This window comes from Anser cygnoides, unplaced genomic scaffold (genome assembly GCF_040182565.1).
Source record: "Anser cygnoides isolate HZ-2024a breed goose unplaced genomic scaffold, Taihu_goose_T2T_genome scaffold_43_1, whole genome shotgun sequence".
Lineage (NCBI taxonomy): Eukaryota > Metazoa > Chordata > Aves > Anseriformes > Anatidae > Anser > Anser cygnoides.
In genome coordinates this window covers 661,949-784,474 of record NW_027103067.1, presented here as the reverse complement: position 1 = coordinate 784,474, position 122,526 = coordinate 661,949, and the positions used below count along the sequence as shown (strand labels likewise).

Sequence of the window (122,526 nt, the reverse complement as noted above, 5' to 3'; positions counted from 1 at the left end):
AAATTTGTGAAAAAAAAAAGGCCTAAAAGGAAGCTGCCCGGGCTTTGGGGGTGAAAGCCTTTCTTACTCGATCCCTGCAGCTCCAGAGCGTGCAAGAGCAGCTAAAAGTGGGGATGACCTGTTTTGGGGCTAATTCCCGTGATTTTGGGCACTTTGTTCACCTTTAAGCCCAAATGTTCCCTCAGAGCGAGGTGGTGCGGGGGAAGCTCCCCAGTTGTGCCCCAAATGGCCGCTTCCCAGCCCAAAAAGGGCTCCGGGGCCTTGTGGGGGCACCGCGAGGGCCCGGTGACGCCTGGACAGCCGGGTGCTGATTTTGGGCTGAAAAAGGGCATTTTTGGGTAGGGTTGGGAGGCATTGGGGGCAGTGCTACAGGAACGGAGACGTTTGGGGGATCCCATAGCGATAACTGGGGACATGGGGCTGGAGTGGCCGGACCCCAAAAGCAACATTGATCCCAAAATGTCATTTTTAACCGAATTTTCCCCAAAACACCCCAATTTTGAGGTGTTTTTATCCAAATCTTTCCCCAAACACCCAAAATTCATCGCGAGGAGGCTCAGGGCACCCCAGAACACACAATAATGTGTGGAAGCTTTGTGAAACACCTCGAATTTGGGGCTAAAATCTGACCCGTGGGCGTGGGGGGGAACAGGGCGGGGAAAGGAAGCCAAAATTTCCCAAAAAGCAGCAAAAAGGAGAAAAACGAGCGCGGGTTGAAAAACCTCCCCAAAGAGGATCCCAAAGTGATGAACATGAAGGTTTGGGGGGATTTGGGAGCAAAACCGAAGGGATTTGGGTGAAGCCCAAACAAGAAGCATGAAAAATGTCCGATTTGGGGCTGGAGGAGCGGAAATCGGGCAGATTTCCCCCAATTTCATACCCCCCCCCCCGGGTCCCAAGGCCATTTTGGGGCTGTTTTGGGATTTCCGAGCCCGCATTGACCCATTTTTCCCCTTCCAAGCCCCCGTTTGCTCCATTTTTTACCCCTCTGAGCCCAAAACTGCTGTTTTTTGCCCTTCCAACCCAGAATTGCCCGTTTCTGCCCATTCTGGACCCACTTGGGGCCCGCTGTCACCCAGCAAGGGGTCGCCGTCCCTCGAGCGCAGCCGATTTGGGGCATTTTGTGGGAAAAAAATGTAAGAAAATAATTTAAGAAGTGTGAAGTCGCTTTCCACCAGGGCACGTTGCCAAAAAGCGGCTTTTCTGTCTTTTTTTTTTGCATTTTCTCCCTCATTTTTTGCCTTTTCTGTAATTTTTTCCTCCTCACTTTTTTTTCCTCCTATTTTGCTTTTTTCCCTCTTAATTTGCTTTTTTTTCTTACTTTGCCTTTTTCCTCATTTTCGACTTTTTCCTTATGTTTTTGCTTTTTTCCTTCATCTTTTGCTCTCATTTTTTCTGCCTCACTTTTGTTGCTTTTTCCTTATTTTTTTGCCCTTTTTATCACTCTTTCCCTCTTTTTTGCCTTTTTCCCTCTTTTTTTGCCTTTTGTTCCCTCTTTTTTGCCCCTTTCCCTCCATATTTTCATTTTCTCTCATTTTTTGCTTTTTTCCCTGCTTCTTTTCCTTTTTCCCTCGCTTTTTAAATTTTTCTCCTCATTTTTTTTGTGTTTTTTTCCTCTCTTGTTGCCTCTCTTCTCATTTCCTTTTCCCCTCATCTTGTTGCATTTTTCCCTCATTTTTTGCCTTTTTTCCTCTTTTTTTGCCCTTTTTACAGCGCTGCTCCTGGGCTCCACGCGCAGGCCCCGCCCCCTCCCAGTGGCCCCGCCCCCTCCCAATGGCCCCGCCCCCTCCCAGATGTGGCCCCGCCCCTTTCACGGACACAATCGACGTGACCCACGTTGAATGGGCGTGGTCACCGCGACGGTGGGCGTGGTATGCAAATTACCCGCGTATCTCTACACGAAGGGGGCGTGGCCCCCTCTGAATGTGGGCGGGGCATGCAAATTGAGGTTCCGTCACGGGAACGAGGCCGAGGGGCGGGGCTACGCCGATGGAGTGCAGGCAGCGGGGCGGGACCTGCCCCACCCCGCAACCAATCGGGCGGCGCCGCCGCCTGCTCGCGGCCAATCGGGAGGCCGCGCGGCACCACGTGACCCGTTCAAAGCGGCCATTTCGTGAAGCAGCCGCGGAGCCGGGGGGGGGGGGCCGAGGGAACCCCTCATTGTGTCCTCGTATGGGGTCAGGGAATTAAATTCCTTTATTTTTTCAACTAATACATGAAAAAGGGGAATATTGTGTTCTTGTTTTAGCCGAATTCCCCTAATTTGTCGTGAAAGCGTAGGAAAAAGACACTAAAAGCCACCGCTGTGCCTGTGCCACGCACGTAGGCGCTGTCAGAGGAGCCACAGGAGTGACAAAAATAGGAAAAAAATGAATTTCTACCCCAAGGCAGGAGGATAGCAGCTGGATGAACGGCCCTGAAGTGCTGCCGGGGCTCGTTTGTTCCTTTCGGGACTCAAAACACTTAATTAACCTAAAAGTGTTTGTTTCTCTTGGGACTTGAAATAGTTAAAAAAAAAGAAACCAAAAGCATTTATTCCTCTTGGGACTTAAAACATCTGAAAAAAATGCAGCCTAAAAGCTGTGTGGTGTCAAGTGGGAATAAAGCAGAGCTGCCTCTGGCCAAGACCACCTTTCCTCACCCACGTGTGCTCTGCCGCAGTTTGATTCTCGTTTATAGAAAATAAACCTTAACACCATCATCGTGGTATAAGCTTATACAAGCTTGGCTGTCCTGTGGAAGACGTTTTACTTCCATTTGCCCACCTGCGGCTTAAATCTGTGACGTTTTGGTATTGGAGAACTTTTGTCGCGTCTCCCTGGTGAGCCCCGGGCCTGCCGAGGAGCTGCTGCTAACAAAAACAGATGCGAACCTGCGTAAATAATAAATATTTAATAAATTTTTGAGCTTTTATGGTTGTATGAAATAGTTTATACTGTAAAGTGCCCTACCTGCTTGCTACCGCCTCGCCGAGTGTTTGCCTTGAGCCACATTCCCCTTTTTGTCCCCCTAACGCCCGGCGGTGCTCGGCGGAGCTCCCCGTCAGGGCCGCCACCATTTTCGTGAGGCGCTGCTGCGCAGCACGGCGGCCGCCTGCGTGCCGGTCCCCGGGGCCCCCGCTGCGCCCTCTACCGGGCCAACTCGCTGCTCCCCCGGCACCGCCGGGACGGGCCCGGCCTCGGGAGCCCCGATTCGTGCCCGGGCCCTGCCCCGGCCGCGGTCCCGCCGCCCTCGAACGCCGCCGCGGCCGCCTCAGGCCCCGTCACAAAATGGCGGCGGGTGCGCGACGGCGGGAAGCGAGCGAGGAGCCGCCGCCCAATAGGAAAGCGCCTTTCCGCGTCGCTAGGCAGAACGGACGCTCCTCCGTTTTTCCATAGGGCGCGGCGCGCCCAATGGGAAAATAAAACGAGGAGCGAGCGCGGCGGCGGGGGGCCAATAGAAAAGCGCCTTTCCGCGTCGCTAGGCAGAACAGAGGGTGCCACGGTCGCCCATAGGGCGCCGCTCACCCAATGGAAAAATAGGCCGGGGGGTGCGGAGCGTTGCGGGGGAGAGCGGGCGCGGCGCGCAGGCGCGGTGCGCGGCGAGGGGGCCCGGAGCGCGGGGCGCGCAGGCGCGGTGCGCCGCGAGGGGGCGCGGAGGGCGCCGCGCGCAGGCGCGGGGGGGCGCGCGGCGCATGCGCGGTGCGCGCGCGGGAGGCGGCGGCGAGGAGGCGGCGGCGGCGGCGGGGAGGGCAGGGCCCGGGGCCGCTCCGCTCCGCTCCGCTCCCCCCCCCCCGGCGGGCTCCGGCCTTCGCGTGGAGGCGCCGCCCCCCCCTCCCCTTCCTCGGCTCCCCCCCCCCGCCCCTCGCGGCCCCCCCCCGCCTTCCTCCTCCTCTTCCTCCCGCCGCCCTCCGGGGCTCGGCCTCCGCCGCCTCAGGCCTCTTCCCCCCCCCACCCTTTCGGCGGCTCCCTCACAGCTTCCGCCCCCCCCTCCCCCCCCGGTCCCTTCCCCCTTCCCCCCCCCCCTCCTCCCCGTTTTTCCCCCGTTGTCGCCGCCGCCGCCATGGACGTGAAGCGGCTGAAGGTGACCGAGCTGCGGGCCGAGCTGGGCCGCCGCGGCCTGGACTCGCGCGGCCTGAAGGTGGAGCTGGCGCAGCGGCTGCAGGAGGCCCTGGACGCCGAGATGTTGGCGGCGGGGCCCGAGGAGAGCGGAGGCGGCGGCGGCGGCGGGGCTGCGGCGGCGGCCTGCGGAGGGGAAGCGGGGCCGCCGCCGGCGGGGCCGGCCTCGCACCGGCCCGGAGGCCCCGAGGAGGAGGAGGAGGAGGAGGAAGAGGAAGACGAGGAAGAGGAGGACGAGGAGGAGGAGGAGGACGAGGAAGCGCTGCTGGCCGACGAGGAAGCCGCCGAGGCTCCCGGTGAGGCGGAGGCGGCCCCGGCCGGCCCCCCGGAGGTGGAGGAGGAGGAGGAGGAGGAGGCGGAGGAGGCCGCGGCCCCCCCGGAGGAGCCCCAGCAGCAGCCCCAGCAGCAGCAGCCCCAGGAGCCGGCGGCGGCCGAGGAGCCGCAGCCCGAAGGCCCCGAGGGCAGCGGCGTGAACGGCGCCGAGCGGCCGCCCGAGGAAGCCCCCAGCGGGGACGAGGCCGCCGCCGCCGAGGCCAAGGAGGAGGAGGCCGCCCAGGCCGGTGAGCGCCGCCGCGGAGCCCCCATGGAGGGATTTGGGGGGTCCCCGAGCTGCTGCCCCCAAAAATTTGGGGGTCCCCGGGGTGTTTTGGGGGCCCTCGGGGTGTTTTGGGGGGTCCCGATGTGCTTCTCCCCAAAGCTTGGGGGGTCCCTAGGTGCTGTCCCGCAAAGTGTTGGGGGTCCCCAGCGTGTTTTGGGGGCCCGAATCTGTTTGTCGTCAAGTTTGGGGGTCCCCAGGGTGCTTTAGGGGGATCCCAATCTGCTTCCTCCCAAAGTTTGGGGGGGGTCTACAGGGTGCTTTGGGGGTCCCCGGAGCGTGTTGGGGGGTCCCAGTCTGCAGCTCCGTAAAGTTCAGGAGGTCGCAGGGGTGCTTTGGGGGTCCCCCAGGGTGGTTTTGGCGCTCCCGGTCTGCTTGCCCACAAAGTTTGGGGGTTCCCGGGGGCACTTTTGGGGTCCCCAGGGTGGTTTTGGGGGTCCCAACCTGCTTCACCCTGAAGTTCGGGATGTCCCAATGGCGCTTTGGGGGGGTCTCCAAAGTGTTTTTTGGGGTCTTAATCTGTTGCCCTGTGAAGTTTGGGGTTCCTCGGGGTGTTTTTGGGGGTCCTGATCTGTTTCCCCCGAAGTTCGGGGGGTCCACAGGGTGCTTTGGGGGTCCATAGCATGTTTTGGGGGGTCCCAATCTGCTGCTCCCCAAAGTTTTAGGGGATTTGGTGGTGTTTTGGGGGTCCCCACCTGTTGCCCCAGAAGGTTTTGGGGGTCCCAACCTGCTGCCTCGCGAAGTTTTGGGGGTCTCGGTGGAGTTTTGGGGGTCCTCAGGTGTTGCCGTGCATGGTTTTGGGCGTTTCTGTGGGAAGTTTGGGGTCCCCAACAGTTTTCTCATAAGATTTTGGGGGTCCCCGACTGCTCCCCCAGGTATTTTGGGGGGTCCTTAGGGTGCGTTGGGGGCCCCCAACTCTTTCCCCGTAAGGCTTTGGGGTGCCAACCTGTTCCCTCGGGAGGTTTTGGGGCATTTTGGGGGTCCCCAGCTGTTTCCTCCCAAGGTTTTGGGGGTTCCTGGGGCATTTTTGGGGTCCCCGTGCATGTTTTCGGGGCACAACGGGGGTCCCTACGTGTTTTCTGGGGGTGCTTTGGGGGTTCCCTCTGTGCCCCCTCACTTGGGGGGTCCCCGTGTCCCCCAGATTTGGGGCTCTCCGTGCTTTGGGGTCCCGCAACCCCTCCTTAAACCACCAAAACCACTTAAACCCCCTCAAAACTCCCCCCAAAACCCCGCTTTTGGGGCAAAAACATCTTTCTGAAGCCCCCTGGGGCTCTATTTGACCATCGGACCCTAAAAAAAAAAAACCCAAAGGTGCCCCAAGGAGCGGGCAATTAGCGCTTAACGAAGCGTTAATTAACCAGCCCCGCGGCCCCCAGGAGGAAGGAGGGCGCCGCGCCGTTCCGGCTCCTTTTTATGACGTTTTAGGACCAAAAAAAAACCCCAAACCGGCTCGATTTATGTTGCCAGCGGGCTCCGGGCCCAAAGTTGCCTTTTTCTGGGTTTTGACCTCAAGAGAAAAAGCATTTTTTTGGGGGGAATGTGGTTAAAACCAGGGAGAATTGCGTTTATTGATGGTTTTGGGTTTTTTTGTGCAGGAGCCCGGCGGGTTCGTTAGGCTTTTGCTTTCCTCGTTATTAATTAACGAGCAGGTCCCAGACCTGAGATTTTTTTTTTTGATGGAACTGGAGATGGAATTTTGTTAATTTTCCGTTTTTAAGGGGCTTTAAGGTTTGTTTTAGCCTTTTTTAAGGGTTTTTGCTGCCTTATTGCTATTTTATGTTGGGATTTGGCCGCGAAAATGAAGGGAGCTGAACTACAAAACCTCACGGCGTTGCTTAATTAATTCTTACCTTCGTTAACGCGGCCGGGAGAGCGAAACCGTGAGGCTTAGCACCTGCAAGGGTAGGGCTTTACCAAATTGGGCCAGATTTTGGGGCCGTAACGGCGTTTTTTTGTGCCGGCAGCGGACGAGGAGGACAAGGCGAAGCCGGCGGGCTCGGACGGGGAGCGGCGCGGCGTCAAGCGGCAGCGGGACGAGAAGGACGAGCACGGGCGCGCCTACTACGAGTTCCGCGAGGAGGCCTACAACAGCCGGTGCGTGCCGCCCCTTCCTCCCCTTCCTCCCCATCCCCGGCCCCTTTTTTGGGCTGAAAACCGGCCTTTTTCGCTCAGCTCCAAGTCGCCGCCGCCGCCGGAGGAGGAGCCGAGAGAAGGGGAGGACGATGAGAGCGCCGTCATCCTGGACACGTGTACGTAGCGGGGGGGTCAACTCAAAACATGGTAAAAAAGGCACCGTTTGGGGGGCAAAAATATCTTTTTGTCATTATGGCCAGCCTAATTAACGAGCAGCGGCACTAATTGAGCAGGAAGCTGGAGGAAGGCGGTGCCTGGATGTGGGCACACAGCTCATTTTTGCTTCTTTTTGATCTTTTTGGGTTTTTTTAGTTAATAAAAGCTCCAAATCCGTAGTGCTTGTCCCGCTAACACGCTGTAAAGAATCTATAATCCTTTACCAACCTTTCACTTATTAAATGAGAGGTCGTAAACCTTTTATTTATTAAAAGAAAGGTTGTGAAAAAGGTTATGAAACAACCAAATTTGTCACTGCACCGCTATTGCTCAAGGAAAACTCCGAAATCCCCCCAGAATTTCTCGAATCTGACATTTTAAAGAACAGCGGGACGATTTTGGGGGGGGAAAAACCCTTGAAAACGCGGCTGGGGAGCGCTGCAGCCTCCCCGCTGTTGACAATTTTGCCCTTTTTGCTGATTTTTCGCCCCGTTTCTCGCCCCGCAGACACCTCGGACCTGCACTTCCGCGCCACGAAGGACCGCTACGGGGGGCAGCCGCTCTTCTTCGAGAAGTTCCCGGCCCTCTGGGCCGGAGCGCGGAGCACGCACGGCGTCACCAAGGGCAGGGTCTGCTTCGAGGCCAAGGTGCGGCCTTTTGGGGGGATTTCCAGGCATTTTGGGGCTGCTTTTGTCCACATTTGGGGCACTTTGGGGGCTTGGTCCCCTCTGTTCATGGCTTTGGACCCCCGCAGCCTCCGCTTTTGGCTCCTTTCCTCACCCTTTGGCCGCTTTCCCTCAGCTCCGTCCCCTTTCCACATGCTGAAAACCCCAATTTTTGCCCCAAAAGCCTCAGTTTTGCCCCATTTTATCCCAAATATGGGACAATTCTGTGGCTTGGTCCCGTCTCCACTGCTTTGGACCCCCACAGCCTCCTCTTTTGGCTCCTTTCCTTCCCCTTTGGCCACTTTCCCTCCACTTTGGCCCCTTTCCACATTTAGAAAACTCCACTTTTTGCCCAAAAACCCTCCGTTTTGCCCCATTTTGTCGCAAATATGGGATGCTTTTGGGGTTTGTCCTCCTGTCACCGCTTTGGACCCCCGCAGCCTCCGCTTTTGGCTCCTTTCCATCCCCTTTGGCCACTTTCCCTCAGCTCCATCCCTTTTCATGTGCTGAAGACCCCAATTTTTGCCCCAAAAGCCTCCATTTTACCCCATTTTATCCCAAATATGGGACGCTTGTGAGGTTTGTCATTCTGTCACCATTTTGAAGCCGTGCAGCCTCCGCTTTTGGCTCCTTTCCTTCCCCTTTGGCCACTTTCCCTCCAGTTTGGCCCCTTTCCATATTTAGAAAACTCCGCTTTTTGCTCCAAAAGCCTCTGTTTTGCCCCATTTTGTCCCAAATATGGGATATTTTGGGGGTTTGTTCTCCTGTCACCGGTTTGGACCCCCGCAGCCTCCGCTTTTGGCTCCTTTCCTCACCCTTTGGCCGCTTTCCCTCAGCTCCGTCCCCTTTCCACATGCTGAAAACCCCAATTTTTGCCCCAAAAGCCTCAGTTTTGCCCCATTTTATCCCAAATATGGGACAATTCTGTGGCTTGGTCCCGTCTCCACTGCTTTGGACCCCCACAGCCTCCTCTTTTGGCTCCTTTCCTTCCCCTTTGGCCACTTTCCCTCCACTTTGGCCCCTTTCCACATTTAGAAAACTCCGCTTTTTGCCCAAAAAGCCTCTGTTTTGCCCCATTTTATCCCAAATATGGGATACTTTTGGGGGTTTGTTCTCCTGTCACTGCTTTGGACCCCTGCAGCCTCTGCTTTTGGCTCCTTTCCTCACCCTTTGGCCACTTTTTCTCAGCTCCTGCCCCTTTCCACATGCAGAAAAATATCTTATACATCACAGAAACCTTGCTTTTTGCCCAGAAACCCTGCTTTTTGCCCAAAAAGGCTCAGTTTTGCCCCGTTTCCCCGCAGGTGACGCAGCACCTCCCGGTGAAGGAGGGCAGCTCCGAGGTGCCGCTCTTCCGCGTCGGCTGGTCCGTCGACTTCTCCCACTCGCAGCTGGGTGAGCCCCCGAGCCCCCCCCCCCTTCATTTTGGGGGGGATTTTGGGGGGTTGGTGTGAATTTGGGGGATTTTGGGGGGTTTGGTATGGGTTTTGGAGGGGTTGCTGTGGGTTTTGGGGGTGTTTGGTGGGGATTTGGGGGGTTTGATGTGGGTTTGTGGGGGGGTTGGTGTGAATTTGGGAGATTTGGGGGGGTTGTGTGGTTTTGGGGGGCTTTGGTTTGGGTTTTGGGGGATTTGGGGGGGTTGGTGTGAATTTGGGGGATTTTGGGGTGTTTGGAGTGGGTTTGGGGGGGATTGGTGTGGGCTTTCGGGGGGTGGTGTGGTTTTGGGGGGTGGTGCGGGCTTCGGGGGATTTTGAGGGGGCTTTGTGTGGGGCTTGGGGGGTTTTGTCAGGGTTTGGGGGAGGTTTTGTGGGAGTTGTCTGGTTTTGAGGGCATTTGGTTCTATTTTTCGGAGACTTTTGCCCTCTCTGGCGGGCGTTCGCTCCGTTTGGGGTGGATTTTTGCTCCGTTTTGGGGTGGATTTTTGCTCCGTTTTGGGGTGATTTTTGCTCCGTTTTGGGGTGGATTTTTGCTCCGTTTTGGGGTGGATTTTTGCTCCGTTTTGGGGTGATTTTTGCTCCGTTTTGGGGTGGATTTTTGCTCCGTTTGGGGTGGATTTTTGCTCCGTTTGGGGTGGATTTTTGCTCCGTTTGGGGTGGATTTTTGCTCCGTTTGGGGTGATTTTTGTCCCGTTTGGGGGACCGTTTGTCCCGTTTGGGGGACCGTTTGTCCCGTTTGGGGGACTTCTGCCCCATTTTTGTGCTTTCCGTCCCGTTTGCAGGGGAGGACGAGTTCTCCTACGGCTACGACAGCCGGGGGCTGAAGGTGGCGAGCGGGCGCTTCGAGGCCTTCGGGCAGCCCTTCGGCGAGAGCGACGTCATCGGCTGCTACGCGGTGCGCGCGGCGGGCCGCGATTCGGGGCCGAAAACCCCCAAACGGACCCCGACCGACCCTTTTTTTTCCCCGTTTTGCGTCTCTCCGCAGGACTTCGAGGGCGCCGAGGTGGTGGAGCTGTCCTTCGCCAAGAACGGCGAGGCGCTGGGGCCGGCTTTCGGGGTGCCCAAGGCGGCGCTGGGGGGCCGGGCGCTGCTGCCCCACGTGCTGTGCAAGGGCTGCGCCGTCGAGCTCAACTTCGGGCAGAAGGCCGAGCCCCTCTGCCCCGGCCCCGACGGCTTCGTCTTCATCCACGCCCTGCCCCCCGAGGAGCGCGTCCGCACCCCGCTGCCCCCCAAAACCACGGAGGAGTGCGAGGTCGGGCGGGGGGCGCCGCCTTCGCGGGGCTGGGGGGGGGCGTTTGGGGCTCCCCCGCCTCGTTTAGCCGATCTTTTCCCTTCATTTTCTCCATTTTCTTTCCCTTTCGGGTCCCATCCTTATTTCCTCAACTTTTTCTATCCCCTTTTGGTCTCCCTACCCTCATGTCATTGACTTTTTTATCTCCTTTTGGGCCCCCCACCCTCATTTCCTCAACTTTTTTCTTTCCTTTTGCCCCCCCCCCCCCCCCCCCCCTCATTTCCTCAACTTTTCTTCCCTTTTGGGCCCCCCACCCTCATTTCATCAACTTTTTTGTTCCTCTTTTGGGCTCCCCATCCTAAATTCCTCATTTTTTTCCCTCCCCATGCTCATTTCCTTATTTTTTTCCCCCCTTTTTCCCCTCCCCATGCTCATTTCCTTATTTTTTCCCCCCTTTTTCCCCTCCCCATGCTCATTTCCTTAATTTTTTTCCCCCTTTTTCCCCTCCCCCAATCCTTATTTTTTCAATTTTTCTCCCCTTTCGTGTCCCCCATTCTCGTTTCCTCATTTTTTTTCTCCCCTTTTGGACCCCCCATCCTCATTTCCTCAAATTTTCCCCCTTTTTTCCTGTCCCCTCCTTATTTTTTTCAATTTTTCTCCCCTTTCGTGTCCCCCCTTGTCATTTTCTCATTTTTTTCCCCCTTTTGGGCCCCCCACCCTCATTTCCTCAACTTTTTTCTCCCCTTTTGGGCTTCCCATTTTCAATTCCTCATTTTTTCCGCCCCCGTTCTCATTTTCTCAACTTTTTTTTTCCCCTTTTGGGTTCCCCATTCTCATTTCATTGATTTTTTTTTCTCCCTTTTTTCCCCGTGCTCATTTCCTCAACTTTTCTTTCCCCTTTCTCCCCCCCCCATCCTTGTTTTACCGTTTTTTTTTCTTTTTTTCCCCCTTTTTGGGCCCCCCACCCCCGTTTCATTTAATTTTTTTCCCCTTTTGCCCCCCCCTATTTCCTCATTTTTTCCTCTTTTTTTCCCCACCACCTTCATTTCCTTGATTTTTTTCCCCTTTTTTCTTCTCCGTCCTCATTTCCTCGATTCTTTTTTTTCCCTTTTCTGTTCCCCTTCCTCATTTCCTTGATTATTTTTCCCCTTTTTCCCCCCATCCTCATTTCCCCAACTTCCCCCCCCCCCCCTTTTTTTTTACCCCCAACCCCCCCATCCTCACTTCCTCCATCTTTTTATCCCCTTTTGGGTTCCCCATCCTCATTTCCTAGATTTTTTTGCCCCCTTTTTGCCCCCCCCTCATTTTTTCCCCTTTTCCCCCCCCAGGTGCTGCTGATGGTGGGGCTGCCGGGCTCGGGGAAGACCCAGTGGGCGCAGAAGCACAGCGAGGAGAACCGGGACAAGCGCTACAACATCCTGGGGACCGAGCTGGTCCTGCACCAGCTGCGGGTGGGCGCCCCGAAACGCCTCCCCCGGCCCCTCACGTCCTCCTTTCTCGATTATTGTTAATTATTGTTAATGATTTCCTCCCTCCGGCAGACGAAGGGCCCCGAGGAGGAGGAGCTGGACGCCAAGAGCAGGGACCTGTTAATCCAGCAAGCTGCTCAGTGCCTTAGCAAGCTGGTTCAGATCGCTCCCAGGGCCAAGAGGAACTTCATCCTCGACCAGGTGGAGGCCGCGGGGGCGCGGGGGGGAGGCCGAGGGGACGTGGGGACGAAGGCTCACCTCCTCCTCCTCCCCCCCTGCAGTGCAACGTCTACAACTCGGGGCAGCGGCGGAAGCTGCTGGCCTTCAAGGGCTTCTGCCGCAAGGTGGTGGTCGTCGTGCCCACCGAGGACGACTGGAAGAAGAGGCTGGAGCTGCGCAAGGAGGCCGAGGGCGAGGACGTCCCCGACTCCGTCATGCTGGAGATGAAAGGTGCGGCCTCCCCCAAACCCCGCCGCCCCCCCCCCACGTTCCCCGACCGCCTTTTTTACCTCGTATCCTCCTTTTTCTCCCTCCCCCCGCAGCCAACTACTCGCTGCCGGAGAAGAACGACTACCTGGACGAGGTGCTGTACGGCGAGCTGCCCAAGGAGGAGGCCCAGCCCCTGGTCACCAAGTACAAGGAGGAGGCCAGGAAGCTGCTGCCCCCCTCCGAGAAGCGCGCCAACCGCCGCAACAACCGCAACAAGCGCAACCGCCAGAACCGCAACCGCGGCCAGGGCTACGGTGGGGCCTCCCCCGACCCCCCCGGCCTCCTCCGGGGCCTCCTTCGGGGCCTCCCCGTGACCCCAACCCCTTTTTTTTCCCCCCCCCCGCAGTGGGTGGCCAGCGCCGGGGCTACGACAATCGCGTCTACGGGCAGCAGCAGTACTGGGGGCAGCCTGGAAACCGAGGGGTGAGAGCCCGCGTCGAGTCCTCCGCGGCCTCCTTCCCCGCCCCAAACCCCATTTTGAGGCCAATCGGCCGCTTTTTGGGGCTTCTTTTTTAATCTTCCAGGGTTACCGCAACTTCTACGACCGCTACCGAGGGGACTACGACAGGTTCTACGGCCGCGACTACGAGTACAACAGATACCGGGACTACTACCGGCAGTACAACCGGGAGGTGAGCGGCGCCCGCTGCCCCCTTTTCCTTCTTTTTTTAGCCCCCCCCAAACCATTTCCCCCCTCCTGTGCCATTTTTAGCCCCCCCGTAACCATTTTCCCCTCTTTTTTTTCCGCTCTTCACCCCCTCATAACCATTTTTCCCCGTTTTCTCAATTTTTAACCCCCCAAATAGACATTTTTCCCCCCTTTTTTACATTTTTTAGCCCCCGCTATAACCATTTCTCTCTTCCTCTTTTCATTTTTTAGCCCCCCAAACCCTTTCCCCTTGTATTCATTTTTTAGCCCCCCGTAACCATTTTTCCCCCTTCTTTCACTTTTTAGCCCTCTTTGTGCCATTTTTTGTCTCCCTGTAACCATTTTCCCCCATTTTTTCATTTTTTTTAGCCTCCACTATAACCATTTTCCTTTTTTCATTTTTTAACCCCCCCGTAACCATTTCCCCCCCCTTTTTCATTTTTAGCCCTCCATAATTCTTTTCTCCCCCCCTTTTCTCATTTGTTAGCTCCCCACGTAACCATTTTCCCCCCTTTTTTTGTTTTTTATTTTTCACATAACCCTTTTTCCCCTTTTTTCTCTTCCCAACCAGTTTCTGTCCTTTTTTTCAGTTTTTAGGCTCCTCCATAACCATTTTCTCCCTTTTTTCACTTTCTTAGCCCCCCATAACCATTTTCTCACCTTAGTTTCATTTATTAGCCTCCCCACAACCATTTCTTCCCCTTTTTTTCATTTTTAGCCCCCACAGAACCTTCTTTCCCCCAAGTTTTTTTCGTTTTTAGCCCCTCCATAACCATTTCCCCCACGTTTCCATTTAGCCCCCACAGAACCCTTTTTCCCCTTTTTTTCATTTTTTTTGCCCTTCCATAACCATTTCTTCCCCTATTTTTAATTTTTTTTACACCTGTAACCGTTTCCTCTGCTTTTCTCATTTTTAGCTTCCACAGAACCAATTCTTTCATTTTTTTCATTTTTTAGCCCCCCATAACCATATTTCCCCCATTTTTTCAGTTTTTTACCCCCATAACCATTCCCCTGCCTTTTTCATTCCTAGCCCCCACAGAACCTTTTTTCCCTTATTTTCCATCTTTTAGCCCTTCCATAACCATTTTTGCCCCCTTTTTTCATTTCCCCCTCCCCTTTTTTCATTTTTAGCCCCTCCATAACCATTTTTTCTCCCTCTTTCATTTTTAGCCCCTCCGTAACCATTTTCCCCCCATTTTTTTCATTTTTTTTACTCCCTATAACCCTTTTTTCCCCGTTGTTCACTTTTTAGCCCCCCCCATAATTATTTCTCCCCCCCTTTTTTCCTTTTTATCCCCTGCAGAACCTTTTATCCCCTCTCGTTTTCCATTTTTTAGCCCCTCCGTAACCGTTTTCCCCCCATTTTTTTCAGTTTTTTACCCCCTATAACCGTTTTCCCCCCGTTTTTTTCATTTTTTACCCCCCCCATAACCAATTTCCCCCCCCTTTTCTCCGCAGTGGCAGAACTACTACCAGGACAGAGACCGATACTACAGGAACTACTACGGCTACCAGGGCTACCGGTGAAGGCCCGGCCGCAGTCGCCCCGCGGAGGCGTCCGCCGCTCCCCCAAACACAACCGACGGGAAAAAGAAAAAAAAAAAACACAAAAAAACGAAAAAAAAAAAAAAAACAGGGCTGTGGGGGGGGGCAGAGAGGTTTTTTTTTGGGTGGGGGGGGAGGTGCCGGGGAGGGGGGAAGAAAAAAAAAAAGAAAAAAGGAGAAAAAAAAAAAGAGAGAAAAAGGACAAAAAAAAAAAAACAATGTAAATTTTTTTTAAAGTTTGTTGAAAAAGAATATTGTCTTATTCTATAAAACATTTCAAAGCTGGTTAGGTATTTGTAATCGGGACGGCGTGCAGCCCCCCCCTCCCCCCCTCCCTCGCCACCCCCCTGCGCGGGGCCGGGGGGGGGGCCGGGGGCGGATTTTTTGGGGCAGAAATTCGCTGTTGGCTCTAATTCCTTCCCTTTTGCAGCGTCTTCGTTTTTTTCCTTGCAGCTCGGTTGTTCTCGGGTTGGGGGGGGGGGGGGGGGGGGGCAGGGGGTTTTGGGGAGGTTTCTGCTCCCTTTGGGGTTGGGGATTTGGGGTCGTTTCCCCCCCCCCCAGCAGCGTGCTTCCCCCCCCGCCCTCGCTATTAAATTGCCCTGAAAATCTCCTCAGTGGAATTGGGACCGTTTCTTTTCCTCGGTTGTCTGGGTTTTTTTTTTGGTTTTATTTTTCCTGTTTTTTGTATTTTTCTCGGCAGAATGAGGCGCGGCGACTGGGGAGGGGGCACGGCCTTGGGGCCCCCCCTTCTCCTTCCTCCCCCCCAGGCCCGGAGGCGGCGCTCGGGGACGTCCCCGTCCCCCAACAGCAGGCAGGGGTCGGGGCGCGGGGGGGGCTGCGCGTTTTGGGCCATTTTTAGGCTTTTTTCCCTTTTGATTTTATTCCCCCCTCCCTCAGCCCCCCCTCAGCCCCTCAGCCCTTTCACTGTTTGAAATTCAAACACTCTGTGTTGTGTGTTTCTTTTTTAATTTTCCTTCCGAATCGGCCGTTTCCTTTCCGTTTTTAATTTTTTTGGTGTTTTTTTTTTCCCCTTCTCCCCCTCACGGGCCGGGGGCTGGCGCAGCGAGAAGCCATTTTGGAGCTCTGGAGTCCTTTTTAAATAATAAAAAGAAAAAAAAACTAATAATAATAATAAAAAAAAATAATCCATCCTGTTTTTTTTCTGGGGATAAACTAGAACTGCCACCGCGGTGTCTGTCAGCCCGTAGCGACCCCCGTAGGCGTCTTGATTCCCCCCCCCTCACATTTTTTTGTTAAAAACACAGAAAACTTTAAAAAAAAAAAAAAAAGAACCCCCCCCCCCCCGGCCCCCCAGGCGTGCTGCCTGTTGTGGCCCCGTTTGGTGTCCCGTGTCTGTCCGGGCGGGGGGCGCGGGGCCGCTCGGGCTGTACGGGTGGCGCCGCCGCCGCGTCTTCCCCCCCAGCTCCCGGCAGTGTAGGCGGCTGCGGCCGTTTTTAGAATAAAGAAACCGTTCGCTTGACTTCAGCCCGCGCCTCGCCTCTGTGTCTCTGGGGACGGGGACGGGACCGGGGCAGGGTTTAGGGACGGGGCAGGGGCCTCGTGTCGGTGTTTTGGGGTCTGCACCGTGGTTTAGGGCCGCTAACGGGGCCTCATGTTGGGGTTTTGGGCCTATACCGGGGACTTGTTTTGATATTTGGGGTCTATGCTGTGGTTTAGGGCGGTTCCAGAGCCTTGTGTCAGTGTCTGGGGTCTGCATCATGATTTAGGGCTGGTACTGGGGCCTCGTGTTGGTGTTTGGGGCCTATAATGGGAATGGAGGCCTGCACCGGTACCAGGGCCTCGTGTCGGTGTTTTGGGGCCTGTACCAGGGCTTGGGGCTGGTACTGGGGCCTTGTTTTGGTATTTGGGGTCTGCACTGTGGTTTTAGTGACAGCACCGGGGGCCTCGTGTTGATGTTTTGGGGTCTGCACCACAGTTTAGGGCCAGTACCGGGGCCTCATGTTGGTGTTTGGGGCCTAAAATGGGAATGGAGGCCTGAACCGGTACCAGGGCCTCGTGTTGGTGTTTGGGCCCTATGCCATAGTTTAGGGCCAGTACTGGGGCATCATGTTGGTGGTTTTGGGCCTGCACCGTGGTTTGGGGCCGGTACCGGGGCCTTGTGTCAGTGTTTGGGGTCTGCATCATGGTTTAGGGCCGGTCGTGGGGCCTGGTGTTGATGTTTTGGGGCCTGTAATGGGAATGGAGGCCTGCACTGGGGCTGGCGTCTACACCAGGATTGGGCCCTACACTGTGGCTTAGGGCCGATAATGGGGCCTTGTTTTGGTATTTCGGGTGTGCACTGTGGTTTAGTGATGGTACCAGGGCCTTGTGTCAGTGTTTGGGGCGTGCACTGTGGTTTAGGGCCAGAACCGGGACCTCGTGTTGGTGTTTGGGGCCTATAACAGGAGCTGAGGCCTGCACTGGGGCCTTGTTTTGGTATTTGGGGCCTGCACCGTGGTTTAGTGATAGTTCCAGGGCCTTGTGTTGGTGTTTGGGGCCTGTAACGGGAACCGAGGCCTGCACCGGTACCAGGGCCTCGTGTCAGTGTTTTGGGGCCTGCAGCATGGTTTAGGGCTGGTACCAGGGCCTCGTGTCGGTGTTTGGGCTGGTACCAGGGCCTTTGTGTCCCTGTTTGGGGCTTGTGCCGTGGTTTAGGGCCAGTACTGGGACCTCATGTTGTTGGTTGGGGGCTGTAACAGGAACTGAGGCCTGCACCAGGCCTGGGGCCTACACCATGTTTTGGGATCTGCACCAGGATTGGGCCCGAAGCCATGGTTTAGGGCCAGTACCGGGGCCTCATGGAAGCGTTTTGGGGCTGGTACTGGGGCCTGGTGTTGGTGTTTGGGGCCTGTAATGGGAGCTGAGGCCTGCACCGGGGCCTGGGCCGCGTTTTGGGGCCTGCACCGGGCACTGAGGCCTAGGCCGATGCCCGTCACCATGGCAACAACGGTAGGAAACTGGGGGGGGGGGGGGGGGGGGGGGCGCGCCGCCATCTTGGCGCTGCCGCGCGCTGACATGGCGGGAGGGCGGGCGGCGCCATTTTGGAAGGGGCGGGCGCCGTTTTGGAAGCGGGCGGCGCCATCTTGGAAGCGGGCGGGCGTGGTGGCGGATGCCGTCGGCGCCATTTGGGTGGGGAGGCGCCATCTTGGGGCGGGCGGCGCAGCGCGCAGGCGCGGGCGGGCGCCATGGCGGGGCCGGGCGAAGCCGGCGTGGGCGCCGCCATGTTGGGCAGGGGCTGGGGGCGGGGGGGTGGCTTGGGGGGCTTATCCTGTCCCTATAGAGGGTCTGGGGGCCGTGGGGACCCCACAGAGGAGCTGGGGGCGTGGGGACCCCATAGGGAGACCCCATAAAGGGGCTGGGGGTTAAGCGGGTCCCCACAGAGACCCTATAAAGGGTCTGGGGCCATGGAGGACCCTATAGGGGGGCCCTATAAAGGGTCTGGGGCCATGGAGGACCCTATAGGGGGGCCCTATAAGGGGTCTGGGGCTAGGGCACACCCCAAAGGGAGACCCCAGGGAGGAGCTGGGGGTAAGGGGGTCCCCGCAGCGACCCCGTAGAGGAGCTGGGGCCATGCGGACCCCATAAGCAGGCCCCACGAAGGGGCTGGGCCCATGGCGGACCCCACAGGGGGACCCCGCAGAGGGGTTGGGGCCGTGGGGACCCCACAGAGCAGCCAGGGCTGCCCCCCCCCCCCCATCTCCCTCTGCCCCCCAGCGCGCCCAGCTGCTGCGCCCCCCCGCCCCCCAGCGCCCCATAGCACCCCAAATCTCGCCCCCCTCAGTGTCCCCCATCGCCCCATAGCACCCCCCATCGCCCCATAGCACCCCCCATCGCCCCATAGCGCCCCCCCATCACCCCCCATGGCCCCATAGCACCCCACATCGCCCCATAGTGCCCCAAATCTCCCCCCATCGCCCCATAGCACCCCCATCCCCCCACATTGCCCCCATCGCCCCATAGCACCCCACATTGCCCCATAGTGCCCCCCATCTCCCTACAGCGCCCCATAGCACCCCACAGCTCCCCCTATCTCCCCACATCCCACCCCCCCCAGTGCCCCCCCCATCCCCCCCCATCGCCCCCCATCTCCCCACAGCGCCCCACATCTTGCCCCCCCAGTGCCCCCCCATCTCCCCATAGCGCCCCACATCCCCCCACATTGCCCCATATCACCCCATAGCGCCCCACATCTCCCCATAGCGCCCCCCCATCGCCCCATAGCACCCCACATCTCCCCATAGCACCCCCCCATCTCCCCATAGCGCCCCACATCCCCCCACATTGCCCCATATCACCCCATAGCGCCCCACATCTCCCCATAGCGCCCCCCCATCGCCCCATAGCGCCCCCCATCCCCCCCCATCCCACCCCCCAGGGATGGCGGACGGGGCCATTGGGGTTTTGGGGGGGGGGGGGGTCACAGACTTGTGGGGCCGGGGGGGGGCTCGGGGGGGTGCTATGGGGCCGGGGGGGGGGGTCAGGAAGATTTGGGGCCCCCCCAGTCGCAGGCGTGAGGCCGCAGCTCGGTGGCAGACCCAGGCTTTATTTCCTCCGCGCGGCCCCGGCTGTGGGGCGGGGGGGGGGCGCCCCATAACCGTGCCCCCCCCAACACCCCCATAACACCGGGGGGGGGGGAGGGGGGCACGGGGCTGTGCTGCTCGCTGCGGGGCTGCGTGGGGCGCGACCCCCAGGTGTGGGGCGGGGACCCCCAAAATATGGGGTGGGACCCCCAGGTGTGGGGCGGGGACCCCAAAGTGTGGGGCGGGGGCCCCAAAATACGGGGTGGGACCCCCAAATGTGGGGCGGGGACCCTCAAGTGGGGGGGGGGAGACCCCAAAATATGGGGTGCGACCCTCAAGTGGGGGGGGAACCCTCAAATGTGGGGCAGCCCCCCAAGTGTGGGGTGGGACCTCCAGGTGTGGGGCGGGGACCCTCAAGTGTGGGGTGGGACCCTCAAGTGGGGGGGGGGACCCTCAAATGTGGGGCAGCCCCCCAAGTGTGGGGCAGCCCCCCAGGTGTGGGGTGGGACCTTCAACTGCGGAGACACCCCCAAGTGTGGGGTGGGACCCCCAAGTGTGGGGCAGCCCCCCATGCACTGAGCACCCCCCGAGGCATGAACCAAACCCCCCAAAGAGGAGCCAGCCCCCAACCAGGGAGCCGGCCCCCCAAGTGTGGGGCAGGACCCCCAGGTGTGGGGCAGGCCCCCAAGTGTGGGGCAGGACCCCCAAGTGTGGGGCAGGCCCTAGGTGTGGGGCAGCCCCCCAAGTGTGAGCCAGCCCCCCAAGTGTGGGGCAGGACCCCCAAGTGTGGGGCAGGCCCTAGGTGTGGGGCAGCCCCCCAAGTGTGAGCCAGCCCCCCAAGTGTGGGGCAGGACCCCCAAGTGTGGGGCAGGCCCTAGGTGTGGGGCAGCCCCCCAAGTGTGAGCCAGCCCCCCAAGTGTGAGCCAGCCCCCCAAGTGTGGGGCAGCCCCCCAAATGTGGGGCAGCCCCCCATGCACTGAGCACCCCCCGAGGCATGAACCAAACCCCCCAAAGAGGAGCCAGCCCCCAACCAGGGAGCCGGCCCCCCAAGTGTGGGGCGGGACCCCCAAGTGTGGGGCGGGACCCCCAGGTGTGGGGCAGCCCCCCAAGTGTGAGCCAGCCCCCCAAGTGTGGGGCAGGACCCCCAAGTGTGGGGCAGGCCCTAGGTGTGGGGGCAGCCCCCCAAGTGTGAGCCAGCCCCCCAAGTGTGGGGCAGCCCCCCAAGTGTGGGGCAGCCCCCCAGGTGTGGGGCAGCCCCCCATGCACTGAGCACCCCCGAGGCATGAACCAGCCCCCAAAGAGGAGCCAGCCCCCAACCAGGGAGCCGGCCCCCAAGTGTGGGGCGGGACCCCCAAGTGTGGGGCTGCCCCCCAAGTGTGAGCCAGCCCCCCAAGTGTGGGGCAGGACCCCCAAGTGTGGGGCAGGCCCTAGGTGTGGGGCAGCCCCCAAGTGTGAGCCAGCCCCCAAGTGTGGGGCAGCCCCCCAAGTGTGGGGCAGCCCCCAGGTGTGGGGCAGGACCCCCAAGTGTGGGGCAGGCCCTAGGTGTGGGGCAGCCCCCCAAGTGTGAGCCAGCCCCCAAGTGTGGGGCAGCCCCCAAGTGTGGGGCAGCCCCCAGGTGTGGGGCAGGACCCCCAAGTGTGGGGCAGGCCCTAGGTGTGGGGCAGCCCCCCAGGTGTGGGGCAGCCCCCCATGCACTGAGCACCCCCGAGGCATGAACCAAACCCCCCAAAGAGGAGCCAGCCCCCCAACCAGGGAGCCGGCCCCCCAGGTGTGGGGCAGCCCCCCAAGTGTGGGGCAGGACCCCCAAGTGTGGGGCAGCCCCCCAAGCCGGGGGGGGGGCTCAGAGCAGGGCGCAGAAGAACTTCTTCTCGCGGAAGGGGTTCTCGGAGGTGGGCACGGGGGTGATGAGGGGGTCCTCGCAGGCGTGGGCGTCGCAGTAGGACATCAGCTCCGCCGCCGCCTTCGACACCTGCGGGGGGGGGGGGGGGGACGGACGCGGCCCCGTCAGCCCCCCCCCGGGCCGTGGGGCGGCCCCCCCCCCCCCCCCCGGTGCCCCCCCCCACCTTGATGCGGCACATGCTGGCCTCGATCTTGAGCTGCTCCACCAGCTTGCGCGCCTGCCCGATGCTCATGGTGCTGTTCACGGGGGTCTCGCCCTTCATCGGGTCCTGGGGGGGGGGGGAATTTGGGGGGGGGGCACCCCAAAAAATCGATGGGGGGAGGGATTGGATTGGCCCCCCCCCCCCCCCAACCCCATAGATGGGATTGGGGGGGGTTGGGGATGGCGCCGCCGTCCCCCAAAAAAAAGACTCCTGGGGGGGGGGAGGGATTTTTTCAGGGGGGATTTTTGGGGGGGGGCACCCCAAAAAATCGATGGGGTGAGGGATTGGATTGTCCCCCCCAACCCCATAGATGGGATTGGGGGGGGTTGGGGATGCCAAAACCCCAAAAAAAGACTCCTGGGGGGGGAGGGATTTTTTCAGGGGGGATTTTGGGGGGGGCACCCCAAAAAATCGATGGGGTGAGGGATTGGCCCCCCCCCTCCTCACCCCGTAGATGGGGGAGAAGGATTGGCCCCCCCTCACCCCACAGATGGGATTGGGGGGGGGGGTTGGGGATGGCGCCGCCCCCCAAAAAAGACCCCTGGGGGGAATTTTGGGGGGGGCACCCCAAAAATTCGCTGGGGGGAAGGATTGCCCCCCCCCGTCCTCACCCCATAGATGGGGGAAGGATTGGCCCCCCCACCCCACAGATGGGATTGGGGGGTTGGGGATGGCGCCGCCCCCCCAAAAAAGGATCCCAAGGGGGCTGCAGAGCGTCCAAGGCTGGAAATGGGGGGTGGGGGGGATGGGGGGATTGGGGAGCCCCCCCCCCAAAATGAGGGGGCTGGGGGTGCCCCCCCCAAAAAAAATGGGGCGGCTGGGGACCCCCCGTCCAAAAAAATGGGGGGCTGTGGGGTCCCCCGAACAGCCAGCGGGGGGCTGTGGGGTCCCCCCTTCATGGGAGGGGTCCCAGCGCTGCCCCCCCCAAAATCACCCCACGGATGGGGGGGGTGGTGCTGCCCCCCCCCCTCGCCCCAAAATGGCCCCGGGGGGCTGCCCCCCCCCCAAACCCACCCTATGGAAGGGTCCCGGTGTTGCCCCCCCCGAAATCACCCCATGGGGGGGGGTCCCGGCATCGCCCCCCCCCCAAAAAAAAACACCGCGGGGGGAGGGGCCGGGGGCTGCCCCCCATACCGGGGGTCCCCTCCCCTCCATCCCCCCCCCCCCCGCCCCCCCCCCCCCCCACCTGCTCCCGGTGCCGGCGGAGCCTGCAGCAGCGCGGGGATGCTCGGGGCGGGGCCGGGGGCGGGGCTTAAAGGGGAGGGGGCGTGGCCTAAAGGGGGCGGGGCTTGGGAGGGGGCGGGGCTTAAAGAGAGGGGGCGGGGCTTAAAGAGGAGGTGGGCGTGGCCTAAAGGGGGCGGGGCTTAAAGAGGAGGGGGCGGGGCTTAAAGGGGGCGGGGCTTAAGGAGGAGGGGGAGTGGCCTAAAGGGGGCGGGGCCTGGGAGGGGGCGGGGCTTAAAGGGGAGGGGGCGTGGCCTAAAGGGGCGTGGCTCGCTCGCCCCTCCCCGCCCGGTTCCCGCAGTGGGCGGGGCCTCGGAGCGGAAGGGGCGGGGCTTGGGCCCGGCGTCGCGCGAGGAGCGGGGAGGCGAACGGCGCCCGGTGAGGGGCGGGGCCGGGGGCGGGGCCGGGGGCGGGGCCTGCGCGCCCCACACTTGGGGGCTGCCCCATGGCGGGGGGGCGGGGGGAGGTGTGGGGCTGCCCCATAGCGGGGGGGGGGGGGGAGGTGTGGGGCTGCCCCATAGCGGGGGGGAGGTGTGGGGCTGCCCCATAGCGGGGGGGGGGGGGGGGTGTGGGGCTGCCCCATAGCGAGGGGGGCGGGGGGGTGTGGGGCTGCCCCATAGCGGGGGGGGGGGAGGTGTGGGGCTGCCCCATAGCGGGGGGGGCGGGGGAGGTGTGGGGCTGCCCCATAGCGGGGGGGCGGGGGGAGGTGTGGGGCCGCCCCATAGCGGGGGGTGGTGGGGGGGGGGGTGTGGGGGCGGACTGGGGCCCCCACATTTCGGTGGGGCGGGAGCTGGGGGTCCAGGCACCCCGCGGGTGGGCTATGGGGGGCAGGGCCTCTGTGCGCCCCACGTCGCTGTGGGGCAGGGCCTGGACATAGCAGGGTGCTGTGGGGCAGGGCCCGAACATCCCCCAGTCCTATAGGGCGGGAGGCGGCTGTGGGGCAGGGTCCGGGCTCCCCGTATTGCTATGGGGCAAGAAATTGGTGTGGGGCAGGAGGTGGCTGTGGGGCAGGACCCTTGCTCCCCACCCCGCTATGGGGCAGGAGGCGGCTGTGGGGCAGGACCCGTGCTCCCCATATTGCTATGGGGCAGGAGGTGGCTGTGGGGCAGGACCCGTGCCCCCCCCCCGCTATGGGGCAGGAGGCGGCTGTGGGGCAGGACCCGTGCTCCCCATATTGCTATGGGGCAGGAGGTGGCTATGGGGCAGGACCCGTGCCCCCCCCCCCGCTATGGGGCAGGAGGCGGCTGTGGGGCAGGACCCGTGCTCCCCATATTGCTATGGGGCAGGAGGTGGCTATGGGGCAGGAGGTTGGTGTGGGGCAGGAGGCAGTTGTGGGGCAGGACCCGTGCTCCCCCCCCCTATGGGGCAGGAGGCAGCTGTGGGGCGGGGAGGTGGCTGTGGGGCAGGATCAGGGCTCCCCCCTCCCCATGGGGCAGGAGGCAGTTGTGGGGCAGGATGTGGGCTCCCCATATTGCTATGGGGCAGGGGGAGGTGTGGGGCAGGACCTGGGCTCCCCATATTGCTATGGGGCAGGAGGTTGGTGTGGGGCAGGAGGCAGTTGTGGGGCAGGACCCGTGCCCCCCCCCATGGGGCAGGGAGGCAGTTGTGGGGCAGGATGTGGGCTCCCCATATTGCTATGGGGCAGGGGGCGGCTGTGGGGCGGGAGGCGGCTGTGGGGCAGGACCCGTGCCCCCCGCCACGGGGCGGCACCCTCCTGCCCCCCCTCCCTATAGCGTCCCCTTTCCCCCCGTTCCCCCCCAGCGCCCGCACCCCGTCGCCGTGCCCCCCGCCGCCCCGTCCCATGGGGCCGCCCCATGGCGCCCGGCAGCTCGGCCTCGGGGGGGGGGGGGCCCGGCCCCGCTCCTGCCGTGGGTGCGGGAGGCGGCGGCGGCCGCGGGGCTGGGGCTGCGGCGGGCGGCGCTGCGCGGGGCCGTGGCGCTGAGCGCGGCGCTGCTGCTGCTCTGGGGCTCCGTCTTCCTCTACGGCTCCTTCTACTACGCCTACATGCCCGCCGCCAGCTTCGTCACCCCCGTGCACTACAGCTTCAGGTGGGCCGCGGGGGGTGGGGGGGCGGGGGTGCTGGGGGGGGCTGGGGGGGCGGGGGGACACGCCGTGGGGGCTGGGGGGTGGGGGTCATGGGGCAGCTGTGGGGCTGGGGGGGTGGGGGGCCGGGGGACACGCCGTGGGGCTGGGGGTGTGGGGCGGGTGTGGGGCTGGGGGGGGGTGGGGGGGAGCTGGGGGGCTGGGGGGGTGGGGGGAGCTGGGGGGGCTGGAGGGGGTGGGGGGGGGCTGGGGAGGGTCAGGGAGGGGGGCTGTGGGGGGTGGGGGGGCTGTGGGGCAGCCGTGGGGCTGGGAGGGTGGGGGAGCCGGGGGGCTGTGGGGCTGTGGGGTGTGGGGGGGGCTGGGGGGGCTGGGGGGGCTGGGGGGTGGGGGGAGGCTGGGGAGGGTCGGGGGGGGCTGTGGGGGGGTGGGGGGGCCGGGGGACACACCTTGGGGCTGGGGGTCATGGGGCAGCCATGGGGCTGGGAGGGTGGGGGAGCCGGGGGTGTGGGGGCTGGGGGGCAGCCATGGGGCTGGGGGGGTTGGGGGGGTGGGGGGAGGCTGGGGAGGGTCGGGGGGGGCTGTGGGGGGCCGGGGGGGCGGGGGGACACGCCGTGGGGCTGGGGGCTGGGGGTCATGGGGCAGCTGTGGGGCTGGGGGGCGGGGGCCGGGGGACACGCCGTGGGGCTGGGGGATGTGGGGCGGGTGTGGGGCTGGGGGGCTGAGGGCCATGGGGTTGGGGACTGTGGGGGCTGTGGGGCAGCCGTGGGGCTGGGGGGCGCTGGGGGGTGTGGGGGGTGTGGGGGGCCAGGGGACACGCCGTGGGGCTGGGGGCTGGGGGTCATGGGGCAGCTGTGGGGCTGGGGGAGGTGGGGCTGGGGGCTGTGGGGCAGCCGTGGGGCTGGGAGGGCGGGGAGAGCTGGGGGCTGTGGGGCTGGGGGGTGTGGGGGGGCTGGGGGGCAGCCATGGGGCTGGGGAGGGTCGGGGGGGCGGGTTGGGGGGGGTGTGGGGGGCCGGGGGGGACACGCTGTGGGGCTGGGTGTGGGGCTGGGGGGCTGAGGGCCATGGGGTTGGGGACTGTGGGGGGGCTGTGGGGTAGCCGTGGGGCTGGGGGGGCTGGGGGTGGGGGGACACGCTGTGGGGCTGGGGGTTGTGGGGCTGGGGGGGGGCTGGGGGGTGTGGGGGGGGCTGTGGGGTGGCTATGGGGCCGGGGGCCGTGGGGCTGAGGGCCATGGGGTTGGGGACCGTGGGGGGCCGTTGGGCTGGGGGCGGGGGGGGGGGCTCGGGGGCAGCCGTGGGGCTGGGGGCTGGGGGGGGGGGCGGGGGGCTGTGGGGTGGCTATGGGGCTGGGGAGGGTGGGGGGGTGGGGGCTGCGGGGTGTGGGGGCTGGGGGTCGTGGGGCGGCCGTGGGGCGGGTGCTGAGCTGTGCCCCCCCCACCCCCCCAGGACCGACTGCACCCCGCGGGGCCCTGAGCTCTGCTCCTTCCCCACCGCCAACGTCTCGCTGCTGAAACCCAACAGGGAGAGGGTGAGCGGGGGGGCGGGGGGTGGGGGGTGGGGTGTGGGGCGGGGGGCAGGGGTGTGGGGATATAGGGTGGGGTGGGGGGTAAGTGTGGGGCAGGGGGCGTGGGGCAGGGGTGGGGCGAGCACGGGGCGGGTGCAGGGGTTGGGGGTGGGGGGTTGTGGGGCCAGGCGTGGGGCGGCTCTGGGGCAGAACGCGGCGGGGCCCGCTGTGGGTCCCATGGGTCCCAGTGTGGGTCCCGCTGGGGGTCGCTGTGGGTCCCATGGGTCTCACGGTGGGTTGGGTCCCCCCCCCCAGGTGCTGGCCTGGGAGCAGCTGGGGGTCCTGCTGGGGGTCCCGTGGGTCCCATGGGTCACTCTGGGTCCTGCTGGGGGTCCCATGGGTCTCACCAGGGGTCGCTGTGGGTCCTGCTGTGAATCCCATGGGTCCCAGAACGGGTCGCTGTGGGTCTCACCATGGGTCCCATGGGTCGCTGTGGGTCCTGCTGTGGGTCCCATGGGTCCCACCGTGGGTCGCTGTGGGTCTCAGGGTGGGTCCCGTCCCCCCAGGTGCTGGCCCCGGGGCAGCTGGGGGTCTCGTGGGTTGCTGTGGGTCCCGCTGTGGGTCGCTGTGGGTCTCACTATGGGTCCCCCCCTCCCCCTGGTGCTGTCCCGCTGTGGGTCGCTCTGGGTCCCATGGGTCCCGCCGGGGGTCTCACCGTGAGTCCCCCCCCCCCCAGGCGCTGTCCCCGGGGCAGCTGGGGGTCCCGTGGGTCCCAGTATGGGTCACTGGGGGTCCCATGGGTCTCAGGGTGGGTCCCGTCCCCCCAGGCGCTGTCCCCGGGGCAGCTGGGGGTCCCGTGGGTCCCGCCGTGGGTCCCATGGGTCTCAGGGTGGGTGCCGTCCCCCCCCCCCAGGCGCTGTCCCCGGGGCAGCTGGGGGTCCCGTGGGTCCCAGTATGGGTCACTGGGGGTCCCATGGGTCTCAGGGTGGGTGCCGTCCCCCCCCCCAGGCGCTGTCCCCGGGGCAGCTGTACCGCATCGCGCTGGAGCTGGAGGTGCCGGAGTCGCCGGCCAACCGGCAGCTGGGGATGTTCCTGGTGGCCGCCACCTGCTACACGCGGGGCGGCCGCGCCGTCGCCTCCGCCACCCGCGCCGTGAGTACCGGGGGGTGACGTCACCGGTGACGTCATCGCGGGGCGGTGACGTCATCGCGGGGCGGGGACGTCACAGCCCCGCCCCCGCCCCGCCGGGCCTTGTTTTGGGCCTTCGCCGGGCTCGTCCTCGCGGGTGGGGGCGGGCGGCGTGCGTGTGGTGTCGGCGGTGACGTCACCGCCTGACCGATGACGTCATCGTCGCCCGGCTGATGACATCGCCCCCAAGCGATTTTGTCACCCCTGTCCCTTTCCCATGGTGCCTTTCACCATGGAGCTGCCGCGAGGCCTTCACCGGGGCGCCCAACCTGTGTGTGTGTGCGTGTGTGTGATGTCACCCTGACCGATGACGTCACCCCCTGACCGATGACATCACTCCTTAACTGATGACGTCACCCTCAGAGTGATGACATCAGCCTTTCCCACAATGCCCTGCTGCGGGGCCACCTCCTGGCCTGCAGCATGCACGCCCAACACGTGTGTGTGTGTGCGTGTGTGATGTCACACCCCTGTGATGATGTCACTGCCCACTCGATGATGTCACACCCCTACTTGATGACGTCACACCTCCCTGATGACATCACCCTCCCGTTTCCCACAATGCCTCGCTGCCTCCTGGCCTGCACCAGGCCCTCCCAACCCCTCTGTGTGTGTGATGTCACACCCCTGTGATGACGTCACACCCCTGTGATGATGTCACTGCCCACCTGATGATGTCACCCACACCCCCGATGACGTCACACCTCCCTGATGACATCACCCCCTCCCCTTTCCCACGATGCCTCGCTGCCTCCTGGCCCGCACCGGGCGCGCCCAACCCCTGTGTGCGTGTGCGCGATGCCACACCCCCGTGATGACGTCACGGCCCACCCGGTGACGTCACGCCCCTCCCTGATGACGCCACGCCCCGCCCCGCAGGCGATGCTGCGCTACCGCTCGGGGCTGCTGCGGGCGCTGGAGGCGGTGGCGTTCGCGGGGCTCTTCCTGGCGGGGGCGGCGGAGCAGAAGCAGACGCTGGAGGTGGAGCTGAGCCCCGCCTACCGCGAGGACCCGGTGAGGGGCGGGGCTTAACGGGGAGGGGGCGGGGCCTCCGGGCACGGCCACGCCCCTCTGACGTCATCCCCCCCCCCAGTATGCCCCCACCCTGGGCGCCCTCCTGGAGATCCGCAGCCGCCGCCTGCAGCTCTACGGCGCCCGCCTGCGCGTGCACGCCCACTTCAGCGGCCTCCGGTAGGACACGCCCCCCTCCCCGGCCACGCCCCTTCCCCCGGCCACGCCCATTTTCACTGGCCACGCCCCCGGCCACGCCCAACACAAGCCACGCCCACCGGGAGCCACCCACCCCTGCGGCTCCCCCCCCCCCAGAATCCCCTCCCAGGCCCCCATAAGCCACGCCCCCACTGAGGAGGCCACGCCCCCGTTGACAGCCACGCCCACCTGTGGCCACGCCCACCTGTGGCCACGCCCACCTATGGCCACGCCCACTTCGTGCCACCCCCCCCCCCCCCCCAAGTTCCCCGGCAGCCCCGCCCCCACCCACCGTAGCTACGCCCACCGAGAGTCACGCCCCCGGAAGCCCCGCCCCCGGAAGCCCCGCCCCGGAAGTCCCGCCCCCGGAAGTCCCGCCCCTTCCCAGAGCCCCGCCCCCGGAAGCCCCGCCCCCCTGGTCCCCATTCTCCAGCCAAGCCCCTTGGGGCAGGGGTCGCCCTATTGTGATGCCCCCCATCCTGATACCCCCCACCTATCGCGATAACCCCGCCCCTATCGCGATAACCCCCTATTGTTACCTCCCCCATCCTGATAACCACCCCCGTATCGCGATAACCACCCCCGTATCGCGATAACCGCCCCCGTATCGCGATAACCACCCCCCATCGTGATGGCCCCTCGGCCTGACGAGCCCCCCTCCTATCGCGATAACTGCCCCCTGTCGTGATAGCGCCCTACTGTGACCCCCCGCACTGTGATATAAGCTCCCCCCATTGCGATAACCCCCCTTTGTCATGACAGCCCGTCCGTATTGTCGCATATCCCAACGGCCCCCCCGTATCCTGAGTCCCCTATCACGGGAACTGCCCCCCATCGCGATAACCCATTGTGATGCCCCCCCATCCCCATAACCCCCCTTCATGATAATCCTGCCCCCATCACGATAACCACTATCGCGATAACCCCCTGTTGTGACACCCCCGTCCCGATAAGCTCCCACCTGTTGTGAGAACCACCCCCATATCGCGATATAACCCCCCCATCGTGATATAACCCCGTATTGTGACGCCCCCCCACCTGATAACCCCCCCATATCACGATAACCGCCCCCTATCACGATAACCCCCTATTGTGATGCCCCCACCTGATAACCCCCATATCACGATAACCGCCCCCTATCACGATAACCCCCTATTGTGATGCCCCCATCGCGATAACCCCTCCTCCTATGGCGATAACCTCCCCATATCGCGATATAGCCCCCCATCGCGACACAACCCCCTAATGTGACGCCCCCCGCCCGATGACCCCCCTCCTATCGCGATAACCCCGCCCCTATCGCGACATAACGCCCCCCCCCCCCCAGGTACCTGCTGTACCACTTCCCGCTCACCTCGGCCCTGCTGGGCATCGCCACCAACTTCGCCTTCCTGGGGCGCTGCTGCTGCTGGGCTGCGCCCGGGGGCGGGGCCACGGGCAGGTGGGCGGGGCTACAGGGGGCGGGGCTACGGGGGCGGGGCTACAGGGGGCGGGGTCACAAGGGGGGCGGGGTCACAAGGGGGCAGGGTCATGGCATGGAGGGGTGGGGAATGTGGGGACGGGGGGGCAGGGGGATTTGGGGACATGGGGACAGGGGGACGGGGATTTGGGGACGGGGATTTGGGGACGGGGGGATTCGGGGATGGGGGGATTCGGGGACGGGGGGACAGGGGATATGGGGTTATGGGGACGGGGGGATTTGGGGATGGGGATTTGGGGACGGGGGGACAGAGGATGGGATATGGGGACAGGGGGATTTGGGGACAGGGGGATTTGGGGACATGGGGACGGGGATTTGGGGACGGGGATTTGGGGACGGGGATTTGGGGACGGGGATTTGGGGATGGGGGGATTTGGGGACGGGGGGACAGGGGGACGGGGGGATTTGGGGACGGGGGGATATGGGGTCAGGGGGATGGGGGACAGGGGGATTTGGGGACGGGGATTTGGGGACGGGGACAAGGGGACGGGGACAAGGGGACAGGGATTTGGGGACGGGGGATTTGGGGACAGGGGGACAGAGGACGGAATATGGGGACGGGGATTTGGGGATGGGGGGATTTGGGGATGGGGATTTGGGGACAGGGGGACATGGGGATGGGGATTTGGGGACGGGGATTTGGGGACGGGGGATTTGGGGACGGGGGGATTTGGGGACAGGGGGACAGAGGACGGAATATGGGGACAGGGGGATTTGGGGATGGGGGGACGGGGGACAGGGGATATGGGGTTATGGGGACGGGGATTTGGGGACAGGGGGATTTGGGGACGGGGATTTGGGGACAGGGGGACGGGGGATATGGGGTTATGGGGACGGGGATTTAGGGACAGGGGGATTTGGGGATATGGGGTCATGGGGACATGGGGACGGGATTTGGGGACAGGGGACAGGGGATATGGGGACAGGGGGATTTGGGGATATGGGGACAGGGGGATGTGGGGACGGGGATTTGGGGACGGGGATATGGGGACAGGGGGACATGGGGACAGGGGGACGGGGATATGGGGACAGGGGGATTTGGGGACAGGGGGACAGGGGACAGGATATGGGGACAGGGGGATTTGGGGATGGGGGGACGGGGGACAGGGGATATGGGGATGGGGGGATATGGGGGGACAGGGAGACGGGGACAGGGGGATAAGGGGATGGGGACACAGGGGGATGGGGACAGGGATTTGGGGACATTTGGGGACCTTTGGGGTCAGGGGGTCACCATCCCGTTCCCCCCCCCCAGGCCGACCCCGCAGGCGCTCACCAGGCCCCGCGGACGCGGAGGAGCCCGGTGCGGAGATGGGGGTGGGGGGAGGGAGGGGGGATGGGGGGGTGTCGGGGACCCCCCCTAGAGTCTCCCCTCCCCCCCCCCAGGTGCTGCCCCCGCCGGGGGGGGGGCCCGAGGAGGTCGGGGCTGGGGGAGGGGCCGAGGATGACGCGGAGGGGGCGGAGCCTGGAGGTGAAGGGGGGGGCAAGGGGGGTTGGGGGGTCCCAATGGGGGGGGGGGGTCCTGTTATGGGGGGGGCGTGGGGTGGTTGGGGGGCATTTTGGGGGGGGGGGTCCAATAATTTGTCGGGGGGGTCCCATTATGGGGGTCCCACTTTAGGGGGGGGTCTCGTATTTGGGGGGGCCCCATTGTATGGGGGGGTGGGGGCATTTTCCGGATGGGGTCCCATAGGTTTTTTTTGTGAGGGGTTCCATAATTGGGGGGGGGGGTCCCATATTTTTAGGGGGGTTCCATATTTGGGGGTGGTCCCATTTTGGGGGGGTGTCCCATATTTTGGGGGGGGGTGTTCTCACAGTTTGGGGGGGGTCCAACGTTTTTATGGGGTCCCATATTTGGGGGTTTCCCTATTTTTTGGGGGGGGTCTTCACATTTTTGGGGGTTCCTCTTTTTGGGGGGGGGGGGGGTCCTCATGATTTTGGGGGTCCCCATATTTTGGGGGTGTCCCTTATATTTCTGAGGCGGGGGCCCCATTTTTTGGGGGGGGGGTCCTCCTGTTTGCCCCCCGCATCTTCCCCCTCCCCTCCCGCAGCCCCCAATCCCACAGCGCCTTCCCCCCCCTCGTGGGGGACACCGATGACGTCGCCGCCGCCGATGACATCACCGCCGATGACGTCACCACCGATGACGTCACCACCGCCCCTGCTGATGTCACCACCGTGCCTGCGCTCCCCGGCAGCGCCACCTCTGCTCCAGCTCCTGAGCCCCCCCCCGCAGCCCCCCCCACCCCAAAACTTGGAACATTCCTGCCCCCCTCCCACCCCCCCGCTGCCGGGGGCAATAAAACCTTCCCAAAAACCTGCCCCATGGGTCTGCCCCACGGCCCTGCCCCATAGCCCTGCCCCATGGGTCTGCCCCATAGCCTGGCCCCACAGCCCTGCCCTATAGCCCTGCCCCATAGCTGTGCCCTATAACCCTGCCCCATAGCCCTGCCCCATAGCCCTGCCCCATAGCTGTGCCCTATAACCCTGCCCCATAGCCCTGCCCCTTAGTGATGCCCCATAGCCTTATCCTATAGCCCTGCCCCATAGCTGTGCTCTTTAGTCGTGCCCCATAACCGTACCCTGTATCTGCGCCCCATAGCCCTGCCCCATAGCCATCCCCTATAACTGTGCCCCATAAGCCCAGCCCTACGGGCGTTTTCTGTTGCCTAACCCCATAGCCCTGCCCCATAGCCCTGCCTGTGGCTCGCCCTATAGACCCGCCCTATGGCCTGACCCCACACCTGTACCCTTCAGGTGTGCCCCACAGCCCTGCCCTATAGCCTGGCCCCATAGCTCTGCCCCATAGCCCTGCTCCATAGTGGTACCCCAAGACCATTCCCTGTAGCACTGCCCCACAGCCCTGCCCCATAGCCATAACTTACAGCCCTGCCCTATAACCCTGCCCCATAGCGAAACCCCACAGCACTGCCCTGTAGCTCTACCACATAGCCTTGCCCCATAGTGGTACCCCAAGACCGTTCCCTATAACCCTGCCCCACAGCCATGCCCCATAGCCCTGTCCCACAGCGTTGTGCCCTATAAGGCTGCCCCATAGCCCTGCCCCATAGCCCTGCCCCATAGCCCTGCCCTATAACCCTGCCCCATAACCCTGCCCCATAGCCCTGCCCCATGGCCCTGCCCCATGGCCCTGCCCCATAGCCCTGCCCCATGGCCCTGCCCCATAGCCCTGCCCCATAACCCTGCCCCATAGCCCTGCCCCATGGCCCTGCCCCATAACCCTGCCCCATAACCCTGCCCCATAACCCTGCCCCATGGCCCTGCCCCACAGCGCCCAGCCCTGTGCCCATCCCCCACCATTCGGTTTCCATGGCACCCAGGCCCCGCCCCTCCCCCCACGTGACCCAGCCCCGCCCCTCCCAGCACCGCCGCGTGACCCCAGCCATGTGAGGGGGCTGGTGAAGGGGGCGGGGCTTGGGGGGTCTCCAGGCGGTTCCGCTGGGGTCAGAGGTCAGGGGTCAGCAGACACCTTCACCGGGGTCAGAGGTCAGCAGGCGCCTTTATTGGGGTCAGGGGTCAGAGGTCAGCCGGGGTCGGGCGCCTTCCGCTGCTGCTTCCCCACGGGGTCCACCAGGATGACCACGCCCCACGCGGCCACGCCTACGGGGGAGGAGCCACAGTGAGGCCCCGCCCACCGCCCATCACCGAGGCAACGCCCCCCGGGTACCCCCGTTACCGCGGCAACGCCCCGCCCCCTGCAGCAGGAAGCACTCGAGTTGCTATGGCAACCCCTTCAGCCCCGCCCCCCAATTGCCTCGGCAACCACTGCAGCCCCGCCCCCGTTGCCCAGCAACTCCCGCCCCTTCCCCCTGCAGCCCCGCCCCCGTTGCCCCAGCAACGCCCGGCCCCTCCCTCGACCTGCCCCCCGTTGCCTCGGCAACCCCCGCAGCCCCGCCCCCGTTGCCGCGGCAACCCCTCTCAGCCCCGCCCCCGGTGGCCCGGGAACCCCCGCGGCCCCGCTCACTGATGGCGGCGGTGATCTGCGCGATGTCGGCCATGCTGGGCGCCACCCCGGCGCATCGAGGCCCGCGGCCCGCGGTAGATCCAGAGCCCGGCCGCCATCAGCCCGAGGCCGCCCAGCAGGCGGCAGGCCCAGCACCCGCCCGGGCCCCGGGGCCCCGCCGCCTGCCCGCCCTCCGCCATCCCGGCCTCGCCGGAAGTGACGCGGAAGCCGGAAGCGCGGAAGCCGGAAGCGACGCCGCGCCCTTACCCCGCCGGCCGGGGGCCTCACTTCCGCCAGGGCACCGGGCGCCGCGCCACGTTCTCGTCCGTCTCGGCCGCCTCCCGCAGCGCCGCCAGCGTCAGCTCCGTGAGGCGGCGCCGGTGCTGCAGCAGCTCCGGGCTCACCTCGGGCAGGGGCCTGGCGGGGGCACGGCGGGCACGGCTCGGTTCCGGCCCCTCCGGTGCCCGGTTCCGCCCCCCCCCGTACCCGGCTTCCGGCTTCCGCCCCCCTCCCCCTCACCTTCAGGGCCTCCCGGCGCCGGTCCTCGCCCGCCGCCACCGCGACCCACAGCAGCAGCCCCAGCGCCACCGGCACCGAGCCCCGGAGCAGCGCCCGCGCCCACTGCCGAGCGGCCTCCATGGTGGCGGCGGGAGGGGGCGGCCCCGGGATCATAGAGAGGAGCCGGAACCATAGAGAGGAGGGCTGGGAACCATAGAGAGGGGCTGGAGGACCAGAGGGAGGGCCCGGAACCATAGAGAGGTTCTGGAGGACCATCGAGAGGGGCTGGAGGATCATAGAGAGGACCCGAAACCATAGAGAGGAGGGCTCGGAACCATCGAGGTCTGGTGGAACCATAGAGATGGGGGAAACCATAGAGCGGGAGGGGAAAGCGGCCCTGGAGGACCACGCGGGCCAGAGGCTGGGTGGCGGCTTTGGGGGGGGCCACAGTGGGGTCATGGGGCGCTGTGGGGCTGACACCTGCTATGGGGCAGGTGGGGGGTTATAGGGCTGGGAACCCTGCTGTGGGGTTGGGGAGGTTGGGGGGGGGGTGTGCTGTGGGGCTGGGCACCCTCCTATGGGGCTGGGAACTCATCTGTGGGGCAGGACCCCCACCAGGGGGCCTTGTGCCCTATTATGGGGCTGGGGCCCTCACCACAGGGTTCTGAGCAGCCTCCCAGGAGTCTCAGCACCCTGCTGTGGGGCTGAGCATCACCCTGTGGGGCTGGGTGCTGATATGGGGCAGCTCCACATCATCCTATGGGGCTGGGCACCCTTATGGGGCAGCCCCGAATCATTCTATGGGGCTGGGTGCCCTTATGGGGTGCCCCCACATCTCCCTGTTGGTCTGGGCACCCTTATTGGGTGACTCCACATCATCGTACGGGGCTGGGTGCCCTTCTGGAGCAGCCCCACATCACCCTAGGGGACTCGGTGCCCTTATGGGGCAGCCCCACATCACCCTACGGGGCCGGGCTCCCCATACAGCAAGGCCTCCACATGGCGCTGTGGGGCTGGGAGGCCTTCACATGGGGTTTCCCCGTTGTGCTGTGGGGCCGGGCTGCCCACGGCGCGGTGTGTGTGTGCCTTGTACTTATAGGGCCGGCTGCCCCATAGGGCCAGACCCCCGCTTAGCCCCACGGGGCCGGCTGCTCCGGGTCCCGCTCCGCTTCCTCCGGGGCTCGGCCTCCCCTCAGGCTCCTGCAGCGGGTCCTGTGGAGAAACAACGGCCGTGAGACGGCGGCCGCGGGGCTTCGGGGCTTCAGCTGGGGGCAGCGGGAGCCCCTGTCCCGGCACGTGAGGGTAGGACCGGCGGAGGCGGCCGCAGGCACCGAAGACTTCGCGCCGGGCGCTGCTCTGCCTCCGAACATCACAGGGCCGGGCACGGAGCCGCCCGGGCCTGCCAAGAACTGGAGGCCCCAACCCCTCCCCCGGCCCCAAAACCGCCGTTTTCCACCCCAAAAACCCAGCCCTCGACCCCATAAATCCCGCCCCGTGCCCCACAGCCTCCCCCCGGCCCCACAAACCCCGGCTCCCCACACCCCGCACGGAGGCCCCAACCCGCGCCCACCTCGCTCACAAAATGGCCGCCGAGCCCCCGCGCCGCGGCTTTTATAGAGCGGCCGCCGCGCGCGCGCACCGCCCCTCGGCCAATCAGCGCCGGCGCCTCGCGGCGCCGTCCAATGGAAATCGAGCGGCACCGCCTTCCGAAAGAAAGGGGTGGGGTTAAGGCGGACGCCGGAAGCGCCTTGGCATCGCGGGAAAAGCAACCGGCCGCGAACGGTGACCGCGGGCCGGGGGTTCCGGGGCTAAATGGACCCAGATGGACCAAAACGGCCCCAAACGGCCCCAAAAGGAGCCAAATGGGCCCAAAGTGCCCTGAATTGCCCCAAACGGCGCCAAATTGCCCCGAACAGACCAAAACGGCCCAAAATGTACCCAAACACACACAAATACACCTAAATGTCCCCAAACAGCTCCAAATGGCCCCAAACGGGCACAAAAGGCCCCAAATAGGCCCAAATTACCTGAAATCGCCCCAAACGGCCCCAAAATGTCCCAAAGGGACAAAAATGGCCCAAAACCGGCACAAATGGACCTAAATGGCCTCGAACGGCTCCAAATGGCCAGAAACGGCCACAAAAGGCCCCAAATAAGCCCAAATTACCCCAAAGGTAATTTGCCTAAATTTTGGGGGGGGGGGGGGTATTTATTTATTTATCTATCTATTTATTTGGGGGGGAGGCCTGTGGTGTTTTTGTTTTGGTGTGTGTTTTTGTGGGGCTGTTTTAGGAGGGGGATGTGTTTATTTTGTGGGGTCTGCTTTTGGGTGTGTTTTTTTTTGGGGGGGGGGGGAGCTGTTGTTTTGGTGTGCGTGTTTTTTTCTTTTTCTTGTATTTTCTGGTGGTTTTTTTTTTTTTTTTTGGAGGGGGTGGGGGCTTTTTTGGGGACAGCTATTTTTTTGGGGAGGAGGGCTGTTTTTCTGGGGGTTGTGTTTTTCAGGGAGGGCTTTGTTTTCTTCAGCTTTTGTCTTGGTGTGTGTTTTTTGGGGGTGTGTGTGAGCTTGTTTTGGGAGCCTATTTTTGGGGGGTGTTTTCTTGGGATTTTTTTTTTTTTTTGAGGTGTCTCTGTATGTTTTGGGGGTATGAGTTTTTCTTAGGGGGCTGTTTTTTTGGGGAGGATGTCTATTCTATTGGGGTCTACTTTGAGGGGTGTGTGTTTTTTGGGCGGGGGCTGTTTTGGGGGTGTTTTTTGCTGTTTTTGTGGTTTGCTTTTTGCGTTTTTTATGTTTTTGTTTATTTTTTTTGCTGTTTTGGGGATGGTTTTCTTTTTCTGTTTTGGGGGTGGTTTTTGCTGTTTTTGTGGGTTTTTTTTGCTTTTTTCCGTTTTTTATGTTTTTGTTTATTTTTTTGCTGTTTTGGGGATGGTTTTCTTTTTCTGTTTTGGGGGTGGGTTTGCTGGTTTTGGGCCTTTTATTTTCCCTTTTTTTTTTTTTTTAAAACCGGTTTGATGTTTATGTTCCCGGGGGGAAGCTTTTGGCGGTGACACCGAAAGCTCCCTTCCGGGGCGGAGGGGGGGGGGGCGGTGTCGCCCCGCGCATGCGCCCCGCGGGCAGCCCCGCTCCGGCCCCGCCATGTCGGCGCTCTGCGACCCCCGGGCGCCGCCAGCCCCCGGCCGCCCCTCAGGTACCGGCGGGCACCGGGACCCCCGGAAACCCCGGGACCCCCCGGGGCCCCCCAAAACCCGGGACCCCCCCAAGACTCCCGGCGTCCCCAGAGACCCCCGAGACCCCCCGAAACCTCGGGACCCCCCCCAAAAAACCGGGACCCCCCCCGGACCCCCCGAGTCTCCCCGGGTTCCCAGAGACCCTCTCGGGACCCCCGGGATCCCCCAAAAAACCTGGGACCCCCCGGGGCCCCCCCCCGAGCCTCCCCGGGTCCCCAGAGACCCCAGGGACCCCGGAACCCCGGGACCTCCCCGGGATCCCCCCCAAAAAACTGGGAACCCCCCCGCATCCCCCAAGACCACCCCCGGGACCCCCAGGCCCCCCTCGGGACCCCGGGACCCCCCCAGACCCCCCGAAAACCCCGGGACCCCCGGGACCCCTCCTCAAAGATCGGGTCCCCCAAGACCCCCCCCGAGCCCCTCAGGGCCCCCCCGGGCCCTCTCGGGACCCTCCCGCCCCCTTTGGAGCCCCCCCCCATCGTTAGCCCCTCCCCCTTTATCACCCCCATTCTCCCCCCCTTTTATCCCCCCCTTTATCAGCCCCCCTTTTCCCCTTTCTGCCCCCCCATTGCCCCCCCATCACCCCCCTTCTCCCCTGCCCTTTACACCCCCCCCATTTACCCCCCATTTACCCCCCCACCCCCCCTTTATCTCCCCTTACCCCCCTCACCCCCCCCCTTTGCCCCCCTTACCCCTCTTCTCCCCCCTTAATTACCCCCATTAACCCCCCCAATCCCTCCCCCTTTACCCCCCCATTTATTTCCCCCCCCATTTACCCCCCCATTTATTTCCCCCCTTTACCCCCCCATTTATTTCCCCCCCTTTACCCCCCATTTATTTCCCCCCTTTACCCCCATTTATCCCCCATTAACCCTTTACCCCCCTTTTTATGCCCCCCCCCCCAGCCCCCAGGAGCTGCCCCAGGAGGCGAAGCCCATTAACCCTTTCCCCCCCCAATTAATGCCCCCCATTAACCCCATTTCCCCCCTTTTTTTGCCCCATTTGATACCCCCCATTAATGCCCCCATTAACCCTTTATCCCCCATTTCAACCCCCCCCCAGCCCGATTTCTCTCTCTTTGTGCCCCCAGTCCCCAGGAGCTGAAGCCCATCGACCCTTTGTCCCCCCCTCCATTTTATACCCCCCAATTAACCCTTTATCCTCCCCCCATACTTTAACCCCCATTAACCCTTTATCCCCCCCCTTAACCCCATTTCCCCCTTTTTATGCCCCCCAGCCCCCAGGAGCAGCCCCAGGAGCTGAAGCCATCGACCCTTTGCCCCCTCCCCCATTTTACCCCCCCCACTAACCCCATTTCCCCCTCTTTGTGCCCCCCCCAGCCCCCAGGAGCTGGAAGCCATCGACCCCTTTGCCCCCTCCCCATTTTACCCCCCCCATTAACCCTTTACCCCCCATTATCCCAATTTCCCCCCTTTTCTCCCCCCCCAGCCCCCAGGAGCAGCCCCAGGAGCCGAAGCCATCGACCCTTTGCCCCCTCCGCATTTTACCCCCCCCCCAACCCCATTTCCCTCTTTTCGTGCCCCCCCAGCCCCCAGGAGCTGCCCCAGGAGGTGAAGCCCATCAACCCTTTGCCCCCCACACCCCATATTAACCCCATACTTTACCCCCCCATACTTTAACCCCCATTATCCTAATTTCCCCCCTTTTCTCCCCCCCCCAGCCCCCAGGAACAGCCCCAGGAGCCGAACCCATCGACCCTTTGCCCCCTCCCCATTTTACCCCCCCCACTAACCCCATTTCCCCCTTTTTGTGCCCCCCCCAGTCCCCAGGAGCTGAAGCCCATCAACCCTTTGTCCCCCCCTCCATTTTATACCCCCCAATTAACCCTTTAGCCTCCCCCCATACTTTAACCCCCATTAACCCTTTATCCCCCCCCCAACCCAATTTCCCCCCCTCATGCTGCCCCCCAGCCCCCAGGATCAGCCCCAGGGAGCTGAAACCCATCGCCCCTTCGCCCCTCCCCATTTTACCCCCCTCTAACCCCGTTTTCCCCCTTTTCTCCCCCCCAGCCCCCAGGAGCAGCCCCAGGAACCGAAACCCATTAACCCTTTGCCCCCCCCCACTTTAACCCCCCCCCAACCCAATTTACCCCCTCTTCATGCCCCCCCCCCCAGCCCCCAGGATCAGTCCCAGGAGCTGAAACCCATCGCCCCTTCGCCCCCTCCCCATTTTATCCCCTCTAACCCCGTTTCTTTCTTCGTGCCCCCCCCCCAGCCCCCAGGAGCTGGCCCAGGAGGTGAAGGCCTTCCTCAGCGGCTCGGACCCGGCGCAGGGCACCCCGCTGCCCCCCGGAGCACGCCCGCTGCGCCCTGCGCCTGCTGCGCCGCCTGCCCCCGGCCCGCCACGCCGTCCTGCACCACCTGGCCGGCGTCTTCGACCAGCAGGTCTGCGCCCACCTCCGCCAGCGCGAGGCCCCCGGCCCCGGGGCGGCCGGCGGGGGTCCCGGCGCCCCCGGCCCGCCTCCCGCCGCCCCGCCGGGGGCCCTGGCCGAGGTGGTGCGGGAGGCGCGGCGGGTGCTGGCCGCCTTCGTGCGGGCCAAGCCGGCGGCCTGGGCGCCGGCGGTGGCGGCGTGGGCGGTGGAGCTGCTGGGGCAGCTGAGCAGCAAGTACGCGGGGCGGCACGGGGCGCGGGGGCTCAACGAGCTGCTGCAGCTGTGGATGGCGTGCGAGGCCACGCGGACGCTGATGGAGATCTACGCCCAGTGCCTGGCCGCCCTCATCGGCTCGTGCCCGGACGCCTGCGTGGACGCGCTGCTCGACACCTCGGTGCAGCACTCGCCCCACTTCGACTGGGTGGTGGCGCACGTCGGCGGCTCCTTCCCCGGCACCATCATCAGCCGCGTGCTCTCCTGCGGCCTCAAGGACTTCTGCGCCCACGGCGAGGGGCTGGGGGCGGCGGCGGGGGCGGCTTGGCGGCGCTCGCCCCCGGCCCCCGGCCCCCGGCGGGGACAAGCGGGCCCCAAGCTGGCCTCGGTGGTGGGCATCCTGGGCCACCTGGCCTCGCGCCACGGCGCCAGCATCCGCCAGGAGCTGCTGCGGCTCTTCCACGCCAGCCTGGCGCCGGGGCAGCCGCGGGGGCCGTGGCCTTCCTGCTGCAGCTGGCCCTGCTCTCCCCCCGCTGCTGGGCGCCGTCTCGGCCGAGCTGGTGGACTCGCTCACCCCCCCCGTGCTGGCCCAGCTCCACCAGCGCTTCGCCCCGCTGCCCCGCGACGACCTGGAGGGGCTGGCGGGGGTCCTGGTGCGCCTGGTCTGCCAGACCTCGGCCGGCGCCCCCGCACGCTGCGCTTCCTCCTCGACACCGCCGCGCCGCCCCCCAGCCGGCCGCCGCCGCCGGTGCCCCGCCGCCGCTCCCCGAGGGGGTGCGCGAGGCCTGCGAGCGCCTGGTCGCCCTCCTCCTGCTCCACCTGCAGAAGCTGGTGCACGGCCGGGGGGCCCGGCCCCGGCGTCGGGGGAGCGGACGCCTCCGCCGCCGCCGCCGCCCCGCGCCCCGTCCCCTTCCTGGAGGCGCTGCGGGGCCACGTGCGGGAGCTGTGCCTCGAGGCGCTGCGGCTGGAGCGCAAGCGCTGCCTCTGGCTGCACCAGCTGCTGGGGCTCCTGGCCGTCTACGCCGCCCCCACGGCGCCCCCGACGCCCTCTTCCACCTCCTGGCGCTGGCCAAGGGCCCCGAGCAGCTCGCCCTGGCCGCCCAGCTCCACGCCGTGCTGGCCGCCAGCCTGGCCGACGTCCCCGCCGCCGCCGCCGCCGCCTGCGTCCGCCAGATCCACGCCGGCGCCTTGCCCCCGCCGCAGCTCGCCCGGCTCCTCCGCAACCTGGCGCTGGTGGTCGGCGGCGGCGGCGGCGGTTCGGGGGGTCCCCGCCCCCGGAGGACCCCCTGGGCTGCCAGCTGGGCCTTTCGCTAGCCCGGCACCTCCCGGAGCTGGCCCAGCTCCTGCTGCACCCCGACGCCGCCGCCGCGGGGGCGGCCGCCCTGCTGCTCTGCGCCCTGCCCGCGCCCCGCGGCCTGCGCCCGCTCAGCTCCACGCCGTGCTGCGCGCCGCCGTGCACCACTTCTTCCTCCTGCTGCGACGCCGACGCCCGCGACGCGCGACGCCGCCGACGGTGACGAGGACGACGCCGACGACGCCGCGGCCACCAGCCCGGCCTCGGCGCTGGCCCACGGCGCCCGGCTGCTGGAGAAGCTCTGCGGCACGGGGCCGGCGGCCGCCCGCGCGGCGCTGCAGCTGCTGGTGGAGGGAGCGCTGCGGGGGGCAACGCCGAGCTTTTCGGGGGCGCACCCCCACGGGGACGCCCGAGGACGTCCCCGATGTCGCCGCCGCCGTCCCCGCCGTCGTCCCCGCCGCCGCCGCCTCGCTGCTGGACACCAACCGGCGCTTCGCCGCCGCCGTCGACTTCCCCGGCGGCGTCTGCTCCGTCTTCCACGCCGGCGTCATCGGCGCGGGGCTCAAGCCCCCCCGGCGCCCCCCGGCACCCCCGGCACGAGGTCGCCCGCAACGCCCACGCCTTCCTCGGCCTCCTGCTGCGCTGCTGCCGCGCCGCCGACCCCGCGGCGCCCAACGCCGTCGGCCCCGAAGCCGCCCACGCCGTGGCGGCGGCGCTGGTGGAGGCCGTCTGCCCCTGGGCGGCGGCGTGCGGGGGCGAGCCGGGGTGGCCCCCAGGAGGAGCTGGCCCGCGGCACCACCCTGGAGCGGGACCTGGGCGTCCTGCGGCGCTTCCGCCAGCACCCGCTGCTCTTCCCGCTGCTGCGCGTGGCGGCCGCCGGGCGCCCGGCGGCCTTGGCCCGCTGCTGGCCGCTGCTCAGGGGGCTGCTGGCCACGCTGGTGGCCCACTGGGACGGGTGCCGGGCCGCCGCCGCCGCCGCCTCGCCCTGGCACCTGCGGGCCTCGTGCGCCCTGGTGGGCTGCCTGGCCGAGGGCGCGCTGCTGCCGCCCGTGCTGGGCAAGGCGCAGGAGCTCTTCCCCCGCCTGGCGCCCTTCGAGGTGCGGCTGCTGCTGCTCAGCCTCTGGGGGTACCTGCGGGAGCAGGGGGGCCCCCCGAACGGCAGGGGGGCCCGGCGGCCTCCAAGCCCGGCAGCCGCCGCGCCGGGCCGGGGGCGTTACGGGCAGGGAGCCGCCGGCACCCGAGGGGGATCCCGGCGGGTGCTTGGCCGCCGTGCACAGCGTGCTGCACCGCAACGTCGGCACCCTGGGGGTGCTGGCGGGGAGGTTCCGCACCTAGGGGGCACCCAAAGGGGTCTTGGGGGGGTTGGGGGGGGTCTGGGGGCACCCAAGGGTGCTGCACCACAACATCGGCACCCTGGGGGTGCTGGCGGGGAGGTTCCGCACCTAGGGGGCACCCAAAGGGGGCTGGGGGGTTGGGGGGGGTCAGGGGGCAGCCAAAGGGGTTTTTGGGGGGGTCTGGGGGCACCCAAAGGGGGTTTGGGGGGTCTGGGGGCACCCAAGGGTGCTGCACCGCAACGTCAGCACCCTGGGGGTGCTGGCGGGGAGGTTCCGCACCTAGGGGGCACCCAAAGGGGTCTTGGGGGGGTTGGGGGGGGGTCAAGGGGCAGCTATGGGGGCTAAAGGGGGTCTGGGGACACCCAAGGGTGCTGGCGGGGAGGTTCCGGGCCTAGGGGGGCACCCAAAGGGGGCCGGGGGGGCTGGGAGTACCTAAAGGGGGTTTGGGGGCAGCTATAGGGGGACTAAGGGGGGTCTGGGGGCACCCATGGGTGCTGCACCGCAACGTCGGCACCCTGGGGGTGCTGGCCGGGAGGTTCCGCACCTAGGGGGATTTGGGGGGGGTTGGGGGAGGGGTCAAGGGGTAGCTATGGGGGGGCTAAAGGGGTCTGGGGACACCCAAGGGTGCTGGCAGGGAGGTTCCGGGCCTAGGGGGCACCCAAAGGGGGCCGGGGGGCTGGGAGTACCTAAAGGGGGTTTGGGGGCAGCTGTAGGGGGACTAAAGGGGGTCTGGGGGCACCCAAGGGTGCTGCACATGTGTGCTGCACCGCAACGTCAGCACCCTGGGGGTGCTGGTGGGAGGTTCCGCACCTAGGGGGGGATTTGGGGGGGCTGGGGGGCTGGGAGGGGTCAGGGGGGCAGCTATGGGGGCTAAAGGGGGTCTGGGGGCTCCCAAAGGGGGCTGCACCGCAACGTTGGCACCCTGGGGGTGCTGGCGGGGAGGTTCCGGACCTAGGGGGCACCCAAAGGGGTCTTGGAGGGGTCAGGGGGCAGCTTTGGGGGGGCTAAAGGGGTTCTGGGGGCACCCATGGGTGCTGGTGGGGAGGTTCCAGACCTAGGGGGGCACCCAAAGGGGTCTGGGGGGCTGGGAGTACCTAAAGGGGGTCTGGGGGCAGCTATAGGGGGGCTAAGGGTGGGCTGGGGGCACCCAAAGGGGGTTTGTGGGGGGTCTGGGGGCACCCAAAGGTGCTGCACCACAACGTGGGCACCCTGGGGGCGCTGGCAGGGAGGTTCCGCACCCAGGGGGGCACCCAAAGGGGTCGGGGGGGGGGGGGGGGCTGGGGGCACCCAAACGTCCCTTCGGGGCTGAGCGCACAGCACCGTGCTGCCTGTAACACTTGCCTGTGTGATTGTGCCTGGTGACCCCATAATCCCATACAAAACCCGGTAATCCCATTAAAAAACCAATAATCCCATGCAACGACCCGATAATCCCGTACAAGAACCAAATAATCCCGTACAAAACGCGATAATCCCACACCACGACCTGATAATCCCGTACAAAACCCGATAATCCCATACAACGACCCAATAATCCCGTACGAAACCCGATACTCCCATAAAAAACCCGATAATCCCATACAAGAACCCGATAATCCTGTACAACGACCCGATAATCCCATACGAAACCCGATAATCCCATACAAGAACCCGATAATCCTGTACAAAACCCGATAATCCCATACAAGAACCCGATAATCCCATACAAAACCCGATAATCCCGTACAAGAACCCGATAATCCCGTACAACGACCCGATAATCCCGTACAAAACCCGATAATCCCGTACAACGACCCGATAATCCCGTACAAGAACCCGATAATCCCATAAAACGAGCCCATAAATGATCTGAGCATTCCGCCTCCGTCTGTGGGGTCCGTACGGGGACGGGTCCCGGCTCTGAGCCCCTCGGGGGTGGGGGCACCCAAAGGGGGGGGGGCGGGGCTGGGGGCACCCAAATGGCCCCCAAGTGGCTCCTGGGGGCACCCAAAGGGCTCCAGGTGGCACCCGGTGGCACCTAAGGGCACCCAGATGTCACCTAAGGGCACCCGGTGCCACCCAAGGGTGCCCGGTGGCAGTGACCTAAGGGCACGCGGAGCTGCCCGGTGTCACCCGGTGTCACCCAGCGCCACCTCTCATCACCCGGAGTCACCCAAGGGTGCCCGGTGTCACCCGGTGCCACCTAATGACACCCGGTGTCACCTAAGGTCATCCAGTGGCACCCGGTGTCACCCAGCGTCACCTAATGACACCCAGTGTGTCCCAGTGCCACCCAGTGCCACCTCTCACCGCCCGGTGTCACCCAGTGCCACCCAAGGGCGCCCGGTGGCAGGTGCCTAAGGGCACGCGGAGCCGCCCGGTGTCACCTAACGGCACCCAGTGGCACCCAGTGGCACCTAACGGCACCCGGTGTCACCCAAGGGTGCCCGGTGTCACCTGGTGCCACCTAATGACACCCGGGGTCACCTAAGGTCACCCAGTGGCACCCGGGGTCACCTAAGGTCACCCAGTGCCACCTCCCATCACCCGGTGTCACCCGGTGTCACCCAAGGGCGCCCGGTGGCACCCAGGAGCCGTCACCCTGGTGTCCCCCGGTGTCCCCCAGTGTCCACCAGTGTCTCCCAGTGTTCCCCAGTGTCCCCCCCCCCCGTCTGTCCCCCGGTGTCCCCGGGGCCGTCCCCGTCCCAGTAAAGGGGTCCCGGTGGTGCCCGGAGGGGTCCCGGGGGGGTTTAATGGGGTCCGGGGGTCCCCGTGAGCTCGGGAGGGGTCCCGGCTGAGCCCGGGGGGGTCCCCGGTGAGGCGGGGAGGCCTCGGTGCTGCCCGGGGGGTCCCGGGGGGTTTGATGGGGCCCTGGGGTGGGTCCCGGGGGTCCCCGTGAGCCCGGGGGGGTCCCGCTGAGGCTGGGGGGGGGCCTGGGGGGGGCCCGGTGCTCCCCGGGGGGCTCCGCCTCCGTCCCGCCCTCCCCCCGTCAATCACGCCCGGCCGCCCAATCACCGCGCGCCTCCCGCCCGCTGGCCCCGCCCCGCCGCCCGGGCAGCGCCGCGCATGCGCACTCCCCCTCCACGCCGTAGAAGGCGGGGCTAGCGGCGGGCGCCGACCAATCGGAGCCGAGCGGGGCGGGCTCCGGGCCAATCAGAGCCGGGCGGGGTGGGCGGGGCGGGCGTCGCGCTTCCGGTTTGGCGGCGGCGGCGGCGGCGGCGGCGGCGGGAAGATGTTCTATCACGTGAGCGGCGGAGCCCGGCACCGGGGGGCGGGGGGGCACCGGAAGGGGCGCGGGGGGGATCGGAAGGGCTACGGGGCGGACCGGAAGGGGCACGGGATGAACCGGAAGGGCTACGGGGTGCACCGGAGGGGTCACGGGGGGCACCGGGACGGGCGGGGGGATCTGTAAGGGTCACGGAGGCACCGGAGGGGGTACGGGAAGGGTCCTGGGGTCACCGGCAGGGTCCCGGGGTTACCGGAGAGGTCCCGGGGGGCACCGGACGGGCTACGGGGGGCACCGGGAGGGTCCCGGGGGCACCGGCAGGGTCATGGGGGCTCTGTGAGGGGCCCGGGGGCGCGGGGAGGGTTCTGAGGGGCACCGGAGGGGTTCGGGGGGTACCGGGACCCTCGGAGGGGGCTTTGGGGGCACCGGAGGGGTTCTGGGGGGCACCGGGGGGTACGGAGGGGTACGGGAGGGGTCATGGTGGCACCGGGGGGTACGGGGGGCACTGGGGGGGTCTGGAGGGCACCGGGACCCTCGGGGGGGCACCGGGGGGCTTTGGGGGCACCGGAGGGGTATGGGAGGGGTCATGGGGGCACCGGAGGGTGTACGGGGGGCACCGGGGGGTTCTGGGGGTCACCGGAGGGTGTACGGGGGGTACCGGAGGTGGTCTGGGGGCACCGGGAGGCTTCTGGGGGGCATCGGGAGGGGGTCCGGGGGGTCCGGGAGGCTCCCGGTGGGGTCCCGGTGCCCCCCAACCTCCCCGTTCCCCCCCAGATCTCCCTGGAGCACGAGGATCCTGCTGCACCCCCGGTACTTCGGGCCCAACCTGCTCAACACCGTCAAGCAGAAACTCTTCACCGAGGTGGAGGGCACCTGCACCGGCAAGTGCGTGGCCCCCCCCCGGGCCCCCCCGTGTCCCCACGCCCCCGGTGTCCCCATGTCCCCCCCCCCAATGTCCCGTGTCACCCCCTGGTGTCCCCGTGTCCCTGTACCCCTTCCACGTCCCCCATTGTCCCCCCGGGGCAGTGTCCCAGTGCCCCCCGGTGTCCCTGTGTCCCCCCCCGGTCCCAATGTCCCCATGTCCCCCCCCAGTGACCCCCCATCACCCCCTGGTGTCCCCATGTCCCCCTGGTGCCCCCGGGGCAGTGTTCCTGCCCCACCCGGTGCCCCCACACCCCCCCGATGCCCCCCCGTGTCCCTGTACCCCCTGGTGCCCCCCCCGGTGTCCCCACGTCCCCCCGGTGTTTCCACCCCCCGGTGTCCCCACGTCCCCCCCCCCCAGTGTTCCCCCATCACCCCCTGGCGTCCCCGTGTCCCCCCAGGGCGGTGTCCCAGTGCCCCCGGTGTCCCAGCGCCCCCCGGTGTCCCCATGTCCCCCCACCCCCCGGTGTCCCCCCCCCCCCCCCAGGCACGGCTTCGTGATCGCGGTGACGACGATCGACAACATCGGGGCGGGCGTCATCCAGCCGGGGCGCGGCTTCGTGCTCTACCCCGTGCGCTACAAGGCCATCGTCTTCCGGCCCTTCAAGGGCGAGGTGGTGGACGCCGTGGTGACGCAGGTCAACAAGGTGACGTCATCGGGGGCGGGTGACGTCATCGGGGGGCGGTGACGTCATCAGGGGGCGGTGATGTCATTGGGAAGCGGTGGTGTCGTTATCGGGGGTGGGGATGGGGCCGTTGGGGGGGGTTGTCATCGTTATGGTGGACGCCGTCGTCACCCAGGTCAGCAAGGTGACATCATCGGGGGTGTGACATCATCGGGGAGGGTGACGTCGTCAGGGAGAGAGTGACATCATCACTGAGGGGCGGTGACATCATCGGGAGGCAGTGGTGTCATTGTTGGGGTGGGGATGGGGTCATCGGGGGGCTTGTCGTCATTATGGGGGGCGCCATCGTCACCCAGGTCAACAAGGTGACGTCATCAGGGAGCGTGACATCATCAGGGGAAGGGTGATGTCGTCAGGGGAAGGTGACGTCATCAGGGGCCTGCGAGGTCATTCTTGGGGTGGGGATGGGGTCGTTGGGGCGGGGACGTGGTCATCGGAGTGGGGGTGTGGTCACTGTGGTGGGCGCCGTGGTGACGCAGGTCAACAAGGTGACGTCATCGCGGGGGGGTGTGACGTCATCAGGGGCGGTGACGTCATCAGGAGGCGGTGGCGTCGTTATTGGGGTGGGGATGGGGTCATTGGGGCGGGGATGGGGTCGTTGGGGGGCGTTGTCATCGTTATGGTGGACGCCGTGGTGACGCAGGTCAACAAGGTGACGTCAGCGGGGGGTGGTGACGTCATCAGGGAGAGGGTGACATCATCAGGGAGGTGACGTCATCAGGGGACATCATCAGGAGACTCCGAGGTCGTTATTGGGCTGGGGATGTGGCCGTTGGGGTGGGGATGAGGCCATTACGGGGGACGCTGTGGTGACACAGGTCAACCAGGTGACGTCATCACAGGGAGTGTGATGTCATTGGGGGAGGGTGACGTCATCACTGAGGGGCGGTGACGTCATCGGGAGGCGGTGGTGTCATTGTTGGGGTGGGGATGGGGTCATTGGGGGGGGGTTGTTGTCATTATGGTGGATGCCGTGGTGATGCAGGTCAACAAGGTGATGTCATCACAGAGGGGGTGATGTCATCAGGGAGGTGGTGACATCATCACTGAGGGGCGGTGACATCATCAGGCGGTGACATCATCAGGGGGCTCCGAGGTCATTATTGGGGTGGGGATGGGGTCGTTGGGGCAGGGATGTGGCCGTTGGGGTGGGGGTGAGGTCATTACGGGGGATGCCGTTGTCACCCAGGTCATCAAGGTGACGTCATTGGGGGGTGTGACATCATCGGGGAGAGTGACGTCATCAGGGGAGGGTGACGTCATCACTGAGGCGGTGACGTCATCGGGAGGCAGTGGTGTCATTGTTGGGGTGGGGATGGGGTCGTTGGGGAGGGGTTGTCATCATTACGGGGGACGCCGTGGTGACGCAGGTCAACAAGGTGACGTCATCGCAGGGGGTGTGACGTCATCAGGGGGTGGTGACATCATCAGGGGCTTCCGAGGTCGTTATTGGGCTGGGGATGGGGTCGTTGGGGCAGGGATGTGGCCGTTGGGGTGGGGATGAGGTCATTACGGGGGACGCCATCGTCACCCAGGTCATCAAGGTGACGTCATCGGGGGTGTGACGTCGTCGGGGGAGGGTGACGTCATCACTGAGGGGCGGTGACGTCATCGCGAGGCAGTGGTGTCGTTGTTGGGGTGGGGATGGGGTCGTTGGGGGGGGGGGATGAGGTCGCTGTGGTGGACGCCGTGGTGACGCAGGTCAACAAGGTGCTGTCATAGGGGAGGCGGTGACGTCATGGGGGGCGGTGATGTCATTGGGGGTGGCGACGTCATCACGGGGGTGGTGACGTCATCACGGGGGTGGTGACGTCATCGTGGGCATGCCGCAGGTCGGGCTCTTCACCGAGATCGGGCCCATGTCCTGCTTCATCTCCCGCCACGTACGGGGGGCGCGGGGGGGACGGGCCGGGGGATGGGCACGGGGGGGGGGGGGCACCATGGGGGGGGAAACAGCAGGGGGTGACTGGGGGGGCGGGGGGGGCCACAGGGGTGGGGGGGACAGAGGACAAGGGACAAGGGGGGGACACAAAGGGGGGCACCGTGGGGAGGGGGGTATGGGGGGGGGACACCGGGGGGGGCGGGGGGGGTCTGGGGGATGGGAACGGGGGGGGCATGGGGACGGGGGGACACGGGGGGGGGTGACACGGGGGGGGGACACCGGGGGGGGCGCTGGGGGAGGGGGGGACACAGGGAGATGGGGGGGCAGGTGTGGGGGGGGACACGGGGGGGGGGGGACGGGTGGATGGGGGGGGTGACGGGGGGGGTCACGGGGGGAGGTGACCTTGGGGGGGGTCACGGGGGAGGTGACCTTGGGGGGGGTCACGGGGGGGGAGGTGACCTTGGGGGGGGTCACGGGGGGAGGTGACCTCGGGGGGGGTCACGGGGGGGAGGTGACCTCGGGGGGGGGGGCCGGGGGGGGGGTCATTCTGTCCCCCCCCCCAGTCAATCCCCTCGGAGATGGAGTTTGACCCCAACTCCAACCCCCTGCTACAAGACCGTGGACGAGGTGCGGGGGGTCACGGGGGGGAGGGGGGGGGGGTCACGGGGGGGAGGGGGGGGACACGGGGGGGGGGCACCCCGGGACCCACGTGACCCCCCTGCCCCCCCTCCCCCCAGGACATCGTCATCCAGCAGGACGACGAGATCCGCCTGAAGATCGTGGGCACGCGCGTCGACAAGAACGACATCGTGAGTGGGGCGCCAGTACAGACCAGTATGGGCCAGTATAGACCAGTATGGGCCAATATAGATTAATATAGGCCAGTACAGACTACTACGGGCCAGTACAGACCACTACAGGCCGGTACAGACCACTATGGGCCAGTATGGACCACTATAGGCCAGTGTGGACCACTATGGACCAGTATGGACCACTATGGACCAATGGACCAGTATGGACCACTATGGGCCAGTACATGCCAGTGTGGGCCAATACGGACCACTATGGGCCAGTACGGACCACTATGGGCTGCTGGGGTCCCAGTACAGGCCAGTATGGTCCCCGTAGGGTTCCAGTATGCCTTCAGAACGGCTCGGTATATCCCAGTGGGGTTCTGGTATGGCTCCAGTACAGCCCAGTATGGCCCAGTGGGATCACAGGAGGGTTCCAGGATGGCCCCAGTACAGCCCTGTATGGCCCAGTGGAGTCCCAGTATGGCCCCGTGGGGTCCCAGGGCAGCCCTGTATGACCCCAGTATGGCCCAATGCAGCCCAGTGGAGTCCCAGTATGGCCCCAGAGGGGTCCCAGTATGGCCCAGTGGGGTCCCAGAGCAGCCCTATATGGCCCAGCAGGGTCCCCAGTGCGGCCCCAGTGCAGTCCCAGTAAGGTTCTACTGTGGCCCCAGTCCAGCCCAGTATGGCCCAGCAGGGTCCCAGTATGGCCCCAGTGCAGCCCAGTGAGGTCCCAGAGGGGTCCCAGTGGGGTCCCAGCACAGCACAGTATGACCCAGTGGGGTCCCAGTGTGGCCCAGTATGGCCCAGCAGGTCCCAGTATGGCCCAGGGAGATCCTATTGGGACCCTAGTATGGCCCAGTAGGATCCCAGTGTGGTCCCAGTATGACCCAGTGGGATCCCGTTATGGCCCAGTGGGGTCCTATTGGGGTCCCAGTACGGCCCAGTGGGGTCCCAGTACGGCCCAGTGGGGTCCCAGTGTGGTCCCAGTACGGCCCAGTGGGTCCCAGTATGGCCCAGTGGGATCCCAGTGTGGTCCCAGTACGGCCCAGTGGGTCCCAGTACGGCCCAGTGGGATCCCATTGGGGTCCCAGTACGGCCCAGCGGGTCCCAGTATGGCCCAGCAGGGCTCAGGCTCCTTCTCCCCGCTCGCAGTTCGCCATCGGCTCGCTCATGGACGATTACCTGGGTGAGCACCGGGGGGGGCCGGGGGGGGGGGGGGGGGGTACGGGGCCTGCCCCCCCCCTCGCCCCCCCCCTCACCTCCCTGCCCCCCCCCCCCAGGTCTCGTCAGCTGAGCGCAGGACGAGGGACGCCACGGCGGCCGTTTTGGGGCAGAAAGGCCCCGTTTCCAATAAAATCGGGTTTTTTTTGGGCCCTCCCGCCTCCGTCTCGCTCTTTTTTTGGGGGGGGGCGCGTGGAAAATTAGGGGGGGGGGGGGTCCTGAGGCGCGGTGGGGCCCACCCGCGCCATCGCCGCTTGAAGGCCGCGTCGCCGCTTGAAGAGGGCGAGGCGCCGAGCCGGGGCTCGGTCTCCGCGGCAACCGCCCGGCCTCGCTTTACGGCTCCGGCCGCCTCGGCGCCGCGCGACAGTGCGGCCGCCAGCACTCGGCTGCTTTACGGCTGCGCGGCGCCGCCCCCCTCCCTCCCTCTCTCGCTCCCCCAAGATGGCGGTGACCGGGGTGAGTGCAGCGGCTCCGCGCCGCCATCCGCCGCCATCCGCCGCCCCCGAGCGGCCCCGGCCGCCGACCGCGGCCCGGATCGGTCCCGTGGGCTCCGAGGAACCGATCCGGGGGGGTTGGGAGCGCGGCGAGGCGCTGGGGGAGCCGCGATGGCGGCCTGGGGTTGGGGGGGGGGGGGGGAGGGGCGCGGCCTGGAGGAGACGGGGGGGGGCGGCGGGAGGCGGGGGGCGGCCCGGGGGGGGTCCCTGTGGTCCTCGGGGGTCCCTTTTGCCCTTGGGGGGGGTCCCCGTTGCCTGTCACGGTTCCCGTTGCTCGTGGGGGGGTCCCCGAGGTCCGTGGGAGGGTCCCCATTGACCTGGGAGGGGGTCCCCGAGGTCCTGGGGGGGTCCCCGAGGTCCTTTTGGGGCCCTGGTGCCCCTGGGGGCGTCCCCGTCCCTCACAGTGGGGTCCCCGTCGCCCATAACGGTGTCCCCAAGGTCCTTGGGGGTCCCCAGCCCCCATACTGGGGTCCCCGTCCCCCATAACGACGTCCCCAAGGTCCTTGGCGGGGTCCCCGTCCTTCAGGGCCACGCCCCCATCAACCTTGGTGGTGTCCCCATCGCCCACGGCGATGTCCCCAAGGTCCTCGGGGGTCCCCGCCCCCCCCTAACGATGTCCCCAAGGTCCCTGTGGGACCCCGTCACCCTCGGTGGGGTCCCCAGTGCCCATTGCGGGGTCCCCATCCCTCAAGGCCACGTCCCCATCAACCTTGGCGGTGTCCCCATCACCCGTGGTGATGTCCCCGTGGTTTTTAGGGGTCCCTGTCACCCATATGGGAGTCCCCATCACCCATACCGGTGTCCCCATTGCCCTTAATGGGGTCCCCATCACCCATACTGGTGTCCCCAAGGTTCTTGTGGGTCCCAGTGGCCCATACTGGGGTCTCCATCACCCATACTGGTGTCCCCATCACCCATAATGATGTCCCCAAGGTCTTTATGGGTCGCTAACAGCCATGGTGGGGTCCCCATCACCCATACTGGTGTCCCCATATCCCTTAATGGTGTCCCCATCGCCCATACTGGGGTCCCCATCACCCATAACAGTGTCCCCAAGGTCCTTGGGGGTCGCCATCACCCATACTGGGATCCCCATCGCCCATACTGGGGTCCCCATTGCCCTTAATGGGGCACCCATCACCCGTAGTGGGGTCCCCATCACCCATACTGGTGTCCCCATCGCCCATAACAATGTCCCCAAGGTCCTTGGGGGTCCCTATCGCCCATACTGGGGTCCCCATTGCCCATACTGGTGTCCCCGTCGCCCATACTGGTGTCCCCAAGGTCCTTGGGGGTCCCCACCTCCCCCAGCAGCACCCCCCCGGACACCGTGGGCGCCCACCTCACCTCCTCCTCTCCCCCCCCCGCCCCCCCGTGTCCCCCCCATGCCCCCCCCAGACCCTGTACACGTACCCCGAGAACTGGCGCGCCTTCAAGGCGCTGATCGCGGCGCAGTACAGCGGCGCCAAGCTCCGCGTCCTCTCCTCGCCGCCGCACTTCCACTTCGGCCAGACCAACCGCAGCCCCGACTTCCTGCGCAAGTTCCCCGTGGGCAAGGTGAGCAGTGCCCCCCCCGGCCCCATTATCCCCGTTTTTAGCCCCGTTTCCCCCCCCCCCCCAACCTCATTTTCGCCCCCAACGCCGCGACTCCCCTCCGCAGGTCCCGGCGTTCGAAGGGGATGACGGGTTCTGCGTCTTCGAGAGCAACGCCATCGCCTACTACGGTGAGTTCTTTTCCTCGAGGATGTGTTTTTTTTTTTTTTTTTACCTTTTTTGGCCCGTTTTTGGCCCGTTTCGGGGGTCTGAGCGTGGGCTGTGGGGTGCAGTGAGCAACGAGGAGCTGCGCGGCACCACGCGGGAGCGCGCGGGCCGAGGTGGTGCAGTGGGTGAACTTCGCCGACAGCGACATCGTGCCCCCCGCCAGCACCTGGGTGTTCCCCACGCTGGGCATCATGCACTACAACAAGCAGGTGGGTCCCAAAACGGGGGGGGGACGGGCCCCAAAACGGGGGGAGCGGCGTCGAAACGGGGGGAGCGGCATCGAAACGGGGGGAAACGGGCCCGAAACGGGGAGAAATGGGCCCAAAAATGGGGGGAATGGGCCCAAAAATGGGGGGAACGGGCCCAAAAATGACGGAAGTGGCGTCACAAATGGGGGAACGGCATCAAAAAGGGGGGAAACGGGCCCAAAAACGGGGGGAGTGGCATCAAAAAGGGGGGAATGGCATTGAAACGGGGGGAAACGGGCCCAAAAATGGGGGAAACGGGCCCAAAAATGGGGGAGTGGCATCAAAAAGGGGGGAAATGGGCCCAAAAATGGGGGGAACAGGCCCAAAAATGGGGGGGAAATGGCATCGAAACGGGGGGAAACGGCCCTGAAACGGGGGGAAATGGGCCCAAAAATGGGGGAGTGGCATCAAAAAGGGGGGAAATGGGCCCAAAAATGGGGGGAACAGGCCCAAAAATGGGGGGAGTGGCATCAAAAATGAGGGAAATGGTGCCAAAAATGAGGGAAGTGGCATCAAAAATGGGGGGAAATGGCATCAAAATGTGGGGAAACAGCCCCCAAAACGGGGGGAAACGGGCCCAAAAATGGGGGAGCAGCATCAAAACTGGGGAAACGGCATTGAAACAGGGGGAAACGGGCCCAAAAATGGGGGGAGTGGCATCAAAAATGGGGGGAAATGGCATCAAAACAGGGGTAAACGGCCCTGAAACGGGGGGAAATGGGCCCAAAAATGGGGGAGCAGCATCAAAACTGGGGAAACGGCATTGAAACGGGGGGAAACGGGCCCAAAACGGGGGGAACGGGCCCAAAAATGGGGGAAGTGGCATCAAAAATGGGGGGAAACAGCCCCAAAACGGGGGGAAACGGCCCCAAAATGGGGGGGAAACGGCCCCAAAATGGGGGAAACGGCCCCAAAATGGGGGGAACAGGCCCAAAAATGGGGGAAACGGGCCCAAAAATGGGGGGAGCGGCATCAAAAATGGGGGAACGGGCCCAAAAATGGGGGAAACAGGCCCAAAAATGAGGGAAATGGCCCCAAAATGGGGGGAAACGGCCCCGAAATGGGGGGAAACGGCCCCAAAACGGGGGGAGATGTGTCTGGGGGGGGGGGCCGTGTGTCCGTCTGAGCGCTCTCCGTGCTCCTGGCCCCCCCCCTGCCCCTTCCCTTTGGGTTTGGGGACAGTGGGGGGGGGGGATCGTGGGTCTGGGGGGGGTTTGGGGGATTTGGGGGTGTCCGGGGGGGTCCCCCACCGCCTGCCCCCCCCCCGCAGGCGACGGAGCAGGCGAAGGAGGAGGTGCGCCGGGCGCTGGCCGTGCTGGACGCCCCGCCTGCGCTGCCGGACCTTCCTGGTGGGCGAGCGCGTCTCGCTGGCCGACATCAGCGTCGTCTGCGCCCTGCTCTGGCTCTACAAGCAGGTGCGGCCCCAAAACGCCCCGAAATCCCCCCAAAAAACCCCGCCCCGAGTCCCCCGGCCGGGCCTCGCGGCCCCGAAACGGGGCGGACGTAGCTGAAAGGCGCCGCACGGCCCCGAAACGCGCCCCAAATGCCCCAAATCTTCCCGGACGCCCCCAAAACGGGGCTCGCTTGTCCCCCAAAACGGGCCTGACGCCCCCAAAACGGGCCTGACACCCCCAAAACTGGGCCCGACACCCCCAAAACGGGCCTCACGCCCCTAAAAGGCACCTCAGGGCCCCGAAACCCAACTCGTGGCCCAAAAATACGCCGCAAATCCCGCCCCCCCCCCCCAGATCTTCCTGACGTCCCAAAAACCCACCTCACGGCCCCAAAACCCAACCCGCATCCCCCCAGACCCCCCCGATGCCCCCCAAAACTCCCCCATGATGCCCCCAGACTCCCCCTGACACCCCCAAGCCCCCCCCCGATGCCCCCCAGACCCCCCTGACGCCCCCCAAACCCCACTCAAAACCCTTCCAACCTCCCCCAGACCCTCAAAGCCCCCCCACGATGCCCCCGGAACCCCCCCAGACCCCCCCCCCGACACCCCCAAGCCCCCCCCCGATGCCCCCAGACCCCCCCAACTGCCCCCCCAGACTCCCCTTACCACCCCCAAACCCCACTCAACCCCCCACGACACCCCCTGACCCCCCCCAGCCCTCTCCCAGCCCCCCCCAGACACCCCCAAGCCCCCCCCGATGCCCCCAGACCCCCTTGACTCCCCCTGACGCCCCCCAAACCCCACTCAAACCTCTCCCAACCTCTCCCAGACCCCCCAAAGCCCCCCCATGATGCCCCGAGAGCCCCCCAGACCCCCCCTGACCCCCCAAGCCTCCCCCAACACCCCCAGACCCCCCCAACTCCCCCCCAGACCCCCCCCGACGCCCCCCAAACCCCACTCAAACCCCTCCCAAACTCCCCCAGACCCCCCAACACCCCCCACGACACCCCTGACCCCCCCCAGCCCCCTCCCAACCCCCCCAGACCCCCCCATGATGCCCCCTGACCCCCCCAAGCCCCCCCGACACTCCCAAACCGCCCCCTTGACGCCCCCCAGACCCCCCCGACGGCCCCCAAACCCCACTCAAACCCCTCCCAACCTCCCCCAGACCCCCCGAAGCCCCCCAAAACCCCCCCATGATGCCCCCTGACCCCCCCAAGCCCCCCCCGACACTCCCAGACCGCCCCCTTGACGCCCCCCAGACCCCCCGAAGCCCCCCAAAGCCCCCCCACGATGCCCCCGGAGCCCCCCAGACCCCCCCCGACACCCCCAAGCCCCCCCTGATGCCCCCAGACCCCCCCAACTGCCCCCCCAGACTCCCCTTACCACCCCCAAACCCCTCCCAACCTCCCCCAAACCCCCCAACACCCCCCACGACACCCCCCTGACCCCCCCCAGCCCCCTCCCAACCCCCCCAGACCCCCCCCGATGCCCCCAGACCCCCCCCCAGACCCCCCTGACGCCCCCCAAACCCCACTCAAACCCCTCCCAACCTCCCCCAGACCCCCCGAAGCCCCCCGAAACCCCCCCGCGATGCCCCCGGAGCCCCCCCTGACCCCCCCGTGCCCCCCCCCCCAGGTGCTGGAGCCCGCCTTCCGGCAGCCCTACGCCAACGTCACGCGCTGGTTCGTCACCTGCCTCAACCAGCCCCAGTTCCGCGCCGTGCTGGGCGACGTGCCGCTGTGCCAGAGGATGGCCCACTTCGACGGTGGGGGGGGGACACGGGGGGGTCACTGGGGGGGTCGTTGGGGGCGTGGGGGGGTCATCGGGGGGGTATCGGGGGAAATAGGGGGGGTATTGGGGGAAATGGGGGGGGTATTGGGGGAAATGGGGGGGGTATTGGGGGAAATGGGGGGGGTATCTGGGGGGTACAGGGGGAAATAGGGGGGTATCGTGCCGCTGTGCCAGAGGATGGCGCACTTCGACGGTGGGGGGGGGGACATCTGGGGGGGTCATTGGGGGTGTGGGGGGGTTATTGGGGGGGTATCGGGGGAAATAGGGGGGGTATTGGGGGAAATGGGGGGGGTATTGGGGGAAATGGGGGGGGTATTGGGGGAAATGGGGGGGGTATTGGGGGAAATAGGGGGGTATTGGGGGAAATGGGGGGGGTATTGGGGAAATGGGGGGGGTATTGGGGGAAATAGGGGGGTATTGGGGGAAATAGGGGGGTATTGGGGGAAATGGGGGGGGTATTGGGGGAAATAGGGGGGTATTGGGGGAAATAGGGGGGTATCTGGGGGGTACAGGGGGAAATAGGGGGGTATCGTGCTGCTGTGCCAAAGGATGGCCCACTTCGACGGTGGGGGGGGACACGGGGGGGGGCGTGGGGGGGTCATCGGGGGTATTAGGGAAAATAGGGGGGTACTGGGGGGTTATTGGGGGGCATGGGGGGTTCCCAGGAGGACATAAGGGGGATTTTGGGGGGGATATGGGAGAAAATGAGGACGGGGGGGGTCATGGGGGACAGTGGGGGGACATGGGGGTTATCGGGGGGGGACATTGGGGGGGTACGGGGGGATGTTGGGGGTCATTGGAGGGGCCTTGGGGGTGTCCAGGGGACACTGGGGGGACGTGGGGGGATGGGGGGGGCATCAGGGGGATGTTGGGGGGACATTAGGGGATGGCGGGGGGACATGGGGGGACATCGGAGGGACATGGGGGATATTGGGGGGGTATCGGGGGACATGGGGGGGTACTGGGGGGACACGAGGGGGTATGGGGGGACACGGGGGGGCTATCGGGGGACACGGGGGGGCTATCGGGGGATATGAGGGGGGTATCAGGGGACCTGGGGGGATATCGGGGGACATGGGGGGGTATCAGGGGCACGGGATATTGGGGGGGCATGGGGGGGCTATCGGGATACAGGGGGGTATCAGGGGACACGGGGGGGGCTATCGGGGGATACGGGGGGGCTATCAGGGGACATGGGGGGTTATTGGGACATGGGGGGGTATCGGGGGACCCGGGGGGCTATCAGGGGACACGGGGGGGTATCAGGGGACATGGGGGGCTATCGGGGGACACAAGGGGCTATCGGGGGGCATGGGGGGCTATGAGGGGACATGGGGGGATATCGAGGGACACGGGGGGTAAGAGGGGGCACAGGAGGATATTGGGGGGCACTGGGGGGTATCGGGGGACATGGGGGGCTAACGGGATGGGGGGTTATCGGGGGACATGGGGGGGTATCGGGGGACACAGGGGCTATCAGGGGACATGGGGGGGCTATCGGGGGACACGGGGCTACTGGGGGACATGGGTTATTGGGACACGGGGGAGTTATCAGGGGACAGGGGCTATCAGGGGACACAAGGGGCTATTGGGGGACACGGGGGGGGATATCGGGGGTCCTGTCCTCCCCCCCCCAGCTGCGGGTGCTGACTCCCCCCCCCGCGTGCCCCCGCAGCCAAGAAGTTCGCCGAGAGCCAGCCGCGGAAGGAGGCGCCGCGCAAGGAGCGGGGCAAGGAGAAGGAGAAGGAGAAGGAGAGGGACAGGGACAAGGAGAGGGAGGAGCGGCGGCGCGACGAGGGCAGCCCCGAGGAGCTGGACGAGTGCGAGCAGGCCCTGGCCGCGGAGCCCAAGGCCAAGGACCCCTTCGCGCACCTGCCCAAGAGGTGGGGGGGCTGGGGGGGGACTGGGAGGGCTGGGGGGGGGACTGGGAGGGCTGGGGGGGGCTGGGGGGGCTGGGGGGGGAACTGAGGGGGACGCTGGAGGGATGAGGGGGACGGGGTGGGGACAGCGGGGACGCCTGGGGGGGGGGCTGGGGGGGATACGGTGGGGGAGGTGGGGACACTGGGGATACTGGGAGGGCGCTGGGGATGGTGGGGAGACCATGGGGACACTGGGGATACTGGGGGGACACTGGGGATGGTGGGGGGACACGGGGGACACCAGGGACGGTGAGGAGACCATGGGGACACTGGGGATACTGGGGGGACACTGGGGACGGTGGGAACACCGGGGGAATGATGGGGACACTGCGGGGCCCCCACGGAGTGGGTGCCCCCCCCGCACCCCGCGCCCCGCACCAATTCGGGGGTTTTCTGGTTTTTTTCTTCACCGATTTGATTTTTTCCCCCGTTTTTTGCTGTGACCCCGGAACCAATTTTGGGGTTTTCCATTTTTTGGTTCTCCGATTTAATTTCTGCCCCCCCAGAACCAATTTTGGGGTTTTCTGTTTATTTTTTTATTTATGGATTTGATGTTTTCCTCCGTTTTTTGCTGTGACCCCGGAACCAATTTTGGGCTTTTCCCTTTTTTCCCTTCCCCGATTCGATTTTTGCCCCCGTTTTTGCCGCTCCCCTGCACCAATTCTGGTTTCTTTTTGGTGTTTTTTCCTTCTCCCATTTAATCCCCCCCCCGTTTCTGCCGTGCCCCCCCCAGCCCCTTCGTCATCGACGAGTTCAAGCGCAAGTACTCCAACGAGGACACGCTGACGGTGGCGCTGCCGCACTTCTGGGAGCACTTCGACAAGGCCGGGTGGTCCATCTGGTACGGCGAGTACCGCTTCCCCGAGGAGCTCACCCAGACCTTCATGAGCTGCAACCTCATCACCGGTACCGGGGCCAAACCGGGGGGAAACGGGCAAAAAACGGGGGGAAATGGGCAAAAAACGGGGGGAAATGGGCAAAAAACGGGGATAACGGGGACGAACCGGGGAGAAAACGGGGAGAAAATGGGGATAATGGGGACAAAACGGGGAGAAAGTGGGGATGAAATGTGGATAATGGGGATGAAATGGGGACATAATGGGGATAATGAGGACAAAACAGGGAGAAAATTGGGATAATGGGGAGAAAATGGGGAAAAAACTGAGAGAAAATGGGGATAATGGGGAGAAAATAGGGAAAAAAACAGAGAAAATGGGGATAATGGGGAGAAAATGGGGATAATGGGGATGAACTGGGGAGAAAATGGGGATGAAATGGGGACATAATGGGGATAATGACGACAAAGCAGGGAGAAAATGGGGATAATGGGGAGAAAATGGGGATAATGGGGAGAAAACGGGAATAATGGGGATGAACTGGGGAGAAAATGGGGATGAAATGGGGACATAATGGGGATAATGACGACAAAGCAGGGAGAAAATGGGGATAATGGGGAGAAAATGGGGATAATGGCGAGACAACGGGGAGAGAATGGGGATAATGGGGATGAAATGGGGAGAAAATGGGGATAATGGGGACAAAACGGGGAGAAAACGGGGAGAAAATTGGGATAATGGGGACGAAAAGGGGAGAAAATGGGGAAAAAACAGAGATAATGGGGAGAAAACGGGGAGAAAACGGGGGTAATGGGGACGAAACGGGGGTAATGGGGCTGAAATGGGGACATAACGGGGACAGAATGGGGAGAAAACAGGGATAATGGGGACAAAACTGGAAGAAAATCGGGATAATGGGAAGAAAACGGGGAGAAAATGGGGATAATGGGGACAGAACAGGGAGATAATGGGGATAATGGGGATGAAACGGGGGTAATGGGGCTGAAATGGGGACAGAACGGGGACAGAACAGGGAGAAAACAGGGAGAAAACAGGGATAATGGGGATGAAATGGGGACAAAATTGGGACAAAATGGGGATAACGGGGACAAAACAGGGAGAAAATGGGGATATTGGGGAGAAAATGGGGATAAAATGGCGACAAAATAGGGATAATGGGGATGAAATGGGGAAAAAATGGGGACAACAGGGACGAAATGGGGACGAAACGGGAAAAATGTGGAGAAATGGGGATAAAATGGGGACAAAATGGGGATAACGGGGACAAAAACATGGATAACGGACAAAACAGGGATGAAATGGGGACAATGGGGACAAAACGGGGACATTGGGGACGAAATGGGGATAATGGGGATGAAACGGGGACAAAAACAGGGACAATGGAGACAAAATGGGGACGAAATGGGGAAGAAATGGGGATAAAATGGTGACAGTGAGGATGAAGTGGGGACAAAATGGGGACGATGGGGACAAACTGGAGACAACAGTGACAAAATGGGGACGAAACGGAGACAACGGGGATGAAAGTGGGATGAGGGGGGCTAAATTGGGGCAAAAACGGGGACAAAATAGGGACAAAAACGGGGACAAAATAGGGACAAAAACGGGGACAAAATGGGCAAAAATGGGGACGAAATGGGGACAAAATGGGCAAAAATGGGGACGAAATGGGGACGAAATGGGGACAGAAGGGTGACAACGGGGACAACCCCGTCGCGTCCCCCAGGCATGTTCCAGCGCCTGGACAAGCTGCGCAAGAACGCCTTCGCCAGCGTCATCCTGTTCGGCACCAACAACGACAGCAGCATCTCGGGCGTCTGGGTCTTCCGCGGCCAGGAGCTGGCCTTCACGGTGAGCCCCGGCCCCGAAACCGCCCCGATCGGCCCCAAATCGCCCCCGATCGGCCCCAAATCCGCCCCAATCGGCCCCAAATCCGCCCCGTTTGGCACCAATTCCCCCCGATCGGCACCAAATCCCCCCCCGATCGGCCCCAAATCCCCCCGATCGGCCCCCAATCCCCCCCATTTGGCCCCAAATCCCCCCCGTTTGGCCCCAAATCCCCCACGATCGGCCCCAAATCCCCCCGATCGGCCCCAAATCCCCCCCATTTGGCCCCAAATCCGCCCCGTTTGGCCCCAAATCCCCCCCGATCGGCCCCAAATCCCTCCCTATCAGCCCCAAATCTCCCCCGTTTGGCCCCAAATCCCCCCCGTTTGGTCCCAAATCCCCCCCGTTTGGCCCCAAATCCCCCCAATCGGCCCCAAATCCCCCCCGTTTGGCCCCAAATCCCCATCTTCGGGCCCCAGATCTCTGTGTCGGGCCCCAAATCCCCACATTGAGCCCCCAAATGCCTGCCTTGGTCCCCAGATCCCTTCGTTCAGGCCCCAAATCCCTGTATTCTGCCCCAAATCTCTGCATCGGGCCCCCAGATTTGCATATTCAGCCCCCAAATCCTTACGTTTGAGCCCCCAAATCCCTGCGTTGGGCCCCAAATCTCCACATTTGGCCCCCCAAATCCCCATGCTGGCCCCCAAATCTCCACATCAGGCCCCAAATCCCCGCATTGAGCCCCTAAATCCCTGTGTTGGGCCCCAAATCCCTGCGTTGGACCCCCAAATTTCCACGTTCAGCCCCCAAATCCCAGTGCCTGTTCCCCAAATCTCCGTGTTGGGTCCCAAATCTGCATGTTTGGGTCCCAAATCCCCACGTTCAGGCCCCAAAATCCCTGTGTTGGGCCCCAAAATCCCTGTGTCAGGCCCCAAATCCCCATGTTGGCCCCCAAATCTCCACATCAGGCCCCGAATCCCCAGATTGAGCCCCCAAATCCCTGGATTTGGCCCCAAATCCCTGCATTCGGGCCCCAAATCCCTGCATCAGGCCCCCAGATTTCCACACTCAGGCCCCAAATCCCCGTGTTTGGCCCCCAAATCCCCTCGTTGGGCCCCAAATCTCCACATTTGGCCCCCAAATCCCCCCTTTCAGCCCCCAACTTCCTCCATTCCGCCCCAAATCCCTGTATTTGGGCCCCAAATCTCCCTTTTTGGCCCCCAAATCCTTGCATTGAGGCCCCCAAATTCCCACTTTTGGCCCCCAATCCCTGCATTGGCCCCAAAATCCCTTTGTTTGGCCCCCAGCTCTCTGAATTTGGACCCCAACTCCCCCTGTTCTGCCCCCAAATCCCCACTTTTACGCCCCCAAGTCCCCATTTTTGAGCCCCCAGCTCCCCATTTTCGGGCCCCACCCCCCCGTTCTGCCCCCACCTCCCCCTGTTCTGCCCCCCCTTCCCCACTTTTGCCCCCCACCTCCCCGTTTTTGGGCCCCAACTCCCCCCGTTCTGCCCCCAACTCCCCACTTTTGGTCCCCAGATCCCCATTTTTGGGCCTCAGCCCCCCTGTTGCGCCCCCACCTCCCCACTTCTACCCCCCACCTCCCCATTTTCAGGCCCCAAACCCCCGTTCTGCCCCCAAATCCCCACTTTTACCCCCCACCTCCCCACTTCTACCCCCCACCTCCCCATTTTTGGGCCCCAACGCCCCTGTTCTGCCCCCAACGCCCCCGTTCTGCCCCCACCTCCCCACTTTCGCCCCCCCCCTCCCCGTTTTCAGGCCCCAACCCCCCCGTTCTGCCCCCACCTCCCCACTTTCGCCCCCCCACCTCCCCGTTTTCGGGCCCCACCCCCCCCGTGGCGCCCCCGCCTCCCCACTTTTCGCCCCCCGACGCCCCGTTTCGTCCCCCCGCAGCTGAGCCCCGACTGGCAGGTGGACTACGAGTCGTACGCGTGGCGCAAGCTGGACAGCGACAGCGCCGAGTGCCGGGCCCTGGTGCGGGAGTACTTCAGCTGGGAGGGTGCCTTCGCGCACGTGGGCAAGGCCTTCAACCAGGGCAAGATCTTCAAGTGACCCAAGGCAGCTGGCGCCACGGGGTGCCCGGCGCGACGGGGCGCGGCGGCGGCGTCTCGGGGCGCGGCGGCGGACCGCGGCGCAGCGGGGTACGTCGGCGTGTTGCGGCGCGGCGCGTCACTCTGTCGCGACGTGGCGTGGCGGCGTCATCGTGGCACAGCGCGTCGTCGTGTCGTGACATGTCGGCGTGTCGTGACATGTCATCGTGTCACCACATCGCGTCACTGTGTCATGACGTGTCATGTCACAACATCGTCATCGTGTCACAGCGCGTCGTGGTGTCATGACATGTCGTTGTGTCATGACATGTCGTCGTGTTGTGACATGTCGTTGTGTCGTGACATGTCGTTGTGTCATGACATGTCGTGTCGTGACATGTCGTTGTGTCGTGACATGTCGTTGTGTTGTGACATGTCATTGTGTCACCACATCGCGTCACTGTGTCACGACGTGTCATGTCACAACATCGTCATCGTGTCACAGCGCGTCGTGGTGTCATGACATGTCGTTGTGTCATGACATGTCGTTGTGTCATGACATGTTGTCGTGTCGTGACATGTCGTGTCGTGACATGTCATTGTGTCATGACGTCGTTGTGTCATGACATGTCGTTGTGTCGTGACATGTCATTGTGTCGTGACATGACATCGTGTCACCACGTCGCGTCACTGTGTCACGACGTGTCATGTCACAACATCGTCGTTGTGTCACAGCGCATCGTGGTGTCATGACATGTTGTTGTGTCATGACATGTCATTGTGTCGTGACATGACATCGTGTCACCACGTCGTGTCACTGTGTCACAACGTGTCCTGTCACAACATCGTCATCGTGTCACAGCACGTCATGGTGTCATGACATGTCGTCGTGTCATGACATGTCGTCGTGTCATGACATGTCGTTGTGTCATGACATGTCGTTGTGTCATGACATGTCGTTGTGTCGTGACATGACATCATGTCACCACATCGCGTCACTGTGTTACGACGTGTCATGTCACAACATTGTCATCGTGTCACAGCGTGTTGTGGTGTCGTGACATGTCGTTGTGTCATGACATGTCGTTGTGTCGTGACATGTCGTTGTGTCCTGACATGTCGTTGTGTTGTGACATGTCATCGTGTCACCACATCACGTCACTGTGTCACGACGTGTCATGTCACAACATCGTCGTTGTGTCACAGCGCGTCGTTGTGTCATGACATGTCGTCATGTCACGACATGACATCGTGTCACCACATCGCGTCACTGTGTCACAACGTGTCCTGTCACAACATCGTCATCGTGTCACAGCACATCATGGTGTCATGACATGTCGTTGTGTCATGACATGTCATGGTGTCGTGACATGTCGTTGTGTCATGACATGTCATCGTGTCGTGACATGTCGTCCTGTCACCACGTCGCGTCACTGTGTCACGACGTGTCATGTCACAACATCGTCATCGTGTTGCAGCGCGTCGTGGTGTCGTGACATGCGGTCGTGTCACGACGTGCCATCACATTTGTGTCATGACGTGTCGTCATGTCGTAACATGTCACAACATGTCACTGTCATCATGTCGTGATACGTCATCGTGTCACGTCACGACATGTCACCGTGTCACAATGTGTCATCGTATTGTGACGCGTCAGCGCGTCGTGACGTGTTACACCGTGTCACTGTCGTGACATGTCGCTAGGTGTCAGCATGTCACATCGTGCCCCGACGTGTCATCATGTCATGACGTCTCGTTGTGTCATGCCATGTCGCTGTGTCACAATGTGTCATCACGTCGCGACATGTCACAATGTCATTGTCACGACGCGTTGCGTTATGACATCACCGTGTTGTGACATGTCGTGACGTCTCATGTCACACCGTGTCAGAACTTGTCACTGTGTCATGACGTCATCATGTCACGATGTGTCATCATGTCGTGACATGTCACCATGTCACAACACGTCACTGTCGCAACTTGTGTCACGATGCCACTGTTACATGTCGGCCTGTTGCAACATGTCAACGTCGTGACATCGTGTCCTGACATGTCACCATGTCACGTGTCGCCATGCTGCGACACGTCCCCATGTCCCGGCACGTCCCCATGTCCCGGCACGTCCCCGTGTCCCGACACGTTGCCATGTCATGCCATGTCCCGGCACGTCCCCGTGTCGCGATGCATCCCCGTGTCCCGACACATCCCCATGTCCCGACACGCCGCCATGTCGTGCCATGTCCCGGCACGTCCCCGTGTCGCGATGCGTCCCCACGTTGCTGCGGCGCCGCGTGTCGCCGCGCCGCGTCACCGTGTCGTGACATGTCAGGACGCGTCGCCGCAGACGGAGCCACGCGGCCAATAAATGGGAACGGATCCGGCCCCGGCGGTGGCCTGGGGGCGTCAGGGGGGGAACTGGGGGGTACTGGGAGCCACTGGGCACCAACTGGGGGTTACTGGGTGCTGTTGGGAGCCACTGGGGGTTACTGGGCACCATTGAGCACCAACTGGGTGTTACTGGGAGCTGTTGGGGGTTGACTGGGAGTTACTGGGTGATGCTGAGAGCCACTGGGGGTAACTGGAGCCCAATTGGCACCACTGGGCATTACTGGGGGATACTGGGGGGTACTGGGAGTTATTGGGCACCAACTGGGTGTTACTGGGAGCCTTTGGGTGTCACTGGGAGTTACTGGGAGCCACTGGGGGTCACTGGAACCCACTGGGAGCCGAGTTACGGGGCGCCGCTGGGCACCACTGGCTGTTACTGGGAGCTACTGGGCGTTACTGGGAGCCACGGGGCACCACCGGCAGTCCCCGCCCCCCCCCCCACGTGACCCAGCGCCACCGCCCTCCTGGCCCCGCCCACTGAGGCCACGCCCATCGAGGCCACGCCCCCCCCAGGCCCCGCCCCCCCCCCCCAGGCCCCGCCCCCCCAGGCCCCGCCCCCCGGCAGCTGAGTCACGGCGGGACCGGGGCGGTGGCGGGGCCGCGCCCACCAGAGCCACCAGTACGGACCAGTACGGACCAGTATGGAGCAGTACGGACCAGTATGGAGCAGTACGGACCAGTATGGAGCAGTGCGGACCAGTATGGAGCAGTGCGGACCAGTATGGACCAGTACGGACCAGTGGCACCAGTGCGAGGCAGCGCCCACCAGTGCAGACCAGTGCCCACCAGTTTGCACCAGTTCAGACCAGTGTCCAACAGTTCAGACCAGTGCCTACCAGTTCAGACCAGCACCCACCAGTGCAGACCAGTGCCCACCAATGCAGACCAGTGCCCACCAGTTTGCACCAGTTCAGACCAGTGCCCACCAGTTTGCACCAGTCCAAGCCAGCACCCACCACTGCTCACCAGTCCAAACCAGTGCCCACCAGCCCAAACCAGTGCCCACTAGTTCAGACCAGTTTGAACCAACGCCCATCAGTTCAAACCAGCATCCACCAGCACCCACCAGTTAAAACCAGTTCACACCAGTTTAAGCCAGCACCTGCCAGTGAGCACCAGCAAAAGCCAGCGTGCACCAGTGCCACCAGTTTGCACCAGTGCCTGCCAGTGCCCACCAGTTCAGACCAGTTCAGACCAGCTCCGACCAGCATCCACCAGTTCAATCCAGTGCCCACCAATTCAGACCAGCACACACCAGTGCAGACCAGTGTCCACCAGTTTGCACCAGTTAAAACCGGTGTCCAACAGTTCCGACCAGTGCCCACCAGTTCAGACCAGTGGCCACCAGTGGCCACCAGTTCAGACCAGCGCCAACCAGTTCTGACCAATTCCAACCAGTTCAATCCAGTGCCCATCAGTTCAGGCCACTTTGCACCAGATAAAACCAGTGCCCACCAGTTTGCACCAGTTCAGACCAGTTCAGACCTGCACCCACCAGTTCTGACCAGTGCCCACCAGTTCAAACCAGTTTGCACCACTTCAGACCAGCAGCCACCAGTTCAGACCAGCGGCCACCAGTTCAGACCAGTGCCCACCAGTTCAGATCAGTTTGCACCAGTTCAGACCAGTGGCCACCAGTTAAGACTAGTTTGCACCAGTTCAGACCAGCGCCCAGCAGTGCCCACCAGTTCAGACCAGTGCCCACCAGTTCAGACCAGCGCCCACCAGTTTGCACCAGTTCAGACCAGTGCCCACCAGTTCGGACCAGTTCGGACCAGTTCAGACCCGCGCCCCCCCCGTCCAGCTGTGGTGGGGGAGGGGCGGTGCCGCACATCTGGACCCGCCCCTCCCCCCCCCGCCCCCCCCCGGCCGCGCCCAGGCCCGGGGCTGAGTCAGCGCGGGGGCGGCGAGCGGGAACGGGCCGAAATCGGGCGGAATCGGGCAAAATTGGGCGGAATCGGCGAAATCGGGCAAAACGGGGCAAAACGGGGCGAAACGGGGCAGATTTGGGCAAAACCGGGCGGGGGGGGGGGGCAAAGCCCCGCTGCGAACCCCACAGCCGGGCCCCACATCTGGGGGGCAGCCCCTGCCCCACTGCTCGCCTCCAGCCCCACACTTATGGGGCTGCCCCACATCTATGGGACTGCCCCCTTCTGCAGCCCCGCGCCCCACATCTATGGGGCTGCCCCACACTGCCCCACACTTATGGGGCTGCCCCACACTTATGGGGCTGCCCCACATCTCCCCCCAGCCCCACACTTATGGGGCTGCCCCACACTGCCCCACACTTATGGGGCTGCCCCACACTTATGGGGCTGCCCCACACCTATGGGGCTGCCCCACATCTCCCCCCCCAGCCCACCCCTATGGGGTTAACCCCCTTCACAGCCCCGTGCCCCACACCTATGGGGCTGCTCCAACCCTATGGGGCTGCCCCACTTCTCTCCCCTAGCCCCACCCCTATGGGACTGCCCCCTTTTGCAGCCCCGCGCCCCACATCTATGGGGCTGCCCTACACTTATGGGGCTGCCCCACACCTATGGGGCTGCCCCACATCTCCCCCAACAGCCTCACCCCTATGGGGTTAACCCCCTTCACAGCCCCATGCCCCACACCTATGGGGCTGCTCCAACCCTATGGGGCTGCCCCACACCTATGGGGCTGCCCCACATCTCCCCCCCAGCCCCACACCTATGGGGCTGCCCCACATCTCCCCCCCCAGCCCCACCCCTATGGGGCTGCCCCCCCCCCCCCCCGAGTCCCATTTCTTGCCCCCCCAGCCCCACATCCGTGGGGCAGGCCCAGCCCCACTGCTTGCTTCCAGCCCCACACTTATGGGGCTGCCCCACATCCATGGGGCTGCCCCGCTTCCCCCCCCCCCCCCCCGGCTCTTTCCCTGCCCAGCCCCGCGCGGGGGGGGGGCGGGGCCAAATTCCTGCGGGGGGGGCCGGGGAGCGAGGCGGGGCGGGGGCGGGGCTACCGCGACTGGGCGGGGCACTGGGGGAACTGGGAGCGGTGCTGGTGTGACTGGGAATGGTCCCGGGTTAACTGGGAGTGGTCCCAGCGTAACGGGGAGTGGTGCTGGGGCGACTGGGAATGGCACTGGGGTAACTGGGAATGGTCCCAGTGTTGCTGGGGCAACTGGGAATGGCACTGGGGTAACTGGGAGTGGTCCCAGTGTAACCCGGATCGGTGCTGGGGCAACTGGGAGCAGTGCTGGGGGAACTGGGAATGGTCCCAGGGGAACTGGGAGCAGTGCTGGTGTAACTGGGAACTGCCCCGGTGCAACTGGGAAAGGCACTGGTGTAACTGGGGGTGGTCCCAGTGTAACTGCCCCACTGGTGCTGGGGCAACTGGGAGTGGTCCCATTGTAAGTGGGAGCAGCGCTGGAGTAACTGGGAATGGTCCCGTTGGAACTGGGAGCAGCGCTGGAGTAACTGGGAATGGTCCCAGTGCAACTGGGAATGGTGCTGGGGCAACTGGGAGTGGTGCTGGTGTGACTGGGAACTGCACGGGGCAACTGGGAACTGCCCCAGTGCAGCTGGAATGGCACTGGTGTAACTGGGCAGCGCCATGGGGCAGGGCTATGGGGCAGGGCTATGGGGCAGGGCTATGGGGCAGGGTTATGGGGCAGGGTTATGGGGCAGCGCTATGGGGCAGGGTTATAGGGCAGGGCTGTGGGGCAGGGCTATGGGGCAGGGCTATGGGGCAGGGCTATGGGGCAGGGTTATAGGGCAGGGCTATGGGGCAGGGCTATGGGGCAGGGCTATGGGGCAGGGTTATGGGGCAGGGCTATGGGGCAGGGCTATGGGGCAGGGTTATAGGGCAGGGCTATGGGGCAGGGTTATGGGGCAGGGCTATGGGGCAGGGCTATGGGGCAGGGTTATGGGGCAGGGCTATGGGGCAGGGCTATGGGGCAGGGTTATAGGGCAGGGCTATGGGGCAGGGCTATGGGGCAGGGCTATGGGGCAGGGTAATAGGGCAGGGTTATAGGGCAGGGCTATGGGGCAGGGCTATGGGGCAGGGTTATAGGGCAGGGCTATGGGGCAGGGCTATGGGGCAGGGCTATGGGGCAGGGTTATAGGGCAGGGCTATGGGGCAGGGTTATAGGGCAGGGTTATAGGGCAGGGCTATGGGGCAGGGTTATGGGGCAGGGCTATGGGGCAGGGCTATGGGGCAGGGCTATGGGGCAGGGTTATGGGGCAGGGATATGGGGCAGGGTTATGGGGCAGGGCTATAGGGCAGGGTTATGGGGCAGGGCTATGGGGCAGGGCTATAGGGCAGGGTTATGGGGCAGGGCTATGGGGCAGGGCTATGGGGCAGGGCTATGGGGCAGGGATATGGGGCAGGGTTATAGGGCAGGGCTATGGGGCAGGGTTATGGGGCAGGGCTATGGGGCAGGGCTATGGGGCAGGGTTATAGGGCAGGGCTATGGGGCAGGGCTATGGGGCAGGGCTATGGGGCAGGGCTATGGGGCAGGGTTATGGGGCAGGGCTATGGGGCAGGGCTATGGGGCAGGGTTATGGGGCAGCGCTATGGGGCACAACGCTATGGGGCAGCGCCATGGGGCACCCCACTACTCCCGCCCCCCCCGCTATGGGGCAGGGACCCCCCTTGCCCCCCCCCGCCCCACGGCCCCGCCGGGCGCAGCCGGGGCTCGGGGCAGGACGCGGTGGCCCCGCGCCAGGTCGGAATCCCAAAAATCCCCCACGTGGCCTCGGCGAAGGGGGAGGGGCTCCTGGCCCCGCCCCCCCCCCCACACCCCCCCCCCACGGACACGGGTGGGCGGCTGGGGGGGGGGGGGGCGCGGCCGTGGGGTTCCCGTGGGCGGCACCTGGGGGGCGGCACTTGGGGGGCAGCACTTGGGGGTGTCACTTGGGGGGCGGCACTTATGGGGCAGCACTTGGGGGGCAGCATTTATGGGGTGTCACTTGGGGGGCAGCACCTGGGGGGCAGCACTTATGGGGCAGCACTTGGGGGGTGTCACTTGGGGGGCGGCACTTATGGGGCGGCACTTGGGGGGCAGCACTTGGGGGGTGTCACTTGGGGGGCGGCACTTATGGGGCGGCACTTGGGGGGCAGCACTTGGGGGGTGTCACTTGGGGGGCGGCACCTGGGGGGCGGCACTTGGGGGGCGGCACTTATGGGGCAGCACTTATGGGGCAGCACTTATGGGGTGTCACTTGGGGGGCAGCACCTGGGGGGCGGCGCTTGGGGGGCGGCGCTTGGGGGGCCCCAGCCCCACGGACGCTGGGTTGTGGGGGGGTGGTCCCGGGGGGGGGGGCGGGGCTCGAGGGGGATTCCTGAAGGGGGAGGGGCGGGGGGGGGGGGGGTTCCCTTTGGGGGTGGGGAGGGAATTCCGGGGGTGGGGGCGGGGCTACGCGGGGGCTTCCCCCCGAGGGCGGGGCCGGGGGGGGAGGGGGTTCCCGGGGGGGGGGGGGGGGCTATGGGGGGGCTGGGGGGGGGGTGCAGGGGCTATGGGGGGGGGCTGGGGGGGGGGGGGGGTCCGGGGTTTATGGGGTTAACGGGGGTGATGGGGGGGGCTGGGGGGGGGCCGGGGCTCTGTGCTCCCTATAGGTCCCCAGGGGCCCCTATAGCACCCCCCGCGTCCCTCCCCGGGCCCTACAGGTCCCTATGGCCCCTATAGGTCCCCACAGGTCCCTATGGCCCCTATAGGTCCCCACAGGTCCCGATGGCCCCTATAGGTCCCCACAGGGCCCTATGGCCCCTATAGGTCCCCACAGGTCCCTATGGCCCCTATAGGTCCCCACAGGTCCCGGGGGTCCCTATAGGTCCCCACAGGTCCCGGGGGTCCCTATAGGTCCCCACAGGTCCCTATGGTCTTTATAGGTCCCCACAGGGCCCTATGGCCCCTATAGGTCCCCACAGGTCCCGGGGGTCCCTATAGGTCCCCACAGGTCCCTATGGTCCCTATAGGTCCCCACAGGTCCCGGGGGTCCCTATAGGTCCCCACAGGTCCCTATGGCCCCTATAGGTCCCCACAGGTCCCTATGGTCTCTATAGGTCCCCACAGGTCCCTATGGCCCCTATAGGTCCCCACAGGTCCCTATGGTCTCTATAGGTCCCCACAGGTCCCTATGGCCTCTATAGGTCCCCACAGGTCCCTATGGTCTCTATAGGTCCCCACAGGTCCCTATGGCCTCTATAGGTCCCCACAGGTCCCTATGGTCTCTATAGGTCCCCACAGGTCCCTATGGCCCCTATAGGTCCCCACAGGTCCCTATGGCCCCTATAGGTCCCCACAGGTCCCTATGGTCTCTATAGGTCCCCACAGGTCCCTATGGCCCCTATAGGTCCCCACAGGTCCCTATGGCCCCTATAGGTCCCCACAGGTCCCTATGGCCTCTATAGGTCCCCACAGGTCCCTATGGCCCCTATAGGTCCCCACAGGTCCCTATGGTCCCTATAGGTCCCCACAGGTCCCTATGGCCCCTATAGGTCCCCACAGGTCCCGGGGGTCCCTATAGGTCCCCACAGGTCCCTATGGTCTCTATAGGTCCCCACAGGTCCCTATGGCCCCTATAGGTCCCCACAGGTCCCTATGGTCCCTATAGGTCCCCACAGGGCCCTATGGTCTCCGCGCGTCCCTGCGGGTCCTTCCAGTACCCGACGGGTCCCCACGTGTCCCCCCGGTCCCTACAGGACCCCCCGGTCACTACACGTCCCTACAGGACCCCCGCTCCCTATGAGCCCCCCTGGTCCCTATAGGTCCCTACGGGACCCCCCAGTCCCTACAGTTCCCTATAGGACCCCACGTGTCCCCCCGTTCCCTATGTGTCCCCATAAGACCCCTCGGTCCCTATAGGACCCCCCCCGGACGTCCTGGTCCCTACAGGTTTCTATAGGACCCCCCGGCCCCTACAGCTCCCTATAGGACCCCACGTGTCCCCCCAGTCCCTACAGGTCCCTATGAGTCCCACCGGTCCCCTCGGTCCCTAGAGGACCCTATAGGACCGCACCGATACCCCCAGTCCCTATAGGACCCTACAGGTCCCCACAGGACCTCCCCCGCTCCCTATGAGTCTCCCTGGTCCCTATAGGACCCCCAAGGACTCTCCGGTCCCTACAGGTCCCTATAGGACCCCTCGCTCCCTATGAGTTCCCCCGGTCCCTACAGGTCCCTATCGGACCCCCCGCTCCCTATCGCCCCCCCCGGTCCCTATGTGTCCCTATAGATCCCTATCGGACCCCGTGGTCCCTATCGGACCCCCCCCCCCCCGCTCCCCCCGGGCCCTACAGGTCCCTATAGGACCCCCTCCGTCCCCCCAATCCCCCCGGTCCCTACAGGTCCCTATCGGACCCCCCCGCTCCCCCCGGGCCCTACAGGTCCCTATAGGACCCCCCGGTCCCTATGTGTCCCTATCGGACCCCCCCCCCTCCCCCTGGTCCCTACAGGTCCCTATCGGTCCCCCCGGTCCCTACAGGTCCCTATCGGACCCCCCCCTCCCCACGGGCCCTACAGGTCCCTATCGGACCCCCCCCCTCCCCCCGGGCCCTACAGGTCCCTATCGGACCCCCCGGTCCCTACAGGTCCCTATAGGACCCCCTCCCTCCCCCCCCTCCCCCCGGTCCCTACAGGTCCCTATCGGACCCCCCGGTCCCTACAGGTCCGTACCGGCCCCCCCCCCCCTCCCACACCTCCCTACCAGCCCCCCCCCCCCCCGCCCGGCCCCTCCCGGCCGCTCCCCCCCCGGGGCCGGTCCCGGGGCCGCCGCCGCCCTACAAGAGCCCGGCCCCGGGCGGGGCGCGGCCACTCGGAGCCTCCGCGGGGCCATGGCCGGGCAGCGCCGCTGAGCGCCCAGGTACGGCCGGGGGGGGCAAAATCGGGGGGGGGGGGGGGCAAAAAGGCACGGGGGGGGGGGCAAAAAATCGGGGGGGGGGTAAAAAAGTCACCGGGGGGGGGTAAAAAAGTCGGGGGGGGGGGACGGGGGGAGCGGGGGGGGAGCGGGGGGGGAGCGGGGGTCCCACGCGCGACCGCGGAGGGTGGGGGGGGGCCGGTGCGAGGTGCCGCGGGGGGGTTGGGGGGTTTGGGGGGGGTTGGGGGGGGTTGGGGGGGGGTTGGGGGGGTTGGGGGTTTTTGGGGGGGGGGTTGGGGTTGGGGGGGCCGCGCTTTTTTTTTTTTGGGGGGTTTCGGGGAGTTTGGGGCTGTTTGGGGTTGGTTTTTGTTTTTTTTTTTGGGGGGGGGGGGGGCTGTTTCCTCGCGTGGTTCCGAGCGCCGTGGGGAGGGGGGGGACTTTCTTTCCCCCCCCCCCCCGCTCCCCCCCCCCCGCACCCTCCCTATTCCCCCCCCCACTCCTCGTGTCGCCCCCCCCCTCCGTGTGTCCCCCCCCCCCCCCCCCCCCTCCGTGGCCGTCCCGGCCCGCGCTGCCCACGCGTGTCCCGTGGGGGGGGCCCGGCCCCTCCCGCCCCCCCCCCCTCCGTGGTCACGCGCGGCGCGGGAGCGCGCAGGGCGTGGTCCCCCCCCCCCCCCCCTCCGGTTTCCCCCCCCCCGTGTCCCGTTGGCGCCGCCGCGCCCAGCTCGGGCACGGGGACACCCACGCGTGTCCCCCCCCCCCCCCCCCCCCCCGGGGCTTTTTGGGGGGGGGTCACGGGAGGGGGGGGGGGTCGCGGGGAGGGGGGGGGCACAAGGGGGGGGGACACGCGGGGAGGACGGGACGCGGCGGGGGGGGGCAGCCCTGGGGCGCGGTTGTCTCGCGTGGGCGGTTTCGTTTGCGGGGGGGGGGGTCCCGAGGAGGGGATTCCCCCCCCCCCCCCCATAAGAAACTTCGCCGTGGGGCTGCCCCACGCGTTTCCGTGCCCCCCCCCCCCCCCGCCCTCTGTGGGGCGGGGCCCTCCCCCCCCCCCCCCACTCGCGTCCGTGGGTCCCGCGCCTCCTTCCCCCCCCCCCCCCCCCCGGGTGGGCTCCGTGGGGTGGGGGGGGCTCGGCTCTGCCCCCCGGATCTCCGTGGGTGTCCGTCCCCCCCCCCCCCCCCCCCCCGAGTTTTCCGTGGGGCCGGCCCCACGCGTGCTCGCCGGGGGTCAGGGTGGGGCTGCCCCCCCCCCCCCCCGCCGTGGGTTCTCTGCGGGGCTCTGCCCCCCCCCGGCCGTTCTCCGTGGGGCTGCCCCACGGGGGGGGGGGGGTGTCTGTGGGGCTGCCCCCCCGTGTTCTCCCTATGGGGCTGCCCCCCCCGTCCGTCCGTGGGGCTGCCCCCCAAGTGCTTTCTATGGGGCTGCCCCCCCCCATGTTCTCCCCATGGGGCTGCCCCACACCTCGCTATAGGGCGCCCCCCCCCCCCATGCACCCTATGGGGCTGCCCCCCCCGTGCTCTCGCTATGGGGCTGCAGCCCCCCCCCCATGGGGCTGTGCCCCACATTTATAGGGCTGCCCCCCCCCGATTCTATGGGGCCGCCCCCCCGTGTTCTATAGGGCCGCCCCCCCACCTCTATAGGGCCGCCCCCCCACCTCTATAGGGCCGCCCCCCACCTCTATAGGGCTGCCCCCATATTCTGTGGGTTTCTATGGGGCTGCCCCCCCGTGTTCTATGGGGCTGCCCCCCATATTTTATGGGGCTGCCCCCCCGTGTCGTATAGGGCTGCCCCCCACCTCTATAGGGCTGCCCCCCCGTGTTCTATGGGGCTGCCCCCCCACCTCCCTATGGGGCTGCCCCCCACCTCTATAGGGCCCCCTCCCCATGTTCTCCCCATGGGGCTGCCCCCCACGTTCTATGGGGCTGCCCCCCCCCGCTTTATGGGTCTCCCTTTCACCTCCCTATGGGGCTGCCCCCCATATTCTATGGGGCTGCCCCCCCACCTCCTATAGGGCTGCCCCCGTATTCTGTGGGTTTCTATAGGGCTGCCCCCCACATTTTATGGGGTTGCCCCCCCGTGTTCTATGGGGCTGCCCCCCACCTCCCTATGGGGCTGCCCCACACCTCTATAGGGCTGCCCCCATATTCTGTGGGGTTCTATAGGGCTGCCCCCCCCCCCCCATGAGGCTGCCCCCCACCTCTATAGGGCTGCCCCCCATATTTTATGGGTCTGCCCCCCCGTGTTCTATGGGGCTGCCCCCCCACCTCCCTATGGGGCTGCCCCCCACCTCTATAGGGCTGCCCCCCCACCTCCCTATGGGGCTGCCCCCCACCTCTATAGGGCTGCCCCCCCACCTCCCTATGGGGCTGCCCCCCCACCTCTATAGGGCTGCCCCCCCACCTCCCTATGGGGCTGCCCCCCACCTCTATAGGGCTGCCCCCCACATTCTATGGGGCTGCCCCCCCCCACTTTATGGGTCTCCCTTTCACCTCCCTATGGGGCTGCCCCCCACCTCTATAGGGCTGCCCCCATATTCTGTGGGGTTCTATAGGGCTGCCCCCCCCCCCCATGAGGCTGCCCCCCCCATGGGGCTGCCCCCCCCCTCCCCATGGGGCTGCCCCCCACCTCCGTGGGTTCCCCCCCCCCCCCCCCCAAGCTCCGTGGGCGGCTCCCGGGGGGGGCCCCCCGCTCCCCCCCCCCCCCCCCCCCCCCGGCGCCGCGGTGGCCGCGGGCCCTGGGCCGGTCCCGGCGGAACCGGTCGGGGAGCGGCGGGGTCGGGGCCGGGGCCGGGGCCGGTCCGACCGGTAACGGCCCCCCCGGGGGGCGGGGGCGGGGCGGGGGGGCCCTGCCCTCACCCCCCCCCCTCCCAGCACCCCGGTTCTTGGGGCCCGTGGGTGCTGGGGGGGGGCCCAAGGGTGCTGGGGGGGGGTCCCAAGGGTGCTGGGGGGGGGTCCCAAGGGTGCTGGGGGGGGGCCTTGGGTGCTGGGGGGGGGCCTTGGGTGCTGGGGGGGGGGTCCCGTGGGTGCTGGGGGGGGGGTCCTGTGGGTGCTGGGGGTGCCGTGGGTGCCCCACCTCGTGCCGTGGGTCCCACGGGTGCTGGGGGTGCCGTGGGTCCCGTGGGCGCCCCACCCGGTGCCGTGGGTCCCATGGGTGCCCCACCCGGTGCCGGGAGTCGCGCGGGTGCCCCACCTTGTTCCGTGGGTGCCGTGGGTCCCCCGGGTGCCCCACCCGGTGCCGTGGGTGCCGTGGGTCCTGCAGCCCACCCAGCGCTGCTGTGGGTCCCATGGGTGCCCGACTTGGTGCCGGGAGCCCTGTGGGTGCCCCACCTCGTGCCGTGGGTCCCATGGGTGCCGTGGGTCCACTGGGTGCCCCACCCGGTGCCGTGGGTGCTCTTTGGGGTCCTGTGGGGTGCCGTGGGTGCCCCACCTCGTGCCTTGGGCCCCATGGGTGCTGTGGGTCCACTGGGTGCCCCTCCCCGTGCCGTGGGTGCCGTGGATCCTGCAGCCCACCCAGTATTGCTGTGGGTCCCATGGGTGCCCGACCTGGTGCTGGGAGTCCTGTGGGTGCCCCACCCGGTGCCGTGGGTGCTCTTTGGGGTCCTGTGGGGTGCCGTGGGTGCCCCACCTCATGCCGTGGGTCCCATGGGTGCTGTGGGTCCCGTGGGTGCCCCACCTGGTGGCAGGAGCCCTGTGGGTGCCCCACCTCATGCTGTGGGTCCCATGGGTGCCCCACCCGGTGCCGTGGGTGCTGTTTGGGGTCCTATGGGGTGCCGTGGGCGCCCCACCTCGTGCTGTGGGTGCCGTGGGTCCTCTGGGTGCCCCACCCAGTGCCGTGGGTGCTGTGGGTCCTGCAGCCCACCCGGTGCTGCTGTGGGTGCCGTGGGTGCCCCACCCGGTGCCGTGGGTCCTGTGGGTGCCCCACCTTGTTCCATGGGTCCCATGGGTGCCGTGGGTCCTGCAGCCCACATGTTGCTGCCGTGGGTCCCGTGGGTGACCCCCCGGTGCCGTGGGTCCCATGGGTGCCCCACTCGGTGCTGTGGGTGCTGAGGGTCCCATGGGTGCCCCCCCCCCCCCCCCCCGTGCCGTGGGTGCTGGGGAGGCCGTGGGTGCCCCAGCCCCACCCGGAGCTTCCACGGGTGCCGTGGGCGCCCCACCCGGTCCCATGGGTGCCCCACCCAGTGCCATGGGTCCTGTGGGTCCCGTGGGTGTGCCCCCCCCCCCCCAGCCCCCCCGTCACCCATTGGTGCTGAGGTGACATCACGGGGGGGGGGGGGGGGGGGGACACCCATAGGGTGACACTGGGGGGGGGGGGGGCACACGGTGCCACCCCAATCCCGGCACTGGTGGGAGGGGAGGGGGCACCCAGGGGACACCGGGGGGGGGGGGCACCCAGGGGACACCGTTGGGGGGGGCACCCAGGGGACACCGTGGGGGGGGGGGGACAGGGCTAAAAATAGGGGCGGGGGCAGCACGTGGTGCCCCCGGAATAGCAGCAGCTGCCGCGTGCCCGCCGCCGCCGCCAGGTGCCCCCCCCAGGGCCCCCCCCAGGCCATGGGGATATTGGGGGGGGGGGGGGGGGGGCTGGGGGGGGGGGGATGTTGGGGGGGGGGCGCCTTAATTGGGGAGGGGGCTTGGAGGGTGCTGGGGGGCACCCGTGGGGACGTCAGGGTGGGGGCTCCTCAATTTGGGGAGGGGGCTTTTGGCCGCTGGGGGGGGTGGGGGGGGGGCACCCCCGGGCGCCTCCCGGTTTCGGGGCCAGGAGAAGCCCCTCGGGCCTCGATCCCCGCCGGGGCGGAGGCCGAGGAGGAGGAGGAGGAGGAGGAGGAAGGAGGCCGGAGGCTCCCCGGGGCCACCCTTGCGGAGGACGAGCTCTGAGTCACCCCCGGCTCCGCGCCCAGCCCGCGGGGCCTCGCCCTGACTCACAAACCTGTTGGGCCTCCGCCGCCTCCCTCGGCCTCCGCCGCCTCCCTCGGCCTCCGCCGCCTCCCTCGGCCTCCACCGCCTTCCCTGGCCTCCGCCGCCGGCCGGGACGGACGCAGCCCCGGGGTGGGGGACGCGGTGCTGCCGGCGCCTCCCCGGTCCTCGCTCAGGAGGCGGCCTCCGGGATGGAGGCCGGGGGTTCGGCGGCCTCCGGGATGGAGGCCGGGGGTTCGGCTCCAGGTCGCTCGCGGAGGCTCCGCGGCCCCCGTGGGCCTCGCTGGAAGGGAGGCTCCCACCGGGACCTCTCCCCGTCCCGGGACCTCTCCCCGTCCCCCCCTCCTCGCCCGCTGGGGTTCCTTCGGGGCCTCCGCGGGGAGGCCGTCGCGGTCCCGTCCGTGGGCGGCCTCCACCGCCCGGTGCCGCGCTGAGGTTTGCGGCTGCCGAAAAGGGGAAATTGAAAAAAGAAAAAAAAGAAAAAAAAGAAAGGAAACCCCAAAAACGCCCCCAAAAAACCCAAAGCCTCCCCTCCGGCCCCGTCTTCCCCTTTCAGTGGAGGCAGGCGAGGGGGGCTCGGGTTTTGCGAGGATGTGGCCTCGCCCCGGTACCCGTCACCGTTGTGCTGGGAGGTTTTTGGGGTTATTTTCTTGTTTCTTTTTCTTTTTTTTTTCCCTTTTTTCTCTTATTTTTTTCACTGTGCCTGGAGCTTGCAGGGAACACAGCACGGGCCTCGCCTCTTTTTTTTTTTTGTTGAGGACGGGCCTCTTTTTTTTTCCTTTTTTTGAGGACGACACCGGGTGCGATCCTGCTGAGCGCCCATGGGTGACGTCCCGTGAGGATGGTGCTGAGCTGGGGGTGTCCCGGTGGGCGCCCTGCAGGGGCTGAGGATCGAGCAGAGGTGGAGGCTGCGGGGTCTCCATCCTTGGAGAGCCTCCGAAGCTCCTGGGCAGGGCGCTGGGTGGCCACGGGGGGGCTGGGCACGGGCGGCCCCTTCCCACCCGTGACAGTGCCTTTGGCATCCCGGGGTGGGGATGGCCATGGTGGGGGTGATGGTGATGATGGTCACGGTGGCCGTGGTGGTGGTGATGATGATGATGATGGTGGTGGTGGTGATGATGGTCGTGGTGGTGATGGCGGTGACGATGGTGATGATGGTGGTGATGGTTGTGGTGGTGCTGGTGCTGATGGGGCTAGTGATGGTGATGATGGTGGCCATGGTGGCCATGGGGTGGTGATGATGGCCATGGTGATGATGGCCATGGTGGTGATGGTGATGATGGTGGTGAAGGCGATGGTGATGATGGTGGCCATGGTGGTGATGGTGATGATGGTGGCTGTGGTGGCGGTGCTGATGGTCGTGGTGATGATGGACATGATGATGATGGTGGTGGTGATGATGGTGGTGGTGGTGGTGAGGGTGATGATGGTGGCCGTGGTGGCCATGGCGATGATGATGGCCATGATGACGATGGTGCTGGCGATGGTGATGATGATGATGTTGATGGTGCTGGTGATGATGATGATGACATTGACACTGATGAGACTGGTGCTGATGGTACTGATGGTGATGTTGATCATGATGACGGTGATGATGATGATGATGACATCGGTGATATTGGTGACGATGATACTGATACCGGTGCCGATGGTACCGGTGGTGATGTTAATAACGATGGTGGTGATGATGACGATGATGACGTTAATGACATCGATGACGGTGATATTGATGATACCGGTGCCGATGGTACCGATGGTGATGTTGATAACGATGGTGATGATGATGACGATGACATCGATAACGCTGGTCTTGATGGCGATGATGACGGTGATGATGCTGATGGAGGAGCATCTCGTTGGCAGCGAGGGGCCCTCCACTGGCCCAACCCATGGTGCCCCCGTCCGCTCCCGCGCCGCCATCCCCCCAAAACTTCGCGTCTCGGCCGCCGGCCAGGTGCCGGGGGGGTGACGGGGACCTCTCCTCTTGCTCCACCAGGGACACGAAGGGACCCGAAGGCCGCCGTGAGGCCCGCAAGCGAAGGGTTGAGGGATCCGGCCAGGAGCGGCATCCCGACGAGGTGAGTGGGACACGGGGCGCTTCGGCTCTTCATCCTCGCGGCCTCCTCCTCCTCCTCCTCACCCTCCGCCTCCTCCCAACCCGCAGATGGAGATGGAGGAGGAGACCCGGGAGATCCTCCTGCCCAACTGGCAGGGCAGCGGCTCCCACGGCATCACCATCGACCAGACGGACGACGGCGTCTTCGTCAAGCAAGTGCAGCAGAACTCCCCCGCCGCCAAGATGGGCGTCGTGAAGGAAGGTGCCGTGGCGGGGAAGGGTCTTTTTTTTTGGGGGGGGGGGGGGGAAGACAGGTTTTCTTCAGTCCCTTCGCAAGGTGGGGGTTGAAGGTGAAGGGGACGTTTCTGGGGGGGACGAGGGGGGGTCTCGGCCCCTTCCAACCGTCTCTCGGCCCTTGCAGGGGACCAGATCGTGAGCGCCACGGTCTACTTCGACAACCTGCAGTCCGGCGAGGTGGCGCAGCTGCTCAACAGCATGGGGCACCACACGGTGGGGCTGCGCCTGCAACGCAAGGGGGACCGCTCTCCGGTGCCGGGACAGTCGTGGGGGCACGAGGCGTTCGGGGCCGGAGGCACGGAGGTCGTCTTGGTGAGTGCCACAGCGAGGGCGGGCGGAGGGACGAGGCTGGGAGGACGCGGCGGCGCTGACGAGCGTCTCTCGGTTGGCAGAGCGGGGACGACGAGGAGTACAGGAGGATTTACACGACGAAGATCAAGCCGCGGCTGAGGTCGGAGGAGGCGGTGGAGGCGGAGTGCGGCGGGACGCAGAGCAGGACCATCACGGTCACCAGGAAGGTCACGGCCTACACCGTGGACGTCAGCGGGCGCGACGGGGCCGGGGACATCAACGTGGTGGGCCCGGACTTCAAGGTCCGCATCCCGGGCCAGGAAATCGGCCGCGCCGTGGGACCGGCGGCTCCGTCCCCGACCGCAGACTGGAGCGTGGGCGTCAAAGGGGCATCTCCGGGGGCTTCCTGCTCCGTGGGACCTCCCGGCCACCAGCTGGATGTCCACCTCGGCGAGGCGCTGGTCGGGAAGCCCGGCGTCGGCCTCTCGGGGACGCACCCGAGGACTCAGATGGACTTGAAGCTGCCGGAGAGCCGCGTTCCTGGTGGAGAAACTGGAAAATCTGTTACGGTGGAGGTGCCGGGGCCTAACGCTTCTGGCATGGCTTTCACGGGCCCTAGGGTTGATACAAACGGACAGATGGGCGGCCCGGAGGCAGGTTTTCATGTAAAAGGCCCTGGAATGGGCGGGAAAATGCACGTTTCTGGCATGGACGGCCAATTCCATGGAGGTATCAAAGCACCTGGCCTGGACGTCTCCTTACCCACCGTGGAAGGTCCAGCGGGCGATGCCGGAACGGTGGGGAAAGTCAAGATTCCTGTGTTGAAAATGCCCAAATTCGGGTTCGCTGCTGCGGGGCCCGGCCTCGAGGCTCAAGCAGGTGTCGGCGCGCCCGCGGCCAGCGTAGACGTCGGAGGTGGCCACGTCAAAATGCCGCACGTGGCCCTCCCAAAATTCACCGCGGAAGGTTCCACCGTGGAAGTGGGGAAGGTGGGACCCTGCGAGGTAGATGTCGGCGTTCCTGATGTGGCTGTCAAAGGAGAATGGACAGGCCCGATGTTCAAGAAGGCTGAAACGCCCCAAATCTCTCTGTCGGATGTGAACCTGAACCTGAAAGGCTCCCACGCGAAGGGAGATGTGGGTGTCGCGGTAGAAGGGGACGCCAAAGGACTTGGCTCTGTCACTAAAGGTCTCAAGGTGGACGTGAAGGGACCTGGTGTTGAATTTGGAAGCCCAGAAGGTTACTTGAAAGGGCCCGGAATATCGGTGCCTTCCAAGGTGTCGATGCCAGATGTGGACGTTAACGTGAAGGGACCCAAACTCAAAGGAGAAATGGACGTTTCTGTCCCCAAAATAGGTGGCAACTTGAAAGGACCTCAGTTTGGTGTTGAAGGCCCCAAGCTGGGAATGGACGTGCCCGACATAGATGTCAAAGGCCCCAAAGTGAAGATGCCGGAGGTGCACGTCAAGGCCCCCCAGGTCTCCATGCCCGACATTGACTTGAACCTGAAAGGCCCCAAAGTGAAAGGGGACCTGGATGTTTCCGTCCCAAAACTGGAAGGAGAGCTCAAAGCCCCCGGACTTGACGTCAAAGCCCCCGGAGTTGACATCAAAGCTCCCGGACTTGACATCAAAGCCCCCAAGGTTGACATCGAAGCACCAGATGTGGACATCCACGGCCCAGAAGGTAAACTGAAGATGCCCAAACTGAAAATGCCCAAGTTTGGGGTGCCCGGCCTGAAGGGAGAGGTCCCAGACGTCGACGTGTCGCTTCCAAAGGGCGAGGTGGACATTTCTGCGCCCAAGGTAGATATCAATGTGCCAAGTGTAGACATTGAGGGGCCAGAAGGAAAAGTGAAGGGCCCCAAGGTGAAGATGCCCGAGATGCACTTCAAGACCCCCCAGATCTCCATGCCTGACATCGACTTGAACCTGAAAGGCCCCAAAGTGAAAGGAGATGTGGATGTTTCTGTCCCAAAACTGGAAGGAGAACTCAAAGCCCCCGGACTTGACGTCAAAGCCCCCGGACTTGACATCAAAGCCCCTGGACTTGACATCAAAGCCCCCAAGGTTGACATCGAAGCACCAGATGTGGACATCCACGGCCCAGAAGGTAAACTGAAGATGCCCAAACTGAAAATGCCCAAGTTTGGGGTGCCCGGCCTGAAGGGAGAGGTCCCAGACGTCGACGTGTCGCTTCCAAAGGGTGAGGTGGACATTTCTGCTCCCAAGGTAGATATCAACATGCCGAGCATGGATATTGAGGGGCCAGAAGGAAAAGTGAAGGGCCCCAAGGTGAAGATGCCCGAAATGCACGTCACAGCACCCAAGGTCTCCCTGCCAGATGTGGATCTGAACCTGAAAGGCCCCAAAGTGAAGGGTGACGTGGATGTTTCCATCCCCACGATGGGTGCTGATTTGAAGGGTCCTGAATTACACCTCAAAGGCCCCAAGGTTGACATCGAAGCACCAGACGTGGACATTCACGGCCCAGAAGGTAAACTGAAGATGCCCAAACTGAAAATGCCCAAGTTTGGGGTGCCCGGCCTGAAGGGAGAGGTCCCAGACGTTGACGTGTCGCTTCCAAAGGGCGAGGTGGACATTTCTGCTCCCAAGGTAGATATCGATGTGCCAAGCGTGGACATCAAAGGACCAGAAGGAAAAGTGAAGGGCCCCAAGGTGAAGATGCCCGAAATGCACTTCAAGACCCCCCAGATCTCCATGCCTGACATCGACTTGAACCTGAAAGGCCCCAAAGTGAAAGGAGATGTGGATGTTTCTGTCCCAAAACTGGAAGGAGAGCTCAAAGCCCCTGGACTTGACATCAAAGCCCCCAAGGTTGACATTGAAGCACCAGACGTGGACATCCACGGCCCAGAAGGTAAACTGAAGATGCCCAAACTGAAAATGCCCAAGTTTGGGGTGCCTGGCATGAAGGGAGAGGTCCCAGACGTCGACGTGTCACTTCCAAAGGGCGAGGTGGACATTTCTGCTCCCAAGGTAGATATCAACATGCCGAGCGTGGACATTGAGGGGCCAGAAGGAAAAGGCAAAGGTCTCAAATTTAAAATGCCTGAACTAAATGTTCAGACACCAAAACTCTCTATGCCAGATGTAGATCTCAGCCTGAAGGGCCCCAAACTGAAAGGAGATGTCGATATTTCTGGTCCGAAGGTCTCTGGAGACCTCAGGGGACCCAAAATAGATGTGGAAGGGCCCAAAGTGGATGTTGATATGCCAGAGGTAGAGTTGGAATGTCCGGAAGGGAAAATTAAAGGCCCCAAATTTAAGATGCCTAAGCTGAATATCAAGGGACCTAAAATATCCAGGCCAGATGTAGATCTGAACGTAAAGGGACCTAAAATGAAGGGAGAGGTGGATGTTTCTGCCCCAAAGATAGAGGGTGACTTGAAAGAACATGGCGTTAACATTAAGGGTCCAAGCGTAAATGTCGAGGTCCCAGATGTCAACCTGGAGTGTCCAGAAGCCAAACTAAAAACACCCAAGATGAAATTGCCTCATTTTAACGTGTCCGGCCCAAAGATTGAGGGTGCCGACATCGATGTAAATTTGCCGAAAGGAGACATAGATATTTCAGGGCCAGAGGCAGATATCGAAGTGCCAGACGTGGAGGTCGGGGGGCCGGAAGGAAAATGGAAGGGGCCCAAGTTCAGGATGCCGAAGCTGAACATCAAAACACCTAAAATATCCATGCCGGATGTAGATCTGAACCTAAAGGGACCCAAAGTGAAAGGAGAAATGGATATTGCAGCTCCTAAGATAGAAGGAGATCTGAAAGGGCCAGAAATAGACATTAAAGGACCAAAAGTAGATGTTGAAGTCCCCACTGTTGATGTGGAGGGCCCTGAAGGAAAACTGAAAGGTCCCAAATTCAAGATGCCGGACATGCACATCAAGACAACCAAGATCTCCATGCCTGATGTGGACATTAACCTGAAAGGCCCCAAAATGAAAGGTGACGTTGAAGTCTCGGCTCCGAAGCTGGAAGGTGAGCTGAAGGGCCCCGAGGTGGACATCAAGGGCCCCAAGGTGGACATTGACAAACCAGACATGGATGTTCATGGTCCTGAGGGAAAATTCAAGATGCCCAAGTTCAAAATGCCCAAGTTTGGCATGCCGGGCTTCAAAGCAGAAGGCCCAGACGTGGACGTGAACCTGCCAAAGGGAGAGCTGGATGTTTCTGGCCCAAAGGTGGACATAGAAGGTCCGGAGGTGGACATAGGGGTGCCAGAAGGGAAGCTGAAAGGCCCCAAGTTCAAAATGCCCGAAATGCACATCAAGACAACCAAGATCTCCATGCCTGACGTTGACTTGAACCTGAAAGGCCCCAAAGTGAAGGGAGATGTGGACGTGTCCATGCCTAAGCTGGAGGGTGAGCTGAAAGGCCCCGAGGTGGATATCAAGGGCCCCAGGATGGACATTCAGGCTCCTGATGTGGACGTTCATGGTCCCGAGGGAAAATTCAAGATGCCCAAATTCAAAATGCCCAAGTTTGGCATGCCGGGGCTGAAAGCAGAAGGCCCCGAGGTGGACGTGAACCTGCCAAAAGGAGAACTTGATGTTTCTGGCCCAAAAGTGGACATAGAAGGTCCGGATGTGGACATCGAAGGTCCCGAGGGGAAGCTGAAGGGCCCCAAGTTCAAGATGCCTGAAATGCACATCAAAACACCAAAAATCTCCATGCCCGACATTGACTTGAACCTGAAAGGCCCCAAAGTGAAGGGAGATGTGGATGTTTCTCTTCCCAAGGTGGAAGGGGAGCTGAAGGGCCCAGATGTTGACATTAAAGGCCCTAAACTGGACGTGGACCTTCCTGACGTTGAGCTGGAAGGCCCCGAGGGGAAGCTGAAGGGCCCCAAGTTCAAGATGCCCGAAATGCACATCAAGGCGCCCAAGTTCTCCATGCCTGACGTTGACTTCAATCTGAAGGGCCCCAAAGTGAAGGGAGATGTGGACGTGTCTCTTCCCAAGGTGGAAGGTGAGCTGAAAGGCCCCGAGGTGGACATCAAGGGCCCCAAGGTGGACATTGATGTACCAGATGTGGACGTTCATGGTCCTGAGGGAAAATTCAAGATGCCCAAGTTCAAAATGCCCAAGTTCGGCATGCCGGGCTTCAAAGCAGAAGGCCCAGAGGTAGATGTGAACCTGCCAAAAGGAGAATTTGATGTTTCTGGCCCAAAGGTGGACATAGAAGGTCCGGAGGTGGACATCGAAGGTCCCGAGGGGAAGCTGAAGGGCCCCAAGTTCAAGATGCCTGAAATGCACATCAAAACACCAAAAATCTCCATGCCCGACATTGACTTGAACCTGAAAGGCCCCAAAGTGAAGGGAGATGTAGACGTGTCTCTCCCCAAGGTGGAGGGTGACCTGAAGGGCCCAGATGTTGACATTAAAGGCCCTAAACTGGACGTGGACCTTCCTGACGTTGAGCTGGAAGGCCCCGAAGGGAAGCTGAAGGGCCCCAAGTTCAAGATGCCCGAAATGCACATCAAGGCGCCCAAGTTCTCCATGCCTGACGTTGACTTCAATCTGAAGGGCCCCAAAGTGAAGGGTGATGTGGACGTGTCTCTTCCCAAGGTGGAGGGTGACCTGAAGGGCCCTGAAATCGATATCAAAGGTCCCAAGGTCGATGTGGACCTTCCGGATGTTGAGCTGGAAGGCCCCGAGGGGAAGCTGAAGGGCCCCAAGTTCAAGATGCCCGAAATGCACATCAAGGCGCCCAAGTTCTCCATGCCTGACGTTGACTTCAATCTGAAGGGCCCCAAAGTGAAGGGAGATGTGGATGTGTCTCTTCCCAAGGTGGAAGGTGAGCTGAAAGGCCCCGAGGTGGACATCAAGGGCCCCAAGGTGGACATTGATGTACCAGATGTGGACGTTCATGGTCCTGAGGGAAAATTCAAGATGCCCAAGTTCAAAATGCCCAAGTTCGGCATGCCGGGCTTCAAAGCAGAAGGCCCCGAGGTGGACGTGAACCTGCCAAAAGGAGAGCTGGATGTTTCTGGCCCAAAGGTGGACATTGAAGCTCCTGATGTAGATATTGAAGTCCCAGAAGGGAAGCTGAAGGGCCCCAAGTTCAAGATGCCTGAAATGCACATCAAAACACCAAAAATCTCCATGCCTGACATCGATCTGAACCTGAAAGGCCCCAAAGTAAAGGGAGATGTGGACGTGTCTCTTCCGAAGGTGGAGGGTGACCTGAAGGGCCCTGAAATCGATATCAAAGGTCCCAAGGTCGATGTGGACCTTCCTGACATTGAACTGGAAGGCCCCGAAGGGAAGCTGAAGGGCCCCAAGTTCAAGATGCCCGAAATGCACATCAAGGCGCCCAAGTTCTCCATGCCTGACGTTGACTTCAATCTGAAGGGCCCCAAAGTGAAGGGCGATGTGGACGTGTCTCTTCCCAAGGTGGAAGGTGAGCTGAAAGGCCCCGAGGTGGACATCAAGGGCCCCAAGGTGGACATTGACGTACCAGACGTGGACGTTCATGGTCCTGAGGGAAAATTCAAGATGCCCAAGTTCAAAATGCCCAAGTTTGGCATGCCGGGGCTGAAAGCAGAAGGCCCCGAGGTGGACGTGAACCTGCCTAAAGGAGATATTGATGTTTCCGTCCCGAAGATGGATATTGAGGCACCAAGTGTAGACATTGAAGGTCCTGAAGGGAAAATTAAGGGTCCCAAATTTAAGATGCCTGAAATGCATTTCAACGTTCCTAAGATCTCCATGCCCGACATCGATTTGAACCTGAAAGGCCCCAAAGTGAAGGGGGGTGCTGATGTTTCTGTCCCGAAATTGGAGGGAGACTTGAAAGGACCCGACTTGAATATTAAAGGTCCGAAGTTGGATGTTGATGTTCCTGATGTTGACATTGAAGGTCCCGAGGGCAAATGGAAAGGACCCAAGATGAAAATGCCCGATATGCATATTAAGGCACCTAAATTTTCTATGCCTGATGTGGACCTCAACTTGAAAGGACCCAAAATGAAAGGAGAATTGGATGTTTCTGTACCGAAAATAGAGGGTGAATTGAAGGGGGCCGATCTGGAACTTAAAGGGCCCAAAGTGGACATAGAGGCTCCAGATATAGAACTAGAATGTCCAGAAGGAAAGCTGAAGGGTCCCAAATTTAAGATGCCTGAAATGCATTTCAAAGCCCCCAAGATCTCCATGCCGGACTTTGATCTGAACCTGAAAGGCCCCAAAGTGAAGGGAGACGTTGACGTGTCTCTTCCCAAGGTGGAGGGAGACTTGAAAGGCCCAGAAGTTGACATCAAAGGCCCTAAACTGGATGTGGACCTTCCTGATGTTGACCTAGAGTGTCCAGAAGCAAAAGTGAAGGGTCCCAAGTTCAAGATGCCTGAAATGCACTTCAAGACACCGAAAATCTCCATGCCCGACATCGATTTGAACCTGAAAGGCCCTAAAGTGAAGGGAGATGTGGACGTGTCTCTTCCCAAGGTGGAGGGTGACCTGAAGGGCCCTGAGATAGATATCAAAGGTCCTAAACTGGACATTGAAGCTCCTGATGTAGATGTTGAAGTCCCAGAAGGGAAGCTGAAAGGCCCCAAATTTAAGATGCCAGACATGCATTTCAAAGCCCCCAAGATCTCCATGCCGGACTTTGATCTGAACCTGAAAGGCCCCAAAGTGAAGGGGGATGTGGATGTTTCTATTCCCAAGATTGAGGGGGACATAAAAGGCCCGGAAGTTGACATCAAAGGTCCCAAGGTCAATGTGGACCTTCCTGACGTTGACCTAGAGTGTCCAGAAGCAAAGGTGAAGGGTCCCAAGTTCAAGATGCCAGAAATGCACTTCAAGACGCCCAAAATCTCCATGCCCGACATCGATTTGAACCTGAAAGGCCCCAAAGTGAAGGGGGATGTAGATGTTTCTGCTCCCAAACTAGAGGGTGACTTGAAAGGCCCTGAGATAGATATCAAAGGTCCTAAACTGGACATTGAAGCTCCCGATGTAGATATTGAGGTCCCAGAGGGGAAGCTGAAAGGCCCCAAATTTAAGATGCCAGACATGCATTTCAAAGCCCCCAAGATCTCCATGCCGGACTTTGATCTGAACCTGAAAGGCCCCAAAGTGAAGGGAGATGTGGATGTTTCCGTTCCCAAGTTAGAAGGTGACCTGAAAGGACCAGAGGTTAATGTAAAAGGTCCCAAAGTGGACATAGAGGCTCCAGATATTGAACTAGAATGTCCAGAAGGAAAGCTGAAGGGTCCCAAATTTAAGATGCCTGACATGCATTTCAAAGCCCCCAAGATCTCCATGCCGGACTTTGATCTGAACCTGAAAGGCCCCAAAGTGAAGGGAGACGTTGACATGTCTCTTCCCAAGGTGGAGGGAGACTTGAAAGGCCCAGAAATTGACATCAAAGGCCCTAAACTGGATGTGGACCTTCCTGATGTTGACCTAGAGTGTCCAGAAGCAAAGGTGAAGGGTCCCAAGTTCAAGATGCCCGAAATGCATTTCAAGACACCGAAAATCTCCATGCCGGACTTTGATCTGAACCTGAAAGGCCCCAAAGTGAAGGGAGACGTTGACGTGTCTCTTCCCAAGGTGGAGGGAGACTTGAAAGGCCCAGAAGTTGACATCAAAGGCCCTAAACTGGATGTGGACCTTCCTGATGTTGACCTAGAGTGTCCAGAAGCAAAGGTGAAGGGTCCCAAGTTCAAGATGCCTGAAATGCACTTCAAGACACCGAAAATCTCCATGCCCGACATCGATTTGAACCTGAAAGGCCCTAAAGTGAAGGGAGATGTGGACGTGTCTCTTCCCAAGGTGGAGGGTGACCTGAAGGGCCCTGAGATAGATATCAAAGGTCCTAAACTGGACATTGAAGCTCCTGATGTAGATGTTGAAGTCCCAGAAGGGAAGCTGAAGGGCCCCAAGTTCAAGATGCCCGACATGCATTTCAAAGCCCCCAAGATCTCCATGCCGGACTTTGATCTGAACCTGAAAGGCCCCAAAGTGAAGGGAGATGTGGATGTGTCTCTTCCCAAGGTGGAAGGTGACCTGAAGGGCCCTGAAATCGATATCAAAGGTCCCAAGGTCGATGTGGACCTTCCTGACGTTGAGCTGGAAGGCCCCGAAGGGAAGCTGAAGGGCCCCAAGTTCAAGATGCCCGAAATGCACATCAAGGCGCCCAAGTTCTCCATGCCTGACGTTGACTTCAATCTGAAGGGCCCCAAAGTGAAGGGAGATGTGGATGTGTCTCTTCCCAAGGTGGAAGGTGAGCTGAAAGGCCCCGAGGTGGACATCAAGGGCCCCAAGGTGGACATTGATGTACCAGATGTGGACGTTCATGGTCCTGAGGGAAAATTCAAGATGCCCAAGTTCAAAATGCCCAAGTTCGGCATGCCGGGCTTCAAAGCAGAAGGCCCAGACGTGGATGTGAACCTTCCAAAGGGAGAGCTGGATGTTTCTGGCCCAAAGGTGGACATAGAAGGTCCGGAGGTGGACATTGAAGGTCCCGAGGGGAAGCTGAAGGGCCCCAAGTTCAAGATGCCTGAAATGCACATCAAGACGCCCAAAATCTCCATGCCCGACATCGATCTGAACCTGAAGGGCCCCAAAGTGAAGGGAGATGTGGACGTGTCTCTCCCCAAGGTGGAGGGTGACCTGAAGGGCCCTCATGTTGACATTAAAGGCCCTAAACTGGACGTGGACCTTCCTGACGTTGAGCTGGAAGGCCCCGAAGGGAAGCTGAAGGGCCCCAAGTTCAAGATGCCCGAAATGCACATCAAGGCGCCCAAGTTCTCCATGCCTGACGTTGACTTCAATCTGAAGGGCCCCAAAGTGAAGGGCGATGTGGACGTGTCTCTTCCCAAGGTGGAAGGTGAGCTGAAAGGCCCCGAGGTGGACATCAAGGGCCCCAAGGTGGACATTGACGTACCAGACGTGGATCTTCATGGTCCTGAGGGAAAATTCAAGATGCCCAAGTTCAAAATGCCCAAATTCGGCATGCCGGGCTTCAAAGCAGAAGGCCCAGACGTGGATGTGAACCTTCCAAAGGGAGAGCTGGATGTTTCTGGCCCAAAGGTGGACATAGAAGGTCCGGATGTGGACATTGAAGGTCCCGAGGGGAAGCTGAAGGGCCCCAAGTTCAAGATGCCTGAAATGCACATCAAGACGCCCAAAATCTCCATGCCCGACATTGACTTGAACCTGAAGGGCCCCAAGGTGAAGGGAGATGTGGACGTGTCTCTTCCCAAGGTGGAAGGAGAGCTGAAGGGCCCAGATGTTGACATTAAAGGCCCTAAACTGGACGTGGACCTTCCTGACGTTGAGCTGGAAGGCCCCGAAGGGAAGCTGAAGGGCCCCAAGTTCAAGATGCCCGAAATGCACATCAAGGCGCCCAAGTTCTCCATGCCTGACGTTGACTTCAATCTGAAGGGCCCCAAAGTGAAGGGAGATGTGGATGTGTCTCTTCCCAAGGTGGAAGGTGAGCTGAAAGGCCCCGAGGTGGACATCAAGGGCCCCAAGGTGGACATTGACGTACCAGATGTGGACCTTCATGGTCCAGAAGGTAAAATAAAAATGCCCAAGTTCAAAATGCCCAAGTTTGGGGTGCCCGGCTTCAAAGCAGAAGGCCCAGAGGTCGATGTGAACCTCCCTGATGCTGATGTTTCCATTTCTGGTCCAAAGGTTGACGTTAGTGTTCCCGATGTGGATATAGAAGGACCGGAAGGAAAAATAAAGGGCCCTAAATTTAAGAAACCTGACATGCAATTCGGTGTCCCTAAAATCTCCATGCCAGACATTGACCTTAATTTGAAAGGCCCCAAAGTGAAGGCTGATGTTGACCCTTCTGTTCCCAAAATTGAGGCTGAGCTGAAAGGTCCTAAGCTGGACATCAAAGGGCCAGAATTTGAGGCTGAGGCACCAAAGCTTGATATAGAAGGAAAGGCCAAAAAATCCAGGTTTAAGCTGCCTAAATTCGGCTTTTCTGGGCCTAAAGTGCAAAGCCCTGAGGTGGATGTAAAGCTTAAAAAACCAGACGTTGAAATATCTGGTCCTAAAGTTGACGTTCAAGCTCCCGATGTTGATGTGCAGGCAAAATCAAAAGGCTCGAAGTTTAAAATGCCTTTCCTGAGTATTTCCTCACCTAAAGTTTCGATGCCAGATGTGGAGCTAAATCTGAAAGGGCACAAACTGAAAGGAGAGCTAGATCTTACCAGCCCCAAGTTGGAAGGGGACCTGAAAGGCCCCGAGGTGGACATCAAGGGCCCCAAAGTCAACATCGAGGCGCCCGATGTGGACATTCACGGTCCTGAAGGTAAACTCAAAATGCCCAAATTCAAAATGCCCAAATTTGGAGTGTCCGGGGTTAAGGCTGAGGGGCCAGAAGTGGACGTTAGCATTCCCAAGGGAGACCTCGATGTTTCGGGTCCCAAGGTGGACATTGAAGGTCCAGAGCTGGACATTGAAGGGCCGGAGGGGAAGCTGAAGGGCCCCCATTTCAAGATGCCCGAAATGCACATCAAGACCCCTAAAATCTCCATGCCCGACATCGATCTGAACCTAAAAGGCCCCAAAGTGAAGGGAGATGTGGACGTGTCCCTTCCACAGGGAGATCTGAAGGGACCTGAGTTACATTTGAAAGGTCCAAAACTGGACGTGGAGGTTCCTGATGTTGACATTGAAGGTCCCAAAGGAAAGGTGAAAGGCCCCAAATTTAAAATGCCGGAAATGAACATCAAGGCTCCCAATATTTCCATGCCGGACTTTGATTTGAATTTGAAAGGTCCCAAGACGAAGGGAGGCGTGGATGTCGATCTTTCAATGCCAAAACTGGAAGGGGACTTGAGTGGGCCAGAAGTTGATATCAAAGGGCCAAAGGTTGACATCAATGCACCCGAGCTAGAGGTAGAAGGGCCAGATGGAAAATGGAAAGGTCCCAAGTTTAAAATGCCAGAGATGCACATCAAGGCTCCCAAAATTTCCATGCCTGATACGAGCCTGAACCTCAAAGGTCCCAAGCTGAAAGGAGACATAGATGTTTCTGCTCCAAAGCTAGAAGGAGATTTTAAGGCTCCCGATATCAATGTTGAAGGTCCCAAAGTGGACATTGACATGCCAGACGTGGACATTCATGGCCCGGAGGGTAAACTCAAGATGCCCAAGTTCAAAATGCCCAAGTTCGGCATGCCGGGCTTCAAAGCAGAAGGCCCCGAGGTGGACGTGAACCTGCCAAAAGGAGAATTTGATGTGTCTGGCCCAAAGGTGGACATAGAAGGTCCGGAGGTGGACATTGAAGGTCCCGAAGGGAAGCTGAAAGGCCCCAAGTTCAAGATGCCCGAAATGCACATCAAGGCACCCAAAATCTCCATGCCTGACATTGATCTGAACCTGAAAGGCCCCAAAGTGAAGGGAGATGTGGATGTTTCTCTTCCCAAGGTGGAAGGCGATTTGAAAGGAGTTGAGCTGGAAATGAAAGGACCCAAAATAGATGTAGATGTTCCTGATGTGGATATTGAAGGACCAGAAGGAAAGTGGAAAGGCCCCAAACTGAAGATGCCAGAGATGCACTTTAAGGCACCTAAAATTTCTGTGCCGGACTTTGATCTGAACCTGAAAGGCCCAAAAGTGAAGGGGGATGTGGACGTGTCTGTGCCGTCTGTGGAAGGTGACTTGAAAGGGCCGAAAGTTGATATTAAAGGTCCTGAGCTGGATGTTGACGCCCCAGATGTCCATATTGAGGGTCCGGAAGGGAAGCTGAAAGGCCCCAAGTTCAAGATGCCCGACATGCATTTCAAAGCCCCCAAGATCTCCATGCCGGACTTTGATCTGAATCTGAAAGGCCCCAAAGTGAAGGGGGATGTGGATGTTTCTGTTCCCAAGATTGAGGGGGACTTGAAGGGCCCTGAAATTGACATCAAAGGTCCCAAGGTTGATGTGGACCTTCCTGACGTTGAGCTGGAAGGCCCTGAAGGGAAGCTGAAGGGCCCCAAGTTCAAGATGCCCGAAATGCACATCAAGGCGCCCAAGATCTCCATGCCAGACTTTGATCTGAACCTGAAGGGCCCCAAAGTGAAGGGAGATGTGGATGTGTCTCTCCCCAAGGTTGAGGGTGACCTGAAGGGCCCTGAAATCGATATCAAAGGTCCCAAGGTCGATGTGGACCTTCCTGATGTTGAGCTGGAAGGCCCTGAAGGGAAGCTGAAGGGCCCCAAGTTCAAGATGCCCGAAATGCACATCAAGGCACCCAAGATCTCCATGCCCGACATCGACCTGAACCTGAAGGGCCCCAAATTGAAGGGAGATGTGGACGTGTCTCTTCCCAAGGTGGAAGGTGACCTGAAGGGCCCTGAAATCGATATCAAAGGTCCCAAGGTCGACGTGGACCTTCCTGATGTTGAGCTGGAAGGTCCCGAGGGGAAGCTGAAGGGCCCCAAGTTCAAGATGCCTGAAATGCACATCAAGGCGCCCAAGTTCTCCATGCCTGACGTTGACTTCAATCTGAAGGGCCCCAAAGTGAAGGGAGATGTGGACGTGTCTCTTCCCAAGGTGGAAGGTGAGCTGAAAGGCCCCGAGGTGGACATCAAGGGCCCCAAGGTGGACATTGACGTACCAGACGTGGACGTTCATGGTCCTGAAGGAAAATTCAAGATGCCCAAGTTCAAAATGCCCAAGTTCAGCATGCCGGGCTTCAAAGCAGAAGGCCCCGAGGTGGACGTGAACCTGCCAAAAGGAGAACTTGATGTTTCTGGCCCAAAAGTGGACATAGAAGGTCCAGAGGTGGATATCGAAGGTCCTGAGGGGAAGCTGAAGGGCCCCAAGTTCAAGATGCCTGAAATGCACATCAAGACACCCAAAATCTCCATGCCCGACATCGATCTGAACCTGAAGGGCCCCAAAGTGAAGGGAGATGTGGACGTGTCTCTCCCCAAGGTGGAGGGTGACCTGAAGGGCCCTCATGTTGACATTAAAGGCCCTAAACTGGACGTGGACCTTCCTGACGTTGAGCTGGAAGGCCCCGAAGGGAAGCTGAAGGGCCCCAAGTTCAAGATGCCCGAAATGCACATCAAGGCGCCCAAGTTCTCCATGCCTGACGTTGACTTCAATCTGAAGGGCCCCAAAGTGAAGGGCGATGTGGATGTGTCTCTTCCCAAGGTGGAAGGTGAGCTGAAAGGCCCCGAGGTGGACATCAAGGGCCCCAAGGTGGACATTGACGTACCAGACGTGGACGTTCATGGCCCTGAGGGAAAATTCAAGATGCCCAAGTTCAAAATGCCCAAGTTCGGCATGCCGGGCTTCAAAGCAGAAGGCCCAGAGGTAGATGTGAACCTGCCAAAGGGAGAGCTGGATGTTTCTGGCCCAAAGGTGGACATTGATGTTCCAGAGGTGGACATTGAAGGTCCCGAGGGGAAGCTGAAGGGCCCCAAGTTCAAGATGCCTGAAATGCATATTAAAGCACCCAAGATCTCCATGCCTGATGTTGACTTCAATCTGAAGGGCCCCAAGCTGAAGGGAGACGTGGAGGTTTCTGCACCTGATCTGGAAGGTCCTAAAGTTGAGATTGAAGCCCCTGACATCGACATCAAAGGCCCTGAGGGAAAGCTGAAGGGCCCCAAGTTCAAGATGCCAGAGATGCACTTGAAGGCTCCTAAAATCTCCGCCCCAGACTTTGATCTGAACCTGAAAGGCCCCAAAGTCAAAGGTGACTTGGACGTTTCGGCGCCAGGAGTGGAATGTGAGCTGAAAGGTCCCGAGGTCAGTGTGGGCACTCCGAAATTGGACATTGGGGCCCCCGATGTTGACATTGACAGCCCAGAGGGTAAATTCAAGCTGCCTAAGTTCAAAATGCCCAAGTTTTCCATGCCTGGCTTTAAAGGGGAGGGGGTAGATGTGGATGTAAACCTCCCGAAGGGAGACGTGGACATTTCAGGCCCCAGCATAGAGGTGGAGGGTCCTGATCTCAGTGTGGATGGGAAGCTCAAAGGTCCCAAATTTGCAATGCCCGAAATGCATATTAAGGCTCCTAAGGTCTCCCTGCCCGATGTTGACTTAAACATCAAGGGGCCTCAGCTGAAAGGGGACGTAGATGTTTCTGGCCCCAAGTTTGAAGGTGATTTGAAAGCCCCCCAGATTGATGTGAAAGCCCCCAAAATAGACCTCGATGCTCCCAGTGTGTCCATCGAAGGGCCGGAAGGGAAACTCAAAGGCCCCAAGTTCAAGATGCCCGAAATGCACATCAAGGCGCCCAAGTTCTCCATGCCCGACGTTGACTTCAATCTGAAGGGCCCCAAAGTGAAGGGAGACGTGGACGTGTCAGCACCCAAGTTGGAAGGGGACTTGCAATGTCCGGACATTGACATCAAAGGCCCCAAGTTGGACTTCCAGGCACCCGACGTGAACATCGAAGGGCCAGACGGAAAACTGAAAGGGCCCAAGATGAAGATGCCAGAAATGCACATCAAGACACCCCAGATCTCCATGCCGGAAATAGACCTGAACCTAAAGGGGCTGAAGCTGAAGGGCGATGCTGACATCCAGGGCCCGAAGCTGGAGGGAGGTTTGAAGGGTCCTGAAGTTGACATCAAGGGCCCCAAAGTCGATATTGAGTGCCCAGATGTTGACATTGATGGTCCGGAGGGAAAACTGAAGTTGCCTAAGATGAAGCTGCCCAAATTCGGCCTCAAAGGAGAAGGTCCTGACGTGGACGTGAACCTGCCCAAGGCAGAGGTTGACCTTTCGGGCCCCAAGGTAGACATCAGCGTCCCGGATGTGAGTATCGAAGGTCCAGAAGGCAAACTGAAAGGTCCTAAAGTGAAGATGCCAGAAATGCACATGAACGTGCCTAAAATCTCAATGCCCGAGATAGATTTGAATTTGAAAGGCCACAAAACAAAGGGAGGCTTCGACCTTTCGGCCCCGAAGATAGAAGGTAACCTGAAGGGTCCCGACGTTGACATCAAAGGGCCCGAATTTGGGATCAGAAGCCCTGACATCGATGCTGAGGGTCCCGACCTGAACATCGAAGGTCCGGAGGCAAATGTCAAACTTCACAAGTTTAAGAAGCCAAAGTTTGGGTTTGGGATGAAGAGCCCCAAGGCAGATGTCAAGGTCCCAGGGGCAGAGGTGGATTTCCCGGAGGCTGAGCTGAACGTGGAGTCGCCCGACGTCAGCATCTCTGGAAAGGGCAAGAAGAGCAAGTTCAAGATGCCGAAACTTCACATGAGTGGCCCAAAAGTCAAAGGCAAGAAAGGCGGCTTTGAGGTGAACGTGCCTGGTGGAGAGCTGGATGCGAGCTTGAAGTCTCCCGACCTGGACGTGAGCGTGGCTGGTCCCGACGTGACGATAAAAGGGGACGCTGCGGTGAAGTCCCCCAAAGGGAAGAAGCCCATGTTTGGGAAGATCTCCTTCCCAGACGTAGAGTTTGATCTGAAATCGCACAGGTTCAGAGGGGATGCTTCCATTACGGTCCCAGAAGTCGAAGGGAAACTCAAAGCGCCTGAGCTGGAAGTCTCTGTGCCGACGGTCAAAGGCGACGTCAAAGGCCCAGGTCTCAGTGTGGATGTGGAAGCTCCCGACGTGAACCTGAAGACACCAAAATTCAAACTTCCTGGCGGGGACTTGAAAATGGAGGGCGACCTGAAGGGAGCCACCGTTGATGTTGCCGTTCCCTCCATCTCGGTGCCAGACCTCGACCTCAACGTGAAAGGACCAAAAGGCAAAGTGGAAGTTGGCATCCCCACGACGGAACTGGAAGGTCCCGAGGGAAAGCTGAAGATGGGGAAAATGGGTCTCGGTGTGGACGTCCCCGATGCAAGCTTGGGTATCTCGGCCGGAGGCATGGAAGGAAGCGTGAGCCTCCCGGGTGTTGATGCAAAGCTGAAAGGCCCTCATGTCTCCGGACCCGATTTTGATGGAAACCTGAAAGGACCAAAAATAAAGGGCGACCTGGGTGTCGAAGGGCCGAACGTCAGCCTGGGCACACCGGATGTCAACGTTGGAGGCTTTGGAGGAAAACTTAAGATGCCCAAACTCAAATCCTCGGCCCTGGAGGGCCCCGACTTGGGCGTGAAGGGAGGCATCGAATGCTCCGTCCCGCAGCTGGAGGCAGATGTGAAAGCCCCGGGTGCAAATCTCCACCTTGGCGCCCCCGACATCGGTATCAGAGGACCCTCGGTGGACGTTTCCGCCCCGGATCTCAACGTGAACCTGAAGGGACCGGCGCTGAAAGGAGGCCTCGACGTTTCCGCTGGCGTTAAGTCCCCCGTCGCCTCGGTGGAGGCGGCAGAGGTTGGCTTTGAAGGCCTGGGCGGCACCATCAAGCTCCCTTCCCTCAAACTCCCCCAGTTCGGTATTTCTGGCCCTGGCGTCAATGGAGCGGACGCGGGCATCAGCGTCGAAGGACCGCAGGTTCGAGGAGGGCTGAAGGGCTCAGGGGCCGGATCGGAAGGAGCGGAGCTGGAATTGAAAGGGCCTAAACTTCAGCTGCAGTCCCCCGGCATTTCCTTGCCCGACGTCGACCTGAAGCTGAAAGGACCAAACGTCAAGGAGCCCGGCGCCAGCCTCCACCTCGAGGGTCCGTCCCTGGATGTGTCTGCGCCCAAATTAAACATCAAGGGGCCGAAGATCAAAGGCGGCGCCACCGTTGCTGGAGAGGCCAGCACGGCCGGTGGCGGTCTCCACCTCGCCGGCCCCAAGGTTTCGGTCGGTGTCCCGCAGGGTAGCGTGGAGGGCAGCCTGGGGAAAGTGTCCTTCCCCAAGCTGCGCATGCCCAAATTCGTCTTTTCTGAGCCCGAGGTGAAGGGCAGGGAGGTGGGGGTGGACGTGGAGTTCCCCGGGGCCGACGTCAGCCTCCAGGAGCCGGAGGCGGAGGACGGCAAGGCGAAGAAGTCCAAGATCAAGATGCCCAAGTTCAACTTCTCCAAGGCCAAGGGGAAGAGTGGTGGAGGTGCGGGGTCCCCGGAGCTGCCGGGCCACGGGGGTGACCTGAAGAGCTCCAAGGCCAGCTTGGGCTCCGTGGAGGGGGAGCTGGACGAGGGGACGGCGGCCAAGGGCAAATTCTCCCTCTTCAAGAGCCGCAAGGCGCGCCACCGCTCCTCGTCCTTCAGCGACGACCGCTCGGCCCACTCGACCCCCACGGGGACCCTGGAGACGGAGGGCGCCGCCAAGGGCAAAGCCCCCAAGATGAAATTCGGGACGTTCGGTGGCATGGGGTCCAAGACGAAAGGCTCCTACGAGGTGACGGGGAGCGACGAGGAGGCCGCCAAGCCTTCGCGCCTCTCCTCCTCCTCCAGCACCGACAGCACCACCAAGATCGGCGTCCGCATGCCCTCGGTGGAGCTGACGGTGGCCAAGAGGAAGGAGTAGCGCGGCTGTACATAGGCGCCCGTGTACATACGTCGCCCGCCCGGGGCTGTACATACATTTTGTAGCTTGAGACGCCTCCGACCCCAGCAATAAGGCCGGGCGGCGGGTGGAGGCCGCCCGACGCTGCGCGCTTCACCTTCACTATTTGATAGTTTGAGCTATTTTGATAAAAAAATACCTATTTCCCTCCCCATTTTTCTCATTCTCTTCAGCGTTTCGGTTCACGGAAACGTGTTTTTTTTTTTTTTTTTTTTGGCGGGGGGGTTCGGTTTTTATTTTTTTTCCGATTCTTTTCGGGCTCGTCAGCGGGGAGGAAGGGAAAAAAACAACGAGGAAAACAAGGCGGCCAAGCTCCGAGGCGATGGAAAAAAAAGAAAATAATCCCGTGGTTGGGTTGCGCAAAGGGCTCCGGCATCGGATAACAGGGACTGGCCGCGGCGTTCCGGCAGGGAAATGCCTCGCGCAGCGGCCTCCAGGGGCGAATTTTTGTGTCAAATCCCAATTTCCGTGGAATCGCGCTTTCTGGCGGGTTCGACTATTTTTTTTTTATTTTTTTTTCTGTGGAATTCCTGGTTTTTGACAAGCGGAGGTCGAGTTACAACAGAGGAAAAAAGGATTAAAAAAAAAAAAAAAAAGGACAAAAAAGCAAAAAGTTAAAAAAAAATAAAAATAAAAACAACGCCCTTTCAGCACTTTATTGGGAAATTAACGGAGAATGTAAAATGCAAATAAAAAGTTTATTAACCGTGGCCTCGTCGCTTCTGTTTGCCCTTGCGTGGGGGTCTGCGGGGGAAAGCTGCCAGCCGGGCTCGGGACGGCGACAAAACCCCAACCCCAGAGGGTGCCGGCCTTAAGCGGCGAGCGCAGGAGCCCCAAAAACCCCAGAAATTAAAGAAAAATCATCTTCTCCCCCCCCTCCCCCCCCCCCGCTTCCTGGACTGGTTCCTTCCTCCCGCCCCCCCCCCTCGCTCCGGGAATGGTTTCGCCCCCCCTCCCCCTTGTTTCCCGCCCAACCGCCGCCATGTTGGGAGCGGCCGCGCCCGCCCGCTGCGCATGCGCAGAGCGGGGGCGGCGCTGAGGTGAGGGTGGGTTTGGGGGGGGCTGTGGGACATTCGGGGGGCTGTGGGGCGGTGAAGGGGGGGGTTGTTTTACAAAGCTCTTACAACTGAGTTACTACAACGGGTTACGGCGAGCCGCACGCAGTTACTAGGGGTGAGTCACGCCTGCGGTGAGTCACGCGCGGTTACTAGGGGCGAGCTACACACAGCAGCGGTGAGTCACGCGCAGTTACTACGGGTGAGTTACACACACCAGCAGTGAGTCACGCGCAGTTACTACGGGTGAGTTACACACACCAGCGGTGAGTCACGCGCAGTTACTACGGGTGAGTTACACACACCAGCGGTGAGTCACGCGCAGTTACTACGGGTGAGTTGCATGCACTGCAGGTGAGTCACACCCACTGCGAGTGAGTCACGCGCAGTTACTACAGGTGAGTTACACGCTACGAGTGGGTCACACGTAGTTAATACAAGTGAGTTACACTACCAGTGGGGCACACGCAGTTACTACAGGTGGGTCACACGCAGTTACTAGAAGTGGGCCATGCGTACAAGTGAGTTATACACACTACAAGTGAGTTACGCTAGAAGTGGGTCACACTACACATAGGTCTCACACACACTTACTACAAGTGGGTCACATACTGTAAGTGGGTCTCACACTCGCTACAAGTCACACACAGTTACTACAAACCGGTTACACACTACAAGTTACGCTACAAGTGGGTCACACATAGTTAATTAGAGTTACACACTTGAGTTACACTACAAGTGGGGCACAGTTACTACAAGTGAGCTATACGCTAACTACAAATGAGTTACAAGTGAGTTACACACAGTACACATGGGTCTCACTACGAGTGGGTCACATACTACAAGTAGGTCTCACACAAGTGAGTCATGGTGTTGCTACAAGTGAGTTACACACACACTACAGGTGGCTCAGACACACTACAAGTGGGTTACACACACCGTTACTAAAGTGGGTCTCACACACACAAGTGAGTTGCACACACACTAAAAGTGGGTCACACACTTACTACAAGTGAGTTACACACACACTACAAGTGGCTCACACTACAAGTGGGTTACACACACCCTTACTAAAGTGGGCCTCACACATACACTGCGAGTTACACACACTAAAAGTGGTTCACAGACGCTACAAGTGAGTTACACACTGCAAGTGGGTCACACTACAAGTGAGTTACACACACGCTACGAGTGGGATGCTACAAGTGAGTTACAGACACACTACAAGTGAGTTACACTACAAGTGGGATACACTACAAGTGAGTTGCATAACACTACAGGTTGGTCACATATTACAAGTGGGTCTCACAGTTACTATAGGTGAGCCGCAGACACACTCAGTTACTACAGGTGGGTCACACACACTGCAAGTAGGTCTCACGCACACAGACACTACAAGTAAGTTACACACACCCTTACTAAAGTGGGTCTCACACACACACACTACAAGTGAGTTGCACACACACTAAAAGTGGGTCACACACTTACGAGAAGTGAGTTACACGCTACAAGTGGCTCACACAACGAGTGGGTTACACACACCCTCACTAAAGTGGGTCTCACACACACACTACAAGTGAGTTACACGTGCACACTACAAGTGGGTCACACACTTACTAGAAGTGAGTTACACACGCTACAAGTGGCTCACACAACGAGTGGGTTACACACACCCTTACTAAAGTGGGTCAGACACTTACTACAAGTGAGTTACACACACACTACAAGTGGGTCACACACTCACTACAAGTGAGTTACACACACACTACAGGTGGCTCACGCTACGAGTGGGTTACACACGCCCTTTCCAAAGTAGGTCTCACACACACACACTACAAGTGAGTTACACACACACTACAAGTGGGTCACACACTTACTACCAAGTGAGTTACATGCACACTACAAGTGGCTCACACTACGAGTGGGTTACACACGCCCTTACTAAAGTGGGTCTCACACACACACTTTACAAGTGAGTTACACACAAGTTACACACTACAAATGGGACACTTACTACACGTGAGTCACACACACTACAAAAGGGTTACACGCCCCCTTACTACAAGCGAGGAAAAGGGGAAAAAGGGGGGAAAAAGAGGGAAAAGGGGGAAAAAGGGGGAAAAAAAAGGCAGGAAGGACCAAACGAAGCCGCGTGGGCAGCCCCAGACTTTTTTTGGCCCAAATCGGGCCCTAAATGAGCAAAAGGACGGATTTGGCCCCATTTCTCCCCCCGGCTCAGGGCCCGGGACACGAAAAACGCCGATAACGAGGAAAACGGCGCCCGGCCGCGATTTTTGCCCGATTTGTGGAGTTTCGGCGTCCCGCGCAGGAACCGCGTGCTGCGCCCTTTGGGGGGGGGGGCTCCGAGGGGCTTATTAAAACCCATTTTACCAGAAATAGGGGAATTTGTCCCCAAAATCACGCCGAGAAGTCTTTGGGGCGGCGGCGGGGAAGGAAACGGGGGCGCAAGGTTTGGCTTTAATTTTTGGCGGGTTTCGGGGTTTCTTCCCGTTTTTGAGCGGCCGGCGGGGGTTGGTTTGGGTAATTTTGGGGGGGAAGAAGGGATTTTTTTGGGGTTAAACTGCGGCGGTTCGGGAAAAGTTGTAAACACCTCGCGGTTGTGCTGAGGGAAGCGGAGAAACGGGCGGAACAAAATGCGGGATTTCTGCCAAGCGTTTACCATATATGGGCTAAAAGCATCCTGCGCCTGAAAACATCAATAAAAAAGAAAACAGCGATTATTAATTTAACCGTTTTTGGATAAATTCGCCTTTAATTCTTTTTTCCCAGAAAAGGAAACAGCAGGTGAGGAGCAAAAAGCGCCGTTTTTTTGTCGGAAGGGGGCTTTTTTGGGGCAGGGAGGGGGATTTGGGGTTCTCCCCCCGTTATTTAGGGCCCCCCATTTCCCCCCCCCCATTGGCATCCCACAGACCCCGTTTTGGGGCTTTTGGCACTGTTTTGGTGTCCCCCCATTATTTGGGGTCCTCCCTTTTTCGGGGCACTGCTGAATTTGGGGCCCCTCAGCCCCCGTTTTGGGGCTTTTGGCCCCATTTTGGGGTCCCCCCATTATTTGCCCCCCCCCCAGGTCTCCTGGTTTAGGGCCCCAAATTTGGGGTCCCCTCGCTCTGGGGGGGCCCGCGCCCCGTTTTGGGGCTTTTGCTCTGTTTTGGGGGGTCCCGTCTGGGGGCCCCCGGTGCCCTTTTGGGGGCTCGAGGCTCCATTTTGGGGGCGTTTTGCCCGGTTTGGGGATTCAACGCCGCGCTTTGGGGCACGGCCACCCCGTTTTGGGGCCGGACACCCCGTTTGGGGGCACGGCCACCACATTTTGGGGTTGAACACCCTGTTTTGGGGCCGGACGCCCCATTTTGGGGTACGGCCACCACATTTTGGGGCTGGACACCCCATTTTGGGGCCAGACACCCCGTTTTGGGGCACGGCCACCACATTTTGGGGTTGAACACCCTGTTTTGGGGCCAGACACCCCGCTTTGGGGTACGGCCACCACATTTTGGGGCTGGACACCCCATTTTGGGGCCAGACACCCCGTTTTGGGGCACGGCCACCCCGTTTTGGGGCCGGCCGCCCCGTTTTGGGGACTCAGGCGTCCGTTTTGAGGCCGGCGCCGGTCACCGTCCTTTATTGGGGCGCCGCCCCTTCGGCCTCGGCCTCCTTGTCCCCACCGGCCTCCTCCTCCTCCTCCTCATCTTCATCTTCCTCCTCCTCCTCATCTTCCTCCTCCTCCTCATCTTCGTCCTCATCTTCCTCTTCCTCCTCCTCCTCCTCCTCCGTGTCCCCGCCGGCGCCCCCCCGGTTGGTGTTGACGAACAGCTCCGTGTCCCCGCTCCTGGGGGGGGGGGGGGGAGGGCAGCCCCTTCGTTAATTGCCCCCCGTGTTAATTATCGCCTTCCTTAATTGCCTCCCTTCCTCCTCAATTGCCCCCCGCCCTCCTCAATTGCCCCCCGCCCTCCTTAATTGCCCCCCGCCCTCCTTAATTGCCCCCCGCCCTCCTTAATTGCCCCCCTATTCATTAACTGCCCCCCATTAATCCCCCTGCCTGCCCTCAACTCCCCCTCCCAAATTAACCTCCGCGTTAATGACCCGTCTTGAACCCCGACGTTAATTACCCTCTTATTTCCCCCCCAATTAATCTCCCCCATTAATCACCCTCGTTAATTCCCGCTGCTCCCAATTAATCTCCAATTAACCGCCCCCGTTAATCCCATTCCCCCCAATTAATGCCCTCCCCCACTAATTGTTCCCCCTCCATTAACTCCCCCTTCCCCATGCCCCCCACTAATTACTCTCCCCCCATTAATCCCACGCTAATTACTCCCCCCATTAATCCTCTCCTTAATTTCTCCCCAATTAACTCCTCGCTAATTACTCTCCCCATTTATCACCCAACTACCCCCCATTAATTCACCCTCCCATTAATCCCCCCACTAATCACCTCTCATGAACACCTAACAAACCCCATTAATAACCCCCACTAATTACCCCCAATTAACCACTCCCTATTAATTATTCTCTCCATTAATTCCCCTTCCCATTAACCCCCCCACTAATTACCCTCCCATGAATGAACCCCACTAACCCCCCCCCCGTTAACTAACCCATCAATCATTGCTGTGCTAATTGCCCCACTAATTACCCCCCACTAATTACCCCCCACTAATTACCCCCCACTCACCCCTGCCTCTCGCTCGCCCGCTCCGGGGGGACCCCAAAAGCCTCGGGCCTGGGGGGGGGGGGGGGGGGGGGGGGAAGGGGCGGGGTCAGTGCAGTGTGGGCGTGGCCTCACCCACTTGGGGGCGTGGCCTCACCCACTTGGGGGCGTGGCCTCACCCACTTGGGGGCGTGGCCTCACCCACTTGGGGGCGTGGCCTTGCCCTTTTAGGGGCGTTCCCCGCAGTGGGGAACCACGCACAGGGGGTGGGGCTCTGCCCGATTAGGGGCGGGGCTTAGCCCGATCGTGGGCGTGGCCTCGCTCCATATAAGGGCAGGCCCCGCCCCCGGAGGGGCAGGGGGCGGTACCAGAGGCCCTGGCGCTGCAGGAAGCGGACGTGGGGGCGCAGCAGCACCAGCGCCATCTCCGCCTTCACCTTCGCCCCCTCGGCGATGGGGTCCACCAGCAGGAAGTCGCCTGGAGGGGGGGGGGGTCACGGGGGGGGTTACTTGGGGGTCAGGGGGTCACGGGGAGGCCGGGGGGGGGGGGTCACGGGGGGGGCACCTCTCTTGATCCAGACGTGGTGGCGGAAGCGCGGCGGCATGCTGGCCAGGAAGCGCGTCCCCTCGGGGGTCTCCACCTCGTGCAGGTTGTTGCCCGGGGTGCCCAGCACCTTTGGGGGTGGGGGGGGGGCACGGGTTGGTGGCACCCCCCCCCCCAAATTTTTTCACAGCCCCGTTTCTGTCCCCGTGCCCCGTTTCTTCCCCCCGGTGCCCCCCAAGCCCTACGGCTGTGGCCCCCCCATGGCCCCCCCATCCCAGTGACCCCCCCATCCCAGTGACCCCCCCCCACATCACCGTGACCCCCCCACATCCCCTTGGCCCTCCCTGTCCCCCCCACATCACCGTGACCCCCCCACATCCCCTTGGCCCTCCCTGTCCCCCCGTCTGGGTCACGTCCCCATGCACCCCCCCCCTCCCCACGTCCCCTCAGCGTCCCCATTTCCCCCCCCCATATCCCAGCATCCCTCACTGTGTCCCCCCCCCATGCCCCCCCCAGCCCCCCTGTCCCCCCCTGTCCCCCCCACCTCCCCCAGTCCCCCCACTGCCCCCTGATGCCCCCAATGCCCCCCCATTCCCCCCCTGCCCCATGACACCCCCCACCCCCCGACACCCCCCACCCCCTCCCCCTCCCCCTCCCCCATGCCCTTTCTCCCCCACATACCCCAACCCCCCCCATGCCCCCCATCCCCCCCGTTTACCCTGACTCCCCCCCCGCCCCCCCTCCCATGCTCCCCCCTCCCCCCCCATTCCCCCCCCTCCCCCCCACGAGCCTCCTCCTCCCCCCAGTACCCCCCCTTCCCCTCTGAACCTGTGACCCCCCTCCCCCCAACACCTCCCGGTCCCCCCCCCCTCCACGCCCCCTCCCCTCCCCCCCGCCCCCCCCCGCACCCCCCCGCACCCTGACGATTCTCTGCCGCGGGGCGGGCACCACGCGCTCCTCCAGCACCTCCCTGGTCACGTGCTTCCGCTTGGTGGCGCGCGACATGGCGGGGGGGGGCTGCGCGACACCGGGGGGGGAGATGGGGGGAGGGGTCCCGGTGCCTCCGGTACCGCCCCTCCCCCCCCTCCCCTCCTCTCCTCCCCCCCCTCCCGCCCCCGGCCCGGTGCCGCCGCTCCCACCTGGCCGCGCGCGCCTCGCACGCTTCCGGGTGCGGCGTCACTTCCGGCGGCGCCGGGGGGCGTGGCTCCCGCTCTGAGGGGGCGTGGCCCCGTTCTGAGGGGCGTGGCCCCGTTCTGAGGGGCGTGGCTTCGGACGGAGGGGGCGTGGCCCTGCTCCGGCGACGTAGTGGGCGTGGCTACGCAAACGGAGCGAGCCCGCGGGCGTGACGTCACGCGGGAGCGGCGCGGGGATTGGCCGTGCGTGCCCGTGCGTCCCCCCGGCGGCGGCGGCGGCGGCGGCGGCGCAAGATGGCGGCGGAGCGCGCGGAGGCTCCCGGCGCGGCCCCCCCCCGGACTACGCGGGCTGGGCCCCGGCCGAGCTCCGGCACTGCCTGGGGGGGGTCGGGGCCGCCGTGCACGGTGCGGGGGGGCCCGGGGGGGGCACCGGGGGGTCGTGAGGGGAACCGGGGGGTCCGGGAGGGGGTTGGGGGGGCCTTGGGGGGCACCGGGGGGGGCTCGAGGGGTCTGGGGGGGGGCACCAGAGGGGTCTGGGAGGGTACCGGGGGGCTCGGGGGGGTCTTTGGGGGTACCGGGGGGACGGGGGGGTCGGGGGGGGGCACCGGGGGGATGAATGGGGGGAACCGGGGCTTGGGGGGCACTGGGGGGGCTGGGGGGGCCTTGAGGGGTCAGGGGGAGCACCGGGGGGGGGCCTGGGAGGGACCGGGGGGCTCCGGGGGGTCTTGGGGGATACCGGGGGGAAACGGGGGGGGGGGTCCGGGGGGGCCTGGAGGAGAACGGGGGGGCATGGGGGGTGCAGGGGGCTGGGGGTACAGGAGGAGAACCGGGGGGGCACCTGGGGGTCATCAGGGGGAATCGGGGGGGGCGGGAGGGAGCTCGGGGGGGGGACTTGGGGGGCACCGGGGGAGCTGGGGGGTCCTGGGGGGAACCGGGGGGGGGCGGTGGGGGGACGCTGAGGGGGAACGGGGGGCTCAGAGGAGCTCAAAGGGGCCTGGGGGGGCACCGGGGGGGAAAACTGGGGTTTGGGGGGGGGGGGGTCCTGGGGGGTCTTGAGGGGGGTCCGGGGGGGCTAAGGGGGATGGGGAGGCTCGGGGGGGGGGGGTCCTGGGGGGAAAAGGGGGGCTCGGGGGGAGATGGGAACCGGGGGGAGGTGTTTTTCGGGGGGGGGGCACTGGGGGTCCAGTTCCTGCTGACCCCCCCCCCGCGCCCCGCAGGCAGCCGGGAGGAGCTGGTGGAGCGGCTGCAGAGCTACACGCTGCAGGTGGGCCCCCCCCCCAAAAAAATGGGACCTCCCCTAAAAAAACACCCCCCCAAACTGGGACCCCCCCCCCCCCGAAAAGGGGACTCCTCTTGTTAATCAGGCCCCCCCCCCCCAAAAAAAAACAACTGGGAGCCCCTGCCAAAAAAGGGGACACCCCAAACCACAGTTACCCTGAAAAAAATTGCCCCCCCCCCCTAAAAAAACAGGGTCTCCACAAAATATCCCCCCCCCCCCCCCGGTAACTGGGGACACCCCCAGAAAAATTTGGGACCCTCCCCCCCCCCCCAAGAAAAAGCAGGGACGTCCCACAAAAACCAGCTCCCCCCCGAAAATAGTGGGACCTCCCCCCCAAAAAAACGGGACCCGAAAATGGCCCCCCCCGAAAAACAGGACCCCCCATAAAAACAGGACCCCCCCAAAAAACAGGACCCCCCCAAAAAACAGGACCCCCCCCCCCAAAAAACAGGACCCCCCCCCAAAAAAACAGGACCCCCCCCCCAAAAAACAGGACCCCCCCCCCATAAAAACAGGACCCCCCCCATAAAAACAGGACCCCCCTAAAAACAGGACCCCCCCCAAAAAAACAGGACCCCCCCCAAAAAAACAGGACCCCCCCATAAAAACAGGACCCCCCCCAAAAAAACAGGACCCCCCCAAAAAACAGAACCCCCCCAAAACAGGGGGACCCCCCCCAAAAGGGGGACTCCTAAACCAGGCTCCCCCCCCCCAAAAAAATGGGATCCGTACAAAAACTTGCCTACCCCCCCAAAACCGGGGACGCCCCTTCCCGCCCCCCAAAAATGCCCCCCCCCAAAATCCTGGGACACCCCCCCTAAAAAAATGGGCCCCCCCCCAAATGAGGGGCCCCCCGTTAACTGCCCCCCCCCCAGACCGGGGTGGTGCTGAGCCGCCCGCGCTGCGCCCCGAGGACGGGGACAAGGCCCCCCCTGCCCGCACAGGTACGGGGGGGTATGGGGTCGGGGGGGGTTATGGGGTCACGGGGGGTTATGGGGTCACGGGGGGGGGGGGTTATGGGGCCGGGGGGTTATGGGGGTTATGGGGTCGGGGGGGGGGTATGGGGGGTTATGGGGTCGGGGGGGGCAGTTATGGGGTCGGGGGGGTTATGGGGTCGGGGGGGTTATGGGGGTCGGGGGGGGTATGGGGGGGTTGGGGGGGGGGCGGTTATGGGGGGGGGGGTCGGGGGGTTATGGGGGTTGGGGGGGGGGGGGGGGGTTATGGGGTCGGGGGGGGGGGGTTATGGGGGGGTATGGGGTCGGGGGGGTTATGGGGGGTATGGGGTCGGGGGGGTATGGTGGGGTTATAGGGGTGGGGGGGCGGTTATGGGGTAGGTTATAGGGTCAGGGGTGGGTTATTAGGTTGGGGGGTTATGGGGGGGTTATGGGGTCCGGGGGAGTATGGGGGGGTTGTGGGGTCGGGGGGGGTTATAGGGCCGGGGGGCGGTTATGGGGTAGGTTATAGGGGTCAGGGGGGTTATGGGGTGGGGGGGGTTGTGGGGGGGTTATGGGGTGGGGGGCTATGGGGACGGTTATGGGGCTGGGGGGGTTATGGGGGGCGTTATGGGGGTGTTGGGGGGGTTATGGGGTCGGGGGGGAGTGTGGGCGGCTGGGTTTTGGGGGGGGGCTTGTGGGGTTTTGGGGGCGTTTATAGGGTTTTGGGGGGCGTTTATAGGGTTTTGGGGGGCGATACCTAATTCTCGGTTGCGTGACCCCCCTTTGGGCACCCCCCCCCCCCAGCCCCCCCGGTGCCGCTGGTGCCCCCCGCCGCCCCCGGGGCTGGGGCTGGGCTTCGGGCTGGGGGTGGGGGTGGGGGTGGCCCCCGCCCCCCGGGGCTGTCGGAGGAGGAGCGCCTGAGCCTGGCCCAGCAGCAGGCGGCCCTGCTGCTGCAGGAGGAGCGCGCCCAGCAGGTGGGTGCCCCCCAGCACCCATGGGTGCCCCCACCCTTGGGTGCTCCCCCGGCACCCATGGGTCCCCCCAGTATCTGTGAGGGCTGGGGAAGGGAAGAGGGGAGAAGGGGGAGGGCATGCATGGGTGCCCCCCACAGCACCCTTGGGTGCCCCCCTGCACCCTTGGGTGCCCCCCAACCTTATGTGCCCCCCACTCCCACCCATGGATCCACCCCCAGTATCTGTGGGGCCTGCCCCAGCAGCTGGGGACAGGGGAGAGGGGGAGGGGGGAAGGGGAGGGCACCCATGGGTGCCCCCCAGCACCTATGGGTCCCCCGAGTATATGTGGGGACTGCCCCAGGAACTGGGGATGGGGGAAGGGGAGGGCACCCATGGGTGCCTCTCCTAGCACCCTTGGGTGCCCCCCAACCTTGGGTGCCCCCCAGCCTATGGATCCACCCCCCTGTGTCTGGGGGTGGTGCCCTGGAAGTTGGGGAGGGGTGGTATGGGGAGGGAGGAAGGATGGGGGAGCACCCAAGGGTGTTATGAGGACACCCATGGGTGCCCCCCACCCTTGAGTGCCCCTCACTCCCACCCATGGATCCCCCCCCCCAGTATCTGTGGGGCCTGCCCCAGCAGCTGGGGAGGGGGGTAGGGGGAGGGGAGGGCACCCATGGGTGCCCCCCAGCACCTTTGGGTGCCCCCCAACCTCGGGTGCCCCCCCCCAATTCCTGGGTCAATCTTCCTATGTCTTGGAGTGGTGCCCTGGGAGCTGGGGTGGGGGATATGGGGATGAGGGGGAGGGGGAAGTGGAGGGAGCACCCTTGGGTGCCCCCCAGCACCCTTGGGTGCCCCCAATTCTTGGGTGCCCCCGCCTGGCACCCATGGGTACTCTTCCAGTATCTGTGGGGGCTGCTTCAGGAGCTGGGGAATGGGAGAGGGGGAGGGAGGAAGGGGAGGGCACTCATGGGTGCCCCCCAGCACCTTTGGGTGCCCCGCAGTCTGGGTGCCCCCTACGGCACCTATGGATCCCTTACAGTATCTGTGGGGGCTGTGTCAGGAGCCGGAGGAGGGGCATATGGGGAGGAGAAGGGGAAGCGTGGGGGGGCAGGGACATCCATGGGTGCCGGGGGGCACCCTTGGGTGCTGGGGGGGTATGTGGGGGTGCTGGGGAGGGGGTAGAGCTCCTGGGGGTGTCAGGGAGCACCCAGGGGTGGGGTTTATGGGGTGGGGAGGGGGTGGCTGTGGGTGCTGGGGGGGTGGTTGTGGGTCCCATGGGTGCTGGGGGGTGAGACACCCATGGGTGCTGGGGGGATTATCTGTGGGTGCTGGGAGACCGGTAGGGGTGGGGGTGCACCCATGGGTGCTGGCGGGGGGAAGGGGGAGCATTATGGCTAATGTGAGTGACAAGGGGCACCCGTGGTTGCTGGGCGGGGGGGCATGTGGGTGCTGGGAGCCCCCCATGGGTGCTGTGGCGGTGGAGGGACACCCAGCTCAGCACCCATGGGTGCTGCCCCCCCTCCCCGCCCCCAGGGCCAGCACCAGTTCGGGGACAAGGCGAAGGAGCAGGAGCTGCTGGAGCAGCAAAAACGGGTGAGGGCGATGGCGGGGGGGGGGGCAGGGACAACCTTGGGTGTTCCCCCACCCTTGGGTGCTCCCCCACCTTTGGGTGCCCCTCCTCACCCGTGGGTGTCGTCGTCCCCCCCCCCAGGCGGCCGTGCTGCTGGAGCAGGAGCGGCAGCAGGAGATGGCCAAGCTGGCGCCCGCCGTGCCCCGGCCCCCTGAGGGAGCACCCATGGGTGCCCGTGCCCCCTCCCCCCCGAGGTGAGCCCCTTCCCCCCCCCGTCTCCCCCAATCTCTCCCCCTCCCCTCCCCCCCAATCTCTCCCCCCCCCAAATCCCCCGCCCCCAGAATTCTGACCCCGTTTCTGTGCCCCCCCCCGCAGGCAGCGCACCCATGGGTGCCCCCATGCCCATGGGCGCCTCCCGGCCCCGCGGCCCCCCCCCGCCGGGGGAGGAGAGCAGAGAGGTGAGGGGGGGCCCTAAAGGGGCTTACGGGGTGGGGGGCGGGGCCCTAAAGGGTGTTATTGGGTGGGGGGGGCCCTAAAGGGTTTTTTGGGGTTGGGGGGGGGGGCCCTAAAAGGGCTTTTGGGGTGAGGGGGGCACCCTAAAATCTTCATGGGGTGGGGGGTGGGGCCCCACATCCTTTTGGGGTGAGCGGGGGGCCCTAAAGGTCTTACGGGATGGGGGAGGGGTAGGGGGGTGCCCTAAAATCCTTATGGGGTGGGGGCGGGCGGTCCCCAGGTCCTTGGGGGGGGGGGGGTCTTATGGGGTGGGGGCCCAAAATTCTTATGGGGTGGGGGGGGGGGGGCCCTAAAGTCTCTATGGGCTGAGGGTCGTTTGGGGTCCTTACGGGGTGGGTGGGGGTCCTAAAGTCCCTATGGGGTGGGGTGGGGGGTCCCCGGGGGGTCCCCGAGGCCCCTATGGGGTCGGAGGGGTCCTCGCGGCCCTTTTGGGATCCCCGAGACCCCCACGGGTGCCCCCTCCCCCCCAGCTGGACGACGCGGCGGGCCCCAAGATCCCGCAGGCGCTGGAGAAGATCCTGCAGCTGAAGGAGATCCGCCAGGAGGAGCTGATCACCGTGCCGGGGCTGACGGGTGGGCACCCATGGGTGCTGGGGGGCTGGGGGGGGGGGGTCGGGGTGCCCCCTCCGACCCTCCCCCTAAACGTTTTTGGGGTGGCAGTGGAGGACGAGCTGGAGATGGAGGCGCGCTCGCTGCTCCCGCTGCCCGTGCACGAGGCCGAGGAGGACCCGGTGCTGTCCAAGAAGGAGGTGAGCACCCATGGGTGCTGCACTGGGGGTGGGGGGAGGGGGGAGGGGGTCTCAAACCGTCCCCGAGGGGGTGGTGTGGTGGGGGAGGGCTGAGGGTGCTGGGTAGGGTGTGGGGAGGGGGAGCTGAGGGTGCTGGGAGCCACACGGAGCACCCAAGGGTGCTAGGGGGACACCCATGGGTGCTCAGCATCATGGAGAGCACTTATGGGTGCTAGAGTTGTATGAGGGACCTAAGGGTGCTGGGTGCTGGATGGAGGACACAAGGGTGCTGGGTGCCACGTGGAGGAGGCCCAAGGGTGCTGGGTTCTGGATGGAGCACCCATGGGTGCTGGGTGCCGTAGAGAACACACAGAGGTACTGGGTTGTGTATCCAGCACTCATGGGTGCTGCGTACCACGTGGAGGACTAAGGGTGCTCAGTGCCATTTAGAGGACACCAATGGGTGCTGGGTGCCATAGGAGTACCTAAAGGTGCTGGTCTCCGTATGAAGAATCTGTGGGTGCTCAACACCCCTGGGAAGACACCTAAAAGTTTTGGGTGTCCCTGGGAGCACCCATGGGTGCCACAGGAGCACCTGTGGGTTCCACATGAAGCATCCATGGGTGCTCAGCACCCCACGAGAGGCACCCAAGGGTGCTCAGTGTTCCATAGATGATGCTTGAGGGAGGACACCTACGGGTGCTGGGCACCCCTGGGAGCACCCATGGGTGCTGAATGCCCCCGGGAGCATCCATGGGTGCCACAGGAGCACATACAGGTTCCACATGAAGCACCCATGGGTGCTCAGTACCGCATGACAGACACCCAAGGGCGCTCAGTGTTCTATGGATGATGCTTGAGGGAGGACACCCATGGGTGCTGGGTGCCCCCGGGATCACCCATGGGTGCTGGGTGCCCCCGGGATCACCCATGGGTGCCACCCACCCCATTCCCCCCCCCCAGCGCAACCGCAAGCGCCGCAACCGCAAGAAGAAGAAGCGCCCGCGGGGGGCGCGGGAGGGGGCCGCCCCCCGGGGCTGGGCACCCACGGGTGCCGCGGAGGCGCCGGAGCCCGAGGTGGAGGTGGAGTACGTGACCGAGGAGCCCGAGATCTACGACCCCAATTTCGTCTTTTTTAAGAGGATTTTTGAGGCCTTTAAGGTACGTGGGTGGGGTAGGGGATGAGTGGGGGCAGCACCCATGGGTGGCAGCACCCATGGGTGGCCCTAACACCCCCACCTCCCTCGCAGCTGACAGACGAGGTGAAGAAGGACAAGGAGAAGGAGCCTGACCGTGCCGAGCGCCCCGAGAGCGCCGCCGCCCCCGAAAAAAGGGGGAGGACGGGCGCAGGGGCAGCGAGGACGACAGCTCCGAGGACGAGCAGGTGGGGGGGGGGCACCCTAATGGGTGGGGGGCACCCTAATGGGGTGGGGGGCGTTCTTATGGGGTGGGGGGCACCCTAACGGGTGGGGGCGGCCTTATGGGGTGGGGGGCACCCCAAGGGGGTAACGGGGGCGTTAAGGGGTCCTAGTGGGGGAATTGGGGTGCCAAAATGGGGTGGGGGGCGTTAGGGGCGCTGTAACGGGGCAATCGGGGTGTTAAGGACCCCCCCGTGGGTGAGGGACGAGGCCGGGGCACCCGCGGGTGGGGCTGACGGTGCCGGGGCACCCATGGGTGCTGCTGCAGGAGAAGAAGCCCGAGGTGCCCAAGCTGTCCAAGAAGAAGCTGCGGCGCATGAACCGCTTCACCGTCGCCGAGCTCAAGCAGGTGAGGCTGGGGCACCCCAGGGTGCTCCCTGGGGACCCCGCTGTCACCCCAGAGTGGTCCCTGGGGACCTGGGATCACCCCTGGGTGCCCATTGATTCTTTTGGGGACCTCAGTGCCACCCCGGGGTGCTCCTTAGGGACCCCAGTGTCACCCCTGGGTGCTCATTGTGTTCCTTAGGGCTACCAGTGGCACCTTGGGGTGCTTCCTGCGGGCCTGGTGTCACCCTTGGGTGCTGCCTGGGGACGCTGCTGTCACCCTTGGGTGCCCGTTGTGCTCCTTAGGGACACCAGTGTCACCCCGGGGTGCCTCTTGGGGTCCTGGTGTCACCCTGGGGGCGCTCCCCTAGGGACACAGGGATCACCCCTGGGTGCCCATTGATTCCCTTGGGGGCCCCAGTGCCACCCTGGGGTGCTCCTTGGGGACCCCGCTGTCACCCCTGGGTGCTCCTTGGGGACCCCGGTGTCGCCATGGGGTGCCCATTGATTCCCGTAGGGATCCCGGTGTCACCCAAGGGTGCCCGTTAACCCCTTCCCTCCCGCCCCAGCTCCCCCATTAACCCCTTCCTCCCCCCAGCTCCCCCATAACCCCTTCTCCCTCCCGCCCTTCTCACTCCCCATTAACCCCTTCCCCCGGCCCCAACTCCCCCCATTAACCCCTTCTCCCCCCATTAACCCCTTCCCTCCCGCCCTTTCTCCCCCCATTAACCCTTTCTCCCCCCATTAACCCCTTCCCCGGCCCCAACTCCCCCCCCAATTAACCCCTTCTCCCCCCCTTCCCCTTGCCGTTAACCCCTTCGCCCCCGCAGCTGGTGGCCCGCCCGGACGTGGTGGAGATGCACGACGTGACGGCTCAGGACCCGAAGCTGCTGGTGCACCTCAAGGCCACGCGCAACTCGGTGCCGGTGCCGCGCCACTGGTGCTTCAAGCGCAAGTACCTGCAGGGCAAGCGCGGCATCGAGAAGCCGCCCTTCGAGCTGCCCGACTTCATCAAGCGCACCGGCATCCAGGAGATGCGCGAGGCCCTGCAGGAGAAGGTGGGGGGCCGGGGGGGTAAGGGGGCGGGGGGCTTTGGGGCTGGGAACCGATTTTGGGGCTGGGGGCAATGGGGAGGGGGCTTTGGGTTTTGAGGGCTTTCGGGCTGGGGGAGATGGGGCTGGGGACGATGGGGAGGGGGGATTTGGGGCTGGGGACAATGGGGAGGGGGGATTTGGGGCTGGGGGAGATGGGGAGGGGGGATTTTGGGAGGTGGGTGGACTGGGGGAGGTATGGGGCTGGGGGAGATGGGGAGGGGGGATTTGGGGTTGGGGACGATGGGAAGGGGGGATTTGGGGCTGGGGGAGATGGGGAGGGGGATTTGGGGCTGGGCACAACGGGGAGGGGGATTTGGGTTTTGAGGGCTTTGGGGCTAGGGGAGATGGGGCTGGGGATTTGGGGCTGGGGACGATGGGAAGGGGGGATTTGGGGCTGGGGGAGATGGGGAGGGGGATTTGGGGCTGGGGGAGATGGGGCTGGGGGAGACGGGGAAGGGGGGATTTGGGGCTGGGGGAGACGGGGAAGGGGGATTTGGGGCTGGGGGAGACGGGGAAGGGGGATTTGGGGCTGGGGGAGACGGGGAAGGGGGATTTGGGGCTGGGGGAGATGGGGCTGGGGGAGATGGGGAGGGGGGATTTGGGGCTGGGGGAGATGGGGAGGGGGGACTTGGGAGGTGGGGGGCTGGGGGAGAGTTACGGGGCGGGGGTCTTTGGGGTGGGGGAGGGTGGGGCTGATGGTGCCGGGCTTCGGAACAGGCTTGGGGGTCTGTGGGGTCAGGTTGGGGGGCGGTGGGGGGGGGGGGGGGGGCTGCGGGGCACCCCTGACCCCCGCGCGGCGCAGGAGGAGCAGAAGACGATGAAGTCCAAGATGCGTGAGAAGGTGCGGCCCAAGATGGGCAAGATCGACATCGACTACCAGAAGCTGCACGACGCCTTCTTCAAGTGGCAGACCAAGCCCAAGCTCACCATCCACGGCGACCTCTACTACGAGGTGGGGCTGGGGGCGTCACGGGGGGCTGGGGTGACGTCGGGGGCGTCGTCGGGGCCTCGGGGACGTCATCGGGGAGTCGGTGGCGTCTTTGTTGCGTTGGGGACGTCATTGGGGCGTTGGGTGACATCGACGTGGCGTTGGGCAACGGCGGCATGGCGTTGGGCGACGTCATCGGGCCTTGGGGATGTCGTCAGGGCGGTGGTGGCGTCTTTGTTGCGTTGGGGGACGTCATCGGGGCATTGGGTGACATCATCAGGGCGTTGGTGGCGTCTTCGTTGCGTTGGGGACGTCATCGGGTTGTTGGGTGACATCAATGTGGCATTGGGGGACGTCATCGGGGTGTTGAGGATGTCATTGGGCGTTGGGTGGCATCATCAGGGCGTTGGGGACGTCTTCGTTGCGTTGGGGACGTCATTGGGGCGTTGGGTGACATCGACGTGGCGTTGGGCGATGTCTTCAGGGCCTTGGGGGACATCACCAGGGCGTTGGGTGATGTCATCAGGGTGTTGGTGGCGTCTTCGTTGCGTTGGGGGACATCACTGGGGCCTTGGGGACGTCACTGGGGTGTTGGGTGACATCATCGGGGCGTTGGGTGACGTCATCGGGGCGTTGGGTGACGTCATCAGGGCCTGGGGGGGTCTTCGGGGCGCTGGGTGGCATCTTCGTGGCATTGGGTGACGTCAACGTGGTGTTGGTGACATCAACGTGGTGTCGGTGACGTCATCGGAGCCTTGGGGGACGTCAACAGGTCCTTGGGGGGCGTCCTCGGGGCATTGGGTGATGTCATCGGGGTGTTGGTGACGTCATCGGGGTGTTGGGTGACATCATTGGGGTGTTGGGGGGTCATGGCGCTGGGGGGAGTCACGGTGTCCCCACGGCGTTGGGTGACGTCATCACGGTGTTGGGTGACGTCACGGTGACGCTGGGTGACGTCATCAGGATGTCACCGTGACATCGGGTGACGTCGTCATGATGTCCCTGTGGCGTTGGGTGAGGTCATCATGGCGTTGGGTGACATCATCGTGGCGTCGCCATGGCATTGGGCGACATCATCGTGACGTCATCATGGCGTTGGGTGACGTCACCGGCGCTCGGTGGCGCCCCCGCGATGCTCAATCGCGGTGCCACCCCTGGGGGACATCAAGGAGCCCCTGGGTGACGTCACCGCGCCCACGCGTGACGTCACACCCCCCGATGACGTCACACCCCCGATGACGTCACACCCCCCGATGACGTCACACCCCCGATGACGTCACACCCCCGATGACGTCACAGGGCAAGGAGTTCGAGACGCGCCTGAAGGAGAAGAAGCCGGGCGACCTCTCGGACGAGCTGCGCATCGCCCTGGGCATGCCCGTGGGGCCGGTGAGGGGGCACCCATGGGTGATGGGGGGTGATGGGGGTGGGGGGCACCCTTGGGTGCTGACCCCTCCCCCCCCCCCCAGAGCGCCCACAAGGTGCCCCCCCCGTGGCTGATCGCCATGCAGCGCTACGGGCCCCCCTCCTACCCCAACCTGAAGATCCCGGGGCTCAACTCGCCCATCCCCGAGGTGAGGGGCACCCATGGGTGGGGGGGGGCACCCGTGGGTGGGGGGGGGGTCGCGGGGGCAATCGTGGGTGGGGGGCTGTGAGCTGGGGGGGTTGGGGGCTTGGGGGGGGAACAGAAGGGGGTTTTGGGGGGCTTGGGGGGAGGGAAGGGGTTTTGGGGAGCCGGGGGGCACCCATGGATGGGTGGGGGTCGGGGGCGCACCCATGGGTGGGGGCCTGGAGGGGGCACCCATGGGTAGGGGGGCTGTGAGCTGGAGGGGTTTGGGGGCTTGGGGGGGGGTGGTGGGGAGGGAAGGGGGTTTTGGGGAGCTGGGGGGTGCACCCATGGGTGGGGAGCACCTATGGGTGGGGGGGTCTGGGAGGGCACCTGTGAGTGGGGGGCTGTGAGCTGGGGGGTTTTGGGGACTGGGGGGGAAGGGTGGGGAAGGAAGGGGGTTTTTGGGAGCTGGGGGGATTGGGGGGGTGTTTGGGGGCTGGGGGGGCACCCATGGGTGGGGGGGGGGGCCGGGGGGGCACCCATGGGTGGGGGGCTGTGAGCTGGGGAGTTTGGGGACTCGGGGGGAGGGGATTCGGGGGGAGGGGAGGGGGAGGGAAGGGAGTTTTGGGGAGCTGGGGGGGGCTGTTTGGGCAGGGGGTAACGGGGTTTTTAGGTGCCGGGGGGGCTGCACCCATGGGTGCTGGTTTGGGGGGCTCACCCTTCCCCCCCCCAGGGCTGTTCGTTCGGGTACCACGCGGGGGTGGGGGAAGCCCCCGTGGACGAGACGGGGAAGCCGCTCTACGGGGACGTCTTCGGCACCAACGCCGCCGAGTTCCAGGTGGGGGGGGGCACCCAGGGGTGGGGGTGGGGGCACCCGGGGGGGAGGGCACCCATGGCGGGGGAGCGACCCCTCCCCAATCCCCCCTCCTCCCTAAAGGGGCACCCGTGGGACTCCCCCCCCACCCCCTTTTGCCCCCCCCCCCCCGCCCCCCTCCTGCCCCGTCTGGGGGTCCCTGCGCCCCCCCCCCCATTTTGGGGGTCCTCTCCCTGTGCCCCCCCCCCCATTTAATGCCCCCCCCCAGGCGACGGAGGAGGAGGAGAACCCCCCCCCCGCTTCCTTTGAGGCTCTCCCCATTGCCCCCAACCCCCCCGACCCCCCAACCCCCCCCCCATTTTTTGGGGGGGCCCCTCCCCGTGCCCCCCCCACCAACGCCCCCCCCGGCCCCCCCCAGGCAAAGGAGGAGGAGGAGGAAGACGAGAGGCCCCCCCTTCCTTTGAGGCTCTCCCCATTGCCCCCAAACCCCCCCGACCCCCAAACCCCCCCATTTTTTGGGGGGCCCCTCCCTTGCCCCCCCCCCCCACTTAACGCCCCCCCCCCCCCCCCCAGGTGAAGGAGGAGGACAAGAGCCCCCCCCCCCCCCTTCCTTTGAGGCTCTCCCCATTCCCCCCAGTCCCTCCCCGACCCCCCAAACCCCCCCCCCCATTTTTTGGGGGGCCCCTCCCGTGCCCCCCCCCCCCCACCAACGCCCCCCCCCGGCCCCCCCCCAGGCGAAGGAGGAGGAGGAGGAGATCGACCGCACGCCCTGGGGGGAGCTGGAGCCGTCGGACGAGGAGTCCTCGGAGGAGGAGGAGGAGGAGGAGAGCGACGAAGAGAAGCCGGACGAGAGCGGCTTCGTCACCCCCGCCGACAGGTCCGGCCCCCCCCGGCACCCACGGGTGCTCCCCCCACCTTCGGGTGCCCCTCGTAACCCCCCCCTTTTATTTTTGTGCCCCCCCCCGTAGCGGCCTCATCACCCCCGGGGGCTTCTCGTCGGTGCCGGCGGGGATGGAGACCCCCGAGCTGATCGAGCTGCGCAAGAAGAAGATCGAGGAGGCCATGGACGGGTGGGGGGGGGGCACAAAAAATGGGGGGGGGGCATTTAGGGGGGGCGGGGGGTGTTTGGGGGGGGCTGGGGGGTGTTTGGGGGGTACGGTGTGGTTGGGGGGGTTTAGGGGGAGGTGGGGGGAGAGGGAGGTCTGGGGGGTTCTTGGGGGGGTATTTTGGGGGGGTATTTTTGGGGAGGGGGGACGTTTATTGGGGGGGGCATTTTGGGGGGGGTATTTTGGGGAGGGGGGGGACGTTTATTGGGGGGGGCATTTTGGGGGGGGTTGGGGGGGTTAGGGGGAGGCGGTGGGAGGGGGAGGTCCAGGGGGCACCGGGGGGTTATGGGGGCTTATTTGGGGGGGGGGGTTATTGGGGGGGGGGCATTTATTTGGGGGGAATTTGGGGGGTGAAGGAATTACGGGGGGGTCACGGGGGGGGTGAGGGGTCTTTTGGGGGGGCAGGACAATTTGGGGGGGGGTCAGAGGCCTTTTGGGGCAGGAGAATTTGGGGGTGCAGGGGGTCTTTGGGGGGGGGCAGGGGTCTTTTTGGGGAGGGGGAGGCCAATTTTGGGGGGGGGGGGACACCAGCTGGGTGCCCTGTACCCCAAGAGGCCTCACTGTTGGGGGGGGGACATTGCGGGATCCCATTGGGTTCCCCCACCCGTAACCCCCACCCCCACCCCGTAACCCCCCGGTGCCCCCCCAGGAGCGAGACCCCCAGCTGTTCACCGTGGTCCCCGAGAAGCGCACGGCCACCGTGGGCACGGCGCTGATGGGCTCCACGCACATCTACGACGTGGCTGCCGTGAGTAAGGGGGGGGCGGCACCTCGGAGTCCCGCCCACGGCACCCATGGGTGCTGAGCACCCGGCTGCCGTGAGTGAAGGGGCTGGGCAGCACCTCAGGGTCCCCTCCCATGGCACCCATGGGTGCTGAGCACCCCCTTCAGCCACTGTGAGTGAAAATGGGGGGGGCAGCACCTCGGGGTCCCCCCCGGCACCCATGGGTGCTGAGCGCCCAGCTGCTGTGAGTGGAAACGGGGGGGGGCACTACTCAGGGTCCCCCACGGCACCCATGGGTGCTGAGCACGCCCCCAGCCGCCGTGAGTAAAGCGGGGGGCGGCACCTCGGGGTCACCCCCACGGCACCCATGGGTGCTGAGCATGTCCCCCCCTAGCTGCCATGAGTGAAGGGGGGCAGCACCTCGGGGTCCCCCCACGGCACCCCTGGGTGCTGAGCGCCCCCCCGCCCCCCCCGCAGGTGCTGGGCCGCAAGGGGGGCCGGGCGAGGCGCAGGGCGTGGAGGTGGCGCTGGCGCCCGAGGAGCTGGAGCTGGACCCCACGGCCATGACGCAGAAGTACGAGGAGCACGTGCGCGAGCAGCAGGCGCAGGTGGAGAAGGAGGACTTCAGCGACATGGTGGCCGAGCACGCCGCCAAGCAGAAGGTGCGGACCCCCGGGACCCCCGGGACCCCCGGGACCCCCCGGGACCCCCCAACCCGCTGACCCCCCCCCCCAACCCCCTGACCCCCCCAACCCGCTGACCCCCCTTTTCTCCCCCCCCCCCCCGCAGCAGAAGAAGCGCAAGGCGCAGCCCCAGGACGCCGCGGCGGCGGCAAGAAGTACAAGGAGTTCAAGTTTTAGCCCATTTCGGCGGATTTCACCCCAAAGCTCACCTCCCCCCACCCAGGGGGCACCCACCCCCAAGTGTCGCCCCCCCCGGAATTGTGCGCCCCCCCCCCAGTTATGCTCCCCCTGTTTTGTAAATAAAGGCCTGGCTGCCACCGCCCTGTGCTGCTCTGCCCACACCCCATAGATACTGGGAGCACCGGGCCATACTGGGAACACTGGGCCCACACCTATCAGGGTTAATGGGAGCACTGGGCCACACATGCTGGGGGTACTGGGAGCACCGGGCCATACTGGGAACACTGGGCCCACACCTACCAGGGTTACTGGGAGCACTGGGCCACACATACTGGGGGTACTGGGAGCACTGGGCCATGCTGGGGACACTGGGCCCACACCTATCAGGGTTACTGGGAGCACTGGGCCACACATACTGGGGGTACTGGGAGCACCGGGCCATGCTGGGGACACTGGGCCCACACCTATCAGGGTTAATGGGAGC

The 122,526-nt window shown here is 63.5% G+C and overlaps 10 protein-coding genes, 3 long non-coding RNA genes and 1 other non-coding gene across 16 annotated transcripts; 9 read left to right on the top strand and 5 right to left on the bottom strand.

Annotated features, from left to right (window-relative positions):
* Window positions 1-2,178: 2,178 nt before the first annotated feature.
* Window positions 2,179-3,567, bottom strand: LOC136789293 (uncharacterized). The gene is made up of 2 exons (XR_010828136.1): window positions 2,952-3,567; window positions 2,179-2,872 (listed from the first exon to the last, which is right to left on the bottom strand). It is a non-coding gene; the product is annotated as an uncharacterized lncRNA (long non-coding RNA).
* A 437-nt stretch (window positions 3,568-4,004) lies between these two features.
* Window positions 4,005-14,687, top strand: LOC136789254 (heterogeneous nuclear ribonucleoprotein U-like protein 2). Its single transcript, XM_066989286.1, has 14 exons — window positions 4,005-4,657; window positions 6,657-6,786; window positions 6,865-6,941; window positions 7,489-7,628; window positions 8,951-9,041; window positions 9,865-9,977; window positions 10,068-10,334; window positions 11,642-11,764; window positions 11,855-11,983; window positions 12,064-12,232; window positions 12,325-12,525; window positions 12,618-12,694; window positions 12,796-12,903; window positions 14,382-14,687. Exons 1-14 carry the CDS (start codon window positions 4,042-4,044, stop codon window positions 14,448-14,450), a joined length of 2,310 nt encoding a protein of 769 aa, XP_066845387.1. The 5' UTR covers window positions 4,005-4,041; the 3' UTR covers window positions 14,451-14,687.
* Window positions 14,688-19,517: 4,830 nt separating this feature from the next.
* On the top strand, window positions 19,518-20,895 carry LOC136789287 (uncharacterized). 2 transcript variants are annotated; one of them, XR_010828129.1, is made up of 4 exons: window positions 19,518-19,657; window positions 19,715-20,038; window positions 20,493-20,549; window positions 20,757-20,895. It is a non-coding gene; the product is annotated as an uncharacterized lncRNA (long non-coding RNA). The 2 variants fall into 2 exon arrangements; XR_010828128.1 differs by having other exon boundaries at window positions 19,519-19,657; window positions 19,715-20,058; window positions 20,531-20,549.
* On the bottom strand, window positions 20,682-22,383 carry LOC136789271 (guanine nucleotide-binding protein G(I)/G(S)/G(O) subunit gamma-3). The gene is made up of 3 exons (XM_066989307.1): window positions 22,277-22,383; window positions 21,052-21,156; window positions 20,682-20,957 (listed from the first exon to the last, which is right to left on the bottom strand). Exons 2-3 carry the CDS (start codon window positions 21,148-21,150, stop codon window positions 20,829-20,831), a joined length of 228 nt encoding a protein of 75 aa, XP_066845408.1. The 5' UTR covers window positions 21,151-21,156; window positions 22,277-22,383; the 3' UTR covers window positions 20,682-20,828.
* A 1,223-nt stretch (window positions 22,384-23,606) lies between these two features.
* LOC136789213 (seipin-like) lies at window positions 23,607-29,736 on the top strand (the record flags this gene model as incomplete). The annotated part of the gene is made up of 7 exons (XM_066989191.1): window positions 23,607-23,618; window positions 24,073-24,359; window positions 25,798-25,879; window positions 26,864-27,007; window positions 27,923-28,057; window positions 28,137-28,234; window positions 29,580-29,736. Coding segments are annotated over exons 1-7 (915 nt in total), but the record flags the coding sequence as incomplete, so codon positions are not given.
* Window positions 29,737-30,965: 1,229 nt separating this feature from the next.
* LOC136789281 (uncharacterized) lies at window positions 30,966-32,376 on the top strand. Its single transcript, XR_010828121.1, has 3 exons — window positions 30,966-31,035; window positions 31,119-31,203; window positions 31,781-32,376. It is a non-coding gene; the product is annotated as an uncharacterized lncRNA (long non-coding RNA).
* An 854-nt stretch (window positions 32,377-33,230) lies between these two features.
* Window positions 33,231-33,943, bottom strand: LOC136789270 (distal membrane-arm assembly complex protein 1-like). The gene is given in 3 exon segments (XM_066989306.1): window positions 33,231-33,350; window positions 33,715-33,764; window positions 33,766-33,943. Coding segments are annotated over 3 exon segments (255 nt in total). The 5' UTR covers window positions 33,894-33,943; the 3' UTR covers window positions 33,231-33,273.
* Window positions 33,944-35,473: 1,530 nt separating this feature from the next.
* Window positions 35,474-35,607, bottom strand: LOC136789309 (small nucleolar RNA SNORA57). The gene has a single exon (XR_010828150.1). It is a non-coding gene; the product is annotated as a small nucleolar RNA SNORA57 (small nucleolar RNA).
* A 1,717-nt stretch (window positions 35,608-37,324) lies between these two features.
* On the top strand, window positions 37,325-42,668 carry LOC136789212 (integrator complex subunit 5-like). The gene is given in 15 exon segments (XM_066989190.1): window positions 37,325-37,376; window positions 39,645-39,726; window positions 39,728-40,503; window positions 40,506-40,550; window positions 40,553-40,705; window positions 40,708-40,751; window positions 40,754-40,882; window positions 40,885-40,923; window positions 40,926-41,040; window positions 41,043-41,334; window positions 41,488-41,707; window positions 41,709-41,890; window positions 41,892-42,090; window positions 42,092-42,508; window positions 42,558-42,668. Coding segments are annotated over 15 exon segments (2,838 nt in total). The 3' UTR covers window positions 42,651-42,668.
* Window positions 42,669-45,845: 3,177 nt separating this feature from the next.
* On the top strand, window positions 45,846-51,511 carry LOC136789267 (DNA-directed RNA polymerase II subunit RPB7-like). Its single transcript, XM_066989302.1, is given in 10 exon segments — window positions 45,846-45,872; window positions 46,629-46,646; window positions 46,648-46,739; window positions 47,263-47,422; window positions 49,294-49,344; window positions 49,907-49,944; window positions 49,946-49,970; window positions 50,081-50,152; window positions 51,290-51,323; window positions 51,418-51,511. Coding segments are annotated over 10 exon segments (516 nt in total). The 5' UTR covers window positions 45,846-45,860; the 3' UTR covers window positions 51,432-51,511.
* Window positions 51,512-51,656: 145 nt separating this feature from the next.
* Window positions 51,657-66,085, top strand: LOC136789258 (elongation factor 1-gamma-like). Its single transcript, XM_066989290.1, is given in 12 exon segments — window positions 51,657-51,814; window positions 53,251-53,409; window positions 53,513-53,576; window positions 53,679-53,713; window positions 53,715-53,822; window positions 55,132-55,185; window positions 55,187-55,276; window positions 56,896-57,025; window positions 58,727-58,934; window positions 59,704-59,876; window positions 61,554-61,678; window positions 63,568-66,085. Coding segments are annotated over 12 exon segments (1,320 nt in total). The 5' UTR covers window positions 51,657-51,799; the 3' UTR covers window positions 63,727-66,085.
* A 7,695-nt stretch (window positions 66,086-73,780) lies between these two features.
* LOC136786295 (neuroblast differentiation-associated protein AHNAK-like) lies at window positions 73,781-100,557 on the top strand. 2 transcript variants are annotated; one of them, XM_066989284.1, is made up of 6 exons: window positions 73,781-73,915; window positions 80,811-80,892; window positions 80,979-81,132; window positions 81,292-81,479; window positions 81,560-87,890; window positions 90,495-100,557. In XM_066989284.1, exons 3-6 carry the CDS (start codon window positions 80,979-80,981, stop codon window positions 99,806-99,808), a joined length of 15,987 nt encoding a protein of 5,328 aa, XP_066845385.1. In that variant the 5' UTR covers window positions 73,781-73,915; window positions 80,811-80,892; the 3' UTR covers window positions 99,809-100,557. The 2 variants fall into 2 exon arrangements, with proteins under 2 accessions (XP_066845385.1, XP_066845384.1); XM_066989283.1 differs by having other exon boundaries at window positions 81,560-100,557.
* Window positions 100,558-103,640: 3,083 nt separating this feature from the next.
* On the bottom strand, window positions 103,641-107,128 carry LOC136789265 (probable RNA-binding protein EIF1AD). The gene is made up of 5 exons (XM_066989300.1): window positions 107,030-107,128; window positions 106,133-106,241; window positions 105,937-106,045; window positions 105,593-105,640; window positions 103,641-104,746 (listed from the first exon to the last, which is right to left on the bottom strand). The coding sequence occupies exons 1-5, from the start codon at window positions 107,114-107,116 to the stop codon at window positions 104,539-104,541; spliced, it is 561 nt and encodes a 186-aa protein (XP_066845401.1). The 5' UTR covers window positions 107,117-107,128; the 3' UTR covers window positions 103,641-104,538.
* LOC136789211 (splicing factor 3B subunit 2-like) lies at window positions 107,115-122,054 on the top strand. Its single transcript, XM_066989189.1, is given in 28 exon segments — window positions 107,115-107,177; window positions 107,418-107,649; window positions 108,462-108,508; window positions 109,399-109,420; window positions 109,423-109,484; window positions 110,263-110,335; window positions 110,338-110,432; window positions 111,945-112,004; window positions 112,123-112,235; window positions 112,361-112,439; window positions 112,965-113,067; window positions 113,155-113,243; window positions 114,186-114,383; window positions 114,473-114,557; window positions 114,560-114,606; window positions 114,909-114,989; window positions 115,795-116,022; window positions 116,861-117,010; window positions 118,286-118,375; window positions 118,456-118,560; window positions 119,269-119,373; window positions 120,084-120,226; window positions 120,318-120,419; window positions 121,008-121,017; window positions 121,105-121,231; window positions 121,672-121,841; window positions 121,969-121,996; window positions 121,999-122,054. Coding segments are annotated over 28 exon segments (2,748 nt in total). The 3' UTR covers window positions 122,040-122,054.
* The last annotated feature ends 472 nt before the right edge of the window (window positions 122,055-122,526 follow it).

Bases quoted from the DNA above. Each gene is read 5' to 3' on its own strand.
- LOC136789254 (XM_066989286.1), top strand. From the start codon at position 4,042: ATGGACGTGAAGCGGCTGAAGGTGACCGAGCTGCGGGCCGAGCTGGGC. The intron at 4,658-6,656 runs GTGAGCGCCGCC...TTGTGCCGGCAG, and splicing joins GGAGGAGGCCGCCCAGGCCG to CGGACGAGGAGGACAAGGCG. The intron at 12,695-12,795 runs GTGAGAGCCCGC...TTAATCTTCCAG, and splicing joins GGCAGCCTGGAAACCGAGGG to GGTTACCGCAACTTCTACGA.
- LOC136789271 (XM_066989307.1), bottom strand. From the start codon at position 21,150: ATGAAGGGCGAGACCCCCGTGAACAGCACCATGAGCATCGGGCAGGCG. The intron at 20,958-21,051 runs GTGGGGGGGGGC...CCCCCCCCGCAG, and splicing joins CCAGCATGTGCCGCATCAAG to GTGTCGAAGGCGGCGGCGGA.
- LOC136786295 (XM_066989283.1), top strand. From the start codon at position 80,979: ATGGAGATGGAGGAGGAGACCCGGGAGATCCTCCTGCCCAACTGGCAG. The intron at 81,133-81,291 runs GTGCCGTGGCGG...CGGCCCTTGCAG, and splicing joins GATGGGCGTCGTGAAGGAAG to GGGACCAGATCGTGAGCGCC. The intron at 81,480-81,559 runs GTGAGTGCCACA...CTCGGTTGGCAG, and splicing joins GAGGCACGGAGGTCGTCTTG to AGCGGGGACGACGAGGAGTA.
- LOC136789265 (XM_066989300.1), bottom strand. From the start codon at position 107,116: ATGTCGCGCGCCACCAAGCGGAAGCACGTGACCAGGGAGGTGCTGGAG. The intron at 106,046-106,132 runs GTGCCCCCCCCG...CCCCCCCTCCAG, and splicing joins CCACGTCTGGATCAAGAGAG to GCGACTTCCTGCTGGTGGAC. The intron at 105,641-105,936 runs GTACCGCCCCCT...CCCCCCCCCCAG, and splicing joins CTGCAGCGCCAGGGCCTCTG to GCCCGAGGCTTTTGGGGTCC.